Here is a 144,179-nt window from a genome sequence, read left to right as displayed (position 1 = left end):
AAAAGGAAATCTGAATTCATTTTTCCATTTTCTTTATCCCAAGGCATTTTATGGTATCATATCACCCTCTCTACTGTGCTCTCCACAAAGTTACTAGATATGAGAACTGTTGTATGCCTGTAATTTAAGTCCATATTATTTCCCCTGGGAAATTTTAGAAATGCTGGGTGGGATGTCTGAAAATGGATGGGAAGAATCTGATGGAAAGAAATTTATAGAAAGGAAAAACCGATGACCTCTTACATCTTTGCCTTTTTTGATCCTTAAAATTCAATGATAGCCTTGTTATATTTACTCTCAGCACCAAATAATAAAAACTTTTTGATCTCACATTAGTTGGAAAGTTGAGATTTTTAAAAAGTCTCTTCTTGCAACTTTGCTTTTCACTTTTTAATCTTATTGAAACATTAAGGACACAATTGCGGATTCAAGGGTGGGAAATTAATAGTCTCCCACTTATTTTTTATTTGATCCTTTATAGGGAAATGAACCAATCATCTTTAATCATAAACTCTTGTAGGTAAGAGATTTGCATATAACCAAATATAATTTTCCTTCTAATACAATATGTCAACTTTAAAACATTTTGAAGAAAATTGGAGTTATAATGCTTCAAAATATGGGACTCTTTCCATCGTCTTCTAAAGTATTTTTTTTAAGCCAAAATATGCTATTGATGATCTTTAACTTTTCACTGTATTTATTTAAAGGTGTCACTGAGTACAGTGCCTAAAGAGGTGTTATGGATCACATGGCTCATGTTTATTAAATGCTAATTATTTATCATGATTTCTTATAAGCAACTTATACAAATTGACATGTAAATTTTTATAACAGCCCTATGATGTAGTCCTTCTATGATTCTCCAGTGATGTAGTTCTTTTATGAGTCTCCAGTTAGAGCTAAGGAAACCAATAAAGAGAAAGATTTGCACAAGGTTACTCAGAACTGGAATTTAATCCCCAGACAGCCCTGTGTGGAGGCCCTATTCTTAGCCATAGCCCCACTATTGCCACTGCATAATGCTACAAGCTATAAATGTTATATTATTTGCACAAATGTTTTAGTTATAAATATTGTGCTTTGTAGGAAAGTATCAAATATTAAAAGATACGCAGCTTAATCTAATAGTATTTTGATCACTTTAAAGCTTTTTTTTTTTTTTTTTTTTTTTTTTTTTTTAGTTTAGGCTTGACCTCCACTTTCGATGGGGCAAGAGATCTATCTTTCATTATTTGCCACCATATTTTCGGTGCTTTTGTTTCTGTCACCTGTTTACCTTTTCCCCCTCTTTCTTTCTCCTCCTGTCCCTTTGTTTCTTAAAAGCTGCAAACTGGAAGGTGGGAGTAGAAGTCTTAAAAGTTAGGGGGTATAATCCGACATGAGAATGATCATACGGCTCCTGCCACACACACACACACACACACACTGAATTCAGGCTCTGCAATATTCCAATATTCTGCACTATTCCCGTATTATTGATTCTGTGTTCAAGAAACTATGTCATTTCGTTGTAAGTATAGAAAATTAATTTTGATTTTTATGGAGAATGGGATTCTGGGCTTTTAAAAAGAAATGACAGATGGCATTTTCTTTGCTTCTAGGTAGTGTGAATGTTGTAACAGTACCCCCAAAACCCAAAGGGCACCGTTATGATAGTCCCGCTGAATATTTTCAGAGGGAACCTAAATCACATACCTATTCCTTCTTCTGTCTATGTTTCTTGCTCAAAATTGTTCTATTCTCTGAGGCATGGTACCAAGAAGGAGTTCTGGAATCTGGGCACGTATTAAGGATAGGGCTTAATTAGTTCATTCTCATTTCGATTTATTCTCTGTTGAATTTCTTCTTGCGATCGCTAATTCTGTCTGCTTTCTGGCAGTGCTGAACAAAGTACCTTCTTTCAACCATCTTAACCAGGCAGTTTTCCTCTGCCACTACTATATACTTTTGGTATATGATATGGTGTGACATATGACAACTGATGACTTTTATACAACCTAATACAGTATTTAACATACATCAGGTGCTCAATAACTCCTTGATAGATGAAGGATACATCAATGAATAATGTAAGGCAATTTGTGAAAAACTTAGCATATTTGACAAAATGGAAATTGCTGTACCCTTGGTCTCTGAAAGGACATAGCTGTCACATTTCCTCAATGAAACACTTCATGTATAACTGTTCTGAAAGTTAGTTCTAAAGTATACATGAATACTTTAAAAGGTGATATATCTAATGAAAATAAAGAGATTTTAGTATACCCAACTTGCTGGTTTTTGAGAAAATCTTTGGCAAGTTGGAATATATGCAGGTAATTCACGCGATTTTTGCCCGACAGGAGTTAATAATGATTAATATAACTATGTGTTTGTCAAATATCAGAAATAAATCTTCCTGTGCCTAAACTTGCTAAGGCATCTGTAGTTTTAACCAGATTGAGACTGGTGTCGTGACTAATAGACAGAATGGTCCTCAGATTGCTGGAATCCATTTCTAACAAATATTTAAAGGGAAAATTTTCCTTGTGTTAAAAAATAAACTGAGGAACATTACAAATTTTAGAGTTTATTTTAACAAAAGCCAATTCAAATTGGGCACCATCCAATGTACCAGACAAAGAAACCATGAGGGGTTTTACAAAATGAGACTTTATAGGCAGAAGGGAGCAGGATCAAGGGATTATAGTAGGCAAAAGCAGGTTGGTTATAAATTTACCTTCTTTTAGGGGAAAACTGGGGTCTATCAGGCAGATAACCTATTGATGATCAGGAGAATCCTGATTGACTGGTATAAGGTTACATTTCTGGAAGATCTAAAACAGTAATTAAGTCTCACTTTTTTAAAATGGGGCTTAGCATTTGGGGCCTGTTGTTTTTAACATTTGCAATTGATTTATAAAAATGGTCGACGGGCACCTGGATGGCTCAGTCAGTTAAGCATCTGACTTTTGTTTTTGGCTCAGGTCATGATCTCACAGTTGGTGAGATAGAGCCCCACGTTGGTCTCTGTGCTGTCAGCACAGAGCCTGCTTGGGATTCTCTCTCCCTCCCTCTCTGCCCCTCCCCCACTTGCTCTCTTTAAAACATAAATAAATAAACATTTAAAAATTAAAATATAGAATATGGTTGGAAATGACTATCGAAAGCCATGAAATAAACACTTATATACTGGAATGTTTAAATGGAAAATTTTTTAAAGTGCTCAGGGTATTCTGACATGAGTGGCTGGTTCTTCTTCATTAAGAAATTGATGATACTGGTGTCTGGGTGGCTTAGTCCCTTAAGCATCCAACTCTCAGTTTGGGCTCAGGTCATGATATCATGGTTCCTGAGATCAAGACCCACATTCGGCTCTGTGCTGACAGATTCTGTCTCTTTGTAAAAAAAAAAAAAAAGCAATTGATGATAAACCGTATCCAGAGAACTATCAGGAACTTCTTTATTGAATCATATCTGTATCCTCTTCAGTGAATTTCAAACCCATCTTGTCCCATGCCACCTATATTGATTATCCCTTTCCTATTTTAGGGATTGTACCTAGTTACATTTTATCCACTGATCTACAAAATATTGTCTGACATCTTTACCGATGATTTGCCCCATGAATTTAGGTCTATGTCACAGTCTGTCTACATCTCTGTGATTCCGTCTTTATTATTTGGTTTTGCTTTGGTTTTGAATATTCCTTAGAATATTTCTCTCATAGGCTTTAGCAGTCAAATATTAAGCTCCATTGGTTAAAACAGGTACTTTCTGCTCTAAGTGCAAACTACAACTGGATCTACCATAATCAACTTTATTAAAGCTAATGGTTTACCATGAATAGACTTCCAAAACAGTAGCTCAGAATCATGCTAAAGCAGATTTATAGTGTGAATTTATGTCCAATGTTATATGAGTGACACTGGCTTCCACTCATTGACATTTTCCCATAACATCAAAGTTGCATGAAACTTTTTGATCTTAAAAGTTTTCATCAAAGAAAACAAATTCTGTAATTTTGTATGGTGACAGATCCTAACTAGACTTATTGTAGTCGTCATTTCACAGTAAACACAAATGTTGGCTCAGCGTGTCGTACACCTGAAACTAACATAATGTTGTATATCAATTATGCCTTAACAAAAACATTAAAGAGAAACTGTCAATCAAAAATAAAGATGGTTTATAACAGAAAAAAAAGATTACACAAAACTTTAAGTATCATTAAATTTTTTATTTTTAAGAGCAATGCTAATGACATGGATACATGAATAGATAAGGGAACTTGCTTCTCCTTTTTTGTTCCTTCTTTCTATAATCAAAATATCAGAAAGAACACCTCAGTATGTAAGATTTTTACTGTAGAGATAGAAGGCTTGGAGAGAAATATTTATAAACATTATTTTTGGAAATAGTGTAAAATTCTAAGATGATGACTTTTTGAGACCAAACTCACCCTTCTTTAATTCACTTAAAATAACAAAGAATAATATTACATATTAGCCTTCATATCTGTCATTGAATTAATAAAGTTCTCTGATCAAAACTCATTTGATCTTTGGGGTGCCAGTCGCTCAGTCAGTTAACCATCCAAATTGGGTTCAGGTCATGATCTCATGGTTCATGAGTTAGAGCCTCATGTCGGGCTCTGTGCTGATAGCTCAGAGCCTGGAGCCTGCTTCAGATTTTGTCTCTCCCTCTCTCTCTCTCTCTCTCTCTCTCTCTCTGCCCCTCCCATGCTCATGCTCCGTCTGTCATCTCTCACTTTCTCAGTCTCTCTCAAAATAAATAAACATTGAAGAAATTGAAAAAAATCCTTTGGTCATTGAAAACAATAGTTTTACTAATATTTCATTGTAGTGAAGTGGCTAGCAGCTTTCTGAGATGCTGAAAGAAAATATCTATTAACTGGTTATATTTTGAGATTTTGATCTTAGATGACTCTATTGCATGGATAGTAAAAAACAGTGTTAATGTCAAGAAAAACAAATTCTTTATAGTCCCCATGCTGGTGAGAAATAGATTCTTAATATCAGTGATATATCTTTATAACATCTACTATTTATGCTATCATATTTAAATATAGCTGATTATTTTTCTTTATTTTTTCATACAACACCCTAATATACTACTTTAATATCTTTAAAACATTATAAATACGCGTTAATAAACATACATTGCTTTGCTACATTTCAAACGTATCTGAAAGTAAAGTGGAACAAAATCCTTGCTGAGTCTTAGTTGATGTGAAATCAGCAACGTTTCTCCCATTTTAGCTCTTTCCATCAGTTGATCAATGTGTTATAAGTGCTTTTCTTTACCATACACTTAAGAATGATTGGAAGTACTGAATATCATGGGGTGAATAGCTTTTACTCTTAGGTATGAAAAAAATTGATTTTCACTTGTCCTAAACATTCCAAAACTGTTAACACTTTCTAAAGCAAAAGATGAAACAGTAACTTACAAATTCTGTTAGAATTTCTCAAAGTGCCTTAAATTCTGGCCATCAAGTAATATCAAGGTTAGCAAATTACAATCCATAAAAAGATTATGTTCCTAAATAACAAGTCCAGTTGAACTAAAAACTGTACACAGGGGGTGAATGTTTTATAATAAATATATGTTTTCTTTTTATATATCTTCATTAGTGTTATCACTACAAATGAAGTTTAAATATTTCCAAACTTTTATAATAAACCTGAACCAAAAAGATGTTAGAGGATATCACCTCTCAACTCAGTGGCTTCATGCATAAGAGAGTTCTGAATTTCCAGTATAATCAATAGGGATTATATTTGTATAGATTCATAATTCCCAAAATGGCTGGTGTAGAATTTATTTACATTTGAGATATATTACTTATAATACTGCATAAGGGTGATGATGTTTACAAATAAGATATATGAGTAAAGTTACCTGACCGGCTCAAGAGTTCACCAAGACTTTATCATCAGGTAATTGAAACCCTTCTGGTCTTATTTTTAGTGGGCATATACCCATAATGAAATGTGAGAAAAAGCAATTCCAGAGAGTTACCTAAAGTTATGAAATCAGTAGCAGAATCTTTTTCTATTAGTAGTATTAGCATTTTAATATTATTATTACTTTTAAGTTGCAGAGCGGGTATTCAAACTCTGGGTCCTGCAGTTTCCTTTAGGAAAATATGTGAGGAAAAAGCAGTGCTCTCAGAGTATTACTTGTGGATAATACTTCTGTTCAGTTCTCTTATGAACCTTCCCAGAGTGTGTGTGTAGGTGTGTGTGTGTGTGTGTGTGTACGCGCGCGCGCGCGTGTGTGTGTGTGTGTGTGTGTGCGCGCGCGCGCGTGCATGTATAAAACAGTGAAGAGGCTGAACTGGGCACCTAGAATGACATAGGGCAAAACCTAGGCAAGCTGAATGCCTTTCTTTCTTTCTTTCTTTCTTTCTTTCTTTTTCTTTCTTTCTTTCTTTCTTTCTTTCTTTCTTTTTCTTTCTTTCTTTCTTTCTTTCTTTCTTTCTTTCTTTCTTCTTTCTCTTTCTTTCTTTCTTCTTTCTCTTTCTTTCTTTCTTTCTTTCTTTCTCTTTCTTTCTTTCTTCTTTCTCTTTCTTTCTTCTCTTTCTTTCTTTCTTTCTTTCTTTCTTTCTTTCTTCTTTCAACTTGAGAGAGAGAAAGCATGTGCGCACATCTGAGCCACATACAAGTATGAAAGGGGCAGAGAGAGAGACGGAGACACAGAATTTGACACAGGCTCCAGGCTCCAAGCTGTCAGCAAAAAGCCCATCGCCGGGCTCGAGCTCATGAACCATGAGATCATGACCTGAGCCGAAGTCCTACGCTTAACTGACTGAGCCACCTAAGCACACAAGCTGTATATAACTCAATGTACAGAAAAGTCTCACTAAAATAAATGTTTGTCCCTTGGACTACATTAATTTCTGTCTCTATAGTTATTCCTGTACCTTAAAATCTTATTACATTATGTAAGACAATAATTTCCATTTTCCTTTTGAATGATACAAATGTTGTTGTGTCACATTAGTGCACTCCAAATTTGTCAGTGATAAACTGAGGCAATAATTTTATTTTGATTTAGGTTTTCATGAGTAGTTCAAAATCATGAAAAATATATTGCCAATTATGTAGGTTCTCTAGAGAACTGAAACATGGGCTGTGTAAAAACATATATGCAATAAGATTTATTAGATTAAATTGGCTTAAATGATTATGGAAACCGACAGGTCCAAACCTGTAGGGTAGGCTGACTGACTAGAAATCCAGTAGAGGTGATGTTCCAGCTTGAGACCAAAGTCTACTTACTGTAGAGCCAAGAAAAGCCAGTGTTGCAGAAGTCCAAGGTCAGTCTAGTGGAAAATTCTCTCTTGCTTTGAAGAAGTCACTCTTTTTGTTCTATTCTGGCTTTCAACTGACTAAATAAGACTCACTCCAATTATGGAGGGCAGTTTGCTTTACTTAATATCCAGAGTTTAAATGTTAATCTCTTCTGAAAACACTTTCACAGAAACCAGCAGAATTATGTTTGACCAAATATCTGGGCACATTGTTTCCCAGCCAAGTGATACACAAAAACAGCCATCACAGTAGTAATAGCAATAGCAAGGCTGCTTTTGTTGCTATACAAAATACTTATTCAACATTTATGCCAAAATGAAAGATAATGTGTGCAGTATTTATTTAAATGGAAAATTACATTTTAAATTTTTTTAACGTTTATTGTTTTTGAGAGAGAAAGACAGGGAGCAAGCAGGGAAGGGGCAGAGAGAGAGGGAGACACAGAGTCCGAAGCAGGCTCCAGGCTCTGAGCTGTCAGCACAGAGCACGAAGCGGGGCTCAAACTCACAGACCGTGAGATCATGACCTGAACTGCAGTCGGCCTCCCAACCGACTGAGCCACCCAGGCGCCCCCCAAAATTACATTCTTTATATCCAAACTTTTTTATATAGTTTTTTATAGTTGTGCTAAGATTTTGCATGTTGAGTTGTATAAGTATTTTATTATACATTACATTTTAAATTTCTCCTTTTCATTATATCCTTGTATTAATTAAAAAAATACACACATTATGAAGTTTAGATGATTTGTTAATTAACTTTCAGCATAGTAAAAAAAATTAAAAATATTTATTATAAATTGAAGGCATTGAATCTATGCAAATTAAGAGCTGTCAAGATATTGTTATATTGCATTGATACATTTTGGAAATGTCTAGACAGTCCTTTCCAACTGGCTAGGTTAAATACTAGGAAGTGATGATTCCTGATGAAATTTCATAAACCTCTTTTGTGAAACAAATCACCAGACCAACTCAAACCTTCGTTAATTTTTTTTTTTCACAGTTGTTTTGAACTGACTAGTTAGGTTTTCTGTTATTGGATGTTTTACTCTTTGGCTAACTTATGCTTACAAAGTCTAATTCTATCATAGATTTATAAGTATCATAACCTTTGGTTATGTTTTTCAGGCTTTGGGGGGAAAATCTACTATTTGTGCATAACATTGACTGTAAAATTTAAATGATATTACATGAGATCACTCACATGTGTGGCAGAAATCAGATACTCACCAAACATACTGTCTTTTCTTGGACAAATTTTTAAAATATGATTATTTGATTCTTTACCTGTAGATCATTAGTTTTTACCATTGAAGATGACATGAATGAGGTGTATCACCCCTGAGCCCAGGTACTTAGGAGAGAGTATGTTCTCTCCGCTTTCTTCTTTTCTCAGCATTGGCAAACTTGGATGTTACATGTTGAAGATGATGAAATACCACAAGGTGGAAGGAATTTGGGTCTCTAAATGTAATGTGAAGCAGAATGTTCCTCCCTGCCATCTCCCTCTCAAAATTATTCTACTATGATGTGAATGAGCCATAACATTTATGATGTTAAGCCAGATAGTTTTACATATTTTTTTTATGGCAAGTAGCCTATTCTGACTAATTAACATACACGTAGGCACTTGTCACACTGCTTGGCATCAAGTAGCCACTTAATAAATGATAGCTGTTATCAACACTTTCTATGTCAGATGATAAAATACATTCTCTGTTTCAAATATGCCTGCAGACCCAACATGCTTCTTACCAGAAATGCTTGTTTGATTTTTACAAAGTAATTTCATTGCAAGTAAATATAATTTTAGGTTACAAAATTATGATAAACATAAGATGCATCCACATGACTTATTTTAATATTTGTGATTTGCCTGATACGATATTTCTGGCATTTCCCAGTTCTCCATTATTGTGAATTTAAAAGAAAGCCATATGTCTCTTTTAATGATAGCTTAATCTATTTCAATGGCCATTATGCTGTATTCCACAGTTTAGAACTAGCATTTGTTTTTCCTTCTGGTGTTCCTTCACTCGTTCGACACATTTGTAGTGGGTTACTGCTCTTTGCTGAACACTCTGCCGGATGTATTTCCATGATAGATGCCATTAATTACCACAGAATGCCCGTTGCTTCATTTACTGAGTGAATACATATGGAGATGTATTTTTTTTTTCATATATAAGAAGACAATGAGGCAATGTCCTCCAAAAGGTAGTTTGCATAGTATTATCTGAATTATTCTTCTCTTTATTTAGGTATTTTTCTTTTGATTTTAAAAGTGTGAGTGGTGTTGAATAATATACAGTCTAGCTTATTGTATGATTAAAAGTGATGGTTAGGAAAGCTAGGAAATAAAAAGTAAATATTTCTCTAGGTCAGAACACACACACAGAAACAAAATAGAAATTGCCGAGCCAGGTCATGAATACGATGCCTAATCAGGTTCTACCTCTATTACATCAACTCATTTTGAGATTGTGCAGTTTACCTTCAAGTAGATAATTGTTGGTATTCTATTTTATTATTATTATTATTATTATTATTATTCTTTATTGACCAGATAGCAGAAGAAATAAAAATCATACTGGATATGAGCATCCTTTTCTCAATTAAAAAATAAGGATAAACTAATAAAAAAGCAAATAAGTAAATAAGAATAACATTTGGAGGAATAAAAAAGCCTTTAAAACAGCATATGCTCCAGAATTGAGAAAGGGTAAAAGTTCTAAATATGTTACTAATTTTAGATACAGTCATTTACATTTCTACTTGAAAGCTTTAAAAAATATATCATTTTGCTTGGATTTTCTAATTCATGCCAGGGTTTAAGTAAGCTAGACTTATTCATCTTTTCAATGACATTGCTAAAAAAAAAATCTTTGTCACTGAAATATTCATCATTATAAAACATAGGATACTTTCTTTAGTGTGATAAAGAGTGAGAGAGCATATGAATAGAGGACTGATTGTAATAGGAATGACTAATGTAGCATCTAGCTAAAGTATCTAAGAACATATTTTACTAACACCAGAAGACAACCTTTAAAAATACATGCGAGTTACTTCATTGGAATAAATCTTGCTACAGGTATGGAGCATATCTCCATTGTAAAATATTGTTTGAAGTTAAACTGTGTGATCCTGTAAAGGTGAACTAAAATTTTAGTAATCTGGGATTGGTTATTAGATATGACAAATGGTCCATATGTCATAGATTGAAAAAGATCTTAAATGAATATTAAACTTTTCTTGTAAATAGGGTAATTTTATATATCTTTTCTTGGTTATAATAAAGATGTCCTAAGCTAATGAAATGACTCACCCTGGTTCTGGAATTGGGCAAAGGAAAACAACAAAAAAAAAACAACTAAGTACTGTCATTATGATGCCTTTAGAAATTGTGATTCAATTATCAGATAAAACTTTAAAAGATAGAAAACAATGAGTTTGATATCAATATCTAATGAGAGAATATGTTTATACATTTTAATAACCAAAAGTAGAAAAATACAATAAATTTTTAAAAATATTTTTATTAATTTTTTTTTTCAACGTTTATTTATTTTTGGGACAGAGAGAGACACAGCATGAACGGGGGAGGGGCAGAGAGAGAGGGAGACACAGAATCGGAAACAGGCTCCAGGCTCTGAGCCATCAAGCCCAGAGCCCGACGCGGGGCTGGAACTCACGGACCGCGAGATCGTGACCTGGCTGAAGTCGGACACTTAACCGACTGCGCCACCCAGGCGCCCCTAAATTTTTTTTATGTTTAGTTATTTCTGAGACAGAGACAGAGCATGAGTGGGGGGGTGGCAGAGAGAGAAGGAGACAGAATCAGAAGCAGGCTCCAGGCTCTGAGCTGTCAGCACAGAGCCTGACGCAGGGCTCAATCTCACAAACTGTGAGATCATGACCTGAGCTGAAGTCGGTTGCTTATTCGAAAGGCTGCTAATATCACTAAGTATAATACAGGGAGAAGGATGATGTAATCATCTTCTTTAGCTTACAGAGTCATTGACAAATGACTATTATATGGGTTCTTTGTGCCCATCACTGTAACAGACAACAAACCAATCATTATTCCTATGCTGGTCTTGAGAGCTGGGTAAACATAAATGGTAACCTTGGTGGTTCTAAAGAGCGTAATTGCTTTTTTTTAGTAGATAATCAACTTATAATTACAAGGAAATTTAGAATTAAATTTAGAAAAGTTTAAGTAAACAAGGGTGTCTGGGTTGCTTAGTCAGTTAAGTGCCTGACTCTTGATTTCATTTCAGGACACAATCCCACAGTCGTGATCTCATGGTCGTGAAATCAAGCCCCACGTCAGGCTCTGCGCTCATAATACGGAGGCTTCTTGGAATTCTTTCTCCCTCTCTGGCCCCTCCTGTGCAGGTACAAGTGGTCTCTCTCTTTCTCTCTCTTTCTCTCAAAATAGATAAACATTTAGGGGCGCCTGGGTGGCGCAGTCGGGTAAGCGTCCGACTTCAGCCAGGTCACGATCTCGCGGTCCGTGAGTTCGAGCCCCGCGTCAGGCTCTGGGCTGATGGCTCAGAGCCTGGAGCCTGTTTCCGATTCTGTGTCTCCCTCTCTCTCTGCCCCTCCCCCGTTCATGCTCTGTCTCTCTCTGTCCCAAAAATAAATAAACGTTGAAAAAAAAAATAGATAAACATTTAAAAAAGGAAAAGTTTAAGTAAATAATACCCATAGTATTAATATTTTTGAAATAGTTGATATTTAAAATACCTGTAATGTTTAGCAAAATTTAGTTTATTAAAGTAAAAAAAATCTTACAATTCAAAATAATTTCAATTTCAACTTAAATAATTCCAAATTTGATTCAGCCTTGAATTCTAAGTTGAAATATTATTAAATTTGTATATAATATTTAAACATTACAGAGGACTTTAGATCACCTAGGTGTTGGGGTTCATGAAGAATACACAATTTGATGTGGGAAATTAGCATGTAAGTAGACCATTAAATATAAATTTATAATATTTGAAAGAGTTTCTTGTTGCCAATTTATATGAATTTTTATTTTTCTCTCCTTTTTATTTATTCATAGTTTAATTTGGCACATGGTTAATTGAAGGAATATTGACCTATTTGATATAGTATATTATAGTCCTCACATTAACTAAAGGAAGCTTTATGAAAACATTTATTTGGTGAGAGTACTTCTGGCATGAATATAGTGGTATAAAATCAGCATTTTTCTTTCCATTTCATATTCACACGAAAAATGAGAAGCGAATTTCAAGACCAGCCAAAATCCAGACCCTCTCCCAAAAGGGATTATAGCTCCCAAAAGTCATGACGTTAGATCATGGGGCATGCAGAAGAAACTAGAACTAAGACACAGAACAAAACCTATCCAACGATTCATATGAAACAGTCATTATACTGTAATTAAAGATGAGTGGCATACTATGAGAAAAAAAAAAAAAAAAAAACCTAAATTTTTTTATTTGTAGCAAAAGAAATGTGTATATACCAGTTAATTGCAAGATCTTCTCTGGACCCATTATGCAGGAGGCAACAGATGCCAGGCAAGTGTCACTGAGCCACATATCCTATCCTCCCTTCCTCCACATCCCTTTTCTCACCTCCTTTGTTTCTAGACAGGATGACACTTTTGTTCTGCATCAACAGGACAGTTTTGCCTTCTGTGATAAGGTTTGGCTAATGGGAGGCAGTGAGGTCTGTAATGGAAGGGCAAGAGAGAGGTTGGGCATTTATTATCCCTGCCTTCTTCCTAATAGACTACTTGAATCTACTGAAGCTTGCAGCTTTTGTCAGAAAGCCCACTTCTACAAGGTTCCCTCTCCCTTTAGGCACAGAAGTGTTCTTGCAAGCCCTGGGTTTCCTTGCCTACTCTTATTGATTCCCCTAAATAATACCACACCCTAGTAAATATATCCTTCATACCTATTTGAGCATTCCATCTTTTCCTATTCAATCATCAATGATTTTGGAGTTTACCATCTTAAAACTGGGATTTAGGAATTGAGATGGTCATATATCTGAGGGGTATTGAGTCTTTGAATAATGGAATTAAGACACTCTGGTGGACATAGATGGGGCTGAGAATCCTTAATTATCGCTGAATACTGCTTAGTGAGAAAAGCATGCCCTATCTCCAATCTGAGTTTTCCTCTGCATAAATAAATTCTAATGGCATTAACTGAGACACTTGTCTCACAAAGGGATGTCAGTCGCCCTTAGTACCTAATCATCTTTCAGATGAGAACAAAGGACCTAGTTCAGAAAAAGATGTCTATATTTTGAAAGAGTTGCAGAGCTCTACCAATTTGTGGTGGCAGGATACTGGGATCATGTAGGGAGTTGATGTTAAGATTATTAAGCTAACAAAGAAGCAGCAAATCTTGGCGTAATGAAATGAGACAATGTGTTGGCTGAAAAAATTGTGAGTGACATTAATAGTCTCTAGGCTGGTTAATTGAAGTTAGATAAACCATGAGGGTCCAATTTATGCTCAAGAATATCCTGTTCAACTATATTCTATAGCAAGGTATGAAATATTTTTCCTTCAACTTGTAGAAATGTTGAAGAAACTAAAAAATGCATTGGGGGAGTGGAAGAGGGAAGGGCACCATCATCTCTGAAAATCTTTGTGTTTATTTTTGCTCTTTGCAGGCAAGGGCTGATTATGGGAGATGTTGTAAGGGGATTGGGTCCCTTGCTTTTGGTGGAAATAATGAGCATTCTGAGTGGTAGGAGCCAGTTGGTAGGACTCAACTTTCAGAGAGCCCAGTAGAATAAATGGTGGATGAAATTACCATAACCAGGCTACAGGTACAGATTAGTAATCAGAGTGATTTGATCAACAGAGAATTGTGGAGAAGATTAATTGATTTCATGGTCTTCAGGATTGGAACAGATGGGGAGACTACAAAGATGCTCTTTTGAATATATAATTAGAAAAATTCTTGATTTGGAGGGAAGAATAATAAGTCAAGTCAACACTCTTGAATGCATACACACACACACACACACACACACACACACACAAGCACCTTCAATAAACTAAGAATATATGAATACATTCTCACTAGTTAAAAAACAAAACAAAACAAACAAAACAAAACAAAACATTATCTATTCATCCCCTAATGCCAAAATTGTTTTAGTGAGTAAGCACAAGTATTACACCCACTATAGTTAGATCAAGACAAGAATGTGCACTATGAGCCAATTAATAACATGTCTTTGAAATTACTAGCCAATATATTTAGAACAGAGGAAAGATGAGAAGTATGAAACATGAGTAAGGAGATTTTTTTTAATTCTGCAGAAGACATGACTATATTCTTAAAACTGGAAGGGCTAAACAAATATATATTACTAAAGAAGAGAATTATGAAATGATAATACAAAAATAATATAATCACTATATTCATATACACAACAGCCATGGTAGAAGAATTTATTTCAAAGCAATAGAAGTATTATATATCAAATAATAAGTACAAAATGAATCTACAAATCTACCTAAAGACATTGTTAAGGAACATAAAAGGACACTTAAATAAATGGAAAGGCATTTGGTAGACATTCAAAATATACAATATTTTATACTCCCTTAGTGCATTCTTACATTTAAGGTGATGTCAATAAAAATATCAGCAGGGAAGTGATACCACTAATATGGCAATATAGGTTGTTCTTGACGTTAGTTTCCCTCACAACTAACAACTACTTAAGAATAAGACACCACTGAGAGAATTCTAGAACACATGGATGAGGCTAAGTGCACCCTGCACCACAGAAACCAAGACAGACTTCATTTGAAGGGTAAGAGAAGCTGCTATGTGTTGACCTCATTGCCCCTCACCCAGGGACAGCATAGCACCATGCTGAGAGATCTCCAGAGTCTCCTCCCCTCTCTTTGTGGGAGCCCCTACTCTTATCTCATACCATAAGGGTTGTAGGGAAATCTCTAGGGCTCAACCATTAGGAATCTGACTGTGATGGAGAAGGGGGACAGGACTTGCCACAACCAGCACACAGATCTTGGCGGATTCGGTTTATATCTGGAATGCTCAAGCAGTGATCCCAACCAGTGGTTTTGCTCATCTGCAGAACCAAGTTGGGATGCACTCTAACCTGGGAATAGGGTGGAGGGCAAATCTACCTGCCCTATTTAGAACCTCAAAGAAGGAGTTTTGCCAGTCCTAGAGTTGGTTTGGCCACACCCAGGTAAGAAGCTGAATCACATCTCCACTTCCTATGGAAAGTGTCTTCCAACCCCATCTGACCAGAAGGACTGGAGACAACTCCTGGAGGCAGTGCAGCCCAGTGGCACTAAGACTAAGTGACAGGCAAGCAGATCTGACTGCCTGAAAAGCAAAGCCAGTATTGGCAGTGGAGTGTTCCTGTGCTATGTACAAGGAGGGGCATTGGTTCATTGCCAAGGCTGAAGGTGGCTCCCAGCCCCTCCCAGTCAGAAAGCCTGCTCAAAAATTGAGAGCAGTCTGGATTAACCTCTCCCTCTCCACCAGCAAGGGACATTATCCCACCAGCTGTGAAGAATGTCCTGAGATCCATCTGATCAGAAGAAGACAACTCCTGGAAGCCATTGTGCCCATAGGAAGTGGGAAGGGCTCTTAGTTTACAGAGAAAAGCTGGTAGCCCTATATAGTCAGGAGCTTGGGGTGTGGGTCAGCTTGAGTTAGGACAACAAAGAGCTTTACTGCCTGTAGAATTGTTTCTCCCACTGCTCCTAGACAGGTAATCTAATTCATAGCCCCACTCATCTGTGAATACAACCTTCAGCCTATCTTACCAGGGAACCTAATTGGAGCACATGAAAAGCTGTACAGCTCATTCAACACCTCTGCATACAGAACAGTGAGCACTTGAACAGAGAGTGCAGCCCATGGTTTTCCCCATCTACAGAGTAAAACTGTGGCCTCACCTAACCAGGGAATTTAAGGCACACTCTAGCCTGCTTTGTGTTCCCAAACAATGAGCTATATAGGCCCTGGATCCTGTCCTACTGCCCTGCCAGGGCAAGAAGCTAAGTCATTGTCCCATTTACTACTGAATACCCAGTCTTGACCATCTAGTAAGCCTGACCAGAGAATTCAGGAAAACGAGGAGGCTCATTTTGGTAGGGAACCAAGCCATCTATCTTATCCAACTTTTCTCAGTCAGTGGTACCTCCTCCCCTACCCCATCCTGAGTTTAATTGCCTAGTGCCAAAATAGACCATTATAGCAGGCGTCACCTGAGAAAAACTCACAAACCGTGAGATCATGACCCGAGCCCAGATCAAGAGTCAGATGCTTAACCAACTGAGCTACTCAGGCACCCCAAAGAAAACTTTATTTTTAATATATTATATACATGTACAATATAGCAATGTTTTAAACACACATCAATACAGTGGTTAATATACAACCACAAATCTTCATCGCTTAAAATAACAATTTTGTATTTTGCGTACACTTCAGGGATCAGGAATTTGGGAAGGGATTTGCTGTGCCCCTTGGAGTCTCCCTCTGAACTTCCAATGGAGGTAAGCCAGAGAGATGCTGAATGACTTTTTCTGACCTAACTCCAGAAATTAGTTACAAATGTGTCATTAAGGTTAGCCCAGATTTGATGAAGGAGGTTGGTTACAGACCCTAACTCTTGATGGAAGGAGTTTTAAAGTATTTACAGATATGTTTTAAAATTGTCACATACTGTGTATAAAGAATTGGAATTCTCTCCTACCTATATTTAGGGAAAAGAACAAGGTACATATGCCTATGTTTCTATATGTAAACATTATCTATAGCACTGTACAAAAGAAATGAATAACAATCAATGCCTTGGAAATGGATGGAACAGTCAAGAGACAGGTTTGGAAAGATTATGTTACTCTGTAATCTGTAATATTCTTCATGCAGTTTGTGAACTTTATCATTTTCAAAAATTCAATGAAAAAGTAGATAAGATAAAACAATTTTGTAAAGTGTAAATAAATACACAGAGATATAGTAGCCTATATTAGGTGTACATTAATGTTTAATATGCCGTGCTTAGAAAAAGCATGTCTTCACAATCCAGACTTTAGCCTCTACTACAAAGCTATAATCATCAAGACAGCATGGTATTGGCAAAAAAACAGACACAGAGACCAATGGAATAGAATAGAAACCCCAGAAGTAGACCCACAAATATATGGCCAACTAATCTTTGACAAAGCAGGAAATTATATCCAATGGAAAAAAGACAGTCTCTTTAACAAATGGTGCTGGGAGAACTGGACAGCAACATGCAGAAGAATGAGACTAGACCACTTTCTTACACCATTCACAAAAATAAACTCAAAATGGATAAAGGACCTGAATGTGAGACAGGAAACCATCAAACCCCTAGAGGAGAAAGCAGGAAAAGACCTCTCTGACCTCAGCCGCAGAAATTTCTTACTTGACACATCCCCAAAGGCAAGGGAATTAAAAGCAGAAATGAACTATTGGGACCTCGTGAAGATAAAACACTTCTGCACTGCAAAGGAAACAATCAACAAAACTAAAAGGCAACCGACGGGAAAAGATATTTGCAAATGACATATAAGACAAAGGGCTAGTATCCAAAATGTATAAAGAACTCATCAAACTCCACACCTGAAAAGCAAATAATCCAGTGAAGAAATGGGCAGAAAACATGAATAGACACTTCTCTAATGAAGACATCTGGATGGCCAACAGGCACATGAAAAGATGTTCAACGTCACTCCTCATCAGGGAAATACAAATCAAAACCACACTGAGATATCACCTCACGCCAGTCAGAGTGGCTAAAATGAACAAATCAGGAGACTATAGATGCTGGAGAGGATGTGGAGAAATGGGAACCCTCTTGCACTGCTGGTGGGAATGTAAACTGGTGCAGCCACTTTGGAAAACAGTGTGGAAGTTCCTCAAAAAATTAAAAATAGACCTACCCTATGACCCAGCAATAGCAATGCTAGGAATTTACCCAAGGGATACAGGAGTGCTGATGCATAGGGGCACTTGTACCCCAATGTTTATAGCAGCACTCTCAACAATAGCCAAATTATGGAAAGAGCCGAAATGTCCATCAACTGATGAATGGTAAAAAGAAGTTGTGGTTTATATACACAATGGAGTACTAGGTGGCAATGAGAAAGAATGAAATATGGCCCTTTGTAGCAACATGGATGGAACTGGAGAGTGTTATGCTAAGTGAAATAAGGCATACAGAGAAAGACAGATACCATATGGTTTCACTCTTATGTGGATCCTGAGAAACTTAACAGAAGACCATGGAGGAGGGGAAGGGGAAAAAAAGTTACAGAGAGGGAAGGAGGCAAACCATAAGAGACTCTTAAAAACTGAGAATAAACTGAGGGATGATGGGGGGGTGGGAGGAAGGGGAATGTGGGTGATGGGCATTGTGGAGGGCACCTGTTGGGATTAGCACTGGGTGTTGTATGGAAACCAATTTGCCAATAAATTTCATGTAAAAAAAAGCATGTCTGAAGAAGGCCATTTTTGTTATTTGGGTTTTAGCTTACATACACCATAATTCACATATTTTAAGTACTACAGATTGATGAATATGAAAGCATGTATACAGCAATGAAACCACTATGCGGATTACAGAATAAAGATCATTTCTGTCACGTCAGTTGATTATGTTCCTTTACAATCCATTGCTTTCTCACACTTTCCACACTGTAGAGGAATCCACTGTTTTGATTTATTTCACTCTAGCTGATGTGCCTAATTTAGACATTCCTGTAAATTGACTTACACAGAAGGATTTCTTTTGACCAACATAGTGGTTTTGATTCATCCCTGTAATTGCATGCATCAGTATTTTGTTTCTACCTATGACTGAGTAGAAATCTGTTTGCATAAGTATTCCACCATTTTTAGCCATTCTATTGGTGGAAAATTAGGATATTTCCAAATTTTTAGTTTTTTTTTTTTAAATAAAGTTAAAAATACCCTGATTTAATTATGAGTGTGCACATACATTTTTCAATTCTCTGGGAAGATAAATAGATTGATAAACTTAATTAAAATTGTGTTCAATATTCTGAGATTTTTAAAAAATGCCATTTAGTTTCTAAAGGATTATTCCATGTTACCTCCTATCTGCAGTGTACAAGAATGCCAATAAAAATAATTATGAGGTTATTAAAATTTGAGAAAAATATTTTACCACTTAGGACCACATTGTCATGATCTGTATAATAGAAGTAATAATACATAAAGTATTTCTCACATAAGTTAAGAATGTTTCTTTTAGGGGTCCCTGAGTGGCTCAATAGGTTAAGCACACGACTCTTGATTTTGACTCAGGTTATGATCTCGAGGTTCACCACCTGTGGGTTCCAGCTTCCTGTGGGATTCTGGGCTGTCAGCATGGAGCCTGCTTGGGATTTTCTCTCCCCCTCTCTCTCTCTGCCCCTCCCCAACTTGTGCTTGTGCGTGTTCTTGAGCTATCTCTCACTCAAAATAAATAAATAACCTTATAAAAAAAAGAACGTTTCTTTTTTTTCTTTCTTTTTTCCATCCTGCCATCTAGGTATCAGGGTAAAAATAGATCACATATTAGATAAGCTTATGTGTCTGATTTGTTTACATCTCCCAGGTAAAAATGATGAAGTGACAAAGTAGATAAGCTCTTGAGTCTGTAAGAATCACTGGTGAGCTTGTTAAAAATGACTACTTCCAGGTTATTGGGGCTCACGGACCAACTGTTAGGCACAGAGGCAGCCCAAATCATCTGGTACACGTCACCTAGTTCTGTACTTTCAGATACACTTTAAAATATAATCATTGACAAATTTCAATCTAATCAAATGACATTTGGACTTGTGTGTGAGTTCATAATTAGAAAATTTTCAAAACTAAGACTAACAATTGTACACAGTTTAGGAATAGTAAGAAAAAAGCCTTTCCTGCTTGACAGAGAATAGTTCCACTATTCCTAAAATACCACAGAATTTTTTTATGATCACATCCATTCTCATGCATCTATCTATAATTAGCCTGAAGCTAGAGTACAGAATTAATACAATGGAACATTGCATTGTCAATTCCAATGTGTCCAGTATTTTATAGCTACCAACACTTAATAACAGGTATACAATCTATTACACAAGTCATTGGGTAAAAAGCATCGGGGGTTTTTGACTTTTATAACAACCTTATAATATTTGATTTTGATAAAGTTTAGGCTAGTATTAAAAGTTAAAATGAAAATAAGTGCATTTTTTCTTTGCCTCCCAAATTTACATGTACTCATATAACAGAACCAGATCTAAGACATGAGAAAACTTAATCAATACATTGAACTTGGATTCCATGCTTGTGGCTCTCAAAACCTTAGAAAACTGACTTTGAAAGCAAGTTTTTTTTTTGCTCATATGTCATTTTTTAGAAATAGTTATTTGCATGCCTTTATAATACCTGTTTATATTATTGAAAAAGTTACAAGCTGAATTTTGACATAAAGGAAAGGTTTTAGGGACAAGTCTGATAATGCACCACGGGCGTCAAGGAATCATTGTTTAGAAAACTTGCTGACAATTACTGGTATTCCTCCTGCTTATTCAGAAAATAAGACCTGTGGTGAGCCCTCAGGAGAAAAATCATAATTGTTGATACGTGGTTCTAGCAGGAAGGGGAAAAACTGCACTACTGTATGCCCTTGTATGTGATAATTGATTAACATATACCAACTGAAAGAAGGAAGGAAAAAATTCAGGAGACACGGAGGATGGGAAGGAGAAATGAGGGACAGATAGTCAGACTTACTTTTGTATTAAAAAATTATTCCTTTCAATATGAAATATTGACAAGTGTAAAAAAATATATAGAAATGTTTTGGCTCCAATGAATTGTTATCTTAAGTATCTTCCGCATTCAAAATATACTTCTTTTTTTAAATTTTTTAATGTTTATTTATTTTTGAGAAAGAGAGAAAGCGAGCAAGTAGGAGAGGAGCAGACAGAGAGGAGGGAGACATAGAATCTGAAGAAGACTCCAGGGGCGCCTGGGTGGCGCAGTCGGTTAAGTGTCCGACTTCAGCCAGGTCACGATCTCCCGGTCCGTGAGTTCGAGCCCCGCGTCAGGCTCTGGGCTGATGGCTCAGAGCCTGGAACCTGTTTCCGGTTCTGTGTCTCCCTCTCTGTCTGCCCCTCCCCCGTTCATGCTCTGTCTCTCTCTGTCCCAAAAATAAATAAACGTTGAAGAAGACTCCAGGCTCTGAGTTGTCAGCATACAGCCCTACGCAGGGCTTGAACCCATGAACTGCGAGATCATGACCTGCCCTGAAGTAGGATGCTTAGCCGACTGAGCCACCCAGGCTCCCCCCAAAGTATATTTCTTATGAATCAAGTTCTTATAAAACAAAAATCAAAAATATTGGTACCACTTCTGCAAGTTGAGACTTAGGAAGACTTTCAGATGTGATGCAAACTTAGATATCACAAAGAATTCTTGAGATACAATTTGCCCATAAACTGATAATCTTATTCTTAAAAAATATCATAAAGAATCAAGAAAATTAAAAATTATATGATGAAAAGGAAGTTCATTTCAGAGAAAAATCATTAAAATTAACCCTAAACATAGAAATTATTCTGGGACACCTGGATGGCTCAGTCAGTTAATCTTCTAACTCTGGACTTTGGCTCAGGTCATGATTTCACAGTTCGTGAGTTTCAGCCCAGCATCCAACTCCACACTGACAGTGCAGGGCCTGCTTGGGATTCTCTCTCTCTCTCCCTCTCTCTCTTCCCCTCCCTTACTCTCTCTCTTTCACTCTCTAAATAAATAAACCAGAAAGAAGAAGAAGAAGAAGAAGAAGAAGAAGACGAAGGAGGAGGAGGAGGAGGAGGAGGAGGAGGAGGAGGAGGAGGAGAAGAAGAAGAAGAAGAAGAAGAAGAAGAAGAAGAAGAAGAAGAAGGGGAAAGAAATTATTCTTTAAAAACTACAAAGCAAAAACAATTATAAAGTACCATTTTGAGGTTTTCAAGGGGTAGGAGTTTAGAGATTATCATGTAGTGTTAATGGAAGCATAAATTGATACAATCTTCCTAAATGCAACTTGCCAATGGCTAGTTTTAACTGGCCAATAGCCAATTTTAAATGAACATGTCTTTGATTCAAGGATGCCAAACATGTGCCAAAAGTATATTTTCACCATAGGATTATTAGTAAATTCAAACAATTGGAAATAAGAAAAATGCCTATTTTTACAGCCCTACTCAAATAAATATACCAAAAAACACATAAAGAAATACTATGCTCATTAAATAGCGTGTGTTTTTCTTTTTCATTTGTTTGTGTTTTGTTTTTACTTTTCAAATGTGTTTACTGCAGACATATATACAAAAAGTATAACATTTTTAAAGCTCTGCATCACTTTTTTTGCACTAATTTGTTCCTTTTCCCAAAGTTAGTTGATATCTTGAGGATGATACACAAATAATAATGAGTTTTCAACTGATTATTGTAGTTTAACAAGTATTTCGTGAAATTTAATGATACAGGTGGCATTGTGTCTCAAGAATATATGCCATTTTATAACTTCTTGATAGGAATATTTAATTTCTGTGAATAACATTTGCATGGTTCTGATATGGAGATTTATCTTCCTTCATAATGATATTGAAAATATGAATATACTTAGATGATAATTTTCATTGCAAAGAGTATCAAGGTTGTATAATTAAGAAGAATAACATATTCAAGCATTGCATATAACTTATCTCTTTATAATTTAAAGTACTATGTTTTCTGAAGCTATAATTACCACATTTTCCAATTACTTTACTAAATATATATTAAAAGCATCTTGTTTAGAACAAGTTAAACTTTTAAATTCACTATATATTTAATTTATTCATATAAATACACGTGATTGTGTTTGAATAGACAATTTAAGCTAATCTGTAATGCTTAATTTATAATCTTAAAAGTATGTCCTTACTATGTATGATCCTTTTTGATTCATATTTTAAAAAATGAAAAATATATAATGCAGTTTTATAAATTAAGTTTCCACCTTGCTTTGCATTGAGATGCCACAACTTTGTGTGAAACTGTAATTTAAACTTGGACATACTTTAGATCAAAAGACAAGGTGATATTGAAAATGTGAGATATAAGTTTATTAGTTTATTTCTATGTGAAAATTTACATTCTGATTTGTATTTGCATGTAAAATTAAAGAGTGCTAATTACTAAGTTAATTTTGGAAACAAATATTTTGAACCCAAATAAGTTGAATTTTTGAGGCAAAAGCGTTCTTTGAATTCTGTCTGAATAAATGAACTAATTTTCATCTATGTACCACTATCTTAAATAAGGTCAACAAAAGTGTTGAGAATTTCCCCATTTACACCTTGATAATACCTTTTACGTTACATATCGCTTGTACTACATATTGGGATACATACACTGGGTTTGAGGAGGAACAGAAACTGCTTAGAGGTTGCGCATTTTTATGGTATAATTCAACGTCATGAAACATTTAGTTCCACAATTCTCAAAGACAGTGGCTAGTAGGGCATAGAGATGCTGGCAGCTGCATTTACCGATCAGTGTTCATCACAACTGCTGCACTATTTCCCATTACCTCTTTCTTTCTTCCCCATGGAGGGCACTTTGAATAGTGAATACAGGGCAGGTGATAGTCTACCCCACTTTTAACTGGGAAGTAAAGAGTCATAAAATGCAAACCCTTAACTTTCTTTTTCTTTTCTACATTGCCTTCCCTACTGCACTTTGATAAGACAAATACACAGCTCTCTATACTTCTTAAAGTGACCTTTGGAAATTCCATATGAATTACCACAGTCCTATCACAATTGATGATTTATTTTCAGTAGACTATTATGATTCAAACCAGCACTACAGAGCAATTGCTAGAAATGAAGAACACATTAAGCTTTGAAACAGCACATCATTTAGAAATATATCTTATAAGATGTAATGCCCAAGAGACAAATATATAAATTAATTCAGACAAGTGGAAATTCTTCAATTGGCATAGATTATCTATCCTATTTTGGTGGCAAACATTGTTTTAACTAGACAAAAGATTGCAGAGAATATGTTTTCATATTTCACACTGAGATTATGATTCTCTTTCATGGAATTGGATATATTCAATTTCTAGCTACATTACAATCACAGCATTCTAACCAGAAAGACTTTGAAATGAATGGCTTCACATGTGTAGTGATATTTACATCTTCTCCTTCGGTATATACAGTGCCCTTTGTACACTTTCCATGTGAGATGCAAACTATCATCAGTCAATGGAATTCCTTTGGCCAAAAAAATAGTAACAACTTTGATAACCTGGAATATTGTTTCAATAAAATCTGACAATATGTTTCCTTTTGAACAAGATGAATTCTTTTAATATATAAATTATATAGATACCTAATTTTAGGGTTGAAATCCCCTCTAGAGTGCTTCCACTGAGGGGCGGCAGGTTAATAATACCCGGGACCTTTTCAATGGTTTCTGGGGGTAACAGAGACTTCCAGCACTGATGCATCTCTCTGGTATAGTGAGACTTAAAAACAACCACAGGTTCTCCTGAATGTCAAGGCCTAGTTTTAATAACTGGTGCTTATTTAATCGAGACAAATACAGCTCTCTAAATGATTGGCAGCTTAAAGTCTGCCAGATCTGCCAGCTTTTATCTTTCAAATAGGAGTGAAAGCTAAGAGCTTAACACAGTGCAGCTTCAGCAAAGCATGAAGGTCATAAATATACATCTTTAAATGGACACAATATGTATCTGCTTTTTTCAATCGTATACGGGAAATCAATTTTACATTATTCATCTGTTTTTATTCTTTTGAAAACTCTGGCTAGCTAATGTGGCTTAATATTTCTAAAACTCTAGGCATGTACTCTATAACTAAGGTGACTGAGGAGGGCACCTGTTGGGATGAGCACTGGGTGTTGTATGGAAACCAATTTGACAATAAATTTCATATTTAAAAACATTTAAAAAAATGCATCTTATGCCTTTCCCTTTCTAGCAGATATGTTTGGTGCGATTGAAAAAGTAAAGAAAGGAGAATAAAAGACTCAGCCTCTGGTCAAATGTTCACATTTTAGTTCTGTTTTATCTATACTTGTAAACAATTAATGTTTCTTCCTTTTTAGGTTAGGGTGGCTATTTGACACAATAATCTAGTGTTTCTAATGATATTAAAGGGTCATTTGTTTTTAATAATTCAGTTATCTTTGGATATTCTCCTTTGGAAACTGATTTCATTAGAAAACATGTTTTCTTATCACCAACAGATAATTTACAAATTAATATGTCATTTTTCAGTTATAGTAACTGTTCATTAAATGCTGCAATGTCCTGTGTTCTTTATAAATACGTATTTTAAGAATATGTATATTAAAAATTCTCATAACAACTTTTTGATGTATGTAATATTTTCTCGTGTATAAGTTAAGTAATACAGCAAAAGTTGCATAACAGGTAAGAAACCTGTATTTGACTTCAATGCTCTTTCTTTCAATCATGTAATTTTTTTCTCCATGTCTAACATCATGGATTGGAGAATGGACTTAATGCATGCTCCTCATTACTTTTGTGGGAATTGTTTATCAATCAGACGAAATTAATTGCACAACATATATCATGATTATACTACCATGGACTGATATTATCAGTAACTGTCAATGACAGTGAGCTTGATATAAAATATAGTAAACTAATTTTCATGCATTGGAAATCAAAGTGCCTGTGTCACCATGATACTACTCAGTGATTTAATAAAGCTGTTCCAAAAAGTCTACTGACTGGGGCACCTGGATGGCTCAGTCAGTTAAGTTTTTGACTCTTGCTTTCAGCTCAGGTCATGACCTCAAAGTTGTGAGAGCAAGACCTGCTCACAGCGAGCTCTACACTGAGTGTGGAGCCTCGTTGGGATTTTGTCCCTCCCTCTGCACCTCCCTCACTTGCTCTGTGTGTGTGTGTGTGTGTGTGTGTGTGTGCCTTTCTCTAAAAAAACGTGAAAATAAGCAAAATATTAAGTCTGCTGATAACCTTTATAATGTTAGTGTCCATATGCATAGATACGTGTGAGTTATGATTGTTAAAGTAATGGAAGTCAAAGCAATGGAAAAAAGTGAAAATGCCAGAAAGTTGAAGACTGAACAAGTGAACAGTACATTAATTTGGTACAGTGTAGGGTAAAATTATGGGAATGTCATCTAAGGATTTCTCTGGGAAATGGAAAAGGTGTAAGCAGTGTAACCAGATTGCATAAGGAATGGTCAAGGTCAGAAAACAAAATGGTTGGCACAGGCTATGGGGTGCCACTTAGGGCCTATTGTTAAGGAGACTGGAACCACCATCTCCAGAAATTGTTCCAAGGCCTGGGGTATGAGACTGGGTAGCATTACACATACTGGAAAATTAACAGTAGTTGAATTTAGGAGGAGTAGGTTCCTGGGGTGTGAGGAGGTAGTTGGGCACAGAGTCAGCAGACTTCAATTGTATAGGAAATTTTTCATTAAGGAATTCTTTAGCTTACAAAGGAAACTAGATGTCTAGGATCTTTCTCTATTTTTTTCATTAAAATATGTTGATTAACTTTGCCTTAGTTATACTTTCACTAAAGAAATTTCTTTCACGTAACCTGTAAAAGTGACTCGATGCTTTCACGGTGAATGTCTTACTGATCCTTTGAAGTTCTTACGTTTTAAAGTCTCTAGCTGTTTAATTTCCTGTCATCAGCTCTGGCAAGTAGGCAACAGCACAGGTGGAACTAAAATTCCGTTTTCCTGCAAAGCTCTTCTCTACAGTCTCAGAATCATCTGACTTAGGCCTGGCTGAGCACATCAGAAAATAGAACTATCATTGAACACCTCACTTCACAGAGTCCGTCGGGTGAATAGGAACCCAGTGTCTTCTGCAAACACACTTATGTAGTGGGTCCACCCAGGCTCCATTTCCGTAAAGTCACCGAGCAAGAGAAAATTGCTTTCTGGAGGTGCCTGATTGGCTGTCGGTTGCGTGTCCAACACTTGGTTTCAGCTCAGGTCATGATCTCATCATGGTTTGTGGAATCAAGCCCTGCTCTCAGCATGAACCCTGCTTCTCCCCCCTCTGCCCCCACTCCCACCCCCCTGGCTCTCTGCCTCTCTTCCCACTCACTCTTTCTCTCTCTCAAAATAAAGAAATCCACATTTAAAAAAGAAAAAAGAGGGTGGCTCAGTCAGTTAAGCGTCCGACTTGGGCTCAGGTCATGATCGCACAGTTCGTGAGTTCGAGCCCCGCGTCTGGCTCTGTGCTGGCAGCTCAGAGCCTGGAGCCTCCTTCAGCTTCTGTGCCTCCCTCTCTCTCTGCCCCTCCCCCACTCATGTTCTGTCTCTGTCTCTGTCTCTCTCTCAAAAATAAACATTAAAACATTTTTAAGAAATTAAAAAAAGAAAAAGAAAAAAAGAAAAAAGAAAAATTTCTCTGCCTTTGAAATATATTTTTTCAATATTCTTCTCTCTTAGTGTTTTCTGCTAATTGATTTTTATAGTCCTATCCAGAATATTAAAGTCCTATTAATTTATATTTGTTTTCATGTCATTTAACCATCTTTAATTGAACTTATACAGATTATATATTAATTTCCTTAAACTATCAATGATTCCAAACTCAAACAATTATTTCCCGAATGGTTACTCTTTAAGTGTCTTCTCTTATTTAACTTTCTGACACCCACACCTAGTTGCACTTGGCCATGTGATCCCTCTGTGTCCTCTCTTCTTACAGAGCCCTGTTTGCACAGTGCTGAGATCATTTTCCTGTGCACACAGAACAAGAGGGGAAACAGTGTCCTTTAACTAAATTGTCAAATAACACCATCAGAAAGTTAATTTCAGATGGCAAGAAATTGAATGGACAAATATTTACATGTATCATTTAGTGGCTTTTGATATGAATTTGGAGTGAGTCCTTAATAGCAATGAAAACCTTCATGTTAGTCATGCCCCAAATAAAATTTATTTAATATACTTCATAGGAGAAAAAAAAACCTATTTGTATAGAACACAGAAACAATGTGTTGTCAAAAAGATATTCTTCTGGATAAAGATTAATTCAGAAATATTAAAATTTTGTGGTCTGAATTCTCATTATTACAGATAATTCAAGTTTAACAGTTTGAAGAAAACATATTTTAATAAAATATTCAACAAGAATAACAACATATTATTCTCAAATATATAAGGCAGATGTATACTTCCCCATATGAAACATTATAAATATTTCTTCTTATATGATGATTTTATTCTCATTTTAATAAGTGAATTTTAACAAAAAGTTTTTAGTAACATGAGTTTTGAGTCAATGAAAGAAAATAAAATCATTGAAATAATGCTAATAAAAATGGGCAGCAAAGTTATGATAAATATGATGCATACATTAAATAAAATTAAATGAGAATAAAATGACTTTGAAATATCCTTATAGGGGCGCCTGGGTGGCGCAGTCGGTTGGGCGTCCGACTTCACCCAGGTCACGATCTCGCGGTCCGTGAGTTCGGGCCCCGCGTCGGGCTCTGGGCTGATGGCTCAGAGCCTGGAGCCTGTTTCCGATTCTGTGTCTCCCTCTCTCTGCCCCTCCCCCGTTCATGCTCTGTCTCTCTCTGTCCCAAAAATAAATAAACGTTGAAAAAAAATTAAAAAAAAAAAAGAAATATCCTTATAGGTTTTTTTTTTAAGTTTGTTTATTCATTTTGTGACAGAGAGAGAAAGAGAGTGCATGAGTGGAGGAGGGGCAGGGAGAGACAGAATCCCAAGCAGGCTCTGCACTGTCATGATTTTACAGTTACTCATTGAATTGTAAAACATTGTAGAATTTCAATACATTGTTACTGTTACTTTAAGCAAGGAGTTATCTTTTGATCACTTAAGAAAAAAAAATCCAAAATTTTATTTTACCTTTATTCATTCTTTCATGTGTTTGTTTTATGTAAATCTATTTTTTTTTTCTCAGAACAGGACAAAATTAATGACACTATTTTCTTAAATAGCCTTAAAGATCACTTTATTTTTTCTTCTTAAATGTTTATTTATTTTTGAGAGCGAGGGAGAAAGAGAGAGAGAGGCATAGAGTGTGAGCGTGGGAGGGGCAGACAGTGAGGGAGACACAGAATCTGAAGCAGGCTTCAGGCTCCCAGCCTTTAAGACAGAGCCCATGAGGGCTGAACGCAGAAATCTCGAGATCATGACCTGAGCCGAAGTCAGATGTTCAACCGACTGAGCCACCCAGGTGCGCTCCCCCCTTTATTTAAAGATCATTTTAATGTGAACTATTATACTTGATTTTTTTTCTACAGAAAATCTGAAACAGTGTATTTTGAATCTTTGAATCTAATTTTTATTTGTTCATTTTTTTAATTAAGAAGTATATTTGAATATAATTATAGAAAGCAATTTTTATTCTTCAGATAGTAAAAAGTGTCATTCCAATGAAGTGAAAGCATATATCTAATTACAGGTGTTTAAAAATATCTAGAAGGTGACAAGAAATTAATCATTAGACCTTATTAGCATATTTTCATAGAAAGCATATCTGTTACATACATTCATGCGGTAATCTAGAGGTTCCCTATGTCTGTTACAACTCTTCTTAGCAGGAAGTTCCAGGAACTGTCTATTGTCTACTGTTCTAAATAGAGAGGCTGTAGCCAGGAAACATTTTATCCTTTGATGTGTTCAGGTGTTCGTGGCTTATCTTTTCTCCACATTTGCAATTTTCAATTTGGCAACCCATTCTCTTTTCTCCTTGGAACGTAAAGTAGTGATCATTAAAAACAGTGACTTGGCTTTCCTATTTGAAAAGAATAGTTTGAATGAAGAAGAATAACTATTAAATTGAGGATGGGTTGGTCTTTCTACTAAGGCAGCATTAAATTAAAAGTTCCTCTCTTTGTAGTCCCAAATATATTTTGTCCCAGGTTTATCTTCATTAACATTCTTTTTTTTTTTCCTTATGAATATGCTTGTCAGCAGGTTTAAAAAAGGCAATCCTGTACTTTACTCCAAAACAGCTTAAGCTCTCTGTAATGTTCACATCTGTATTCTGTTTTCTGCCAGGCATTCAGAGTCACATTTGTGAAAACCCTTTCCCTGAGATACGGTGGAATAGTTGGATGGCACACAATGACTGGAGATCTCTGCTTCTCATTATATGTCTTTGAATATATCATTTAGTTTAGTCATTGTTTTTTATGGTGTGTTTTGTGGTAAATTGTCACCCTTAATATTCTTTTTTTGTTGTTGAATGTCTCCATGGGTCATGAGTTGGATACTAAGAACCAGACAGTCTGACTCCAGAAAACTAGAAAGCTTTTAGGAAAGGATTGCTATTTAATGCAAGGATTTCTATTAGTGCATGATGGCCAAATAAGAAAATACACTCAGTAAGAATAATAGCATATAACGTTGTAGCATTCTGCACTATGCACACATAGAATGCTTTTATAAAAATAACGTTGATTTGTGTATTAATAACACAAAGGAAAATAAATATATAACCCAACCCTGATACACAGGTTAGGTGAATTTCTTTTAGAAGAAAGAAGCAAATTAAGAAGATCTTTTGTAGTATTTCCCATTGGCTCAAATAATACTTATTTTTTAATGTTTATTTATTTTGTGTGTGTGTGTGTGTGAGAGAGAGAGAGAGAGAGAGAGAGAGAGAGAGAGAATGTATGTGAGCTGGGTAGGGGCAGAGAGAAGGAGAGAGAGAATCCAAAGTAGGCTCAGCCCTAAGGGAAGAGACTGGACCTCACAAACTGTGAGATCAGGACCTGAGCTGATTCAAGAGCAGGATGTTATCCAACTGAGCCACCCAGGAGCCCTAATGCTTATTTTATTTTGTAAGTTATTAGCTCCAGGATGACTCTTAGGAGATATATAGTTTAAGAAGGGGTAGATTCCTGGGGGAAAAAAATAAGAATCTGGAAAAATGTAATAAAACTCACAGAAAAGCAAACACACTTTAAGGCTGATTTCACGTCATATGGCATCATAATGTGTTGTTGCACAACACATAAATAGCAAGTAAAAGAGGAAATGAATGATTTTATGACAAAATGCCAATAATAATCATTACCTCTGCGCTTTATTACAGAAAAGATAGCTTGAAAATTCACTAAAGTTCTAGATTGACATCCAAAAGCAGTCTGCTACAAAATTCCCTCTTGCTCAGGATAGGACAGTTCTATTCAGGTTTTCAACTGATTTGAAGAGTTTCACTCACATTATTGAGGGCAATTTGCTTTACCCCAAAAAAAACTCCACTGATTTCAATGTAAATCTCATCTAAAAACACCCTCACAGAAGCATACAAAATAATATTTGCCCAAATATCTAGTCACCATAGTCCAGACAAGTTGACACATAAAATTAGCCATACAGGTACATCTGTATATGTTTGACTATACAATGAAGCAACCACTATATTCACTGATTGTCCAAAAAGAGGAGGGAGGAGCTAGACACAAAATAGCATGATATGTCTTAATTTTTTTAATTTTTAGAACAGTTGATATTTTCTCTCATTTCACACAAGATGTTTTTTAAGTTCTTAAAAAAATTATAAAATGTAAAAGGAAAGATTAGCTAAGCCATGCTTAGGTGATAAAGAACCATTATTACCTAAGTTTTAATGCAATCACCTACCTAAGTTGCTGGATCACACAAATTCTAAATTAAGTCTTATTTATCTTCCTGTGTAATTCCCTTTTATTTCAGAAATGTTTATGATAAAATTTTATGGAAAAATTTATCAAATATTGCACTGGCAAAGAAGATAAACAACTTGAGGAACTTTGTAGGGTCTGTATAATAGTTTATTCATAATCAAATACAAATTATTTATTTGTAATCATATTACCCAATTAGGGAAAATGACAACTGATATGCAGTTGAGAATTTTAGTGGACAGTACTTTTGGGAAACTATGGATATCTAAATCCACGTAAATACATCTCTTTTCTTACACTTTTGTCTTACATTGGTTGCTGAGTGTTGATTAGATGTCTTGGGTATTTCCATTTTTAAATTAAAAAAAAGTAATTGCAATAATTGCTTTAAGTATTTTGGAGACTCTGTTCAATGTCAGCAATCACATTTAATTATCAAAAAGACAGTGTAAGTCTTGATATAATATCTGACAGCCTGAATCACTAGACCATAATTTAAATGGGATCTTTTTTAAGGCACATTTGACATACCTTATCTGCATGGCTAGGAAAGAGAGGACAAGACATGAAAAGACATGAAAAAAGGAGACCACCCAGTTATGGCAGTATCTAGTATAAGAAATTTGTGGGAAATTGACATATTGTGTGCTGGCTAGTGAGGGGGGTGGGAATCTTACACCTTTTCTGGGATATTGAAACACAATTTGGTAACAGTAGGAGGGAGAGAACTTCGGGGATGATGGTGTTGAGAGAAACATTATTTACTGGTTTTGTCTTATAGCAATCCTGAAAGTTATTTCCTGAATTAGTAAGTGTAGGACAACTTACTGTCTTCTCTTAATAGATTAAAACAAAACTAAGTGGTACTAGGTGAGCCTTGAACTATGAATAATTTTAGTTCCAGTAGTTGCTTTTTTTTTTTTTTTTTCTGGCTCAGGGATTGGTGACTAGGATAGGAAATAGATGGTGAACATTATTCAATTTTGCATTATTGGGATGGTATTAGAATGTCCTTTGAATTAGCAAATGGCTAGCGACCTCTAAAGAGAAATGCACAGAAGAGAGAAGGTACTACACCACGCAGTACATCAATCTGATCTACCAGCTACAAGGCGGGTAACCTTTGGAAATAGGTATAATTTAAACTTTAGCTTTCCTCTCTATAAAATATAGTTCCTAATACCTTCTGAACAGAGTTACTATAAAGATTAAATAAGACAAGTGTATAGAATGTTGATGTTTTTTCTATAGTCTACATCTAGCAGGAAACAAAAAGTTGAAATCCCCGCCTTCAGAGATCTTTCATTGCACTGAGAAGGGGGAGCATAAAAATAGACAAATAATCTGGGTGAAATAGATAAAGGGGGACTAAGAGTACAGTTATCTTGATGAATACTGAGTAATGAATAGAATTGCTGAATCATTAGATTGTACACTGAAACTAATATAACACTGTATGTTAATTATACTTCAATAAAGAAAAATTAAGTGTGTAATAAACCCAATGACGAGAAGTACAATGGACAAAACTAAAGCAGGATAAGGGGAGTGGGCACAGCTGTCTCCAGAATTGTGTGTGTTTGTGGGTAGTTGATTCTGTTTTATGCGCTTTGGTCAGAAAATACTTTAATGATGAGGTGCCACTTGATGAAGTGTAAAACCCAAAGAGAAAAGAGTGAATTGCATATTCAATAATTAACAAAGAAGCTGTGTCCATGGGGTTTGGAGAGCAAAGGAAGAAAACAGGAGATGACTGCAGAGATACCAAGGGTTTAGGGGAGAGCTCACCTTTTGGCCACTCTTGGGAACATGGTTCCAATGAGTGTCATTGGCAGTCCCTGGAAGGCTTTGAGTAGGGGAAAAGAATCCTCTAATAACATTTTAAGGAGATCACTCTGGCAACTCTACTAATAATGGTCTGAAGAAAAGAAAGGGAAGTCACATTCTCTACAGGTTCACCGCCGGGGTATTAAAAATACTATATATTCCACAACTCATTTCCTTTAAATAAGTTCAGTTGAATGCCATAATATCAAATGCCTTTTCATGAAAAGTAAAGTTAATTTTATCTGTTCATTCAGCATATTTTCTTTATTTGTTCATACTTTTTCCAATTATAACATTTCTACTTTTAGTAGCAGCTACAGCAAAGCAGCCAACACTGTGATAGAAGGGGTAGCAATGTTTCCATGTAATTTTTAAAATTTTAATGTGAATATTTCTGTAGATTTCTTATTGTTGTTGGCAAATAAGCTAAATAAATGGAAATATTGTCAGTTCATATGTCTGATTTCACCCATTGTGAACCAACAAAAACAGTACCTCCTTCTTGTTTTTTCATTGCTATAATCTATATCATTACAATGCAATTGTGTTTGTGTCTTCTTTTCAGGCCCCTGGGATTTTACAAAGATATCAGTAATTTTATATGCAGGAGCAATGACTTCTATTCTGTCAAAATAAATACCTATCTATTTGTATTATTATGAATGTTTAAGATTTTAAACCTAAAACGTGTAATTTAAGTCCTCTGGCAACGGTGAAAAGTTATGTACCGTTATTTATATACTTATTTAGCCAAAGATCAATAAATGCTCAATGGTACTTCTATATAGACATAGTCTTAATCTGTGGCTTTTTAAAAACCATCTCCTGAGAGTTTTCACCACAGAATCAATATTCACGTCTATCCTCATGATGACTGATTTATGTTTTGATAGATATTGCACCCCGGCATTTTAAATACAGACCACAGAGCAAGTAACGATCCATCAATGTACTATTAGTATGTGGAAGGTTTGCACTTAATTACTAATAAGAAAAGTAAGTTGGTTTTATTATATTTACATTACATATAACATTAAAGAAGTAGACTCAAACTCTACTTGATTCACTTACTTATGATATGCTAATATTCCTTAATGACGCACTACAGATACATATAATGTGAAAACAACCAGTTTGTTTTTGATATTCAAAAACAGTTCAATATGTGTGAAAAAAAATCAACAAGTTAGGGAATAGAAAATGGATCCAGCAAAGATAGTGAACAATGTTCCTCCCCCTTTCTAATTCCCTCCCTCCTTTCTTTCTTTCTTTTTCTTTCTTTTTCTTTCTTTCTTTCTTTCTTTCTTTCTTTCTTTCTTTCTTTCTTTCTTCTTTCTCTTCTTCTTCTTCTTCTTCTTCTTCTTCTTCTTCTTCTTTTTAGAGAGAACATGTGCAGGGGAGAGGGAGAGAGAGAGGGAGAGAGAGAATCCTAAGCAGATTCTGTGCTGTTAGCACAGACCCCAATGCAGGGCTTGATCTCACAAACCATGAGATCATCACCTGAGCTGAAATCAGGAGTTGGATGCTTAAGTGACTGAGCCACCCAAGCACCCCATCTTTCTTTCTTACTTTAATGTGAAGGCATACTGTGTTACGTCAGTTCTGTATAATTCTGTATATTCTAGTATGAATAAAACCCATAATTAGAGTGGTTTTCAGACCCAAATTTTATATGATCGAAGTGGCTTTTTATATGAGTGGCTAAAACATACGAGGTATTATGACTCAGGACCCACCACAACTAAACAAACAGATAAGAAAAACCAGCACAGGTGGGCCTAGCAGTGGAGGCATCTCAGAACAATATGCTCCAGGTTGGGTGCACTTTATCTCTGACTGAGTTTCTGGGTCCTCAGTAATGAGAATTTGATTGCAGGAATCAAGGGGGTAACAGTAGATTTGCCTCTCTGACATCATCATCCTGGGCTGCCTTAACAAAGTACCATAGACCGGGCAGCTTAAACAACAGATATTTGTTTTCTGAGACTGGAAGTCTGAGATCAACATGCTAACATGGTCAGGTTTGGGCAAGAACCATCTTCCTAGCTTGCAGACAGCTGCCTTCTTGCGGTGTGCTCACACAGCCTTTCCTAGGTGTGAGGATACAGAGAAAGAGGTTCCTCTTCTACTGTCTTTTCTTTCAGGGCCATAATCTTAACACAAGGGTCTCATCCTCATGACTTCATTTAAATTTGATTGCCTCATAAACTCCCCCATCTCCAAATACCATCATATAAGGCTTTAAAAGATGAATTTTGGGAGCCACATTCAGTCCATAACATCCTCTAAAAATTCCCCGGTGATTCACGTTTTGTTCCCTGGGATCTTTCAGATATGAGGCTATGCTGATCTATTATATGAGAAAAAAATAATTATAGATAACTGAGTCCTGGGGCGCCTGGGTGGCTCAGTCTATTGAGCATCTGACTCTCAGCTCAGGTCATGATCTTCCAGTTCATGGGATCGAGCCCCAGGTCGGAGACTGTGTGCTCATGGTGTGGAGCTTGCTTCGGGTTCTCTCTCTCCCTCTCTCTCTGCCCCTGCCCTCTCTCTCTCTCTCTTTCTCTCTAAATAAATAAACTTGGGGGGAAATAACTGAGTCCTAATTAGTAGCTAAATTTCCTGAAACACTGAACAGGAATTCTCAGCTAGTCAGTTTTATTTCTCCTTCCTCACAGAGTAGAGAAATGAAACATCAAAAGACAAATAGTCAAAAGAAAATAACAAGATCCTTTAATAAGTACTAACCGGGGTATTGTTATTTAGGTAAACAAATTAAAAGACTCTCACAAAGAACATAAGATGAGTGAAAGAAATGGTAAAGGAGGAAATTCTGGAAAATGTTTGCTTTCTGAAGTAGACAGTTCCTTGTTGGTGATATTCTCCTAAAAGTTAATAAACTCCCAGATAAGCCCAGCTATTCATTTTATGAGTGCAACCGATTTGAGTAAATAGAGGTAACTAAAGTCTATTATGAGAGAGTGAAGCACCATTTAATTCCAATGAACTTTAAGTGTTTAATGTTCTTTAAAAGTTAAAGTATTTATTGGAATATGAAAATAACCAAATGGCTGGGTATTTTGATTATATGTCTATGGTCAGTTCTTATTATTTAAGTTATGCAAAGCTTCTTTACATCAGGGCACATAATCCAAACAGTTCTGCCATTTAACAACAATATAGACAGAATCCAGTGAAAGTTCAAATCCCTTTCAAGAGATCATTTCTAACTTCTGCTTCAAAACTGTGTACTAACCATAAGCTTTTACTTTCCTTCCGTTCCCAAATACAATTTAACTGAAAGAACACAAGGACAAAGTGAGAAACCCATAAAAGCAATGGGTGTAGGAAAGCATTTTGTCAACAGCCTGTCTTTAAAATGACAAACTTCTATAAAAGACTAGGCTAGGAGGTGCCTGGGTGGCTCAGTTGGTTGAGCATCTGACTTAGGCTCAGGTCTTGATCTCATGGTTCTTGAGTTTGAGCCCCAAATGGGCTTGGGCTCATAGCGCAGAGCCTGCTTGGGATTCTCTCTCTCTCTCTCTCTCTCTCTCCCTCTCTCTCACTCTCTCTCTCTCTCTTTTCCTCCCTTGCTTGTTCTCTCCCTCTCTCAAAAATAAATACACATTAGAAAAAAAAGACTGGCCTAGAATTCATCCTGATAAAATCTGTCGACCTTGTGGCACGGAGGAGAATGAGTGTAGAAATGAAAGTTCTTCTTTTCAAAGGATTCCCCCCAAAGTATGGCATTTGTAGGTGGCAAGAACTGGGAAAAGGAGAAAAGTCAGGAGCCAAAGTTAGAATAGTTAATTGGATGAATATGGAAAGTTTGGGCCTCTGATTCCTTCTAAGCCTTCATCTTGTCACTCTAGTTCTAAAAGTATCCCCCACTGAGCTCTAAATAAAGTGGGGATGTTCCTCTGCATCATCTTACTCCGTGTGTTGGCACTAGAAAGAAATGGGAAAAGGCTGCTTTGAACCTTACCAATAAGGTTAGAAAACATACAAAGAGGGACACCTGAGGGGCTCAGTCGATTAAGCTTCCAACTCTTGGTTTCAGCGCAGGTCATGAGCTCAACGGTTTGTGTGACAAAGTCCCATGTCAGGCTCTGCCCTGGCCGTGCAGAGCGTGCTTGGGATTCTCTCTCCCTCTCTCTCTGCCCCTCCCCACCTCGTGCTTTCTCTGTCTCTCAAAATAAATAAATAAACTTAAAAAATTTAAAAAACACAGAAAACATACAAAGAAGAAAAGAAAGTTTAAAAATAAAATGTATTGTACTACACAAACCCAGATTATTATTATTATTATTACTTTACTTTTTTAGTCACTACATGGGCTGATAGCTATTTTCTTTATTACTGCTCCAATTTCCAATTGACAGCTTTGTTTAAATACCCCCTGCCCACTTAGCCACACAGTCACATCAGGCCATAGCCAGAGTGGAAAGATAGACGTGAGGCTGAGTTTCAAAACTGAATAGAAATACTATGCATTACTACTAAGAAAGCCAGGGTTTTAGTAATGTTTATATGACTAATTTAAAATCAACAGTCATTTGAAGAAACACACACACACACACACACACAAGAATAAACAGAAAAAATAATGTGAATAAAATAATTGACCTGAGGAGAAGCAGAGATAAATTAGAAAGACAATCTAACTTGGATTATTTCCTCAGGAGAGTCTGCAGGAAGTTTGAGGTAATGTTGCAATATTAAGGAAGATCAGCCACCAGAAAACAAAATAATGAGAGAATAAGAAGCATTCTCGAAATATATGAGCATGATTGATGTATGTGAAGCGGGATAATTAAACTTCGATAATGGTTATATCTGGCTTCTCATTTGGTGGGGAGTTATAAATATTGGTTATTCTTAATTTTGTAAGAAAAAACATTTAGGGGCGCTTGGGTGGCGCAGTCGGTTAAGCGTCCGACTTCAGCCAGGTCACGATCTCGCGGTCCGTGAGTTCGAGCCCCGCGTCGGGCTCTGGGCTGATAGCTCAGAGCCTGGAGCCTGTTTCCGATTCTGTGTCTCCCTCTCTCTCTGCCCCTCCCCCGTTCATGCTCTGTCTCTCTCTGTCCCCAAAATAAATAAACGTTGAAAAAAAAAATTAAAAAAAAAAAAAGAAAAAACATTTAAATGTTACATAAAGTGAAAATTAATTGCTAGAAGAATGTAAATTGCATAAGTTCTACTACATTAGCATGGAAATATCATGAAATTTCAATCAATTCTGAAAAATAAGGGAAAAAAAATAAACTGTTACAAGGAAGCTCAGAAAATAAAATATATAAAGTATAATAGTGAGTCGATGCCCAATATATCAAACATTTCAATTAGAATACTTTACTGTATTAAAAGAGAGACTTTCACATTATTAATTTTTTGTTTGCAGAAATCTTGAGAAACATATTTACAAATTTACATATTTACAGTATTTGAACAAAAAGAATAAAGAATGCTAAGCAAATAAGAACAATAGAAAAAATGGCATACTTACTCTGTGGCCAAGTTAAATATTGAATAGAAAAGATAAATTATATATTATTTATGCTTCCAGCTAGCTGGATTATATATTCTTTATGCGGCAAGCAATACTACATTACTATTTATTTTAAAAAGAAAAAAAAAGTAAATAAGTGACTAAACCAATAATATTGGGAGGAACTCCCGAGACAGGAAGGTATTCTGCAAAACAATCACATATGTAGGAAGAGCTGCAGTTTTAGCATCTAAACACATGCCATTTTGGGGCACCGGGTGGCTCAGTTGGTTAGGCGTCTGGCTTCAACTCAGGTCATAATCTCGCTGTTCAAGAGCTCAAGCCCCACCTTGGGCTCTGTGCTGAGAGCTCAGAGCCTGGAGTCGGCTTCAGATTCTGTGTCTCCCTCTCTCTCTGTCCCTCCCTCACTCATGCTCCCTCTCTCTCTCTCTTTTCTCAAAAATAAATAAACATTAAAAAAATAAAATAAACACACACTATCTTAACTGGAAGGGGTGTGACTGGCCTCCCACAAGGAACCGTGACAAGGTGTGCAAAGATTGTGAGGTGTTATTGAAATGTGGACAGGCTGGAGAGTGAAGAGACTACTACCAGGGGCATCTTGTACAACTCTGAGGAACAATGCAGGCACTGTACTGTGCCCACAGCAGTGGCCCCCCTGACCACAGACTATTGGTTCGTAGCAGTGAAATCCCTTCTTCACTTCCACTGCCCATCGCCCTCTCTCCACGCACCCGTGGACCACTGAAGCTCTTGGGATTCTCAGTCAGTCGAAGTCATCAAAAGGGTTCCAAGAGGACGACTCTGAAAGTAAAGCATTAGAAAATTGACAGGGATGTGGCTATTTTTGAACCCAGAGCTCATTTTCATACCTAGTTTGATTTGACACTCGAAAACCTCTTGGGGTAGATACTATTAGGCTAATTTTTCAGTTGAGGATTCAGGGTTTGAGGGGTTAAACAAGTTGGCAATTCTTTACATCTACAATGTGGCAGAGTATGAATTTGAGCATTTTTCAGTCTGATGTCAAATACATCATCCTAACCACCTCATCATATTGCTTTGCAAACTCTCCTGTGAAAGATTTAAACTAAGCAAATTATTCTGCACCTTGCAGCCTTCCCCTTTAGGAAATATGTCAGTACATAGTCACATTACTGAAAGGGTGACTGGATGATAAAAGTTAAAGCAGATGGTTTCAGTGCAATGAACTTGCTTCAGCCTTAATCTTCTTTTTTTTTTTTTCCTTTTGCACCAACCACATCATTTATTTGCCAAGTAAAAGACAAGAGCTTTCAGAAAAAAAATCCACCTGAGGACAAAAGGATTGTCTGAGGAAAACAGTGTGAAAAGGAAAGAGTAGTGAATGTCACGTATTTGTGGTTTTTTTTTTTTTTTCACTTCTAGTATTTGTTTAATTTTCCTGATTTAAAAAAAAATTAAGGAAAAGTTCTTTTTTTATACATAGCAGTTTACCACCTACAGGTCTTACAAAATAGACCTTGTTTAAAGTTATCTATGTATCTGCAAAAGTGAAGTTCAGGGTAATATTTTATATTGTTTCTCAGTGCAGCAATTTTTGATGTGAACATGTTAAATAACAGGCATTCTTTATTTTTTTAACGTTTATTTATTTTTGATACAGAGAGAGACACAGCATGAACGGGGGAGGGGCAGAGAGAGGGAGACACAGAATCTGAAACAGGCTCCAGGCTCTGAGCTGTCAGCACAGAGCCCAACACGGGGCTCGAACTCACGGACGGCGAGATCATGACCCGAGCCAAAGTCGGACGCTTAACCGACTGAGCCACCCAGGTGCCCCTAACAGGCATTCTTTAAATGAAGAGATAACAGGTTCAGTGTTTAGACAGTTTCCTCTTTGTTGTAAGGAAGTTAGGACACTTATTTTTCTGAGAAGAGGCTATACTTAATTATTTCTAAATTAAGATGGGATTTTACTTCTTGTGAACTTATCTATAATGAAATTTCTTCTGTAGTAAAATGGAATGGAATTCCATAAATGTTTAGAGAATGGCAAGAAACCAATTAAAATTCCCTTTGAATGGAAAATTGAGCTTCTTCTTTTGCGAAACTGTCTGTTGAAAATAAACCCATTAATGGAATAATATCTTAGTTTCATGACAAGTTCTCATCACTTTTAGACTGAAGAGAATTAGGCTAACTTGAAATATTATAAGAGTATTGATTAAGTTGGATTAAAAGCTAAATTAAAAATTGCCAGCAAATATTTTTCTCAGATAAGGACTGAGAGTAATCTTTGCCATCACTCATATGATTCTATTTTGTATTCATTTTGATATTAATACCAGTAAAGCCAAGCTTCTGTGGGTCTACCAGTTAGTAATCTTCAAAAGTCTCTCCAAACTTTAATTATAATGGGATTTTCCAAATAGGTGGAAAGAGTATTTTCCCAACAGCATTTTTTTTCAGAATTCTATACCTTCAAACATTGTTGTTTCCCAACTGTTTCACTTTAAAATTAAATGAATGAACTTATATACAGACATAGACACATCTACACCTTTTCCTGTGTTTATACATATACCTATCTTCTATCTATACCTATACTTGTTACTTGTACCTTTTCCTATTCTTATACCCACTGAAAATTTTCCCCACCACACAATTTGTTTTGATGGTTTCTTCATCCTCAATGGCAATGAATATCTGTTAACTGACAAATGATTGCATAGGGAGGAAGTTATTTGATTCCTTAGATGTTTTAAGCAATATACTCCCTAATCAATTTTTTTTTTTTCAATCCTCCAGGAAAACAATGAAGAGAACCCAAAGACCTGTCTGGAATTAAGTTCTATTTGAAGTCTGTCCCTCAATATAATTGTGAGATGATTTGTCTTAAAATGGATTTGAGGGTTTTTGCTTTGTTTTATTCTGCTTTTTTCGCAGGAAGGGGGAGGCTTATTTCTTGCCCTTAAAATTACCATCCTTGTAGTGGGAACTGCGAAACTCCTTTCCTTTTATCCCTTTCACTTGTCTATACCATAGCATTGCTGGAGTGATTTGGATGATTTGAGATTTAGAAAAGGGGCAACACCATCCGGAGTGTACCTCATTCAGTTTCCTTGTCTTTTGGTAGCTCCCTGCTCTCTTGCTTCTCCCCAACCCTTCATGCCTTAAATTTTTCAGCCACAAACAGTGTCCCTGTAGCAGAGATGCCTGTCCTAGTGTATGACTGGCTATAAAATGGTGGGAAATCTTGTCTCATTCCTAGATTCAGTTCTTTTGAAACCTAATCGCTTCACCTATGAGCCACAATTTCCAACACCAGCTTGTCCTTCAACAAAGACACACTTGTTCCAGATAACCTTAGAGCTTTGTCTAATTTCTTGATTAGGTCAGCCCTCTGGCAAGGAATACAAACGATGATAAGGCAACACTAATTTTAGTGAGAACATATGTGCCAATCACTGTCCTAAACACATCACATATATAAATCCAAGTGGTTCACACATCAATTTTACAGATTAGGTGCTGTTTGCTATCCGGCCTCATAGCTAGTAAGTGGCACCGATTTGTTTCAAACTCTAAGCAGTTTGTCTCCCAACTTCACTACACTATTTGTTGGACCCGAGTCCTCTATCTCAGAGATAATTTCAATGATAAAAAGGAACAACAAAATCCCCCCAAAAAACAAAAACAAAAACAAAAACAAAAACCCCAAAACCATTTCTGTTGTGAATCAGCCCGATTTTTATTTGATCTCTGATTTCACAAAACTTAAGGCAAACAAAATCGGTTCTGGAGTCAATGAAACGAATTTGATTTTTTCCTCTTTGGTCAAGCATTGAACTTATGCTTCTCATTTTCTGTTGACGTTTTTTCTTTGACATTAATGTAACAGACTCTTAAGAAATCAAATTGATGGAGGAATCTGGGTGACTCTGCCAGTTGAGCTGAGTTGATTTCAACTGAGGTCATGATCCCAGGGTCATGGGATGCAGCCCTATGTCTGGCTCTGGGTTGATTGTGGAGTCTGCTTGAGATTCTCTTTCTCTCTCTCTCTCTCTCTCTCTCTCACCCCCTGCCCCTCTCCCCAGTTTCACATGTGCTCTCTCTCTAAAAAAACATAAATTAATTAATAAATAAATAACAAAAAAGTAACAAATAAATAAGCAAATAAATATTTTTAAAAAGAGATTGATGAAAATATATATGTATTCAAATAATTACATTTTCAATAAATATTTTTTTCCAAATATGTATGATTACATAGTGACCAACATTCATAAAGTTTCTATAAATATTGAATAATTTTAGGAAACAGGGATTTTAATAAATAAATATATTAATAATAAGTAAACCAAAATGAATAGATTCAATTTAAAAAGTTATTTAATTCAAAATTATACCTAAAATAAATAGATTTTAAAAATGCACTGCATACACATGTATGTATCAACACACACTAAGAGGGAAAAAAGAAAATATGTGCTTTACAAAGACACCTGAACTAAGCAAAATCAAGAATAAGAATAACAATAAGATGAGAGGAACTAAAATTACAGATATCATATAGCAGATATAGATGGGTTTTATAGAAATGATCTCCAGAGGAGCACTAATGAGCAATTATTTACTGGCTAACTACCATTTGTAAAGCTGATTGACAAAGATACAGTTGGTTTTGCAGCATGCAGAACATAAGCATCATGGAAAAACTAAACAAATGGGAACTGTAGCTGAGAAACACTTAATGAAGTTTCAGTAATTTGCTTTCAGTCGTATCACTTTTAAGAATTCATTCCGTCCCATTCTCATCCATTCCACTGAGTTTCCTTAATATCGATGACACCCATTATTAACACAGTGCTCTAATTTCTTTTTATCCTGAGAAGGCAGAGATTGTCATGTGGTGACACTGAACTGAAAGTGTGCGGGCTCCCAGCACCTCTTGCATGATGGCACAGGAGCTTGCCCTCAAAGTGCCACATAAGATGAGGACAAAATTGTCTCTGACTTGCCAGTGCTTAAATGATCAGAGGCAGGCTCACATTTACAGTCCTTTATGTCCTGATGATATTTCATAATATCTAAATTTTATATTTAGACATTTTGTATCATTTTCCAGGGTGAATGTAATTGATAAAATACGATATTTTCAGAATGTCAATATGCATAATTACAAGAAAAAGAGTGATACTGTAAAGGGAGTCAAGTGTAACTCCCGATTTTAGGCTCCATATCGCAAACATATATTCTTTTACTGTGAAACTGCAATGTATTAAGAAAGATAAAGAGCTACCCTGTACATCATGTTTAAGTCCAGACTACATACCTAGTTTTATTATCGTTCCCTGACCTACAGTTACATAGTCAGAGAGGATATTAAATAAAATGTGAGAGAACAGTATTTTTGCAGGTGCCATTGCAACTTTCTAGTTATCGTTTCTATCCCATGAAACACTCTTGTAAAGATTGAAAGCAGTTACTATGAAATTTAAAATGTACATACTTTTCCTATCCTTTTGTATGGCTGGATTTCATAACCTTTCACAACTAATCAATTAAAACTTTATATAGACAGCGAGATGAAAAAAAAATATTTACTGCTTTAAGTTAAAATTTATCTTGTATGTAAACCACTCCTAAAAGACATAGTGCCTTATCTTATTGAATTATATGCATTTAAATGCAGATTTTGAAGAACAGCCAAGGCCGTGTGGGAAATGTTTCCACTAATAAACAAACGGGAGACGGCTACAGTATTTTTTCTGTAAGGTGAGGTTTTAATAGATACTTTTCAGTATATTGGCTTTCAGATTATAATGCTTTTATTTCAGAGTGTTAAAATGCTAGAGTCAGAGGAACAGGAGGTAAAAATAAAATCCTGGCAAAACCAAAGCATCTACATTATTGCCTTCAGAGTTTCTATTTGATTTTGTTGTTTCCCCCAACCCCCCCACCCTCCGAACAATGTGAATCATTCTCCAATGAGAATGTTCTCTCTCTCTCTCTCTCTCTCTCTCTCTCTCTCTCTCTCTCTCTTTTTCTTCTTGTAACAGTACAGTTTATTTTAATCCGGTTGTGCATGTCTTCCTACAGGACACGAAATAACCTACAATTAAATGCAGGTGCTTTGAAAAAGAGAATACCCTTGTTCTTTCCAATGACTTGTTGTAACTAATAAAAAGAAAGGAAGAAAAGTAAAACTGCTTGTTTAGTAAAGCATGAGATCCTTCTCTAGGCATGAAAATGATGGTCTGCTTCCTATTAAGGATGCAATTCCCTTGAGCGTGTAAAAGAGGTCTTCTTATTAAACGGTTTTATAAGGAGAAAATTAAACAACAGTCATGGGAAATTAGCTCTATGAAGAAGGAAAGAAGGGAAGAAAGAAAGAAAGAAAGAAAGAAAGAAAGAAAGAAAGAAAGAAGAAAGAAAAAGGAAGGAAGGGAGGAAAGAAAGAAAAGGCAGAAAGAAAGGGTGAAAGAGTAGATAAAAGGGTGGAAGGGAAGAAGAGAGAGGGGAGGGGGAAGAATTAAGAAGGAGAGAAAGGGAAGAAAAGAGAGAAAAAAAATCTGTTGGCATCTATAAAAATAATTGGGCCAAAATATTTTCACTCCGAAAATTTAACACAGTACTGCTCTAATACTACCTAAATAAAGAAACGAACAAAAGTTTCTTCTTAATATATTGTTGATGGAAATGTTGGAATTGTTATATGTTAATTATTGCCTATTATAATAAGTGTTTCCACTTTTTGTATTTTATTTGTATTCATCTATACACAGCATCGGATGGATATGACATATTTATCTTCCTCACAATATACACCTACATTAAACACAATTTTATAATTACCCAAGTAGATTACTTAATATATACTCTTGAAATAGTTTAAAAAAATCAACCCATATATTATAATCTGTTTCTTTTTTTTAATGTTTATTTATTTTTGAAAAAGAGAGGGAGAGACTGTGAGTGGGGTAGGGGGAGAGAGAGAGAGTGACGGAGATAGAGAATCCGAAGCAGGCTTCAGGCTCTGAGCTGTCAGCACAGAATCCCACGCAGGGCTGGAATCCATGAACTACAAGATCATGACCTGAGCCGAAGTCAGATGGTTAACTGACTGAGCCACCCACGTATCCTGTATTATAATCTATTTCTAAACTTAATATTCTATCCTAATTAATTTCTTTGCCTTCGTTGTACCTATTGTAAGTAGTCGATATTGTTAGAAGTTTAATATTTATATTTGGTAATACAAAGCCCACATTATCACATTTCTATCTCAAAAAAGGTCTTGCATATACCTTCTTTTTCCTTCCAAATAAATTGAGAATTGCACATTCCAAAAGAGTGCCTCCTCTTTTCGTTTAAAAACAAATTATATTTTTACAGCATTAAAGAATGATCCATTTCTCTAATTATTAATACAGTTGACCTTTGAATAACACAGGTTTAAACGGCGCCAGTCCAGTTCTACACAGACGTTTTTTGAAGAGTTGACAGCAAGGCCACAAGACATTTATTTACAACCGACCACCCCAGGCCCCACAGCCTGAACGGTCTGCATCTGCTGCCCTCGCAGTACCTGGGGAGGCCCCCGGCTCTCAGCGTACCTGGGCTCCAGACTGGCAGGGCTGCTGGTCCCACAAGTGTGCCAGTGGAGTGGTCGGGTGTGGACCCCTTTCACGGTGGTGCCACAGCCCCCGACCTCCTGGAGGCTAATGTCAAGTGTGGTCAGAACTGCCAATAACTGTGGGTACCTGGCACACCTCCAGGCAGATGGGGCAGCTCAGTATGAGCCACCAGGTCTTTGCTGCCACTCCTGGGCCCGCCCAGTGCTGCTGCCCACCCCAGGCTAGCAGGTTGCAAAACATGGTCATCTGAAGCCACCCCTGCTGCTGCCACCACCCCTACCCCAGCCTTGCTCAGTCCACCTATCTGTACCTGGATATTTAAAAAAAATAAATATACCTACAGTACCATACATGTGTTGTATCTTCCTTATGATTTTTTAAATAACATTTGCTTTTCTCTACCTTACTTTAAGGTAAGAATACTGTTTTATACATATATATATATATAAATGTATATATATATTTAAAATACAAAATCTGTGTTAATTGCCTATTTATGTTATTGGTGAGGCTTCCAGTCAACAGTAGGCTATTCATTTTTAAGTTTTCGGGGAGTCAAAAGTTACATGCAGATTTTCCACTATATGGGAATGGGCACCCTAACTCTTGCATTGTTCAAGTGTCAACTGTATTCCCTTAATTTTCAAAGTATCATTTTACATTTTTTAAATTTTTTTTTTCAACATTTATTTATTTTTGGGACAGAGAGAGACAGAGCATGAACGGGGGAAGGGCAGAGAGAGAGGGAGACACAGAATCGGAAACAGGCTCCAGGCTCTGAGCCATCAGCCCAGAGCCCGACGCGGGGCTCGAACTCACGGACTGCGAGATCGTGACCTGGCTGAAGTCGGACGCTTAACCGACTGCGCCACCCAGGCGCCCCACATTTTACATTTTTTAAACCAAGAGATAAAATGCAATGATATATAAGAACTTCGAAGTTGTAATCAGACTAATACAGGGTGAAATGTTTATTCTGCTATTTAAATCCGTGACTGTGAAAAGTTACTTAACTATATTTGAAGTACTTCTTCATTTGAATATTGAAATACTTTATATTTTAAATAGTTATTTGTTTTTAAATTAATGTTTACTTTGATATAATTCCTATGTAGTAAAGGATATACGTTAATAGGAGTTCAGAAATGAGTAAATCTGATGTGGGAAAAGTAGATCATTTCTCGGATCTGATTAGAATTAGGATTTACTATTATCGGGATCTAACAATACAATAACACAGCCCAGACAACAAATACAATTAAAGAAAGGAAAGGACAAGGGGGTTTCAAGTTATTAATCAGAGATATCTGGTGCAGTCCCACTACACCATTCAAGTTTCCTTGTACTTCATTATTACCATCTCCAACATTACAAGAGAGGATACACTATGTATGAACAAGATGCTATTATTTCTTCTCTCAAGAGAAAAGTCTAATGTGTCACAGAGTCCACTTCAAGGTGGTATCTTTAAGAAACAAGTTGTAGTCCTGTTACTTCGTGTAACTGCTCTTATAGCTAAAAATAAGTTTCATCATCTCCCTTCCCCATCACCTATTCTAGATGTCTCTTACCCCTGGGCAACACTTTGGTCAATCTGCTATGCTTATATGGTAAGAGGACTGCTATGATCTGACTGTGTTCCCACAAAATTCATAAGTTGAAGCCTAATGGTCAATGAGAGGGTATTTGGAGGTGGCCCTTTAGGATGTGATTAGGTCATGAAGACCAAGTCTCCATGAATGGGATTGTGCCCTTATAAAAGACAGTACAGAGCTCCCTTGGTCCTTCTACCATATGAGATCTCAGGGAAAATAACATTATCTATGAATCAGGAAGTAGGACCTCACTAGAAACCAAATCTGTTCGTGCCTGGATCTTGGGTTTTCCAGTGTCTTGAACTGTGAGAATAAATTTCTGCTGTTTAGAAGCCACCCGGTCTGTGGCATTTTTGTTGTTGTTGTTCGTTCATTTTTGAGAGGCAGAGAGAGACAGAGCATGAGCAGGGGAGGGGCAGAGAGAGAGGGAGACACAGAATCTGACACAAGTTCCAGGCTCTGAGCTGTCAGCACAGAGTCCAATGTGGGGCTCAAACTGACGGACAATGAGATCATGACCTGAGCCGAAGTCGAATACTTAACTGACTGAACCACCCAGGCGCCCCTGTGGTGTTTTTTAAATAGCAGTGCAAACAGACTGAGTCAGTTATTCTCGTACCCATTATTCAGGCATCTGAGTCTTAGTTACTTTGCTTTTCTTCTCATGGTGGTTTTCTGTTACCACTGGCTACACACACACCACCAAGCGCCCAGTGAATCCCCTGGCTTCTAGGTGCTTTCTTTACTGTTGCAATTGCATAGTGTCAATTACACCTTCTTGTGGTAATCAGGATCTATTACCATTGCTAGGAAATTAACTCTCTCTTTTGCATTCTGGCCAGAAAAGCACAAAGTGACCAGTGAAGAATGGCAGCCCCAAATTAAGTGGGAGGCTTACCAGGTCCCCTGGCAGAAGTCACTCTTTCTTAGCCTCCAGGAGCTAGAAACTAATCCAGAGGTCAGGTTGGAATGGATAAGTTATTAACATGAATGTGGATTATTGGGAGTGATAGTAAGAGGGGCCACGTTTATTTCCACCTTTTCTCCCGACCCTACATATTGAAGCTATTGGGGATATAGTACAACATAGTAGAATAGTGTTTAATTCATTGAATTTAAGATGCCATTGTTTATAAGAGACTTGTATTTTTTTATGTGTTACCAAAAATTAATATTAAATGGCCAGTTGAACTATCTCATGGGTTTTTAAAAAATTCATTTTATATACACTGAATGAACTATTTAAAACTTACTGTATTTCATGGACTCTAAGACAAACCATTATTTAATATTCTTTAAGAAAAAAAATTTTGCAAGTATAAATTTAACATGCCATTGATGGTAAGTTGTATTTTTATTCCAGAGATGTTACAATGTGAAAAAAAAATTGTTGGGGTGCCTGAATGGCTTAGTCGGTCAAGCCTCTGACTCTTGATTTTGGCTCAGGTCATGATCTCACAGTTCATGAGACTGAGCCCCACATCAGGCTCTGAGCTGACAGTGAGGAGCTGCTTGGAATTCTCTCTCTCTCCCCCTCCCCTGCTCTTTCTCTCTCTCAAAATAAATAAATAATGTTTAAAAGGTGAAAAAACTTGTGACTCTAACAACTGATACTGTAAAATAAAGTGGGGAGGGGAACAACAGCACCTGATACTGATTAAGACATTGTACCTGGGTGCCTGGATGGCTCAGTCAGTTAAGCCTCTGACTTTGGCTCAGGTCATGATCTCGTGGTTGGTGAGTTCGAGCCCCGCGTCGGGCTCTGTGCTGACAGCTCAGAGCCTGAAGCCTACTTCAGATTCTGTGTCTCCCTCTCCCTCTGCCCTTGCCGTGCTCACGCTCTGACTCTCTCTGTCTTTCAATAATAAATAAACATTAAAAAAATAAAAAAAAAGACATTGTACCCGAATGTACTGAATGGTAGAAATGTGAAATATTGTCAGACTTCTTGGAAATCAGTCAGTCAATGTCTATTGCAATTTAAATGCTCATACTCTTAAACACAGCATTTCCAGTCCTGAGAATTTAGTAGATTGAAATAGAAATTCTGTTTCAAAAACTTTATGATCAGTGATATTTACTCTAGATTTGCTTTAAGTACCAAAACATTGTCAACAGCATGAATGCCCAACACATTTGAATTTCTGAATAAATTGTGGCCATATGAACATTAAATAAGTGTTAAGGCCATAAAAGTAATTAGAATAATAAAGGCATGATTACATACAATAATTTCCAAAATATATTAACAGAAAAACTAGTGTAGCATGAACCAGTTTTTGATTAAGTAATACAAAATTCTCCATGTATATTTTGTACATCACTTTGATGGTATGGAGAAAAGTATGGAGTGACGAATGGGACATATAAGGGGCAAAGGCGAAATAAGTCTATGGAGAAAAGATACTGGAGCATTTCTGATGATAACAAATTATTGGAGAATGATTAATACATAATTATATCTATGAACATTTTATAAAATATGTGAATATTGGTTCTATATTTTGCAAAGACTAAAAAGATTGTATCAATGACAAGATTCACTTGATATCTTAAATCTGGACGGATTTCTTCTTGGATTTCTATTGGTTTTGTAATGTCTCTAGTAAAGTTTTTGGAAATAAAATTATTATAATTATCTCCACATGGCTAATTACATCTTTGATCTTTGTAAAGTTACTCTCTTGCTGCTTTGAACTACATTTGTCTTAAACTATATTTTTCTGATATTTATAACATAAACAACAAAAGTAGTGAATGGTTGGGCGCATATTACTGTAGCTGATCTGAATTTGAAAGGCTTGAATGAAGTATCTGAGTGCATGAGAGAGACAATAAGGGATAATAAGAAGTGGTTCTTTCAGTCATAATGCATCATACATGTTACTTTAATGCTTTTTTAAGTGATTTGAACTTTATTTTATAGTTAATTGTTTGAAGAAGAATATGTATTCTAATTTCCTCATATTACCTTAAAGCAGATACAATTTAAACCAATATTTTGCTAAATTATAAGCGCAGAGAAATACATTTATGGAGTATAGCTTAGTGCAAGCTCAAGGTGCAAGGCAAGTAGATTGGAATAACAAACCCACAACTGGCCAGTTTGTGATACTAATGATTTACTTCACTTCAGTGTATGTCATTTTTCCCGTGGTTTTTAAATTATTTTTTTTTAATTTTTTAATGTTTTATTTTAGCTTTTAGAGAGGGAAGAGACAGAGCATGAGTGGGGGAGGGGCAGAGAGAGACAGAGGGAGATACAGAATCTGAGGCAGGCTCCAGGCTCTGAGCTGTCAGCACAGAGCCCTAAGCGGGGCTGGAGCTCACAAGCCATGAGATCATGACCTGAGCCGAAGACGGACACTTAAAAATTTGAGCCACCCAGGTGTCCCTCATTTTTCTCATGTTAAAATAGGAATAGTAATAGTACATACTTGAAAGAGCTATTGCAACATTATGCATGTATAAGAGCTATTTAATGAGGAGGTACGCATTTCATGTGGAGAAAATAGTCTGGCATTAATAAACACTCGATAAATGTCAGCTATTATTGTCGTCCTAATACTATCCACTTAAGAGCACTTCTCCAAGGGAAGAGAAAACCTGGTAAGACAATGACAATTACTTGACCTAGTTTCTCTGATGGACAATATTAATATGTTAAAACAAACAGTGGACTTAGGTCCGCATCCATCTCTCATTCGGTCTCACTTTCCCTTTATTTTTATCTCTGTCTCGCTATAGACTACTTTCATGATGTAAACTTTCTTAGACACTAACCCCAACATCCAAATATCTGAAAAGTAGTAGCAAATTTGCCTTCTTTGTTAAATACCTACCACCCAATACATAATACAGTTAAGACCTGAATATTGCCATTGTTAGCTTATGAAAATAGAAAATTTACATTATCCAAAGAAGAGAGGAGACAAATAACACACAACAGTAAAAGAAAATACTGTTGATTTCAGCCTGGCCAGTTGTTCAGATCACCGCGCTGGTTTTTCAAAATCTACAACTTGTTAATGTAAATAATTTACAGAAGCTTCTCATCATGAGGTTGCTTGTAGCATATTACTTCTGGCATCATAGAGAGATATTCGTTTTGCATGTTGCCTTTATGTTTAACTGAATCTGAGGCATTTTTAAACTTCTAACAAATGTTAGAACTTTTTGTGGTAATGTCATCATCAGTGAACCTTATCTAATGCTTGTCTTCCTTTCAATGTTCTGTACTTCTCTGCGTTTCCTCTTAGAACTGTGTTATACACTGATCATCTTAACTGAAAACTGAACCTGACGCCAGCGGGTGGCATGGATCCATGTTCTCATTTGTTCCATATTCGTTTTGGAACTTGAGTGGATTTGGAAACGTTGGTGACATTAAAAGAAGACATTTTTGCTGTGCATTTTCCACAGTCTCAGGCTCTTTCTGTTCTTTCTGTACTTCCTTTGTATATACTCTCCTAGACATTTTTAGCTGTGTCATAGTGACTCTTATTGCTGCCAATGGAGGAGGATTCTCGCACAGAGAGTTGTGACACCAAGGCTTTTCCTTCCAGGAAGCAACTTTATTCATGCTGGCACTGCTCGCTTGGTTGGGTTCCTGGAAGAACTGAGCCCCGAACACTATGTGGCATAGTTTTTTATACGTTTTCTATTTCATTGTCTCCCATATATGGTAGCACACAAACATGCAGTCTGATTAAGTGGTCTCATGTTGCAAGGTCATGAGGGATGTTGTACGCTTATAGCCAGGTTGCCTTGAGGTTTTTGTTTTGTTTTGTTTTGTTTTCTTTTGTTTTGTTTTGTTTTCTTTCCTTAGCGAGGTGACTTACCACACTAAGATTCTTTATTCTGATGATTTTGGTTCCTTGGAAATGATTCCCACATTTCAACATTTTCTGAGCTGGAGAATCATCCTCTGAAGATCACTGGGCTGAGTGAGACTTGAGACTTACAAATCTGGGACAAACAAGGGCCCAATGAGGAACAGTGTCTCTTTAATTGTTAAAAAAACTTCTCCACAAGGAAAACTCTAGACCCACATGACCTCACTGGTGAATTCAACTTGGCATTTAAGGAGGAAAAATATGAATTCTACACAAACTCTTCCAGGAAATTGAACAGGAGGGAATATGTCTCAACTCATTGTACAGGCCAGGAACACCAGATACAAAAACTAGAGTATGACCCTACAAGGAAATAAAAATTATAAAAAACTATAAAAATTCTCAACAGAATTTTAATAAATTGAACCTGTCAGTACAAAATAACATGCAATTACCAAGTATAGCTTTTCCAGATTGATTTAACATGTGTCAAGTAAATCAATTCACTATATCAAATTAAAAAAAAAATGACCATTTCAATAAATGCAGATAAAACGGTTAATAAAAATCTATATTCATTACTTATAGAAATTCCTAAAGTATTAAGAAGAGATGGAGACTTCATAAACATAATAAAAGGCACCTACAAAGATCTACAATTTAGATCGTATCTAAAGGTAAAAAATTAATCTTTACTTTTGAGATATGGAAAAAATAAGGTCATCCACTCCCATCACTTTCACCCACCATTGTGCTGGAAATTTTAGTAAATACCATAATATGAAAAAAAATAAATAAATGGAATCCAAATTAAAAAGGAAAAAGTATATTTTCTTCTGATAATCTTCTTAATTTATTTAAAAATACCATGATCATCTATTCAATGGAATCTATGAAGCCTACTGAAACTAATAAGTGAACAATACTATTAATAATTGAGTGAAGGAACAAATCTCTTTATGCAAAAATCAGCTACATTTTAAAAATAATGCTAATACATAATCAGAAATTGGATTTGTAATCAATATCATATACAATAGGGTGAAAATATATGATGTTCTTAGGGATGAATCTAAGAAAAGATATGAAAAGCCTGTGCACTGGAAATTATAAAATACTGGTATGATAAAGAAGACCCAAGCAAATGAAAGATATATCATGTTTATGAGTCAAAAGACCTGATATTGTTAAGAGGACAATTCTGTCCAAATTTGATATACAGATTTGAAGCAATCTCAATCAAAACCCCCACAGGTGGTTACAGAAAATGAAAAAATAATTTTCGTATGTATATAGAAATCAAAATCCTATAATATTCAAGATGGCGTTGACAAAGTATAACAAACTTATCAGAATAACGCCATCTTTTTATAAGGTATTATAAAACAACAATACTCAAGATGTGTGTTATGGGCACAAATTCACGCAAATAGAGCAATAGAGCAAAATATGACATGGTGATATAGTTGCATAAGCCATTCAGTGAGGAATAATAGAACTTACAAAACAATGCTAGAATAATTAGATATCCATACACAAAAAATATGCTTAGACCTCTACCTTTCATCACATACAAAAATTAAGTCAAAATGAACGAGGGGGCTAAATGTACATCCTAAAACTGTAAAAATTCCAGAAGAAAACACAGGAGAAAATCCTTATTACCATGGATTAGACAAAGATTTCTTAGATACAACAATAAAAACATGTTCCATAGTAACAAAATTCCAAAATTGGGATTTCACCAAATTAAAAATCTGCTTTTCAAAGACCCTGCTAGGAAAAGGAAAGAACAATCCACAGACTTGGGGAAAAAATACTTGCAAATCATATGTATGATAGTTTTTATCCAGAATTATGTGAACAACTCTCAAAGTTAGTAATAGGAACCAAAAGCCAATTTAGAATGGGCAAGAGATTGGAACACACACTTCACCAAAAAGAAAGCACATGGAAAATAAGCCAATAATCAAATACAGTGATTATTAAAGAAAAGCAAACTAAATGAGATATCACTGCATTACCTGCTGGAAGGACTAAAATTTAAAAGTCCAAGAATACCAAAGGTTGGTGAGGATGCAAAGAAACTAGACTTCTCATTCACTGAGACAAGCAGTTAGGAAAATAGTTCGGCAATTTTGTTTTAAATAATAATACATCTACCTACCCTATGGTCCAGCCAGCCATTCTACTCCTCAGTGTACACACCTATGAGATATGTAAGCATTGTCACACTTTTGGATGAATACTAATAGAAGCTTTGCTTTTATTAACCCAGATCTGAGAACAATCCAAATATTGATTAACAATTCAATGAATAAACAAACTGGGATATCCATACATTGGAATATTACCCAATATAAAAATGAATACATGCTACAAGATAACGTCTTAAAATAATTTTACTGAGGGAAAGAAGGCATATCCCTCATAAAAGTATGGATACTGTACAATTTCATCTATATAAACTTTTAGGATATGGAAACTAATCTAAATAGATATGAAAGCAGATCAGTGGTTGCCTGGATATGAGGAGGGGATAGGAATAGGTAGGAAGGAAAATAATGCAAAATGGTGCGAGGAAATTTTGGGAGACAATGAGTATGCTTGGTATGGTTTTGTAGTAATAGCTTCACAGGTATGTACATATGTCAAAACTTAAATTGTACATTCTAAACGTACAATTTATTGTATGTCAATTATTCTACAATAATATACAACTTCGATGTACTAAATTTGTGTTATTTTATAATACTTACAGTAATGGAAAACTGGTTGCAGTTCATGAAGAAGAAACTCCGATGTTATGTAAAATTCTAAATGAACTCTTCTAACTGACACCACAAAATAAAATATTGGAGTGAAAAAAAATCGGTATAACCTGGGAATTTAATGATGGAAGTAATTATTAATAATGAGTAATATTCATTCAGTATTTCCTATGTATTTACTATACAACTCCCCCTTTAAGAGCATTCCATATATATTACTAATACACAACAATATTATGCAAATTTTGCATAATACTTGATAGGCAGATGGACTTTTTTCCATGTTACAATTTTACCTTTACCTGGACTGAGCGTGGATCAATAATCTTCTATTATATCTAGAATCTGAAATGGAGAGTCACTTTCTTCCAAGATATAATTTACATATGTTCTGATAGTTAAGTGAATAGAACAATATAATTTTTGTCTCTGTTCTCTGTCTGGAAAATTATTCACGCATGCCAGTTTTTAAAATTTTTATTAGACTATAGGAAAAAAAAAAAAGATTTCTTTTGACTGTCACAACAGAAAGGTGTGGTGGTAGATAGGTTGTAATTAGATATCATTACTGTCAATTATCTCAAATATATATGAGGTGAAGGCACATTTAACTCTTTGGAGGGGGGCGCCTGGGTGGCGCAGTCGGTTAAGCGTCCGACTTCAGTCAGGTCACGATCTCGCGGTCCGTGAGTTCGAGCCCCGCGTCGGGCTCTGTGCTGGCAGCTCAGAGCCTGGAGCCTGCTTCCGATTCTGTTTCTCCCTCTCTCTGACACTCCCCCGTTCATGCTCTATCTCTCTCTGTCCCAAAAATAAATAAACGTTGAAAAAAAAAAATTAACTCTTTGGAAACAATTCTTGTAATAATTCAAGAAGCTTAACCATTTAAAAATTTCTTTTTTTGTCTGCTCAGTCTACGTTTTCTGACTCTCACTTCTGGTGTTCCTGGACCCAATTTTTATTGTGAATACTTAGTACCTAAGAAAGTAAATAATACAGAGCATGGGCCCATGTGTGTGCTAGTTTAACTCAACTGAATCAAAATGAAATACAAGTCTCAACCTGCTTTAAGAAGTCTTCTTTGTCATCATATCCACTTTTCCCTCTGCTTACCCCATTTATTATCCGATATGAGAACAGCATTGGATTTTGTTAATACAGTCACATTTAGATAGGAATATAGAAGGAATAGTTCTTCAAGGCTTGCTACCTATGAAATGCTTTCCATAACTTTTGTAATTTCTGCTTCAGCATTTCATAGAATCTCATTGCAAATATCAGCCATTAAACCTGGAAGTTCTACTTTCCTAATTAAAGCAGTATCCTTTAGAACCTGTTCATACCTTCATATTTAACTGACACACAATTTACAATAATGTTGTTGGGATTTAATTCAATCAGTAATATAAAGCATTACAACATCTTTGATCTTTGATTTATATTTTATTTCTTTCAAATTTATAAAATGTATAAAATGAAGCTTAATTATGTTTATATTGATCATTTATATCTTAATACTCTAGGACAGAATGTCAAATATTCAACTTTACTTCAAACAATGCTATAATATATTTCTAATATTTATTTGATCTACTCCTCATGCTTTCTACATCGTTAATACTTACATTACATGATTATGTGTTAATCACATAAGCCCAGAACTTAGGAGTTCAGTTGAGTTTTCCAGGATTTTTTCTCTTTATATATTTTTTTAAAAATCAGTGTTTAGTATAATTGAATAAATGCCAGAGAAAAATAATATGAAAAATATGCTTTTAAAATGTTCTGAGCTCAACATTAAAAAGATATTTGCAAATATGCAATATAGAACTTGCTATATTTTGTTAAGGCTCAAAGTGTTAGTCGATATCATTTATAAAATCCAGACCATCATTTTAACTCACTTTAACGGTGTAACTTTTGAACCAATATCGATAACGATAGTGTCTTTCTATGTGCCATACTTTCAATATCAATTGAACATTATGAAATGGTTAAAGAAAAATCAATAATCAATATTGTCCCACTCTCAACAAAAGTGTTACTTCTGTTTTCATTTCTCCTACACACTGCCAAGATTACTGAGTGCCAATATAGAAGTTGGAGATAGCACACAATGCATCACATTTTGGCCTGTCTATAACACATACAGTTTGAATTGTTAAAACATAAATCTCGAGCTGAGATTTACAAACATATATTGGCTGATATTTTTGTGATCATTTCCTAATAAGATGGAATCCAAATTTTAATACATTATTAAATTATAATGACCAGATTAAAAATTTTTATTCCAGACTGTTCAGTTTGTTGGAAATTTTACCAATGAGATTTAGGGCAGGGAACTCTGACATTTTAGATGTCTGAAAACAATCAGGTCACTGAAGACAAAAGACCCAAGTCCACAACCAGGTTTTAAAATACTTTGTGTCCATTTAATTCTATGTTGACTTTTAAAATAGTTACTTAGGTATAAATGCACAAAATATTATTTTAGTTTCTATGATTAAATATCTGGGAAGGCAGAGGAAAACAAAAACAAAAACAAAAACAAAAGCAAAAAAACTGATTCCTGTAATCGTTGTGGCCAAAAGTAAATTTATCAGACTAATTTTGAGCCAAAATTACACGTAAGCCAGGCATCAATTCTGAAATTTATCACAATAATTAAATTAAAAGAACATCATTTGATACCATTTTTCTAGATTTAAAAAAATGCATGTTGAGAACTATAACCAGAAAATAATTGTGTTCCTAAGAAAAACCTACCAGGTTAGACAGTTATGTTTTTCCAGGGGGTGGTGAATACTTTTATATATGAATTTTTTTAATTAGAATAAAAATAAAAATTAAGTAAAAAACAACTACATAAATGACACCATGAAGTAGGTTGCAGGGAGATAACAGTGATCTGTGGGTATGCTATTATGTCTTGAAAATAGGTACCTCCCCTTGTATTTTTAGGTTATATTATACAAAGTGCCTTTTAGTAAATTCAACTTACAGTAAATATATTAACTTAGTTTGTATTTATATTGACTCCTTTACAAAATACTCATTAAGGAAAATGTAACAAATATGAACTTGACAAAAAAATGTCTTTTGTCAGAACAGCCATGGCAGGTAAAGGAACCGCCATGGCAGATAACAAAATTATATCATTATCAATCATAATAAAATATAACGTTAAAAACAGTTGATTGTATCTTGATGGATTTTTAAATCTAAATTTAAAACATTTAACTTAAATTAAGATTTTAAGGGAGCCTGAGTGGTGCAGTTGGTTAAGTGTTTGACTTCCGCCTAGGTCATGAGCTCATGGTTTGTGAGTTAGAGCCCCGTGTGGAGGTCTGCACTAACAGCTCGGAGCCTGGAGCCTATTCCAGATTCTGTGTCTCCCTCTCGCTCTGCCCTCCCCTGCTTCTGCTCTCAATCTCTCTCTCTCTCTCTCTCTCTCTCTCTCGCAAAAATAAATAAACATTAAAAAAAAGAGAATTTAAATCTAAGAAGACTTTAAAAATCTAAATTTTATTCATATAAATGCTAAATTGGGTTAATTAAAAATATTCCAGTTTTTAAGAGTCTCTTATAAACTGAGGGTCGATGGGGGGTGGGAGGGAGGGGAAAGTGGGTTATGGGCATTGAGGAGGGCACCTGTTGGGATGAGCACTGGGTGTTGTATGGAAACAAATTTGACAATTAATTTCATATTAAAAAGAAAAAGAAAAAATTTTAAAAAATCACATGCTTTATTGACTGAGCCAGCCAGGCACTTCTGTAGAATGTTGTTTAAAAAATTCCAAATAACATAAAATTTATGTAAATAAATCACTATGAAGCAAATAAAATCTTTAAAAAAATGTAAATGTTTATCTTTGAAAGTGAGAGAGAGAGTATGAGTGAGGGAGGGGCAGAGAAAGAGAGAGACAGTCTCTGAAGCAGGCTCCAGGCTCCAAGCTGTCAGGATAGAGGCTGATGCGAGACTTGAACCCACAAACTGTGAGATCATGACCTGAGCCAAATTTGGACGCTTAACCAACTGAGCCACCCAAGAACCCCAAGAAAATAAAATCTTTAAACGATAATGATGAATTCTGACATTATTCTATTGTGATATATAGCGCTGTAATTAAAAAAAAAAAGAACTTAGTCCTAATATAAAGCATAAATTCTATTATTTCTTTTACTGAAAATACAGTTTTAATTTTCAGAAGCAACTTGAGCTCTTTTGTGTAGAATGCCTTACCTCATCCATTTAATAGTATAATGGCTTGAATGTGCATCTCTCTCCTGGCCTTCAACTACATAAGCATCCATGCAACTGCTGATCTAATAATTTCAATTTTCTATCTCTATCACACACACACACACACACACACACACACACACACACAGAGCACCCTTATCCCCATCAGTTATACATTTACTGCGAATCAGAAAAAACTTGCTCCCAGACTGGAGCATAGTCCTGAAGGTACTTGGTTCACTCAGGAAGAATTCTTCCCATTTAACTTGAGTAATAATAGAAGGGGATGTATAATATCAAGTACATAAAATTCTATAGGAAATATATACGATCAATAAGACACAGGTATGATCAAGAAACACAGAGTAGAATATGCATGCAAAAATTTGGCATTGGATGTAATTTATGTTTAGATTTCTTTTAAAAATTACATATATAGGGGCGCCTGGGTGGCGCAGTCGGTTAAGCGTCCGACTTCAGCCAGGTCACGATCTCGCGGTCCGTGAGTTCGAGCCCCGCGTTGGGCTCTGGGCTGATGGCTCAGAGCCTGGAGCCTGTTTCCGATTCTGTGTCTCCCTCTCTCTCTGCCCCTCCCCCGTTCATGCTCTGTCTCTCTCTGTCCCAAAAATAAACGTTGAAAAAAAAATTAATAAAAAAAATAAAAAAAAAATTACATATATAATTTAAAAATATATAATACATAAAATTCTTGAGAGAGAAAGTTTTTAGAATTCTAAGAATATGGAATAGAAACTAGAAAAATTCAGGAGAGAAAGATATTGTAAAATTATTACAGAAATGAAGATTTATTGTTAAGGTTTCACAAAAGAACAATACCTGTGCCAAACAGAGTTAATGACAATAAACATCAGCTCAAGTGTAAGTGGGCAAATAAATGGGAAATAAAGAAAAAAATTGAGTAATTTAGAGAGATATTTCATACATTAAATGATATATCCACATCCCCAATACATCCGTAATTAGTATCCCTGAGAAAGAGAAACACATAAGGTGGTTACAGAAATATTAAAAAACTCAGGAAATGGTTTTGCAAAAATAAGAGAAGACACCATCTCAGAGCACAATGTATCCCATACTATTCCATGGAAGATACACCAGATACCAACTAAAACTGTGCCAGCTTTGTAAGATAAAAACTAAATCCCTTGAAAATAATGGAAGTAAAAATCATCATTCCAAGGAAGATAGATACCAACCAAAATTGTCAGGTTTGGGTAATAAAAAATAAATCCTTTGAGAATATAGGAAGTAAACATCATCTCCTTACCAAAAAAAAAATGTGGCAGACTTCAGATATTACTTTTGCAATTTAGAGCTGGAAGAAAATGCACAGTGACTATAAAGTCTTTTGGGAAAGAGCTAATGATCAAATGATTTTAAACTGAGTAAAACCATCATATATATATACACACAAATATATGTATGTATATATATACATACATGCATGTGTATATATATATGTATGTGTGTGTGTATATGTATATATATATATGTATATAAACAAAAGGCAAACATTTTCAAACATGATAAAACTTTTAGAAAATAATGTTCTTCATCCTGAGAAAACTGTTGGATAACTGGTCTCAGCCAACTGAGAAATAAAACAAGAAGCTGTGGAATGACGCCCAGAAGATGGCAATATAGAAATTTCTGGAGCCTGCCTCCTCCCGGAAACATCAATTTGAACAGCCATCCATGCACAAAATGCCTTCATTACAGAGTCCTGGTGAGAAGTTATGGCATTTAAGTGAAGCACAGAAAGAAGAAAGCTCATTGAAGAGTGGAGGAAATATACAGATTAACATTATGCCTATCACTCCCTCCTCAAGCCCACCCAGGCTACTAGGCATGGAGATAAATACCCATTCCGCATGAAGCAGCCTACGTCATTGCAGACCTCGGCACCGGCAAGCTCTAGCACCAGGCATCAGGCTCCTTGTGAGCTCCTGTGACTCCAGGATCACAGATTAACCCAGAGTTGATCAGCTGCCATGGCTCTGCATCCTCTGTGGTCTCTTCTGAACCCTGGTTCCTGGCCTGTCCCAGAACCAGGCTGGAGCCCACAATCCACTCTTCAGGCCAACTATGGAAATTAAACAATACACTCTTTAGCAAACAGCGGGTCAAAGAAGAAACAAAAAGGGACGCCAAAAAATATAGATTTACGAAAATGAAAATATAAATTCAACATTCAAACTTTGTGGATATACTGGGGCACCTGGGTGGCTCAGTCAGTTGAGCCTCCGACTTTGGCTCAGGTCATGATATCTCGGTTTGTGAGTTCGGGTCCCACTTCTGGCTCTGTGCTGACAGCTCGGAGCCTGGAGTCTGCTTCGGATTCTGTGTCTCCCTCTCTCTCTCAAAAATAAACAAACATTAAAAATCTTTTAAAAAATTGTGGATATAGAAAAAGCAGTCCTAAGAGGAAGATTTATAATAATAAATGCCTCCAAAGGAAAAAAATAATAATAATAAGCAACCTAACTTTACAACTCAAGGAATTGAAAAAGATAAACTAAGCCCAAAGTTAGCAGAAGGAATGGGGTGCCTCTGTGGCTCAGTCAGGTAAGCTTTCAAATTTGGCTCAGGTCATGATCTTATGGTTTGTGTGTGTGTTTGTGAGTTTGAGCCCCGCATCTGGCTCTGCTCTGACAGCTCAGAGCCTGAAGCCTACTTTGGATTCTCTCTCTCGCTCTCTTTCTCTCTCTCCCTGTTCCTCCCCCAACCCATGCTCTGTCTCTGTCTCTCAAAAATAAATAGACATTAAAAAAATTTAAAGTTAGCAGAAGGAAGGACAAAATAAAGATTAAAACAGAAAGAAATGAATTAGAGAGAGGAAAAACAACAGAAAAGTGATAAATTTAAGAGCTGGGTTTTTGAAATGATAAACAAAAATAGATAAAACAGGAGATTAAACAGACAAGGAGATTAAATCAGTTCCAGCACCAGATGGCTTCACTGGTGAATTCTCCCAAACATTTAAAGGAGATTAATACTAATCCTTCTTAAACTCTTCCAAAAAAACGGAAGAGGAGGGAATACTCTCAAACCTATTTTATGAGACCAGATTACTCTGATACTGAAGCCAGGAAGGGACACTACAAGAAAAGAAAACTACAGGCCAACATCCCTGATAAATACAGATGCAAAAATTCCCAACAAATTAAAATTAGTAGCAAATTGAATTTAGCAGCACATTAAATGGATCATACACCATGATCAAGTGGGATTTATTCCTTGGATGAGAGGGTGGTTCAACATACACAAATCAATCAGTGTGCTACACCAAATTAATAGAATGAAAGATAAAAATCACATAATCATCTAAATAAATTTATAATGACAAAGCAAATCATCCATGGCCTTGGCAAGGCGACTACGAAGGGACACCAAGGGACACTAAGAATAATTTAAATGTTCTATGTCGTGATTTTGATGGTGGTTACACGGCTGTGTCAATTAGATAAAACTCATCAAATCGGCATGTTAAAGATGTGCAATTTACTCTGGGTAAATTGTAAATTAATATAGTTGATTTCATCATATTTATGTGTAAGAATTTCCAACAAATTTCAATAAAAAAAAATCATGACACAATGGACATTTTTCCCTGCCTGCATTATTGGGACGTTGAAAAGCTACAGTAATTAACATTGTTTGTTATTATGCACATATGTAGATAGGTGGGAAAATGAGGAAAAATAGTAAGAGCTTAGAAACATATCTAATTTCATTATGGAAATATAGCATTAAAGCAGAATTTTTATTTTTTATTTATTTATTTATTTATTTTAATTTTTTTTTTCAACGTTTATTTATTTTTGGGACAGAGAGAGACAGAGCATGAACGGGGGAGGGGCAGAGAGAGAGGGAGACACAGAATCGGAAACAGGCTCCAGGCTCTGAGCCATCAGCCCAGAGCCTGACACGGGGCTCGAACTCCCGGACCGCGAGATCGTGACCGGGCTGAAGTCGGACGCTTAACCGACTGCGCCACCCAGGCGCCCCTAAAGCAGAATTTTTAAACATTGGGAGAATAATTACAAAATAATATTGCTGGAAGAAATGGTTGATAACTTGTTGAATATACAGAATGATCTTTGATCTTCCCTGCATCACCAAAAATTGTGGTTGCGTCAAAGATTTCATAATAAAAATAAAATCACCAAATTGTTAGAAAAAACACCAATATATGGGTGGCTGTATTTTAACAAGAGACAAAACTATAAATCCAAAAATAAAAGATTGATACATATAGATACTAAAAAGTAAAATTGTTTGCAAACAGCAATATTACTTGAAATCAATTTCAAGAATATACACTGGAAAAATTTTGCAATCTATACAGTAGGTGAAGAATGTTCTGATTAAATAAAGCAGTAGTTCCAAAAGTAATAGGAAAGATCAATTCATAGAATGATGGGCAAAACATATTTCATAAAAAAATAAAATATAAAAGGCTGTTAAATGTAAGGAAGTAAGTATTTGCATATATATTTCACATGCAATTGGAATAAATCATGAAAAAATGAGAATTAAATAGCTAAAAAGGTCTATCTATCTATCTTATCATCTATTGTGATTTTGTTCATGCAAAAAAAAGCATTGGTTTGACCAATTCAAAAAAGGTTTTAGGGAGACAAAAAGAGACAAAATAATAATGCTGATTGATTTATTTTCTAAAATGGTGTTCTCATTGACCCCTATTCTGACTTTTAATAAATAGCCCTATTAACTCCCCTGTATAAAATACACTTTTCAAATCAAAATTCCTCATAATTTACTAATTTTACATGTGTTTATTTTCTTTCACTGCTAGAATACAAGCTATTTAAGGGCAAAGATTTTTCTTTTGTTCACTGATGCATTCCAAATATCTATGGTGTGCCTCACCTACTATAAAGTAAGTATGTTTAAAATTTTTTTTTTGAATGAATGAATGAATGAATAATGGAAGGTAGGGAGAGAAATTTATCCCAATAATAATATACTTTGTATCAATGAAATTTAATGTGGACATTAATTGTTAAATCAAAATAAATATTAAGAAAAATTTTAGAAAATGTTGCTATTTCAAATGATGTATTTATGGACAAAAAAAAGAAAAAATAGAACTAAAGAAATACTTACAGAGGTGTTACCAATTGCCAGGATTCTTAGTGTGTACACAAGCATTGTTATGATTCTGTTTTTCACAAACATACGTGGTCAGAAGGACACTGACACATTGGACAGGGAAATAAAGATGTCGGAAGCAGGTACAATCTGACTCCACTTGGTTGATAAACATATTGAACCTGTGAAACTCACATGAATGGATGTGAAAGTAAGGGCTGGCTTAGTGATTTAAAACTAATTCCTATGCTTGAGCTTGAAACTAAGTTTAATTGCCATCTACCAGCTTTGAAAATGTGCAAGACCCATGAGATTTCAACAAATTACAACCACAAAAAATGAACACATAGAAATTGACTTGATAAGGACTTATGATAGGTTCCTGAGTTAGTTCCATCGTGGACCTTGTCATGATTCAGTAGTGAGATATATATGGTCGGACATAAGATGCCCACTAAAATTATATTTGAAATGTGAAACAGAAGAAAATATTAATTGGCTAAACAGATCCATTTTATTATACTGACAATTATATGTCATTCTATCCGTTTTTTTTTTTCTTTTTCACTCCACAAAAATGCATCATGAATACATTTACATGTAATAAAGGAAAGGATAATGTGAATTGCAGTAATGTGGCCTGTTGAATTGTGTTCCTATCAAAAGTGAAAAATAACATCCTTAATCCCACATTGAGTCCATCTAATGAGAAGGCTGGCAGGTAGACATTTCTTGTTTAAAGCCCTAGAGATTTTACCAGTGTGACATTTTGGAATATCTACTAACTACTCAACTTACAAAATAATTGAGAATGAGGACTATGTCAAAATGGGGGTTTCTAGAGATTTAAAATAAAAATAAAGGTATGGTTTTTTTAATATACTATTTCACGTTATCTGCTATGCCAACTAATCAAAGATACTGTTCTCCTTTCATCTGCATAGTCTTAAAGACTGTTTAATATTTCAAAGTCAATTTGATAGATTGATAATAGTCTGTGGCATGTTTGGGCCCCGTATGGGTATCATCTCATAACAGGACACTAGTGAAGTGATCTTTTTTAGATCCTGACATATCGTTTGGGGAGGTGACACTCTCATCCATCTGTCATGATGGCATAATGCCCAATTCTGGGTCAGTTGAAGTATCTCTCTGGGGTTTAAATAATGACTTTTCTTCCTTTTCAATTTTTGAAGTGATTTCAGTGCTCCCAAATTTGACAACTATCCACTGCAAAAATTCAAATATTCTGGAAATAAGTCCAGGGAACATTATGTCAATGAGTACATTTTCTTTAAATATCAGAATGGCCAGTGGATGTAAGTTCAACAGTGAATACTCTAAGGTCTTTTTCTGTTGTTGTTGTTGTTGTTGTTGTTGTTGTTACTAAAAAAAGCAGCAGTAATGGCAACGTGAGGGTGGACCTTATTCTCTATGCACTTTCCCCCAGGTTGATGGAATGGAACAACCAATTCAGAAGATGTTACTTGGAAGTCTTTTGACAGATCTCCATAAACAATAAGAAGCATCCAAGACAGGTAGGTAGAACTGTTCCTAGGACATTCAAGGAAGCCACTTGTTTGGAAATTATGGAAAAGAAAAGTCAGTGTACATATCTGCATTCATTGGTAGATGGATAATTTTGGCAGGGAAAGTTTCAATGAGGAGAAACAAAAGCAGTATATTTTGTCAAATTCCTGAATACTTAAAAAATATGGTAATATTTTAGCTTTCTATGTGAGTTGGTATGTCTTATTTGATATTTGCAGTCATTTTCCTAATCGATCAACATACAAATTTTTCTATAAACTCTATATTTTAATGCAATGTGAAATATTTTAATATATGTATATACCATTGTTTTTTTTTATTTTTTCTTTTTTTTTATTTATTTTGAGAGAGAGATCGAGAGAGAATATGGAGAAGGGGCAGAGAGAGACGGAGAGAGAATCCCAAGCAGGCTCCTCACTGTCAGCATGGAGCCCGACATGGGGCTCGAAACCATGAACAATGAGATCATGACTTGACCCCCCAAAAAGAGTCTGATGCTTAACTAACTGAGCCACCCAGGTACCCCTATATACCATTGTTTATTACAAAGCAATGCATTATTATTTTATTCATAGTATGGTCTTGTTACTCCTTAATGAAGAGGCTTGTCCTACTCTATTCAGTGCTGCCCCACAGTGTCAAAGGAGCTTGTAATCACACCCCCATAGCCGGTGACACCAGAGAAGACCAAGAGAAGAGGCAAACCCTCAGTGTTGAAATGGATGACCTGTTCTCCTATTCATCAGGAGGTGGTGGGGGATCATCATTAATTTTAGTTCATATATTTTTTTTTTTTACTTCTACTTTAAGTCCCTTCCTGACACCCTTTGAGATTATATGAATTATTATATCAGCAGGTTTGAGGTACTGAAGCATGCAGTTTCATGCAGGGAGAAATCAAGCAGTTGAACCATTAAAATTAATGCAAATAGCTTGTTTCTATTTAAGAAAGAAAACGGGGGTAATCTTGAGGAGGAATTATACATAGTGTAATAGAATTGTCTATAAGCTACACTTAAAATTATGTATTGTTTTAATCAAAAGTAATTATATTGTTTTGTAATATTAATTTTCTTTTTATGTGTATCAATTCATTATAAATTAGCTATAAAAAGATCAGTCCAAATGTCTAAACTTATTTTTATTTCCATTTTCTATAAATACAAGATTTATTATCAACCTGTTTTCCAGCAGGGCAACAGGAATTTTGAAATCTATTTCCTTATACTTATGATTCTGTGCTTTAAATAATGTAACCCACACCAACCAGAAAGAAATAGCTTAAAGGTTCCTTGAAGCATTACTCATCCCCTCTTGAAGGAGGTCTTGAAGGCGGATGTCTGCTACAAGGTGATCTAACACATAGAAAAGGCTTCTCTGTATCTAACTTAAATCATTACTAAAGCTTTAGGTTCTGTCTTTGGGAATGGGGGAAGTTCCCTATTTAGCATAAAACATATTAAGTCATCTTTTATATTACAGAATATTCTCATGGGACATAATCTTTTGTGGAGTTCTCACACAGTCTAACATTCTTCGATACTCACACCGCGTTCCCCAATTTCCTCCTTACCTATTACCACATAACATGAAAATGCCCAAATTGTGTACTTCCAGTGTCAGTTGTCTATACATACAGTTTGGTTAGGGGGAACTCATGCTTTATGTAAGATTTTGCTTAGCTATGTGTCCCGTCAGCAATCTACTGCCTTTCCAACTCTCAGTATCTTCATATTAAAGGAAGGTAATAGCCTTTGTCCTTTTCTTCAAATATATAAAGTAAGCCACTCTACAAATTTGTTAGCATATTTTAAGTTGAAGGATTCATGGTAAAGATCCTATAACAGAGACATAAGAATTCTAGAATATTCTTACAAACATATGATTCACTTTTATCAACATCTGATTATAGAGATTAAAATCAGTAAATCTTTTTTCAGATGCTTATTCTTCGTATTTGTAATCATTTCGGTTGTGGTGTAGAGAATCCTTACTAGATAAATGAATCAGCTAGTATTATAGACAGTTTCAAAATGCATGGCATCAGGATTGTCTCTGACACTGAAACAACACAAGGAGAATGGCTTTTCATAATGAGTGCAGAATACACCACCTTTTCCTAGCACAAGCAGTACTGATGTTATTGCTTTCCATTGCAAAATAATTATCTGGAGCAGATAAGATCACGAACTGGTTAATATCACAAGCCTGCCCCTGCTGCTATTATGATCTTATCAGTCACTGACTGATCACTTTCTAGGGAGGAGTATCAGCTTGTGCCCCTCCATCCCCTCTTTTTTTTTTAAACTGATCCTAGGGTGAGAAGCACATATTGTACTCTACAATAGTAAAATGAACTTTTGTGTTTTCTTTTTTCTTTGTTAAATATTTTGCTCACAGATTTGTGTTTACCTCGTGGGACTGTTGCCAAAGGCAGAGGTTCAATTCCATGTGCTGAAATACATCATCATGTTTTGGCATAATTGCATTTCTAATGGGCTCTCAGAGAAAGGAATGCATAAGTGCCAATTACAGCATGGTACAAATAAAGCATTATTATGTGCTCTGGAACAATCTGCATAATGGTAATATAGTCATATTATATTATGTTCAGTTATTTCTATTTCCTCTATTTGAATCTCTCTGTCAACAAATGATTTTTTAAAGAATGTCCCAAATGAGATTTGAATGCTATAAAAATGATTTCTTTGTCAATGATGAATGTAAAATAACATATATAAAATTTTATACGTATATATGTATGTGTATATAAGTATGTGTATTATATGTATATACACACATATATATATATATATATATATATAGAGAGAGAGAGAGAGAGAGAGAGTGTGTGTATGTGTGTGTGTGTATATATATATATATGTATATGTATATACATATATATATGTATATGTATATATATATATATATATAGAGAGAGAGAGAGAGAGAGAGAGATCACAGAAACATATGTAAACATTCTATACAGATATGGATATTTTTCCCACACACAGAGATATAGACATATATTTTAAATAGTTTTCTGATTATAGTATTTTGATTATCTAAACTACTGCATTACAGGGGTGCCTGGGTAGCTCAGTCAGTTAAGCATCCGACTTCAACTCAGGTCAAGATCTTGCAGTTGGTATGTTCAAGCCCCACGTCGGGCTCTGTGCTGACAGCTCAGATCCTGGAACCTGCTTCAGATTCTGTGTCTTCCCTGCTGTCTGCCTCTCCCCTGCTGGTACTCTGGCTCTGTCTCTCTCAGGAAATAAATAAACATTAAAATTTTTTAAAATGTAAACTACATTACAAATCAGAAGATAGGTAAACATAACTAGTTGAAGCCCAGGTGATATGAGACATATGAGAAAGTGATAGCAAACAAACACCTTGAAAGCAAAACTCACACATAGTAATTCAAAAAGAAATGTAAGGACTTAACATAAACACCAAAATGCAGTATAGATTTTCCTAATGTTTTAAGGAAAATGTAATTTATTGTTGAAATAAATATTATGCAATAGATGAAAAATATATGGCTTATTTCCTTGAAGTCATATAGAGACTGTGCTTCATAGAGAAGTATAGTGTCTTGAAAGTGATATGGAGGGTCAAGGGATGCTCATTCAGATGTCAAGTGTTGGACACCTGCAGAACATTTTCTGATCTTGATATACATGACAAGTAAGAAAGCCTGTTTTTCACTTTAGATTTTACCAAGTTGGAACCTATTTGACAATATGGCAGAACAATACAGGAAAGGACCTTATTGGTTTGGGCATCTAGTTTAAAGTGAGATAAACTATAATACGTTAGTGCTAAAATGACTGTTGTTCTTAGAGTGTTGCCCTTGAGCAACGAATTTAAATCTGTCAGTGGGGAATAGATTGTTTTTTTAGAGAACAGGTTATTTATTTGGGGAGAAAATTGCTTAACAAAATTTTATTTAAAAAAAAATTACACTTTTGTTATCACAGATTTCTATTGAAGAGTGTTGAATAATTATAAACATTGAATATTTAAGCAATATTAAGTAGAAAAAATAGCAAAGAAAAATACCTAGTTCTTTAAGAAACATTAAGTGGTATATTGTGAGGAAAATATATAAAGGAAATATTGCAAAAATGCCAGAGAAAATATTGAGAAAAAACTCGGATGGCAGTGTGGGGGAAAGAAATGGATTGGAAATGAGAGAAATCACTTTATATAATATGGATCGTGTAATGAAGACTTCCCTTGAGTTTAGAAAATTTGAATAGTTGAAAATTTCTAGTAAAGAGAAAAGTAGTTTTGTTCAGTGTCTTAAAAAATCAATCATCTTGGGACACCTGGGTGGCTTAGCGGGTTAAATGTCCAACTTTGGTTTTGGCTCAGATCATGATCTCATGGCTCGTGAGTCTGAGCCCCATGTCAGGCTCAGCACTGCTAGTGAGGAGCCTGCTTAGGATTTTCTCTCTTCCCCTCTCCCCTTGTGCCTTCCCTGCTTTCTCTCTCCTCAACCCTCTCAAAATGAATAAATAAACTTAAAAAAAGTCAATCATCTTACTGCTGGATTAGCAAAATTTAAAAGTCATCAAAAGCTCCAAATGGATTAAAGACTTGAAAATAAAACCGGAAACTATAAGGCTTCTAGAGGAAAACATAGAGGACAAGTTCTTGACATCAATCTTGGAAATGATTTTTTGGATTTGACAACAAAAGCAAAGGCAACAAAAACAAATATAAACAACTGGGACTACATCAAAGTAAAACACTTTTTCACAGAAACAGAAACCACCAGAAAAATGAAAAGGCAACCAACTGAATGGATGAAGACATTTGCAAACAATATATCTAATAAGGGGTTAATATCCAAAATATATAAAGAACTCACACAAGTCGATAACAAAAAACAATATGATTTAAAAATGGGCAGAGGATCTAAATAGACATTTTACAAGCAAGACATGCAAATGGCCAACAGGTAATGGAAAGGTACTCAACATCACTAATTATCAAGGAAGCACAAATCAAAACTGCAATTAGATATCACTGCAAATCTATTTGAAAGGCTACTAGCAAAACAAGAAATAGCACATGTTGGAAAGGATGTGGAGAAAATGGAACATTTGTGCACTCTTGGTGAGAATGCACATTGGGGCAGCCACTATGGAAAGTAGCATGTAAGTTCTTCAAAAAATTAAAAATAGAACTATCGTGTGATTCAGCAATTCCACTTCTGAGTATTTATCTGAAGAAAATGAAAACATTAACTCAAAAAGATACATGCACTCCTGTGTTCATTGTAGCATTACTTACAATAGCCAAGATACAGAAGCAACCCAAATCCATCCATTTATGAATGAATAATGATGCTGTGATACACACACACACACATACGCACACGTGCGTGTGCACACACAGTGGAATATTACTTGGTCATAAAAAAGAATGCGATCTTGTGATTTGCAATGACATGGATAGAACTAGAAGGTATAATGTTAAATGAAATAAGTCAGAAAAGGCAAATACTATATGATTTCACTAAAATGTGGAATTTAGAAACAAAACAAATGAGCAAATGAAGAAAAAAAAGACAAAGAAAAAACCAAACTCTTTATTCTGATTTTTTATTTTGTTACTTTTTTTGTTTTTATTTTAGAGAGAGAATGTGTGTGCAAGTGGAGAATGTGTGTGCAGAGGGAGAGAGGGAGAATCTTAAGCAGGCTCCACTCTCAGTGTGGAACCTGACACAGGGCTCGATCCCATGACCCTGGGATCATGACCTAAGCTGAAATCATGAATAGGACGTTCATCCAACTGAGCCATCCAGGCACCCCCAAACTCTTAAATACAAAGAACAAATTAGTAGTTGCCAGAGGTGAGATGGGTAGGGGGATGGATGAAATAAATAAAGGAGATGAAGAGTACACTTATCTTGATGAGCACTGAGTAATGTATTGGATTGTTGAATCATTGTATACCTGAAACTAACATAACACTATAAGAAAGGAAATATTGACATTTGTGAGAACATGGATGGATCTTGAAGGCGTTATACTAAGTGTAGTCAGAGAAAGACATGATCTCACTTATACGTGGAATCTAACAAGAACAAAAACATGAACTCATAAATACAGAGAACCAGAGATACAAAACTCTGGCCATGAGAGTTGGACAGTGAGGATTGAGGAAAATGGGTGAAAGTGGTCAAAAGGTACAAACTTCCAGTTCAAAAATAACAAAAATTCTGAGGATGTAATATATATGGCATGATGATTAGTTAATATCACTGTATTGTATATTTTGAAGTTATTAAAAGAGAAAGTCTTAAAAGTTCTCATCACAAGAAAAGAAATTGGAACTATATATATATATATATATATATATATAAAAATACCATATAATACACATAATTATGTATAATACATTATATACATATATACATATAATACATAAAATATATATAAAATATGATATATTATATATACATATGTATATATACATATACATATATATACACATGTATATATATACATGCATATATACATACATATACATATATACATATAATACATATAATAGTGATGGATGTTAACTATACTTACTGTGATGATCATTTCATAATATGCATATAAAATAAATCATTATGTTGTGTACCTGAAGTCAATATAATGTTATGTCAATTTTATCTCAATAAATAAAAAAAAACTACAAGTGAAATTTATTTTTTAATTTTTAAAATTTTTTTTTACAAGTGAAATTTAATGTTCATGATCACCAAATACCTTTGTCTAGTCTACTATATTTTAGGTAGTTTCATTACATTGTTCTTGATTAACCGGGTTTATAGTTGCATGAATATAAATGTTATTTGTGCACCCATGTAACAGTCCCAGGTTAGAAATTTCAAGCAAATATGTTGTCAGTGGACAGTTTTCATAATTGTATACACAGGTAAAAGATGTATATATAAAAATATATTAGTTTAACATTAGAATTCAATCAAATATGTTGTTGGTATAAATTAAAGAATCATTGGAAAAAAAAAAAAAAAAGACCCTCCCCCTGTTTCTCCATAGGTGAATGTTTATTCTGGCTTTAACTAAGTATTTTTTATAAAATTAAATGTTTTTAATTTCTGATAGTAATAAACAGAGCATCATACCATTTTCCACATTTCTTTTGATATTAATAATGAATTAATAATTGTAAAATATTAACATGAAAATGCTGTGGGTTTTCGGCGAGTGCTATTATGTCAAAGCGTTACTTGTGCACGTTCCCAAAAGCAGACAATCCATCCTGTTCTTTGTTAACCATATTGTGAAAGCATAACTATATTCTGTGCATTCTTGGTTGACATTAAAATGATCTGTTAGTTGTGCCTAGAAGAATGTCATCCTTTCTGCATTATATATTTAGATTAACTCAACCAACAACTTCAGATCAACAGTGTGTTCCTGCCTACCCATCTGTCAGTAAGAGTGAAAACTAAGAGGTGGGTTTACTAATTTGTTAAAGTATCTTCTCCACATGTCTTAAAATATGAATAAAAAGGACGTTTTCACAAATGACTATTTTGCTTTTAAAGGCATATTTGAAAGTCTTAGGTCTTAAGTACAACTAAGGTAGAGTTATTGCGTATCAGAGTATGTAATAGGGAAATATGACTGTCCACGTATCAGATACATTTGATTATTTGATCTGTTTACTTGCCCCCAGTTAATCGATACTTAAATTTACATAGACATCTCATTTGCAAATAATTTCTCTGTCAAAATTTGCTTGGATTTCTTATTTCATTAGCATCTATTAATCATGACCTCTTTTGAATTTGCTCTCAAGGCCTCTATAAAACTGTCTTCTTCCTGTTTAAACTGTCCCTTCCAGTTGGCTCTATTCATACTTTGATCTTCTTTACCTGCCGTATTCATTGACAAGTTTTTCTGTGTTTCACTGTGGCTGACATTTGCTTTTTATTCCTTCCCTTTGTTCATAATATTTTTTTTTTCCAAATGCTCAGTCTAAATATTCTATTAGATTTTTCTGCTTACTTCACTCAAAGATTCTTTCTTCTGTTCCTGAAATTTGACCAATTCATCAACTAGTGTCTGTCAGCAAATTCACAATCTGTCAATAGGAGCACTTTCTCTCTGCTTTCTCCAAGAATTTAATATTAGAAGTTTATTGCTATTAAAAATTCCAAAAAAAAATTTAAAAAAAAATTTTTAAAAATCCAATACTTTGAAAAGATTATTAAGGAAAAATAAAAGATGGGTGATAAATATGACAAGCAGTTAACTATTATTAATTTAAAGAATGCTTACAAACATGAAAATAATCTACATCTAACATGTAAATATTAAGGAATATGCACTGGTAATTCACAGAATTAGAATTTTTAAATATGTATACTTAAATTTTCCATCATAAGACATAAAAATCATACTTAAAATGAATGAAATATTAGCTTTCAACAAGAAGTCCTAATCTTCTTTCAGTTTCTAAGGAAAGGTGCACAGAAATGGACAATGTGATATTTTGCAGGCACAAATAGAAACTGGAAAGCAATCTTCCACTATGAAGTAAAAGCCTTAAAGACGTTCCTATTTCTGTGGTGACAATGCCTCATGCACGTGTGCCTTTTTCCTAGAGAAATAATGAAAATAATTTGAAAGTTGTACATACATGAAAATTCACCATGGCATTACTTATGATACTAAAAAGTCAAAGAGACTACAGCTATAGGTAAATAGTTAAATGAATTCAGGAATGTTTACTTGTAGGGATATTGGGTAGTTATTAAAATCATCCTGAAACGATGACAATTGTAACCATATTACCCAACTTAACTGATGCAATTAATATCAAATACTTTTTTCAATTATTTCATGTAATTGCACATCTCTTACTTAGGGTTTTCTATTATTCTCTTATTTCAGAACACATTCACTTATAATAATTTGTTCTGTTTCTTTTGGTCTAGATTTAGAATCCAGGATGTCTTTCTTTATCCCAACTTTCCACTGTCCATGCTTGGTTTGTGTGTTATGTGTTCTACTTATTGATTGATTTTGCATCTTTCTATTCACTCCTTCTTTTATTATCCTAATTCAAATCTGTATTATCTTTCCTCCAAGTCCCTTTTTTAACTTCTTGCTATTTTACCTATCTCCAAGCTTGTTCAATTAAAATTCACACTTCAATTTCCTGCATAGGGGATCTATGTTTAATGTAAATCAGATTGTATCACTTTCCTTAAAGTTTGGTTTCAGGATAAGATCTAAGTTCCTTGACCTTCCATGCCAAGTCTCCTCTCCTATCTCCCCATGTCTCTCTGTTTAAGCTTCATTAATACACTCTGTCCACAGTTCTTCCATACTGTGCTACAGTGTTACCTTTGCTTATATTCTGCTTTCTATATGTAAAATATTCTTTCCAGTCCCTTCCCTGTTAATTCCTACTGTTCACCTTTAATGACACAAATGTGAAGCTAAATACAAGGGAAAATAGTACTAACTATAAGTACAAAGGATATTAAATATTTTTCTATTTCATCCCAAAACACATTTTCTTTTTTCAATCTCATATTTTTATTTTTATTTATTTATTTTTTAACGTTTATTTATTTTTGGGACAGAGAGAGACACAGCATGAACAGGGGAGGGGCAGAGAGAGAGGGAGACACAGAATCGGAAGCAGGCTCCAGGCTCTGAGCCATCAGCCCAGAGCCCGATGCGGGGCTCGAACTCACGAACCGCGAGATCATGACCTGAGCTGAAGTCGGACCCTTAACCGACTGAGCCACCCAGGCGCCCCTGATCTCATATTTTTAAATTGAATGTACAAATATTTTAAAATGTCAACATTAATTTATCTAATTTATCTTTGCCATAATATATTTGCTAATTTTATCAGCATTTCTATATCAAAAAACAACTGAGGGCCACTACTCCTTCTGAGTGGTCAATCTCTGTCAACTGACAGACCCTGGTTTGAAGTTAAATGGTCATATATCTGAGTCTGTGACTGGGGTCCAAAATGATTTTTAAAAGACTAGCTGACTCAAAGTGTTAACATTTTCTTTTTAAAAAAAGAGCACAAAAGATCTATTCATTAAAATATTGAAAAAATAAAAACCCTCCTAAAATATTGTGTAAAATTACACAATAATAAATAGGTAATTTAAGACAACTGCCTTCTATCCTAAAAATGGGAAATCACAGCCTTGAAGAGACATCTGTACTCCACTTCCATTTTCATTAACAATAGCCAAAAATGGAAACAACCTAAGTGATTATTGAAGGATAAATGGATAATGAACATATAATATATATACAATACATACATATACATATTATTAATGTACATATGTATTATTAATATACATACAATATAATATTGTTCAGTTACAAAAATAACAAAATCTCGCTATTTATGAGAACATGGACGGACCTTCCTTGAGGACATTATGCTAAGTGAAATATGTCAGACAGAGAAAGACAAATATTGTATGGTTTCACTTACATATGGAATCTAAAAAAAACTAAACTCATAGAAGCAGAGAATAGATTGATGGTTGCCAGATGCTGGGGTAGAGGATAGAGGAAATGGGTAAATGTGATCAACAAGGTACAAACTTCCAGTTATAAGGTGATTAAGTTCTGGGGATATAATTTACAGAATGGTCACTATAGTTAATGGTACTGCAATGAATATTTTAAAGCTGATAAGAAAGTAGATCTTAAAATTTTTCATCATAAGAAAAAGATGTAATTATGTGAGGTGATGAATGTTAACTATACTTAATGCAGTAATTATTTCATGATATATACATATATGAAATCATTATGTTGTACATCTAAAACTAATGCAATATACATCAATTATATGTCAGTAAAAGTATAAAAGAAAAAAAAGACTAGTGCTTAGTATTTCAAACTATAAATGCAAATTTTGATAATTTAAGGCTGAAAAAGATATGAAAAAGATATTACTGTCTTCTGAAATCTATTATTGCAAAAAAAAACGTATATTATGGTAGATCCTAAATTAAAACAGAGTCAAAACTAGCCTTTTTAAACTATAAAAAATAATATTCAAAATTAAAAATTAATTTCAATTTTTTAAGTTACACATCACCTATATCAGAGTTCAGAAAATTATGACTGAAAAGTCAACTGTTTGTTTGTTTTGTAAATAAAGTTTTATAAGAACACAGTCACACCCATTATTTTACTTAATGTCTTTGGTTACTTCCTTACTATAGGGCTGTACTATTGATTATTTACAACAGAGCTTAGATGACCTTCAAAGCCTAAAATATTTAATGTTTCTTAATAAAACTGTATGCTGACCCCGGATCCAGCTTATGTATTTTGTTCAATTCTGACTCCACCTCAAAAAGAATATGAAGGAATCATAATTCTCTCATTCTCCATAACTTTCCTGCAGTTTTTATACTTTATCGGTGTCATTTTCTGATCCATAAGCAGTTTAGAGATTTAGAGATTTGGGAAAATGGTTATTTTTGCTGTTTTATTTATTCATTTTTAGTCTTTGCTTTATTTCCATAATTCATACACATTCCACAGGAACGATGTTTTTTTTTTTTTTTTATTGGTTCTAAGTATATAGAACTCACTGATTTATAATCAAACAGGTAAGATTTACACATTGCCTAACCACTCAGCATATACCCCACTACTGTGCCATTCATGACAGTTGATTATTCACTTTCTGGACCAAAACTAACCCTCTAATTGAACTAGAAAGAAAGCTTCCATACTTTGGGAAGGTAAGGACTCTAGTTTTTCAAAATTAAATAACACCTTAAAAATAGTTTTACGGGGAGGCCTGGGTGTCTGAGTTGGTTAAGTGTCAGATTTCGGCTCAGGTTCATGATCTCCAGGTTCCTTGAGTTCAAGCCCCCTGTTGGACTCTGTGCTAAAGACTCAGAGCCTGGAGCCTGTGTGGGATTCTGTGTCTCCTTCTCTCTCTGCCTTGCCCCGCTCGCACTCACTCTGTCTCTTTCTCTCAAAAATAAACAATAATTATTATTTTTTTTTACATATTACCTCTGTGTTATTTGACCCTAAGTATCTAACTGGTAATGTTTGGTATGATATTATAAGACAAAACCTACTGATTTTTTAAATGTCTATTATATTTTTTTATGTAACAAGGAAAGGGAGGGTGCATCAGTCACAAAATTAAAGCCAGAGATAATTCTATAGCATAAGGGGCATCCGTTATTTTCAGTTCAGTCTTTAATTAGACCTTTACAAAAACAAATATTGCTGCTTTATAAAACTTCTAACCAGAGGGGCTAGGCAGTCATCTATTTACTATGTCTTCCCAATAGAACGTGTGCTCCATGATATCAGGGAATGTATCTCATTCACCCAGAAGCTAAAGCAGCACCCAGTGGGCACCCAGAACACCATCTGTTAAATGAATGGGTTGATGTTACTTAACCAGATCCTCCCTACAACATTGTGAGGTGCTAATGTTCCTAATTTGTAAAGGAGGTAGGCAAGACTCAAAAATATTACGGGAGTTACCCTAAGGCACACAGCTTTTAAGCGCCAGAACTTAAACAAAAAACAAACAAAAAATACCTTTTTCCATTGGTCCCCACATGTGTCTTTTTTGCTCAGACAGTATTTCCTTTCCTTTGTGGAATGCAGACACCGGAATTGGTTGACTTAGGGAAATATTTTTTCATGTGAAAAAAGGGAAGACATAATTGTAACAGAGTTTTTAAAATTTTGTTACTGTTTTTCATCTGTATGGTCAAAGCCACAAAAATAAAATTGCACCTAAACTGAAATGGAAATAATTCAGGTAGGCATGGTAAAATTTTTTTCATAATCTTTCATTATCTTCTTGACTGGGACTCAGCACAGATACTCATCTGCTTACTTTTGCATTTTAATTATCACCACATGTCAACTGAATTAACTACCAGAAAAACAGGATGCTTAACCAAGTGTTGGAAAGTAGTTACTCCACCCACAGAGAAACAATGTGGATTTAGTAAAAGATGGTCCAGTAGATCTTAATAACAAAGTGGATAAGGGAGTGGGTGCCTGGTTGGCTCAGTCAATTGAGCGACCGACTTTGGCTCAGGTCATGATCTCAGGGTTTGTGAGTTCCAGCCCCGCATTGGGCTCTGTGCTGACAGCTCAGAGCCTGGAGACTGCTTCGGATTCTGTGTCTCCCTCTCTCTCCGCCTCTCCCTCACTCATATTCTGTCTCTCTCTGTCTCAGAAATAAATAAACATTAAAAAAAAAAAATTTTTAAAAAGTGGATAAGGGAGGATGCAGAAACTTTTTAAAAATCACCACACATAAAATGTTTTGAGCATCGGTATTATATTTAAGATTCATTGAAGATTGTCTTTGATTGTATCTTTTATATGATTTCCATGTTTTGAAAGGCCAGAATAGCACCGAAATAATAGTCATAAAATATGACCCAACACATATTGTACATGTAAGAAGCTGTTTTTCCCCAAAGCTTCCACTAATAGCTGGATGTCTAGTTATTTCAATAAATACAGAGTTAATTAAGATGAAAGAGGTGAGAGGCTATTTGGGTTAAAAAATTCTCCTGGTTTTTATTTCTGAAATGTTTTATTCATTTTATTTTTCAAAATGGGCAAAGATGAAATCATTCAATTTATTTTTCTGAAAAAGAAAGATGAGAGCACTATGCTCAGGGTATTAGAAAAATTGTGAAAGCTAATTAAAGGTAAAGAATTATATCTTAATAAAATATTTAAAAATAGAGAGAGAGATGGCTAATTGACCACATGGTTGATATTACTCTTCAGTCCCTACAGACGCTATGCTAATATCCCATGGTCCAAGCTTCCACCATAAATCACATTGCTAGAATGGATTAGCTGGCATGGCCCAAGGTGTTGGGCACGACATTCCATGGACTAAGTGGTTCCCTTCAGGAGCTGGGGACAAAGGGCCAAACCTTTACTTGGTCAAGGTCACTCTTTAACTGCATATTGCCATTCTTCCCTGGATCAAATTTCTTCCGTGCTCTAGGATCATTCCCATCAGCATACTAATATGTCACATAACATAAATAAATATCAAACTAAGAAGCAACAATAGCAGTAATGAAAATTCTCTTTTGATCCCATGTGTTTCTTCAGCTACTGTGTTGTTTCTCTTATGTTTTTAATGTAAAATATACTGAAATCTTCAATCAGGGTATACTATATCACTAGCAATCTCCAGGGCACTGGTAGAACGTTTTCTCAATTCAGAATCAATCTCCATACTACACTGAGTATACTGAAGCAAAGTCATTGTCAGACAATAACTCCTGTGTGCTTCAGAAAACCTAGAGCTCCTTCGATCCACCTGGGCATAATTACTACAGTCGCAATATCAGGCAGTCTGTTGAAGTGTCGCAGCTAAAAATGTATTTGGAAGATATTTATAATAATAATCAATTATTTTTATTTCATACAAGTTCTTTTTTCTTGTTTATTCAGTTCTTTGATGCAGGCTCATTCCATTTGGTGTTGCAAGTATTTATCTTATAAATAGCTAGGTATGTAATTTTCCTTTAAATTAGTTTTTAATTTGTAGCTGTTTCTCAGTATTTTTTGAGATCAGTGAGATTTTCGTACCTTGCCATCGCTGTTTTATGAATTTCAGAAAGTTAACAGAGTTGATGATTAGTATAGCTCCAGATTAATTTTGAACAATCAAATCTCCAAACTAGGAAAAGAATCACAATACAAAAAGTAATAGCATATTATAGTACAGAAAGCTAATTTCCTGTTGCTGTTACAGATTCACTCACTAAAAATATCAGGACAATCTTATTTCATAATTTTAACACAATAGTGAAGAGCTGTTGTAATCGAGCAAGTATTTATGATAATTAGGTTTTGCTGAATAATGTGGTTCTTCAAAGATGATAGTTGTGGATATTGATTTTCCAAATGGACTGAGTCATTGATTGAATGCAATTTGAAGAGGAACCGAATTAGTCTCTTGAATTTACCTGGGGCTGCTACCAGTGGAATACATTATCTGAGGAATCCCATAGCTGTGTTTAATAGGTCAAGGACTCCCCCTGTCTGTTGTTCACTTGTGGAATCATTTCTTAGTTAATAATGTTTACCCGTAAAACCATAGGTGACTCCAAGGAGTTGTTCAATGATTGATTTTTTTTTCTTTCTAAGATAAAAAAATTCCAGAATTGAATTAAGAATGCTAAGCGTTCTGATACAACAAAATGAGGAAGTAGGATGCTGATTACATTTTACAAATATAAGCTGTTATTGGGACATAAGACAGAAATTATTTCTGAAGAGACAGCTGGCATAACAGTGAAACAAATAAATATTCCTCAGGGAGCAGACCATGGAAAACACCTTCATATGAAAAACAGTAGATTATTCTCTAATTCCTATCATGCAAAAATTTCTCATCCATTGGGACAAGTGCAAATGTAGTCAAGTTAGTGAACTGTTATATTTCTAAGACTTTAAATATATTTATTTTTTTAATTTTAGTATTTCTGAAATTAGCATATCATGTATTCATGGTGCATACTTAATATGAAATGTTTCAACTCTTTTGATGATCTACTTTACAGTAAATAGGAAAAATTCTAAATTCTATGGAAATGTTGTTCATTTAATTTTTTTATTATGAACTATTTATAACATACAGAAGAGTTCAGGGAATAAGACAGTGTCAAATACTAATATTTTGTTTCAATTGCATCTAACAAAAACAACAAAAGGTAAATTTGAAAGTTTCTCTCTGGCATGTGTGTCAGACATATTTCAAGTTTTTTTCCCTTCATCTGTTAGGGAAGACCAAAAAACTCAGGTTTGAGAGATATGATTCATGTATATGTTTTTAAACTATTATTTCATAATTGTAAACCTACAAATACTTAATATAATCATAATACATACATTTTAAATATTAAATTGATTCTAATATTTTTATGCATGTATCATCTATGAAATTATAGTCAATGGCATCTTAAAACAACAAATAACAACATTTTGTTTTATTGCGGTAAATAATATATTATTTTATCTTCACCAAGTTGAGTCTGCCTCATTATTTTATTCTTCTGTTTTTATTGATGTTTATGAGGCCATTAATTTGCTTTAAGTCATATGTCTTCTCTCTCTAGTAGATAGTATATTTTATTTTACTTTATAATTCATATGGTGAATTTTAATTATTACAAGACTATAAAACTTCATATTTGTTCATATTTCCCAACACAATAGGCACACACAAATACACATATATACAAACGCAGAAATTTTTTTTAAACTAGAGACACGTACTTTCTTTCAGTTTGAATGGTTCCAATATTATTTCTGTGCCAAATCTTTCATTTTAGTATTTTGCAACTGCTATGGATTAGAACAAGTCATTTTATTACCACTTTTACCTAGTTACACATTTTTTTCTCAATGTAGTGTGTTTGAATATCTTTCCATTTTTAAAATGCTTTCTTTGACACTATCCACCAAAGGATTCATGCTCTCAGTTGAGTCTTATTTTTATTCCATTACCTATTCATTTATTTCCAGTATTTATAATGGACAACTTTTCTTACAGTTCAGTTATGCCAGATCTTTTATTTGCTTTTTATAGGTTCTGATTTATAATTACCTACTCATTTTTGTTAATATATCTTTACCTTAATACTATCTTAATGCACGTGTTCTCTATTATCCAGGAGGTTTCCCTGCATACTATGTGTATTGGACACACCACTGTAGTATAAACAGCACCACGCTGAATTCCTGAAAATACTAGAACTTTGGATAGCCTGTTATATTATTGTTATTTCGATTCTAAGTATATTGCATTATAGTCAATGTGTGTAGTGTAATGTATAGTCAAGGTAATGGTCCATGTGTTTACCCTTTAACTACTTTTTGTTCCTTCTTGTATTTCTGTGTTGCTTTGTGGTATCACTTTTCTTCCATCTAAAAAACTCCCATTAGGTTTCAAATAAAAATTTTTAGTGCTGATATTCTATGTATATTTATTGTAGTAAAAATTCATATCATTTTTAAATCTGGAATAAAATTCTACTTTGGCAGTCACTCTCTTCTAACACTATGTCAACCAATTGTCTTCTGGCTGACATTGTTGTATGAAGTTGGCAGTTAGTTTTATCGGTGCTTTGTAAAGGAAGCCTGTATCTTCTACATGCTTTTAATATTTTATCTTCCTATTTGGTTTACATCATTTTAACTATAATAAGCCTAGTTGTGCTTTCCTATGTGTCTTTTGCTCTCTAGGATTCATGGAGTTTCTTCAGTCATTGATTGATGACTTACAGCAGTTTGGGGAAGTTTTCATTAGTAGTGCATGCAATATTGCTTCTTCTTCCCTATCATTCCCTTCCTCTGTCACTGGAACTCCATTTGCAGGTATGCAAGAATTTTTTTTCTGTGTACTGAATTGGAATATCCTCATCATGGCTTCCTGGAAACTCTGCATGCCCCACGCTACACACAGAAAGAAGGCTCAAGCACAGTCTGACCTAAGTTTAGGCAGCACACCATGGGATCATCCCCTGGAATATGGGAATATAGGCAGACTTGTGAGGAGCAATTGCAAGGCTATTTCTCCACTGTTTATTGATTTTCAGAAGGTTCCTTAATTTGTGGGAGGCTACTCCAGGGCAGTTAACCCTACTTTTGTGGTTCCAGTGAGGCATTGGGTTTTTACTTTTTATACCCATTTGGGTATAACTGAAGACTATAAAGTCACTTACCTGAAGCTTAGAATTTATCCTCTATTACAGAGCAACCCATTGCCTGTGCATCTGTCAGCTTCCACTCCATTTCAGTCATTTTATGGAAGTCATTTTATGGAAGAAGGGACAAGAGGAGCTAATAACATTCTGATCTTGCCTATACTATCTGTTTAATTAATAAACTATATAAGTATATAAGGGCTCAGAGGCACCTGGGTGGCTCAGTGGTTGAGCATCTGAATATTGATTTCTGTTCAGGTCATGATCCCAAGGTCGTGGGATTGAGCCCTGCATCAGTCTCTGCACTGAGTGTGGAGCGCACTGAGTGTGGGACCTGCTTAAGGTTCTCTTTCTCTCCCTCTACCCATCTCTGCCACTCACAGTCTCCTTCTCTCTAAAATAATACATAGGCTGATTGTTTCCTTAGTAGTCGAATCTCTGGAATTGTGACAAAACAACTTAGCAGTCAAATATTCACTATTGTTTAGCGACTGCTTGACTGCTTGGCATTCCTTAGGTTTCTTATGCTCTATTGATTTTAAGTTAAATTAAGTGGCCTTATGTTTATTTTGGTATAAAACTCAGCATTTAAAAAATAAACGAAATAAGGCATAGTCACAAATATGTAAAACTATCATTTGTAAGCCAAACGTGATTTTTTATTCCTTAGAAGAATGTTGTTTTTACCACAATATTAGAAAAAAATCATAGAACACACTTATTATAGTTTATTTTTTAATCTGTTTATATTATTTTGGGGAAAAATGGTTGGATTTGGTTTTTGCCAATGTTTGTGTTTTCTTCTAACAAACATATACTTCTCTATAGAAGTGAAATCATCACACAGTTTTTCCCCAAAATATGTAGGAATAACAAGTGAAATTGTGTGTGTTAAATATTTTATTTTTTCTACCATTATTTGAAGATAGTTCATTATTTGTGTTCATAGCACTCAAGAGAATTACATAAAAATTAAAATATAAAGATATATGAAGGGGGCTATGATACAAAGCATTCTTCCCTGGAGATATCAAGGCTAATAGATAAAAAATAAATAATTACATGTTTCTATTGGTAATAATGGTATTCTAGGTAATTCATATCAATCTTCCCAAAAAGGATAACTACAAGAGATGAACAAAATGCTTTTAAAAATAAATCTATATGAACAAATCCAAGAGATAACAAAGCGTGAAGAATTCTGTGTCACTTTGGGCCATTCTTCCCCTTTTAGTATCTGGTGATTTTGAAAAGGTTGCTGAAAAACCCACAAACTGAGGTAAAAAAAAATGGAAACTTAAATGGAAACTAGTGACAAAAAGTTGAGTTTAGACTAGGACAAGAACATGCTACATTTTTGGGGTAAGGGTAAGTCAGAAGTAGGCCAGCTTTTGTAAAAACTGACACATTTTAAATCATCGCCGTAATCAAAACTTGATTAAGGTAATCTGGGATTGCTTCTACCTCCTACAACATGTGAGAGGAAAGATTATACTCTATCTCCAGTGAATTATTACCATCCTGAGGCTTAAATTTTTCATATGCAACACACAGAATCTTTAGATATCGGAGAAGATAAGGACAGTTGACTAAAGATCTGGAGATCAATGCATACTAAAATAGATTCAAAAAGGGTTTAGATAAATGACTTTTCAGAACCTTTAACATAAATTATAGTATCAGATACTATAAAAAAACAACCATAATGAAATCCTAGAAGTAAAAAAGTACAGAATCCAAAAATAAAAATGGAATTTGAAATTCAAAATGCAGCACCATTTACATTAGCACCCAAAAAAAAATCTCAAAACACTAAGGTATAAATTTAAAAAATATATATTTATAAGATCTATATGAGGAAAATTACAAAACTGATTAAATAAATCAAGGTACTGGATAAATGAAGAGACTTTCCATGTTCAGAAATAGCGCCAATATTGTCAAGATGTCAGTTGTCTGATTGATCCAATGCAATCTCAGTTAAAACCCCAGGGAGTTATTTTGTGGTTATTAAAAAACTGATCCTGAAATTTATATGGAGACACAAAAGGCCCAGAAGAGCCAAAACGATATTGAAGGAGAACAAAATCAGAGAACTGACATTACATGACCTTAAGACTTAGTATAAAGCTACACTAATTAAGATAGTATGATATTGATGAAAGAATAAACAAGTAGGTAAGTAACACAGAATCGAGGGCCCAGACATAGACCCACACAAAAGGAGTCAAAAAAGCTCTGACAAAAGAGCAAAGGAAATGCAATGAAGAAAAGATAGTCTTTTTAATACATGGCACTGGAACAACAGGACATCCATATGCAAAAAATATGCATATATATGCATATATATATATACACATATATATATGTTAAAAGATAACATAGAAAAAAATCTAGGTTATCTTGGGTATAGCGATGCCTTTTTTGAGAGAGAGAGCACAAATGGGAGGGACGGAGAGAGAGGGAGAGAGAGCGAATTGCAAGCAGGCTCAGTGCTGTCTGTACAGACTCTGACATGGGGCTCAAACCCATAGACCATGAGATTAGCATCTGTACCAAAATCAGGAGTCAGAGGCTCAACGGATTGAGCCACCCAGGTGTTCCTTGTGTTGCCTTTTTAAACACAATACCAATCCCTGAGAAAAAGAATTGATAAACTCAACTTCATTAAAATTAAAAGCTTCCAGGGGCGCCTGGGTGGCGCAGTCGGCTAAGCGTCCGACTTCAGCCAGGTCACGATCTCGCGGTCCATGAGTTCGAGCCCCGCGTCAGGCTCTGGGCTGGTGGCTCGGAGCCTGGAGCCTGTTTCCGATTCTGTGTCTCCCTCTCTCTCTGCCCCTCCCCCGTTCATGCTCTGTCTCTCTCTGTCCCAAAAATAAATAAACGTTGAAAAAAAAAATTAAAAAAAAAATTAAAAGCTTCTGCTCTACAAAATTCAATGTAGAGAGAATGAGAAGACTGCCACAATTTAGTAGAAAAATATTTGCAAGTGACATTTCTGATGAACAACTGTTGTGCAAGATATATGAAGACTTCTTAAAAGCCAATACTAAAATAAGCAACCTGATTTAAAAATGGGCAAAAGATCTGAACAAAGGATTAACCAAAGAAGATATACAGATGGCAAATAAGCACACAATAAAATATTCATCATATATCATCAGAGAAATGCAAATTAAAACAATAATAAAGTACCACTATATACCTATTAGAATGCTCAAACCCAATACATTAACAAACCCAAAGCTAGCAAAAGTGGAAAGCAGCAAGCACTGTCATTCCTTGCTGGTAGCAATGTGAAATGTTACAACAAGTTTGAAAAACAATGTGAAAGTTTCTTCAAAATTTAGACATACTCTTCTTATATGATCATCAAGTGCATTGTTGGTATTTGCCCAAAATAATTAAAATCAGAACCCTGCACATGGATATTTATGTCAGTTTTATTCATAACTGCCAAAGCTTGAAAGTAACCAAAGTATCCTTCAGTAGGTGAATGGATAAATAAATGGTAGTCAATTAGATATTATTAAGCATTAAAAAGAAAATATTTGTCAAGCCATAAAAAGACTCAGAGGAAATTTAAATGGATATTATGTGGAGGAAACTTACATGCATATTACTAAGTAAAGGAAGCTAATCTGGGAGAGGTATATACTATATGATTTAGCTATAAGACATTCGGGAAATGGAAAAATTTTGGAAAGAGTGAGAAGATCAGTTGTTGCTGGAGTTTAGGGAGGAAGGATGGATAGATAGATTATAAATCTTTGAAAAGAAAATGATAATATGAAAAAATGAAATTAAAGTTAATATAAAATTTATAAAATTATAATAAAATTACAAAAGAAAATGAGACTTATATATTACACAATAATATGTGATATTATTTTCATAAACTTTGTGCAGAAACAAGATATTCAACAAGAAACAAAGGGTCCAGGTCGAAAGAAATAGTAATAAATTGATTATATAGTCTTTAATTTAGCAATCTCATATACCACCAGGCCTTCAAAGAGCCATACAATCTGATCACCTACAAAGGAATGTTACATCTGTCCTACTGCTAATTTAAACAAAATATAAATAACAATCTTCAAGACAGTGTTCTAAATGTTTCTTCATGGTGACTGGTAGTAGTTTTGATAGAAAAGAGATATTATAGCCTGGGTCTTACTGGAAGCATCTGGCTTAAAAAAGTGAAATGAATAATTCATCATAGAAAAATATAATAACCTAGGGTACAATGAATGTCTCTTATTGGTTTTGCTTATGTTGATGTCATTGTTTTCCATCTGTTGGACAGTGATTTAGGTAAAAATGGAAGTTCCTTTGGAGGATAGAGGCAGGTAATGGGTTCCTTTGACAATCCAAGAATAATTGAAAAGAGGAGTATGTAGTATTCATAACAGCAGAAAACATTCGGCAGCTGAATAAGAAGCCTGGATTTTATGATTATAGAGAAGACCAAAAAGATGTGTTAGAAGTGAAATCGTATGAACAAAAAGATGATTTTGTAGAAAGTATGGAGAAAGAAGTTCTAGGAGTCTCCATTTATTATATTCTTAAATGAAGAGTAATAATACCTGCTTCACTGGGTAGTTCTTTTTGGAATTAAATATTGATTTCAATATTCTATGCCTATGGAATCACACACACACAAATGTAACATAACTCCAATAATTTGAACCTGGGCAATAAAGAATAAATGTGATGCTATTAACAGATAAAAGGAAAGAACAAAAACAAAAGAGAGAGAGAGAGAAATAGGAGGAACAGCACTAGAAAAAGAAGAAAGAGAAAGATCTGGAAAAAGGAAGAATGAATATAAATTAATAAAAAATTAAGAGATGGAAAAATGAGAGGGAAATAGAGGGAAGGGGAAGGATAAGATGAGAGACTGGTCATTTCACAGGGAAATGATTAGTTCAAACTTAATATTTTAAGATGATGGCAGGACATCTAACTAAATGTCCAGTAGTTATTCGTAAGATAAGAAGGCAGCCAGTAAGTCAGCTCTGGATATATAGATGCAAGAGTTGTCCTTATAAAATTAAAAAGCCATACAAATAATGGGATCGTAGGAGAGAAACTAAAGAGTGAAAAGGAAAAGTACAGAGGGAAGGAGTGAGAGAAGGAGGGACCATGAGTAGTAGGAGGAAAGCAGCAAAGTACTGAAGATAATCTATAGGCTAGTGTGTCTGTTTTGAACGATGTCAAAAACAAAACAATAAAAATTAAAGATGTAATTGATTTTTCACTTTTGGGTACTGTGTAGAAGTGAAGGAAAATGAGGGATTTATGAGATGCGTACAATCTAAAAAGCAGAGTAGTTTCATTCGTGATCATGGTGGATTCAGAGCAAATTGCAAGAGGGGAACCTGGGGGTTTCAGTCTGCTCAGGCAATGCTCTCTCTGTGAGTTTGAGCCCCATGTTGGGCTCTGTGCTGACAGCTCAGAGCCTGGAGCCTGCTTCAGATTCTGTGTCTCCCTCTCTCTCTGCTCTTCCCCTGCTCATGCTCTGTCTCTCTGTCTCTCTCTCTCTCTCTCTCTCTCTCTCTCTCTCTCTCTCAAAAATAAATCAACATTAAAAACATTTTTTTTAATGTTTATTTATTTTTGGGAGAGAGAGAGAGAGACAGAGCATGAACAGGGGAGGGTCAGAGAGAGAGGGAGACACAGAATCGGAAACAGGCTCCAGGCTCTGAGCCATCAACCCAGAGCCTGACGCAGGACTCGAACTCACGGACCGCGAGATCGTGACCTGGCTGAAGTCGGACGCTTAACCGACTGCGCCACCCAGGCGCCCCAAAAACATTTTTTAAAAAAGCAAATTTCAAGGAATTATTATTAAATTGGAAAAAATAGAGTGTGTGACCATCTTTTAAGGAGTTAAACAAGTGAAACAAAGAACAAGTTTGAATAAAAATAAAACTTGAGGTGTGTATGAATTTAAAACTTAGTTCAAGAGTAAGAAGATGACATATAAGAAGGGAGCAAAAGTAATGAAAAAGGTAGAAATAAGATAATACAAATAGAAGGAATAGCCGTTGGGCAGGTGACTGATGAAATGATTGTTTTGAAGGAGACAGGGAGGAATAAAAGGAGAACAGATACAGAAATCACAATTGAAGAAGCATAAGAAGGTGCTTTTAGGCCCAGAATGGAACTATATAGAAGAATCACATTGTGCTTGCTCTAAGAGGCTCCCCCAGATCAGCCAAGGTTAAGAGATCTTTTCTAGGATATAGCATGATGGGTTTTTTGTTTTTTTTTTAATATGTGCTGTTACAAAATGAAAGTACTTTTGACAAACCAGAACTTCTTTATTAATTTTTCGGTGTAGTAGAAAGTACTAACATTTTATTCATCTTGTAAAAAGGCAAGGAAACACAAGAAGATTTTAAAAGAATCCTTAACATTAAGACTGGTTTCTATAATTTTTAATGGTTGAACAACAACAACAACAACGTCAGAGTTAGATTATACTTCATTCCCAAAAGAGGCCTAAGTGTCAAAGCAGATTCTATCAAAATGAAAACTAAGTCCCTGTGAATCTGTCTTAACACTCTCTAGGAAGATATTCCCAGGAGAAAAAGAAAAAAAAAGAAGAAAAGATGGTTTGAAATAAAGTATCTAAATTTCTTATTTACTGTCTACTATCACAGAAAACACATCAACTAGTTCAAACTTAAAGGAAAGAAATCTCCCAAAACTGCTCATTCTCATTTCTATCTCTTACCATTTTGGAGAAGACAGACATAAAATCATCTTTTAAAAGAAATAATATTCCTTCTGCAGGAAACAATTCCCACTGATTATATAATTCCATTTATTTGTACTATAAAAATGTTCATATTCTTTCCAAAAGACAATCATCAGTTTGTATACTCTTTGCTGCAGTCAGTTACAGACTAGGCATATACTTGACAGATATTTCACTATATTTGTAAATGAGAGAAGGGGAAGCATAGTTAAAAATGTGCATCGTACAAATATTTCAATTTAAATTAGTCACTGAATAGCTCTGTATCTAATATAAGAAGTAGATGCTTAACAAGAAGAAATAAACATGAATAATATAATTCTTTGCTTAGTAAGGTGGAATCTGAATTGTAATCACTTCATAAGTATAAATTATTTGGCTAAATTATTCAAATTTAGGATTGGTTTGTTTTTTTATTTTTTTTCCTACCGGAAGCAGATAAGTAATAAAACAAACTCAGTTGCCACAAGGACATACAAGTTGACAAGTAATATGAATGGTTCCATGGCTAAAACTTAATATGATTTTATATGGCAAAATATTTGGATACTTTTGGGAAAAAGTATAATATGCTGTTATTCTTTATATCTAATTCTCTAGAATTGAGATAATCTCAATACAATGACTGCATTATACTTGGCAACTTGATAAAAACACATGGAAGAACAAATTCTTATGTACATTGTATTGCCTTAAACCTTATGCAAATTCTAGTTCTCCTGACCACCACCATGTGGAGTATTAAGGCTCTTTTCACTTAATATCTATAACTGTGTACCACTCCTTTCTTCTATGCCCATTTCTCATTTGGGTTCTTTAATACAAAGGAGAAAGACCAGAGCTCAAATTTCCGCATAGAGATGAAAGAAAATGAGACTGCATACAAAGGAATCTTAATAGAGCCAAAGAGGAAAGGTGTGAGAGAGATCCCAGTAGAGAAACAATGGTCCTTCCAATTATGACCTATAATAAACATGATTTCCTAAATACATTCATATTATCTTACCTCCTTCCTACAATGAGATGAAAGTGTTAGGGTGTATAACACCAAGACCTAGAATGACTTAACTTACTGCTAGAAAGAGTAGGGTTTAAAATTGAACATTTGATGAAACATCATGGAATAAAAAAAGAAATAAAAGACAAAAAATCACATATCCTAAGCATATTACCAAAAATCTAAATCACAAAATCCAGAAAGTTAACATAAATTCTGTGCAAATTATTTCACTGTGACAAATTACCTTAGTGAGGTTTAAAAAAAATCTTTAATAGTGATAGCTTTTATTCTAATATTAACTGAATGAATTTTATATTGAGCAATTTCTGGCAAAATTACCAAAAGTAACGCTATACATTGATTAGTGGGTGAAATATTTCCTTATTTTTCTTTCATGATACCAGTGTTCATGTATGTATTAGGATGTTTAGTTAGGTGCTTATTGTCCTAATCAAGATTGTAATTTTCTATTACATAATTCTATTTCAAGTCTCTTTTTTTAAATTGAACTTAATATACTATTCATTTTGTTTATCTATTTTCTCATTATCAAATAGAGATTAAAATTAATGGAGCAAAAGGTTAAGTATATAAGAGAAATACACAATATGTCAGAGAATTTTACTGCACAGAAATCTGTTAAGATAGCAATTCAGTTTAATTCTGAAAGAGCCTTTTCCTTTCACCTTTATCAGTGTATTATTATTAAATTGAAAATATTTAAATTAACCTCAACATTAAAAATATTTGACAAGGATTCTCAATATGCAAAACAAACAAAAAAAAACAACAATCAAGGTAAATCTAAATACACATTTTCTTAACTACAGATTGAGCAAGAAATATTAAAAAGCATTCCACTCAGTTAATGACTGACAATCTCATATTTTAAAGGACAATAATATTTTTTAAGGACATCTTCCTTAAAGCTGGTATATACAAGCTTTCTCTCTTGTTTGTAATTTTACACTATGTAATATTTCTTTACTCAGTTAATTGATTTGGAAATCTTAATTTAACACACATGGTGAAGGTTTTCTGACACAACAACTATTTAAAATGTATTTTACTCATCTGACTTGTGGCCTCTGATCTTTGAGAATTAGTTAATCCTAATTAACTCAATGGGTGGGATCCCATGTGGATGAACTCAGAGTATAATTTATTTCATGTTCAGGAAGGGACATAAAGCCATTAATTTGTGTGACATGTGAGCTAAACATTTTGCTATTTTCTGCCTCAGTAATCTCAGACTGGCATTTCTCAGACTAACATTTATACCAAACACACACACGCACACACACACACACACACACACAAAACACACACACACACAAACAAAAAAAAAAAAAACAGACTTTAGTCACAGCTTCTTCATTATTGACCACTACATATTATCAAACATGAAACATATCCAAGGATAGCTATATATTATAAATTTCAGCATTTACTGATGTTTAATTGGCCTTTGTCTCCATTTTAGAACAGGTTGGGTGTTATACTGTGTGATTAAGTCCATTGATGGGCAATTGGTGGGGGAAACACAAAGTGACTAACACTTGGTATTTGCTCAATAATATTTTTTGAGTGAGTAGCATAGCAAGTTACATTGGAATTACATAGTAAATTCTGGGATTGAAATGCCTTATAGAAAACCCTGGAGATATAATGGAAAATAGTCTGAAGACTAGTAAAGTGTCTCTAATTGTCAATTGATGATTATTCTAAAAATAATAGAAAATATTTGAAAACTTTTATGTAAAGAATAACATTTTCAAATTTATCTTTTTAGAAAAACAGGATATTGCATACAAATGTAGGATTTATGTAATTCAGAATTATTTATCTCATGAGGGCTTGTGGAACATCTACAAAGATATGTCAATATTTGGTTAAATATATGTTCATATGGAGTTTAAGGGAGTAATTATAGTGGGAAAAACAAATTTGTGAGTTATTTGCATTATTTGAAATAATGTGAATAGAAGATTTTTCTAGAGATAGCAATTAAAGAGAAGTAGGAATGAATTGATAAATATTAAAAAGAAAAAATAGGCAACAGAGTCAAAGAAAAAGAGATGTGTAGAGGTACAAAAGGAAATCAATCAGTGACTCTGATGATTAATTTGATGTGTCAACTTGACTGGATTAGAGTGATCAATTATTTGGTCAAATGCAGTCTACATGCCGCTGTGAAGGTGTTTGGGACATCACACCCCCAAAATAACCACAGACTGTTAAAAGATAAACTGAGGCATAATAAATATTCTAGTTCTCTTTTTCAGCAAAAATCAATTTTAATCAGTCAGTATCCAATCTAACAAATAAAAAGGAACTCAAAAGAGCTCTACAAAATGAACAACTTTTATAGGTGAAATAATGTGGAAACCTGATAAAAAGCAGGTAGATTATTACAAGACTAGCTTCCTTTAGGGGTTGACAAGGATCTATTAGCTAGATTACCTAACCAGTGCTGATCAGGAGATTCCTGACTGACCAGTTTAAGATTCCATTTCTGGGAAAAATGAAACTATAATTAAGTTATGTGCCAGTTTGGTGATGGGAAGTTTAGCATAAGAGAATGCATTTGGGGCCTGTTGCCATGTAATTGTTTTTGTTTTTAATTAACACATAAAGAAGTTCTCATGATATATTATTAATAGCTTAATTAAAAAATTCTGTGTATTTTTTCAACTGTGTTGAAATGGACTGGAAAACTAGATTCACAAATATTCAGAATACTTACTTGTCACTGGTTTATTTTGTTTTTTGTGCTTTTAATTCACATTTTATAAGATGTCTACAATGTTAAAAATGTTGCTAATAATCAACTATTGCTTGGAGATAGGTAAAAAGAAATTTAAGAGAATACAATGGCATATAAAAGGTAAAATTACTCTTCAATGAGTTGATTAAAAATTTATAAAGAATAAAAATAAAGAAGCATAAGAAGAAGGATGGATAAAACCATGTGTGGATGCAGGCGGATTTGTAGCTCTAAGCAGATACCACTTTGATAGTTTTTATTTTCTGGGTGTAGTGTGAAGTAAGAAAGAGTATGGAGAAATTTTGGAGCATTAAAGACTGATTAAAAATTATCTTGTTGCTAGTGACTATAGAAAACTAGACTGGTGGAAAACAACACAAGATGTGAGTTAATATTTAGTTGGCCTACTTGAACATTAGAGAATTACCACATGGTGGTAAATGGTGAGGAATATAAGACAAAAGTTACACAATTTCAGAATCTACAAAACAGTTTTTATAAAGAAAGCCCTCATGAACATGACATTTGACATATCCTGTTCAGTAGGGGAAGACTTAGAGAAACAGAGACAAGATCCTCCAAGAGGAAAAGTATAAGGGCAAAAATGGCATGACCCAAAGTAGGGAAGGTACAAGGACAATTCAGTGGATCAGGAAGCGATCAGTTTGGCTATGGTAATGGCACAACAATAGGAAATGAGACTATTTTGTAGTCAGTTCTAGCTGCCTATATTTTTTACTGAAATTTATTTTCCTCAATTTTCCATGTCCCTCTGAAAATTCCTCAGAAAAACAAAAAAACATTTCAAGTAGAGAGCACAATAAAAAGTGACTATGCAAACACACCAATGTTTTCCACAAATTAATCCCAAATCTCTTTCAGTCATGCTCTAAACAGTATTTAATTGTGTATAGTCTTCTTAACTACTTTTACAAGGCAAACAACAATGCTTATTTAATTAATACTACTATTTAACACAGGCAAAAGAATAAAATATTAGCACTGTTAGGCAAGAAAAACACAATTCAGAAAGAATCAAGAAATATCTTTTATCTAATATTAATTATATCATCATTTTGTAGAATAAAATTATTGGCCTAACTAATTAACACGATTAAATCATTGTGTGTGAATTATATCATTTGAACTTGTTTTATTTAACGTGAAATGGAAGGAATAGTGAAAAGAGGAAGCTGTATGTTTCTGTAAAATTTCATTTTCTCAGAATTGTTAAATAACGTTATCGCTTTGTGCTACTAGTCACTAAGGATTACTTTCATGGTGATTTTCCAATTTAATTTTATATTGAAACATATAAAAACATATGAGATATTGGAAATAATTTCGTTTCTTCTTAGAACTGGTTCTGTTCAATTTCTAATGCAAAAACTTTTCCAATCTGTGCCTTTGAAATATACACAGAAACATCATCAGTGTCAGAGATACGCTTTCTCTCTTTTTTCCGCTAAGTTCATCTGTTTTGTTTCTTAAATTTCATATATGAGTGAAATCATATGGTATTTGTCTTTGACTGACTTATTTCACTTAGCATAATACACTCTAGCTCTACCAACATCATTACAAACGGCAAGATTTCATTCTTTTTATGGCTGAATAATATTTCATTGAACATATATATACTCACACACACACACACACACACAAATACACACACATATATATATATACATACTACCTCTTCTTTATCCATTCACCAATGAATGGATACTTGGGCTGCTTCCATATCTTGGCTATTGTAAATAATGCTGCTTTAACATAAGGGTGTGTGTATCCCTTTGAGTGTTTTGTATTCTTTGGGTTAATACCCAGTAGTGGGATTGCTGGATTAGAGAGTAGTTCTGTTTTTCACTTTTTCAGAAAGCTCCATTTTACTTATGGAGTTTAAGTAAGAAATCATGTCTACATAACCAACGCAAATATTTGAGTTAAGAAAAGAGACAATACATTTGTAAATACCTTTTTTAGTAAGATGTACCCTTAAAATGTATCCTGGGGTACTTGGGTGGCTTAGTTGGTTAAGCGTCTGACTTCAGCTCAGGTCATGGTCTCACAGCTCGTGGGTTGCAGCCCTGTGTGGGGTTCTGTGCTGACAGCTCAGAGCCTGGAGCCTGCTTCAGATTCTGGGTCTCCCTCTCTCTCTGCCCCTCCCCTGCTTGTGCTCTGCCTCTCTCTCTCTCTCTCTCTCTCTCTCTCTCTCTCTCTCTCTCTCCCCAAAATAAATAAACATTACAAAAATTAAAAAAAATGTTGTATCCTGATAAATAGAATAAAATACAAAGTGTGCATGTTTCCAAATGTTCTATTTAAAAATGTAAAATATTATAACTCAGTATATTTAATCATGTGCTTAAGTGAACATGAGAAGTATTGGGTAAACAATGATCTTTCTCTTATCTTTTCCATATAATGTATTTCAGTAAATTACTTATTTTTCTTTATTTTAGAGAAAGAGTGTGCAATTGGGGGAGAGGGGCAAAGAAAGAGAGAGAGAGAGGGAGAGAGAAGAGAGAGAGAATCCTAACCTAAGCATGTTCCACGCTCAGCCCAGAGTGAACACATGACTCAGTACATAACCCAGGGATCATGACCCGAGCTGATATCAGGAGTTGGGCATTTAACTGTCTGAGCCACCCAGGCACCCCTGATTATTTATTTTTATATAATGTCAGATTCATGCACACACACACACACACACACACACACCCCTACTGATACCTGCACTTTTGAATTAAGCCAATATATGAAACATTGACACATAGAGTGCTTATTTTTCCTGTCAATTTATATATATTTTTGTATCTGAGTTAAGTCGTATCTGAAAATAATGTAACATACCTTTATCTGATTCCATTTTTGTCTTCAGCGACTTTATAACCCTTTATATTCATGGAATTCCCTTATAGTTTTAAATGTGCTGCGTTTGTATAAAACATTATTTTTTATAGGTTAAAATTATATAATAAGCAACAGTTAACGGCTGGCAGAACTGGCCAATTTTAATTACCAAAATAAAGCTGGGTTTTATTTACACGTGTTTGATTAATTTTGTAGAACATACGACAAAAATACAATTTTCAGATTTATCTATAGCAGACGACTGAATTATAGACGAAAGCAAGGTGGAGAACCAACTGCGCCAAGAGACCCGGTTTATAATAAAGTTCTCAGAGAGGAGCTAAAAGGATGCAGGGTTCAGGAAAAAGCAGAATGTGAGAGTCTGGGGGTTTCGTTTTTTTATTTGTTGATGGTAGAGAAGCTGTGTTGCTGAAGACAACTATTAAACCCAATAACGAGTTCTTTCTAAACGACAAAATGCAACTAATATGAAGATATTTAATCCATAATGAAAGGGACCTAATGGAACATTAGGTGGCATTAGTCTACCATTAAGTTCGGAAAATGGTGTAGAAAAATTCCCGGAAAGGAAATTCTACAGGTTCTGATGAAAGTTATTAATTACAAGGTTACATTAGTCCTTCAGGTTGATTAAAACCTTTAATATAATATGTTTTAAGGGCTGTCAATATGTGTGTTGCTGTTTGATCCATGCTTATGTTATAATGAAAGCTAATCTCATGTAACATGAATGTAAAAATAAATTACAATTTTTTATTATTTTTTAATGTTTATTTATATTTGAGAGAGAGAAAAAGAGACAGAGTACAAGTGGGGGAGGGACAGAGAGATGGAGACAATCTGAAGCAGACTCCAGGCTCCAAGCTGCCAGCACAGAGCCTGACAGAGGGCTGGAACTACAAGCAGTGAGGTCATAACCTGAACTGATGTCAAACACTTAACTGAGTGAGCCACCCAGGCGCCCCCAAAAATAAATTATAATTCTTAATCAGAGTATCTCTGGATGAAAGTAAGGTAACAAAATGTATTAGTGATTTAGCTGAAATATCATAATTTCTATGAAGACTTTCCAGATTTCTCCCAGCCAGAAAAATACACTCTCCTGTTTGGGCAACTGTTTATCATGGTATAAGTGTACTAATATGTATTTATTATTTGATTAAAATCTCTATATGTAAGAAGAGATTGTGTTTTTTTTGTTTTTTTTTTTTTTTTAAATTTTTTTTTTTCAACGTTTATTTATTTTTGGGACAGAGAGAGACAGAGCATGAACGGGGGAGGGGCAGAGAGAGAGGGAGACACAGAATCGGAAACAGGCTCCAGGCTCTGAGCCATCAGCCCAGAGCCCGACGCGGGGCTCGAACTCACGGACCGCGAGATCGTGACCTGGCTGAAGTCGGACGCTTAACCGACTGCGCCACCCAGGCGCCCCAAGAAGAGATTGTGTTTTACTAATACTTATCTCACCTGGTGCCAATTCCTGAGCCTTTTTATTATGTGCATAACATGTTATAGTAAAATACTATACAATTAAATACAGGTTTTTTTTTTTTCATTGTTCTACATACAATAAAAAACTTTTAAATAGCAAGGTATTACTTATACAAAAATGTTAGATTTTAAACTCTTGGAGTTTTAGCATTTGAGAATTAGAGCACATGCTATTAAGAACCTAACATTTGAAAAGCATATAACCAAGAGAGTGGATGGTACCCATTCATATTTTTAAAGATAGTTTCAAAAGTGGTGAATGAAATCAAATAATGTTTACTTTTGCTATTATTATGAAATAAATTACACTACATTTTATAATATGTACTTTTTTTACTTGGTTCAATATTTAATGATGTTGTAGTCAATATTCCATATTCTACTTACAAGGACGTTTTCTTCTTAAATATTGCTAAATGCTGTCATATAGTCGAACAAGTGAAGCTTGATCCTGTCATTTGTTTCTTTTAAAGACTAAGCATCCTGTGTCTGTGAAAAAAAAAAGTAAGTAAAAAAACTGTAAAAATCATGAATCTTGAGTAAGATAAATGAACCACTATGCTTGCGGCCCCAAAATTTATTGTTTTCAGTAATCTTTTACCAAAAGAAAAATACAATCAGTAAGCTGACATCAGACACACTGTGCTGACTCTGTCTTGTCCCAGGAAGAAATGCAAGGAAGACATGATTTGGGAGAAAAAGAAAGCATTAACTCTTTGTGGAAAGCAGCAAAAAACTGTGTCATAACATATACCTGCTTTGATTCAATTTTGGGCTACATAATATTGACTTGAAATTATTTGCAATCAAATATAAATACATATTTTAGGTTTCTTTGATCCAATTTCCATTTCTTAGAAAATAATGTGGTTACTAGTAATCTAGAAAAATAAAATTAATTCAATATTAGTTTTAGAGTTCTATATTCTGACAACTGAGGATTTTGTACTATTTAGAGTTCTCTATTCTGACAACTGGGGATTTTGTGCTATACGTAAAACTATATTACTCGAAAAAGTTATTACAAGTTTCTGTGTCTACTTTTGAAAACTGAAGAATACTTTGTAATACTTTGTAATATTAATACTTTAAATTCTGTGCTTTCTAATGCTTATAGCATGTGATAATATCAGCAATCACCTATTATCAAGACAGAACTCGGAGAAATTTATGTTACAAAGACATTTTGTGCCTGCTCTATTTTATATACTTCTGAACCTAAGTCGTACCTTCATATGATGCTTTCTCCTGAGGAATGTCATTCATGCATCACTAATTGATACATCATTTTGTCTTGAATTTCTAGGGTCAGTCAACCATTGTGCTGTAGTAACTACTACTTGTTTTCACTTTATTACATAGCATATTAAGTATGCTTGTTGTATTAATAATTTTTCCTTACTGTAGTCAGTTCAGAGTTGCTTATTATAAATTTCTGAATGGTCCAGAGAGAACAAAATCAGAGGGGTCTTTGGTCTATATTTCCTTGTATTGTTTGTGCTCGTTGTATCTTGTTTAAGAAATCCTTCCCTACTCTGAAATCATTAATATTTATCTTATAGTTTCTTCAAACAGTTTAAAATTTTGGTTTTCACATATTTAAACTACCTGAAATTTATTTTGGGCTATGTTTTAATGTAGATATTTTTTTCCTATGTGGATAGTCAATAAGTCAGCCAGAGAAAGACAAATATCATATGATATCACTCATATGTGGAATTTAAGAAACCAAACAGATGAAAATATGGGAGCGGGGGAAAAAGAGGGGGTGGGGCAAACCATAAGAGACTCTTTTTTTTTTAATTTTTTTAATGTTTTTATTTATTTTTGAGACAGAGAGGGACAGAGCATGAGCAGGGGAGGAGCAGACAGAGAGGGAGACACAGAACCCAAAGCAGGCTCCAGGCTCTGAGCTGTCAGCACAGAGCCCCACACAGGGCTCGAACTCACAGACTGTAAGATCATGACCTGAGCTGAAGTTGGACGCTCAACTGACTGAGCCACCCAGGCACCCCAAGAGACTCTTAACTATAGAGAACAGTGTTGATGGGGGGATCTGGGTGGGGGATGGGCTGGATGGGTGATGGATACTAAGGAGGACACTTTTATGATGAGCACTGGGTGTTGTATGTAAGTGATGAACCACTAAATTCTACTCCTGAAGCCGTTATTACAGTTAGTAAGTTAACTAACTAGAACTTAAATAAAAACTTGAAGAAAAAAACAAAACAAAATCAGAGGTTTTCATAAATAATTTGCCTCTTTGTTATAAACCCAGGATAATAAATTAATATAGAATGAACTTACACATGCAATATGTCAATTAAAGCCGCTTTTCTAAAATAGGAATATTTAAAGGAGAAAAAGTGATTATCACTAAGTATCAGCATTAATCCCTTCATTTTTCTACACTAATCTTAGCTATGTATGTGTCTGTCTGCTTCTCTATTTGTGCCATTCTTCAAGAGCTCTCATGTGATGGCCTGCCTTTATTTAGAGGTAGGTCAGGCATCTAATTAGATTGTGCAAAGATTCTATGTTTTAATCACCTAGTGTCCTACATCAAATTAATATGACATTGAGTATACTTGAGAATCACTTCAAAAAGATAACTCACTCAGTGGTGTTCACATTTGAGCAAGAATTTTTAAAACAAGAAATTGTATTTAACACCAGCCTAATATACTTAACCACATCAGAGGTCAAGTATATTGCCACTATGATATTTCTAAAATTAACAAGTGGTCTGAGAAAAAAGTTTCCGTAAACTAGTGAGTGAAATAATCAGATCTCATGAGAACCAGCTTATGAAGATTCAATATTCTAACTGTAGATATATATCCATATTCTGTAATGGAAATGTGAATAGGGTCAAGAAAGGAAAGCTTTGCTTTTCTTAAATTTTAATCCACTATTTTCATTTTACAATGAATAAGCATTTATAGCAAATTGAACTGATTTTTTTAAATTTGTTGATACACAAATATAAGAATGTGAAGCTGAATAGAATTTGAAAGATACTCTATCCTCATATTACATGTAATTATTTTTTAATATTCTTAAATAGATATAAGATAGTATACTATTAATAAACAGTAAGTTAAATGGAAGGAATGATAATAAAAATCCCAAACATTCAAAAGGTAATCATAGTAAAGTTTTCCATACCAAATAAGGCATTTAAGGAAAACATAAAAATATATCAATTCCCAAAATGGAATATGTCTAATTCTAATACTACAAATAAATTAAATAATAGCTAACATACATTGTTGATTTTAAAATGTGTAAGGTTTGGGGTGCCTGGATGGCTCTGTTGGTTGAACATCCAACTCTTGAATTTGGCTCAATCCATGATCTTCTGGTCATGGGATTGAGTCTTGTGTTGAGCTTTGTGCTGACAGCATGAGGCCTGCTTGGGATTCACTCTTCCCTCTCTCTCTGCCCATCCCCTGCTCTCTCTCTTTCTCAAAATGAATAAATATTTCTAAAAAATGTAAAAGCATACATTTTTTTAAGAGAGAGAGTGAGAGAGTGCAAGCAGGAGAGAGGGGCAGAGGAAGATCCAAAGAATCCCAAGCAGACTTCATGCCCGGTACAGAGCCTAATGCAGGGCTCAATCCCATGAACCTGGAGATCATGTCCTGAGCCAAAATCAATAGTTGGAGGCTCACCTGACTGATCCACCCAGGCACCCCAGAGCATATTTTGTAATAGGCAGATTGGGGCAATTATTAATACACAGTGAGAACATTAGTATATAGTAGGATAAACTTGTTACAATTACAATAAACTTGTACGACAAAATATGAAATGTCTCAGATAGAAAATAAACTATCAACACATTCCAAGACACAGAAAATTAAATAACTAGATACAATACTTCAGGAGGACTTACTTTATTAATACAAATTGGAGTTTCAAGATGTGAATGAATTCCCTCATAAAAGAAATACTAATGGAGAATTGATGAAAAGGCGATACTAGAACTAAATTCCTCAGGGTAGAGGAAGGCTTAAGAATTATAACTGGACAAACTCATCAAACAGCTTGTATTATCAGTCTCAAATCAACACCAAGGCATGTTCATTTACTTTTTAAAAAAATCTGTGACACTAAAGAGGTTTAATTTAAAGCAGTGTAGAATTAGAATTGACTTTGCCATTTTCTCTAATCTAGTAAGACCTTAGTGAAATGTAAGGAACATAAAATTTTCATGGGTAAAGTATTTTTCCAGAATCAGGACCATGTATCACCAGCCTCCTGAGAACTGTTTTAAGAAATGTTTGAAATTAAATGTAGATTATTAAACCCAAATGTCTAAAGAAACATTGATTTGTTATTATTCTTAAAATAGACTAGATAAACTAAACTATGAATTATGTAAATGAATGAAAATTCTAATAAGTAATGCACCAGTAATCAAAGGAAGAAAAGAGGACAATAATACAATACAGACTAGCTTTACAATTCTGAAAATTTGAGTTTGGGTATATTTTAGATTTGAAATTCACACTGCTGTTATCCTTTCTGTAAGTCAAAACAATACAAGAACCATTTGACCAAATGAATGCAAAGATATATGTAATTTAATATTCTATTTTGGATCATGTAAGTAAATATCCCACATTGTGCTTAGATTTTTTATATAATTATATAAGTATAATTCTAACGTTGAAATTTGTTTTCTTCGTACTATTCCTATCATTTCTCCCTGGTAAAGGATAAAATAATTTTAATGTAAAACAAAAGTAATTAACATCAATGGAGTAATGCTACCATTTTTGTATCTTGATGAATACTCATTTACAAAAAGTTACAAAAAGAAGTAGCTTAATTTGATGAGTAGGGAGCTGCCGATGCCATGACAAGAATGGCAAATACCTGACTGTTTTGCAAGTAACGTTTTGACTTTTTGTGATTTACCACACATTCCAAAGCTAGAATATATATTGATTAAAAATAAATTAACACCAGAGAGAAATCCCTGCTTAGGAAGAATCTATCCTATGCCAAAAGATTTGAGTACTAAATAGAGTCTTGTCTGAATGACTTTTATCATCCCTTCAAGTCTAGGGTGTTATGATTGCATTTCATTTTGTTATACTCAACCCTACACAAAGGCACATCAGTACAAATCAATAATTAATAGATTCGACATCCTATGTGGAAAGAAAGATAGTAACAGACATAACCTGAACATACTAGAACCAACCCTGGCATGGGTGAGGTACTGGAACGAAATTTTTCAAGAGTAAAGAGGAAGATAACCAGAGAAAGCTTAACTGACTGAGCCACCCAGGTGCCCCTAGAGTGTATATATTTTTTATCTCTATGTACAAACTTCTATTCTAACACTTTAAATAAATAGCTTCATTAATACACCAAAACCAATTTGGATTTAAGAGCATTAAACATTTCAGAGAAGGAACCCAAGACAAAAAAGTTGAGGAATTTTTCTAATATTAATCAGATATAAAGTGGAAGGAGCTGGTAATTTAACCAGTCTACTCCTAAATCTCTTATGCTACATAAATTCCAAAGCTGGCGGGAGACTAAAAACTGAAACAAGGATTTAGTCTTACTGGTATTGAAATTCGTATGACACTTTGGCAATTCTACCACTACCAACACCAACAGGAAAATCATTTAAATTGCTCATGTATTAGGCAGTGTCTCATTCATTGGAATTTATTATTAGGAAATTAGGTTTTGTTTGTTTGTTTCTTTTAAGTGTACACGTACAAAGAGGCAAGATTGTTTATAATAATGGAGAATTGGAAATGACCTGGTTCCTTCTTTAGAGAAATGGCATATCTACTTTATGGACTATTAATTATTCACAATAAATGTGAAGACTTTTTGGCAAAATAGCGAATTGCCTACAAACCAACAAAAAGTAAAAAAAATAAAAAACGGTAGGATTCACAACTATTTATAAACTATATTTTAACTGTATGTAACATTGATAGCTAAAGAAAAATGCATTCAGAAACACAAGATAAACCAGATATTTTAGGGTAGTGAAAACATGAATGATTGTTTTTATCCTTCTTATGCTTCTTTTTCTCACATGCAATTTTATTTTTGATAGGATATGATTGAGTGGAAATTGGGAGCCTTTTTTTTTTCTGGAAGTTTATTTGGCAATATTTCTCTGTTCTTTCACCTTTAGTTTCACGTTTAGAAATTAATCCCAGGGTGCCCAAAGACTTACAACATCTATGTTCATAATGGAATTATTTGTGGTAATAAAGCATTGGCAACAAAGTAAGCATCTAAAATAAGTATAAATCTTGAGTCTAAATCTTAGGTCATCTGTACAATAGAAACAACCAGTCATGACCACTTAGTAGAAAAATATTGAATAACATAAGACCCTGTCAAATAATACTGCAATCATTTTAACAGTGGTTATCTCTGGGGACGCCTTGGTGGCTCAGTCAGTTGGGCATCTGACTTGGGCTCAGGTTATGATCTCCCATTCCATGGGTCCCAGCCCCACGTGGGTATCTGTGGTGACAGCTCAGAGACTGGAGCCTGCTTTGGATTCTGTGTCTCCCCCTCTCTCTGCCCCTCCCCCACTTGTGCTCTGACTCACTCTGTCTCAAAAATAAATGTTAAAAAAAATAAAAAAAAACAGTGCTTATCTCTGTGAGTTGAATTTGTGGGTAATTTAAATTTTAACAAATCTCCAGTTGTCAATTATTCAGTAACCAACATATATAGTATTACTTTGATTTTTATAAGAAGCAAATACATACGTTTGTGTTTCAAGAGTCATTTTGGGAATGTTCATTTTAGTATCAAATTTTATATTTTTAGCATTTCATTCTCTTTTTTTTCCCAAGAAAACTGTATGATAAGAAAACAAAAGATATTTTTTGTTTTATGGCAAGATCTAAAATACTCTATCAAATTAAACCATTTTATTTGCATTTAGTCAAGCTATTCTCATTTTATTTTCAAATTTTTATTTAAATTCTAGTTAAAGTATACTGTAATATTGGTTTTAAGAGTAGAATTTAGTGATTCATTACTTACATATAACACCTAGTGCTCATCCCAACAAGTGCCCTCCTTAATGCCCATCATCCATTTAGCCCATCCCTCACCTACCACCCCTCCATCAGCCCTCAGGATGTTCTCTATAGTTAAGAGTCTCTAAGGGTCACCTGGGTGGCTCAGTCAGTTAAGCGTCTGACTTTGGCTCAGATCAGGATCTCATGGTTCCTGAGTTTAAGCCCCACATTGGGCTTTGTTGACACCTCAGAGTCTGTAGTCCACTTCAGATTCTGTGTCTCCCTTTGTCTCTGACCTTCCCGCATTTGCACTGTGTCTCTCTCTCTCAAAAATAAATAAACATTAAAAAAAAAAAGAATCTCCTATGGTCTGTTTCCCTCTCTCTTTTTCCCTCCTTCCCCTATGTTCATCTGTTTATTTATTAAATTCCACATATGAGTGAAATCATATGGTATTTGTCTTTCTCTGACTGACTGACTTGGTTTAGCATAATATACTCTAGTTCCATCCACATCATTGCAAATGGCAAGTTTCATTGTTTTTGATGGCTATATAAACATGTATATATATACACACACACCACATCTTCTTTATCCATTCATCAGTTGATAGACGTTTTGGCTCTTTCCATAATTTGGAAATATGGAAATTCCACCATTATTGTTGATGCTGCTGCTAAAAACATCAGGGTGTATGTGCCCCTTTGAATCAGTATTTTTGCATCCTTTGGGTAAACACCTAGTATTGCAATTGCTGGGTCAAGCTCTTCTCGTTTTGACTTAAATTACACTAAGAAAAACATAAGCCAAAACATTAATATACTGAGCAAGATTTACGTTTGTTATATGAACCTCCATTTATTTAAGCCCATTCTCTAACTTTTGCTCTACTTAAAAAATACGAGCAGTAATTACAGCTTTATAGGGTGACCCTTCTAACAGAAAGTTGACATATATTTGTTCGATAAAAACCCATTATTAGCTCTGCAACCTGTACCTTGTTGACTGTGGGCAAACAGAACAATTTAATCTCAAGTACTTTCAATTATTCTTCTAAGTAGTTCCTTAGATGACTTTTTAATAAAAGATTCTTTTAAAATTAGTACCTTCTGAATTATAGTGTGTCAAATTTTCAACACACAGAAAATTGGTACTGAAAAATTCATATAAATATAAAATAAACATGTCTACATATATTCTAAATTGGTTTGCAGTGGCATCACCAAGAATTACAGTAGGGGCACTCTACCAATTTCAAGGAAGTACATTTAGAATGTGCTAAAATAAAACTCCTTTGATTTTTTAAAGGTCACTTTTAACTATTTTTGTTATAATTTTACCATAACAATGTCTATGAACACTATTTAAAGGCTATTCTATCTTTAAGAGTATCTCTTTTATAAGTCAATATAAGTGACATTTATATTACAATGTTTATGCAAGTTCTGAGTGATTGGAAGCTTTTACTATTTAAAGATCATTTCTATAAATAGCTTTATGAAGTGATACTACTTTATCACTTGACTAGCACTGTGGCATCATTTTCAAGGAAGCTATCCTTGAAATCCAACGCATTTTAAGAAGGTTAATTAAAGTCAAATTCATAATGGGATGGAATCGAATCTAGAATCAAACTAAAGTAACTTAATATCAGACAATGAAGTGGTTCCTAATAGAATACTTTGATATTTAGGAAAGGAGAAATAGAACGGGTAAATAATTGTACCGCACATACATAAAGGAATGTCTGCATATGCAGAGATACTCATGTATCTTTAGCTAAATTACTCTGGATGATAAATTCTTTAGATTCTTTAGATCTTCATTGGGCAGGTACAATAAATGGTGGCTTAAAACAACAGAAATGTATTGTCTCACAGTTCTGGAAGCTCAAGGACTGAAATAAGATTTTGGTTGGGCCACACTCCCTCTGAAACCAATAAAGGGAATCCTCCTTTTCTTCTTCCTAATATCTGGTGGTGATTATCAATTTTTAGTATTTCTTGGCTTATAGCTGAATACTCTGCCCTGCCTTTGTCATCACATAGAATCCTCCCTGTATGCCTGTGTTTTCACATATGACCACCTTTTTTATAAAAGCACCACTCTTATTGGATTAAGGGTACACTCTATTCCAATATGAGCACATCTTGAATTGACCAATTACATTAAAATGACCCTATTTCCAAACAATGTCACATTCTGAGACACTTGTGTTTTGAACTCCAACATATCTTTTATGGGAAGGACTGGGGGCCACAATTTTACCAATAACAGTCATCATCACTAGTGTATGAGGTTCTTTAAGAAGAAAATAGCAAACTACCCATACTATCTGTCTACAATGCTGTACAAGTCAGGAGATATTTAGGGCTAAAAGCATAATAATCCGTTTTACTGTAATAGATCCAGGGCTGTGCAGTGATGTTTCAGAAAGCCCACTGTCAAGAATGCTCCTTGTTAAAATGGAGGAAGGGTTTTTTTTCCCACTGCAAAATCTGTTTTTTAACAGGCAGTTATTACTACTAGTAGAGGTTCTATTGAGTAGGAACTTTCTCTACATTGAAACATTCTTCCTTCTACACTACTCCTTCTAAGTGTTGACTGAAGCTTATATGTAAGATTTAGATTGTGCAGTTCTACAAATTTATAGAAAATTGAATAATTTTGGAAAAAAAATGTTACACAGATTTTTACTTCTATCTTTTCACTATTTCCTTTCTGTTTTATCAGCTTTCACATTTCCAAAGTTGTTATTTGTGTCATTTTCTGTAGACATTGAATGAAAGTAAAACCACCAGATCTTTTCTTTTTCTTTCTTTCTTTCTTTCTTTCTTTCTTTCTTTCTTTCTTTCTTTTTCTTTCTTTCTTCCCCTTCCTTCCTTCTTTTCTTTCTTCTTTCTTTCATTATGTAGATAAAATCAAACAAGAATTTACATGGCAAAAATACAATTTGATTCACATTCACAAAATATTTCCATGAATATTGGATGTCACAATTCCCATACTTGCTTTCTTAGAAAATCTTCTATTTCATATATATTGACTCGTTTAATCCTCACAATTACAAGTGTAGAGTTTTTTCAATTATTTTTTATTTTTTAGAGAGAGAGAAAGAGACAGAGACAGAGAGAGAGGGAGAAATAATGCCAAGCAAGCTCCATGCTCAGCACAGAGCCCGACACCAGCCTTGATCCCATGACCCTGGGATCACAACCTGAGTTGAAATGAAAAGTCAGTCCCTCAACAGACTGAGACACCCAGGTGCTCCAGTATAGGTTTTATATGTAAAAATTTATAGAGGGTATATATAACAGCTGTGTGACTTCTATTCCTTTAATTGACGTTTTAAATTCATGGATAATGATTAAAATTATATTGTGTTGAATATTTGACCCTAAATATTGGTGGGCTTATTCACAAGATTGCAATATATATCAAGAAGTGTTATTAATATATAATATATGTAGGAACAAATCCTTGGCCACATTTTCCTTTGTGTTGCATATAATTTTAAGCTACCCAAAACTTTTGCTAGTCCTAAGAGAAAAAAAATCCATTCACTTCATAGATATCACATGCATCAAAATTTATCATATACTTAAATCAGAATTTATTTTTGTTGCATAAGTTTTGTTTATGCTTTCTTCCAATTCTTTTTTGTACTGCTTGCTGCAACAGGGTATAGTAAGAACAGACAAGTATACATACATGTATTCTCCTATAACCCTGATTTACTATCATGGGCAAGATAATTAAATCTAACTTTACTGCTATTGTTGCCTCACATTAATGAGAGTATGCAATCCATTTTGAAAACTTGCAAATCTTTATCAAAAAGAACATCAAGCTATCCTCCACCCAGTATCTTTTTTTTTATCTTTATCTTTGAGAGAGAGAGAGAGAGAGAGAGAAAGTGCGAGTGGGCCACAATTCACTTTTCTTTCTTTCTTTCTTTTTCTCTTTCTTTTTTTTTTTAATAATCAATGTGGCCCATAAACTTGTCCATGGCAAAGTGACATTGGCAGTTGGATGTTGTGATGCTTTGATGCCTTAGTTAGCTGGAAGTTAAAATGGATTTCAGTTGGAGGAGTCAGTGGAATGTGCAAAATAGTCATTTGGGAGATTTGGACAAAGGAAGTGTAGGGTAATTACGGTGAAGCCTTAATGACTTGCTTCAGGCTGCTAAGAGGAACTTGAGGGATATCACCCAGCATTTGGGGATGTATTAATCTAGATACATTCAGCTTCATGGGTATAGAAGTAATTAAACTTCACAAAGCTGACATTTAAAAGACATATTGGTTTTTTGTTTTTTTTTTAATTTTTTTTTTCAACGTTTATTTATTTTTGGAACAGAGAGAGACAGAGCATGAACGGGGGAGGGGCAGAGAGAGAGGGAGACACAGAATCGGAAACAGGCTCCAGGCTCTGAGCCATCAGCCCAGAGCCCCACGCTGGGCTCGAACTCACGGACGGCGAGATCGCGACCTGGCTGAAGTCGGACGCTCAACCGACTGCGCCACCCAGGCGCCCCAAAACACATATTGTTTTTATGGAAAAATGTATTGTCTTTGATAGTAACTGATTTTAAAATGATAGTTTCAAAACAACCACTGGTAATTTGGAAATTGCCTATAAATTATTTTCCTTTGAAGAAATGTCTGTATTTGGAAAAACCATAAGGATATCCCAAATTAATGAAACATATAAATATTATTAATCAAATATAATTTTCTTGTATACAAGTTTGCATATATCAACAAGTTTTATACAAAAGATATATTCAGAAAATATAATATTAAAATAATAATGAATATCAGGTTTTGTCTTTTAAGAGTAAAAATTTAACTTAATCAACTGTAATTAAAGATGAATTTGTTTGTGGGCACCTGGGTGGCTCAGTCAGTTAAGCGTCTGACTCTTGATTTTGGCTCAGGTCATGAACTCACAGTTTGTGGGATGGAGCCCCATGTCAGGCTCTGCATTGACAGTGTGAAACCTGCTTGGGATTCTCTCTCTCTCTGCCCCTTCCCTGCTGGTGCTCTCTCTTCCTTTCTCTCTCTCTCAAAATAAATAGATAAACATTAAAAATAAATGAACTTATTTGTGAAATCATATGCTTCCTTGTGAAAAGCAATTATATATAATCCCATTTAATATAGACTTATGAGATTTTTTTGTCCAAATTTGAATACAAACATTTTGTTATTTTTCCAAGGATAAAAGTGATTAAAGGAAAACCTCTTAGGGAGTTCATTTCAGTAAACAGATCAGATCAGTTCTTTTGTTTTCTACAAAATGATAACAAACAAAACTTTTTGGGAAATACAATTCCTATAACACTATCAAGATATATATTTCCATTTCTTTGAATTTCTGTTTTTTATCTAGAAATAGAGATAAAATGCCATTTCTCATATTTCTTTGACATCTGAGGCAGATACATGCTCAGATGAATTCCACAGGCTTCTTACAAAATAGAAAGTTGATCCAATAGTTCTGAATTTAACCTCCCTTTTTATTTTCACACAGGTAGACGCGTACTCACATAAAACAATCCTATTATGACTTGAAGTATTTCTTTTAAAAAAAGTGGTTTTATTCTTAGAATATATTGTTGACTGACTATCTTTAAAATCTACCAATACAAATTCTTATTAAATAAAATATACATATGAGATTTATGAACAATTTCTACTATTTGTTGAATAAATCAGACTGGATATAATTTAGCATTGGTTACAGTTTAATTAACAAATAATTAATCAAAATTCCCTTCCACAAGTTTCCTATTAATCTTCCTGTGTGTATTTTAAACTTTCATGTTTTTGTATTTAATAGGAAAACATATTTTGATACTTTTCACAAGGAGAATAATAATAGCAGTGTTTTGAGTTGATTTTACATATCATAATTAATGTTTTCACTGTGCTTTTTATGCCTTGAAAGCTACAGTGTTTTGTGTGTGTCTCTGTGTGTGTGTGTATGTGTGAGTGAAGTTTACTGTGTGTGTCATTAAATAAGTGAAAAAATGTTTAGAAGTTATTTATTAGTGTCTGTCATCAGTATTTAAAAATGTTACTTAAAATAATTGTTCACTAGAAGTTCAGGCATGACAAAAATCTTTGAAGCATGACAAACTAAATTATTAACAAAAAATCTATCAGAAAATAAACTGTAATGGATATTATAGTAATGGCTAACAAGAAGTATTTTATAATGGTAATTAAATTCATAATTAGTGTGTCCAATGGAATCTCATTGGAAATACAAGAACAATGACTATTACGTATTTGTTGAATCATTGTTGTATCGTTCATATTGCTGAGAGTTTTATAATGTATAAGTTAAGGATATGTAAATAAGACTAAGTGAACTTCATTCATATTTAGTTTATTCTGTTAACTTTAAGTTTTCTTTGTCAGAAATATAGGTAGCTTCATAGAAATTTGTGGTAAAAAAAAATCTTGTCACCTTGATAAGCTCTCTCTTTGCAAGTGCATATACACACGGCTATTTTTTAATATAATAAATTCAAGGGATTTGTATAAAGGAAATATTTTAGAAATAGGAGGGACTAATGGGATACCTATTTATTGTCAGAGGGGAAAAAACACATAGAGTCTAAATGACATAGAAGTTTAACATAGTTCGTGGGAAAGGAAGTATTAGATCATGGATATCCTAACACAAACTCCACTCTTCTCTCCAATGTATGTAAATTTATGTAAAAATGTAAATTATGAATCCACCATACATGCTTTGTTAATTATATCTATGGTATCCAAGAATAACATCCTCTGTGAGCCTCGGTTTTATCAGCTTTAAATTGAAGATTTTCAACTTCATAACCATCAAATTTGGAAAGTGTCTGATTTTCTATGCTTTCAACGGTTTAATTCCAGATTTCAATTTTATTGATATTGAGAAAAAATTGCCAGTGTAACTTAAAATTATGAAAGGATTATTCAGAAAAAAACTTATTTAGTAACATTATCAAATATAATATTTGAAAAAATAATTATGATTAAAATTATAAAATAAAAGGGCACTGGGAAATTCTCAGAGAACTCACAAGGGACATAAGAAGTACAATAAAATAAGAAAAATAATTAGAATAATAAATAAAATTTATGAACAAACAATATTTAAATGTTTGATCTGAAAAGGAAAATCTCTAATCTGTAAAAGAAAGACTTTTCAAACTTTTGGTCATAAATGAGAGAAGAAACTGATAAATTGTTATTTCTAGGTTCATGTCAACTTACTACTCTAATTGGTCAAAGGAAACACATACAAATATATACATTGTGAATATAAAACAACAATCTGAGGAAAGCTTTTATATATAGAAAGAGAAAGATATATTTTTTCTTGAGAGAGAGAGAGGGTGCAAGTGAGTGAGGGGCAGAGAGAGAGAATCCCAGGAGGGGCACAGGGAGGGAGGAAGAGAGAGAGAGATAGAGACAGAGAGAGAAGCGGGGCTCACCCACAGCAGGGCTTGAGCTCACCCCAAGAGGGGCATGAGTTCACCCCAAGCAGGGCTCTGGCTCACCTGATGTGGGACTGGAACACATATACGGTTAAATCATGACCTGAGCTGAAGTCAGATGCTTCACGACTGAGTCATCCAGATACCCCAAACTTTCATATATTTAAAGAGCATTTTGGTGCTTAGATTTAATTTGGAATACTATTACACACCTCAAAAAATTTATAATAAAATCAGGATAAAAAGAAAGCTTATAAAAACAAAATATCATAAAGAAATCAGTGTTTCTCAGGAGCTGAGGTGACTGAATTTGGGGAGATTGACTACCAGAGGCATGAAGAAACTTGATGGGTCGGGGCGCCTGGGTGGCTCAGTAGGTTAAGCGTCCGACTTCAGCCAGGTCACGATCTCGCGGTCCGTGAGTTCGAGCCCCGCGTCGGGCTCTGGGCGGATGGCTCAGAGCCTGGAGCCTGTTTCTGATTCTGTGTCTCCCTCTCTCTCTGCCCCTCCCCCGTTCATGCTCTGTCTCTCTCTGTCCCAAAAATAAAATAAAAACGTTGAAAAAAAAATTAAAAAAAAAAAAAAAAGAAACTTGATGGGTCAATGAACCTGCTCTCTGTCTTAACAGTGGTGGTGATTACATGCTCTATACTTTTATCACAAAGTACAAACCAACCAAAATGGCTCACTTGGGAAAGCATTAGACTGAAGCTTCTGTTTTAAAAAATAGAAATACACACTAAAAAGGATGAGTTTTGTAGAATGTAAAGTGTTCATCAGTAAATCTGAGCTAAAAAACTTGTAAAAAATTTTGATCATAAGGATATATATTTTTACACACATATATAAATACAACTGATTCGTTTTTGTAAAAGTATTTCATATGCACTGGAATTTTGGTATTTCTTAATTTCTAACTATTGTATAAATTATGTAAATATACATATATTATATACATATATATACATATAAATTATGTAAATATATTATATGTGTGTATATATATATATTTACTATTTTAGAGAAAGAGAGAGAGCACAAGTGGGATAGAGGGGCAGAGAGGGAGAGAGAATCCCAAGCAGACTCCACACTCAGCTCTGAGCCCAATGCAGGGCTCAATCCCAAGCCTGAGACAAAGATCTTAGCTGAAACCAAGAGTAGGAGGCTCAACTAAGCCACCCAGATGCCTCTGTAAATATAATTTTTAAAGTACTTTTAATCGAGAAAGGACTTAGAAATATATTTTTGAATGGATCGTTTATTGAATTCAGTTGCAAGACTACTTTATCGCATTTTTTCCTTCTGTCCTCCTCACTCTAAGAACATAGTTTTCCTTCCCTCTCTCCTTTAAATTTTGTTTTCTAATGTTTATTTATTTTTGGAAGAGCAATAGAGAGACAGAGCACGAGTGGGGGAATGGCAGAGAGAGAGGGAGACACAGAAACTGAAGCAGGTTCCAGGCTCCAAGCCTCCAACACAGAGCCCGAGGCCGGGCTCAAACCCACAGACCGCAAAATCATGACCTGAGCCAAAGCTGGACGCCCAACCGACTGAGACACCCAGGATCCTTCCTTTCTCTTTAAAAAAAATAAGTAAATAATGTATGTATTTGGACTCTGAATTTTACTATGAAAATTATCTTTTGTGTTTATTTGTTAGGTTGTGATTTGTGGTATGACACTGTCATGTTCATAAGCTTCACTTATAACAGTAGATGTTCTACCTTCTATTGAAACTATTTTCTTTCTTGGGATGGCTGGGTGGTTCAATTAGTTTGGCGTCTGACTTTGGCTTGGGTCATGATCTCCCGGTTTGTGGGTTAGAGCCCCGCACCAGGCTCTTTGCTGACAGCTCAGAGCCTGGAGCTTACTTCAGATTCTGTGTCTCCCTCTCGCTCTCTCTCTCTCTCTCTTAAAAATAAACATTAAATAAGTAATAAATAAATAAATAATAAATAAATAAATAAAATTTTCTTTCCTGAATTCTGTTTTAACATCTTCTTTAATGTTAACTCTTGCTTTCCAAATGTGTGGAACAAGTTGCTTAAGAAGTTGCTTAAGAGTCTGAAAACCGGATAATACACACATATTATTTTAACTGTTACAGGCATATAACAATCCCTACCCAAAGACCACCATTAAATATTTGTTGAGATGCTATAAAGTTGAAGAAGAATGTGCTTATGCTGAAAAGAATTATAGCAAACTAAAACTCCATAATAAATAATAATAGTTTATTATTAATTTTTGATCAAATAACAAAATAAAGCATAGCATCTGCAAAACTTCAGTAAATTAGATGATGGGAGGATTTTCTGGTTAGTTTGCTACAATGAAATCTATCTCAAATCTGTAATATCAGTAAAGACTGGAGAAAAAAGAATACATTCTCTTATTTCTGTGTGTAAGAAATGAATAAATGATGCATATTTTAAAGTAATAAAAAGAAGACACCAGCAATTTTGCAGCTAATAACTTACTTTCATTTACCCTAAGTTCTTTGAATTGTATGTGAATACAATTTTTTCCAGTTTATTATTACTATTTCTCTTATTTTGTTAAACTGGAAGAGTAGGAAAATTTGAAAGGAACTTGCATATTAGAAAGTAATGAATTGGGGCGCCTGGGTGGCTCAGTCGGTTAAGCGTCTGACTTCAGCTGAGGTCATGAGCTGACAGGTCCGTGGGTTCGAGCCCTGCGTGGGATTCTGTGCTGACAGCTCAGAGCTCGAAGCCTGGAGCCTGCTTTGGATTCTGTGTCTCCCTCTCGCTCTGCCCCTCCCCAGCTCACACTGTGTCTGTCTCTCAAAAATGAAAACATGTTAATTTTTTTTAAAGAAGTAATGAATTAAACAATTTGTTGCCTCTCTTAAAGTACATGTGAATAACACCAATTGTTACCTCAGTTAGGTAACTAACTGCACAGAAACATTTGAGGAGTAGAATTATTTATTTTAACCCACAAGCAGCCCTGCCAATGACAGAGTTTCCTGGCACTTATTTTCACAATTATTTTTCCTATTAAAGCATTTACCTAAGACAAATTAGTGTCTCAGATGTTAATAAAAACACATGTATTTAAACACATAGTGTACGTTTGACTATTTTATTAATACAATCCTACATCCAGATTTGACTTTAATATAAAAAATAAAGTATGAGGCCCATCAGGATATAGAAGATGTAAACAAAATAAATAACTAAAGGGAACAGAAATGTGCTGACAAATTTTACTGTGTTTATTCTACATTTATACTTATACTATACTTTCTGTATACTCATTTTTTAAGTTTATTTATTTATTGAGAGAAAGAGAGAGGGCACTAGCAGGAGAGGGGCAGAGAGAGAATCCCAAGCAGGGTCTTGTATTCAGCACAGAGCCGGACAGGGTGCTTGATCGCACCAACCGTGAGATCATGACCTGAGCTGAAGTCAAGAGTCAGAGACTTAACCGACTGAGCCACCCAGGCTCCTTAAGTATACTCATTTTTATCACTGAATACCAAAATGCTGAAGTACGAAACCGTTTTATAAGTATATACAAATGCCTCAAATTAGTTATTAGTTATGTCTATCTTTTTAGTAGAGGATAACAATGTATGCTTTTAAAATTAGCAGAGAAAACTTCTTGCTTACAATGAGGGAAATTTCTTATGTCTTCAATTCTTGGCAACTAGCAGAGTTTCTGGTATTCTGTAGGGCTTACTAAATTTTGTTGATTCGAAATTAGCTCAAAATTTTTTTAATAAAGGAAAATGTTTCATTGATTCTAATGAATAATTATGTTGACTCTTCTAGTGGAATAAATTCTTTGAAGCTAGAAAATGGCATATCGGTAACGTATTCTGCAACATCTACCTCAGGACTAAAAGCAAAACAAATGACAAACGTGAGTTTTAGGAACAATAGAGTCAGTAATTGTTTAGGCAAAATATTTTAATATGGGATATAATTGAAACCAGAAAAGACTATGGGAGATTATGGGAGATATATGACATCTCTACTCCTGTAAAGTTTAAACACAATCTATCTTTAGTAATGCCTCATATAAGAAAGCACTTATATGTTTATAATGCATATCTTTATAATGAATATTCAGTGAAAAGCTATAGTCAACACACACATGATGCCATCAACAATACAGTTGTCCTTCACATAATAAGTAGATAAAACTCCTCTTTCTGAGGGAAAGGTGTGAGCTTTGGGGGAGAAAGGAAGTTCTGAGAATGTAAACTATTATTTTCTTCTGTAAATGTGACACTTTCCAACAACTTCCAAGAGCAAGAACTGAATACACATTTCCCAATCTTAAAAATGAAGCAGGACAGGGGCGCCTGGGTGGCGCAGTCGGTTGGGCGTCCGACTTCAGCCAGGTCACGATCTCGCGGTCCGTGAGTTCGAGCCCCGCGTCGGGCTCTGGGCTGATGGCTCAGAGCCTGGAGCCTGTTTCTGATTCTGTGTCTCCCTCTCTCTCTGCCCCTCCCCCGTTCATGCTCTGTCTCTCTCTGTCCCAAAAATAAATAAACGTTGAAAAAAAAAAAATTTTTAAAAAATAAAAAAAAAAAAAAAAAAATGAAGCAGGACATTAAACAGAAAGAAAGACTCGGGGAGTGCCTGGGTGGCTCAGCCAGTTAAGTGTCCACTTCAGCTCAAGTCATGATCTCACAGTCTGAGAGTTTGCGCCGCCTCTGGCTCTGTGCTTGACAACTCAGAACCGAGAGCCTGCTTCAGATTCTGTGCCTCCCTCCCTCTCTGCCCCTTCCCTGCTCGCCCTCTGTCTTTCTCTCTCCCAAAAAAATAAACATTAAAAAATAAAAATAAAAAAGAAATACAGAAAGAAAGAAAGAAATTAAGAAAGAAAGAAAGAAAGAAAGAAAGAAAGAAAGAAAGACTTGTTTTTTTGCACAGATGGGCATATCTATATAGGATAAAGCTGCCCAGGAGTGACAATGCCAAGAAGAAAGAGCTTCTCCATTTTATAACAAAGTTGGCAGAATATCTAGATAATGTAGAATCACAGTGGAAATAGACTTTTTGTTTTATTGGTGTGTTCTTTGCCTAGACATCATTAAAAATGGAATTCCCAAATAGTAAAATCAATATAGTTGCTATTCCAATATATAGATTTAAGGAATTTCAACCTGTTTTGCCAACATGCTTCTCTTTTTTGTTCTTGTTCTTTTTAGTTTTATTATATCCTTCTTCATTAGGTTGTATAGTTTATCAAAAGTTAGGGTAGCTAATTTAATTTTTTTAAAGTAAAGTCTCACACACATCTTCTTATGGATTTAAATATTCTTATTCTTAAAAAAATTGGGAAAAAATGAATAGTAATAAGAAAATCTAAAAAGAGGCACCTGGGTGAATTAATTAAGCATCCAACTCTTTAAAAAAAAATTTTTTTAAGTTTATTTATTTTGAGAGACAGAGAGAGCGGAGGAGGGGCGGACAGGGAGAGGGAGAGAGCGAATCCCAGGCAGGTTCCGTGCTGTCAGCACAGAGTCGGATGCGGGGCTTGAACTCACCAACCATGAGATCATGACCCGAGCTGAAACCAAGAGTCAGACACTTAACCGACTGAATCGCCCAGGCGCCCTAAGCATCTGACTCTTGATTTCTTTCCAGGTAATGATCCCAGGGTCATGGGATTAAACCCCCTGTCCCTATATCAGGTTTTGGCACTGGCCATGGAGCCTGCTTAAGATTCTCTCCTTCCCTCTCCCTCTATCCCTTCCCTGCTTGCACTCGCTTGCTTTCACTCTCTCACTCAAAAAAATAAATAAATCAAAATAAAAATAAAAATAATAAAGAAAGAAACAGAACAAACTTCATTGAAATTTTTTATCTTGACAATATGAACAGTTTAGGGAAAAAAATCTAAGTAAAAAGATTTCACTCTGTAGTGAAAACTTGTCAACACAATGTACCAAATAGCTTAATACCACACTCCCCAAAGCATTATTAAGAGTTTATGAATATCATCCTTACCAATTTATCTTTTATACCATTCTTTGATTTTTGCTTTTTCTTACTCAATTTTACACAATTTTTCATTTTTTATTTGTTTTGTGTCTTTAAATGCACACTTAGAAAACTTAGCTAGTGTAGATGCCCACAGATATTATGAAAATAACACAATATTTACTTGATTTTTCAATGAATTTTATTTTAAATTAAATGTGTTGATTACATTCCACTCTGGTGAAGGGCCAGATTGGGTAAATGTTTCATAATAAATACCGATATGTGCTCTATGGCTCTGGAGAGGAACAGTTATTTGCAACAATAATATTATATATTAATTGATGTCACCAAAACACCACAAATGCCAAATGCTTTTAAGAATCTTTATTATCAGTTACCTCCTTGATATATAATTAGGAAGTTTTCAGGAGTTTGAATAAGACTGACATTCAACGGTAAACAAAATATAGGGAGCATAAACAACTTAATGAATTTGGTACCTGACGGTTTTATTGAAATTGAAACACTAAAGAGTCAGATACTTGTTAGTTGCCCTTAGACTAATTTTTGGTTAATTATTAATTTTTTTTTGTTTGGAATTATATATGAGATTTAAGGCTACACCATGGTTCTTATGACCCTTTGACTCTGATGGAGATGGTCACCTCAACTGTGGAGCTAAATTGAAGAAAGGTGCTCTTATATCATTTGTTAAGTAGAGAGTTCTTCATGCTTTCTCTCTGTTTTGGCACAATGGCTTCTTATTTCACTCAGGACAAAAATTATACACACATATCCATATACATGCATGCCCCAAAAACGGATACTTCAAGTTAATTTTACAAATGCCCAATGTAAGCAGAGCTATAAAAGAATTTCTTCCATCATTACAGAATCTTTTCCACAGAACTAACTCTTTTCATGTTTCTTTCTCTCAAAACCTTAATTTTATTTTATTTTTTTTTTTAATTTTTTTTAACGTTTTATTTATTTTTGAGACAGAGAGAGACAGAGCATGAACAGGGGAGGGTCAGAGAGAGGGAGACACAGAATCTGAAACACAAAACCTTAATTTTAAATGTAAGTCTAATTCTTTGGCTTCTATGAAAATTTGTGGGCACAGACTACAAAAGTAGTTTGCAATTGTAAAGAAAGAAGTATAGATACTTAATAATAGAAATAAAACCAACTTTTCAAAAATGTTTTGTCTTTAATAACAAAACTATGTATTAAATCATACATGTTGAGTTACTGCATGGGCTATTATAATTTTCATATGTTATGTTTATACAGGCAATTCCTTAACTGAGATATAGTAGACTTATCCCCTTAATGTGATGAGCATTTGAACTTGATTTAGATTTCCTAAAAGTACTATATTTTTTGATGAGGCATGTCAAGATTTAAAATGTAAAGCAATTTAATTTGGTCAAAATTGAAATACAAAATATCATGCCACATCTGAAATTTCCCAAATACATTTCCATAATACACGTAGTGAAATCACAGTGTATGCTTGTTTAATAATCACTTCCTAGTATATTTCACTTTTTTAACTTTTTTGCTTGTTTAGATACTTTTAATTAATGTTTGTATTATCCACTTTGATTTTTTATGTATAAGCTGGCTCAAATAATTTACTCAAATAAGAAACAGAGAGGAAGGCAGAAAAAGTATTTGAAGACCTAAATGAGATCAAAGATGATTAAAAAATAAAAGCCTAGTATCAGATTGTAGACTTATTTTTTAGCTACTACGTTGTGACTTTAATTGATCTTCAAATCCTGTAGGGGTTTAACTTCGTTATTTGCTAGATAGTGCCTTTGACTACTAACCATAGCAATCCAGTCTCAGAAATTCCTTTATTTTTTTTTTTCAACGTTTTTATTTATTTTTGGGACAGAGAGAGACAGAGCATGAATGGGGGAGGGGCAGAGAGAGAGGGAGACACAGAATCTGAAACAGGCTCCAGGCTCTGAGCCATCAGCCCAGAGCCCCACGCGGGGCTCGGACTCACGGACCGCGAGATCGTGACCTGGCTGAAGTCGGATGATCAACCGACTGCGCCACCTAGGCGCCCCCAGAAATTCCTTTAATGAGAGAAGCAAAGTCTGTTATTTTTTACTTTTCTAGTTATTGATTTGTTTGTTAAAATTGCAAGGATGTAAGGGTTAATACCTCAAGGAGTAGTGCTCTCTGAATGTTCCTAGTTAATGTACATATACTGTAAATAAAGTAAAAATAAATATACATAACTATATTTGAGGGTAGGGCATGAGACTTAAAGCTTTACTAAGAAATGAAAGTCAACATATCTATATATGGAAAAATATCTGTAAGACAATATGACAAAAATCCGAACACTTTCAAATTATTTTGAGGTATTAATGCACTTTCAGTTGCAATTTATACTTTTGGAAAACATTGATGTAGCCCTTTTAAACTTATTCACTATATAAATTTATGTATATGTTATACATACATATGATAAAATAAATATATACGTTCATACACTCGCATTAATTTTAAACTCAAAAACAAAGTAATATAAATGTGATTTTTTGAGTAATTGAGAGACTTCGTACTACTTGAAATTAGCATTTAGCTTAAATTGGTGATGTAAGCAAAACAACAGTTAATATAAAATAAAAATATATGACAAGAAATTCAAAGTATAAGCAGAAGTGTATTACACGATAAAATTAATTCATGTTTTGAATTAATGAGAAAGGGATAGCTTATTAAATAAATAATTCTGGGAAATGTATTTAGCATATGTAATATTTAGCATAAGTAAAAATGCAAAGTCAGTTTTAAAACAACTAAAGGATTTGAAAGAAAAATATAATTTAAATGTAAAACTCAAAGTAGACATGTACTTTAATTATGATGACATAAGAAAGGACTCTATGTAACCAAAAAGGATTTAGCAATTTGACTGTAATATTTTAAACTGATACACATACAATTTAAAGTAAATAACAAACTGAAACAGAAACTTTAAATTTGCAAAGTGCTCCTAAAAAGCCATGCCATAAATATGGAACACTTGCAAAAAAAGAAAGTCTCCAGAAGACAATGTGAAACAAGCTTATGGGTATATGCTAAATCTTACTAAATGGACAAAACTATAACTACAAGGCATATTAATTTTTACTAAAAAATAGTTTACTTTAGAAAAAGGGAGAAATAATAGGTATCATAATTATATATGTTGTGAAAGTATGAATAGAAAAAAATTATTTGTATTTCTTCATAGAATTTATTGTATAAATTACTAATTAATATAGTTTAGTATATAATTATAGTATGTGATGAAATTACAAATAATATAAATAAGTATAATTTTAATAATCTTAAAATATGTTTTTGACCCGATAAATTCACATCTGAACTGTATCCCTCAAATAATGAGATCTTTGCATGAAGATGAAAGTAAATCATGTTTATTGCATCCTAATTTATGATAGTAACAAAACTGGAAACAAGTCAAATGAAAATAACAGAGTAAGCAGAAGTAGGATCACTTTAGACCACAAAGTCTGTGTTTTTGTTCACAATACAACATGGTGTCTGTGGCCTGATGGAGAGGCAGGGCCAGTGAGACATGAGAGAAGGGCCCCAACCTTGGATGCCGCTAATGCCACCAGTGAAAGAGAAATATTCAAAAAGTAACCAAAACAGAAACAGTTTACAGTATACTAGCACATGAGAGAAGAAACATAAATCTGGATGTAGAGAAACATCGTTCGAATCAAGTTATGTGGAAAGAGAAATAAAAATACCAGTATAAATAGGACTGATGGCTTACAGGTTTTTCAAACTTAAGCCATTATGTGCTGGTTCGCTGTCTCATCTTTAGATGTGGGAACTTTCACCTCATGCTATTGACATCATTCCAAGAACACAGTGACCTATTATACTAAGAGTGTTGTGAAGGTCAGAGGGAAACTAAGAGTTAAGGCATAGATGCGCCTCACTTAACGGCAACCAAGGTAGTTACTGTCAACTCTTGGTCTTTTCCAAGCAGCAAAGAGTCAGATGGTACTGACTCTCTCTCTCTCTCTCTCTCTCTCTCTCTCTCTCTCCCTCTCCCTCTCCCTCTCTCTCTCCCCCCACCTTTTTCCTTCTCTCTCCATGCTCCCCTCTCTTTCTCTCCCTCTCCCTCTCTCTCTCCCCCCACCTTTTTCCTTCTCTCTCCATGCTCCCCTCTCTCTCTCTCTTTCTCTCTGTTTCCCTCTCCCTCTCCTCCCACCTTTTTCCTTCTCTCTCCATGCTCCACTCTCCCCCTCTTTCTCTCGTTTAGGACTGAGGTAGCTCACCTTGCAATGGCACTTTTTTAGCTATGTCTCTTTTTCCTTATACTCACATTAATGAAGTGGAATTGTTTTCAAGTCTTTGCTGCTCATATTTTCTGATTCTGTAGTGGATGAGTCATTTGGGCTGCTATCAAAGTATAATTGAAGCAAAGTGTAGAGAAAGACTTTAATAATTATAGATAGATAAAAGATATTGATATACATGCATATATATGATTGAATATATAGTATTTATATATATATATATGTCTTTGCATAAAGAGATATGTAACATGTATGTGTTATATTTTACACCATGTATATACAGTGGAAAGTCTGTAAATGATAGATCCTGCTGAATGTGGCAGGCTGTAGTCAAGCTTATTGCACAGGGATTTTGCACCCAATTCCAGTGTGTGGGGTTTGTCCCAACACAAAGCAGTTCTCTGATAGCAGTCGTATGTCCTACAATCCAACTCAATGCTGAGACTATCTACTCAGAAATACCATTAGATGCCATAGATTAAGAGTTCAGTCCAATAATATCACCCTCCATTAACAAAACTTAAGTCCAGGCTGTGTTTCTGACAGACTAGGTATAAATCAGAGGTTTTCATAACCCAGCCCTTGTATTCTATTGATTTGCTGGAGAGTCCACACGACTTTTATTTTTTTACAAAGGATATTCAAGGACACAAACCAGCAGTCAGGTGAAAAGACAGAGGGCAAGATCCTGAGCCAAGAAGCTTCTCTCCCTGTGGAGTCTGGGCCTGGCATAGTGGCAGGTGGAAGCATTCTGGTTCACCAACTTGGAAACTCTCCAAACCCATCCTTTTGGGTTTTTATGGAAACTTCATTACAAAGCCATGACTGACTACATTATTGGCTGTTGGTGATTGACTCAGCCCTCTCCCCTCTCTGGAAGTCAGGGACGAAAGTTTCAACCCACTAATCATAAATCGGTTCTACTGACAACCAGATTGATCTCTAGATACTTTCTAAAATTTTCATTAACGTAACAAAACATAACATAGCTCTCACCACTGGAAATTTCGAGGGTTTAGGAGCTCTATGCTAGGAACAAGAGGCAACCAAGTGTATATTCCTTCTTATAAATGATAATATATACCAAAATACCTAATGAATCTGACAATATAGTAAGAAACAGAATGGAAAACTACACAATTAGGACATAAATTAATATCCTTTAACTGGTCCAGCCTTGGCTGTCCTCTAACACTAAAAAATTCAAGGCACTGAAGCTGAGGGTATTGGGCATCTCTGCCTGGTATATTCACTCTAGATGGATTACTAAACTTATTGAATTGTAGCCCGATATTCATGAAGATGAAAATTAAGAAACATTGGGAGCTAAGACCACCTTCTTCTGTATGAGATCTTAAATAATTCCTTCTAACAACTTGTTGACTAGTTTAATAACAAATCAAGGTGACAGCAACTATAAAATGTCATGCTTACAAGTATTTAAAGCTATTATTGTTGTGGCTAACTCTGTAGACATATGAATGTTCTCTATTTTCTCCTCTGAAAGTTAAAAATCTGTCCTGTAAAGATGCATTATATTTGTAACCAGCAAAAAGATATCCTTGAAAAGAAATCAGTGTCACCAAGTACAATCTGACATTTTATTGGATCATCTCGTACAAATGCAATTTAAATGAAGAGCATAGTGTTAAATTTCTTTAGATAGGTTGAATAGCTATACACATTTAACTTTTGAGACGGATCTCTAATAGAATCCAGGTTAAAAAAAAAGCCATCATGAAGATTAGTTGTTTAGTAGAAAGTTTCTTCTCTGTGAAACTTCTAGACATTTCTGTGAGCTATCAGTTTTTCTCTTTTTAAAAGAGACAACACCAAATAATCTGATTTTCTTGGTATGTCATCGCAGTTGCTTTTCATCATAGATCCTATTATTTGGCAATTGTTCTCCAGAACAGGTGGGCAGTAGGCAGTAAATGTGACTGACTGATGTACTGGGTGTCATGATTTCTAATGAGAAGAAATAAAAAAACATTATACTTATTCCAATATTTTAGATATTAAATTCAACAGGCTTAAAATAAACATGACTTTTTAATGCTTCTTAAATGGTAAGTGTCCATTCCTTCTTTTGTGAAAATAACTCAAATTAGCAGCCTTCTGATTTTGTTTTAGTTAGCCCTAAGGACAAACAGGAATGAAACTAGCTAATTCAATTGAAATTATTTATCTATGTATCTCCCTATATATCATGTGGAAATGGATGTTTAAGACTGTATTTCCAGGGACGCCTGGGTGGCTCAGTCGGTTGAATGTCGGACTTCGGCTGAGGTCATGATCTTACAGTTCGTGGTTTCGAGCCCTGCCTCGGGCTCTGTGCTGACAGCTGGACCGGACCCTGCTTCAATTCTGTGTCCCCCTCTCTCTCTGCCCCTCTTCCGCTCATACTTTGTCTCTCCCTCTCAAAAAAATAAACATAAAAACAAATTTTAAAAAAGATTGTACATTTCCAGAGAGTTTATGTGATGTGTGCTTTAGTAAAAATTAACCCTGTTACCAGGATTTTTCTTTCTTTACTAAAAGTATCACAGAAACCCTACAAGATCAATGTTTTAAAAGACAAACTTTGCTGATCCACTTACACTATTATTTATTTTAATAAATGACAATTTTGTAAGCTAGAAAATATGAAATCATCTTTGGGGCTTCCTTTTTCCTTAACTCTTCCAATTTCTTGCCAAACTCTGTCTAATCCACCTCATAAATATCCATGCAATTTTAATTTCCTGTATTCAGTAGTTATATTAATTTATTTCCCTACATGCTCTTCTGTTCCATCCATACTCTGTTCACATTGCATCTAGGTAATCATTTTAAAATTAAAATTTAATGTTGTAAAAATTTCTCTCTTGAAAGGATTCCTGAAGACCTTTGGTAGTGTCCATAAAAGGCTCTGAATAATAGAAACGCCATGTTACAATGCCTACCTATCATGGCATTACGCATTCCAGCACTCTTTTTTCTGACTACATTGAACTTCCCTTGTTTTCTCCCACCCCTAGGGATTTTCAACATGTTAGAATGAATGTTGGACTCCTTGATACACAGTGCCCTGCAATAGACACACACACACACACACACACACACACACACACACAGATGGTGTGTTCAGAGAGGAGGTGGAGAGAAAGAGAGAGAGATTGAAGTCTTCCTTACCTTTCAGATCTCTTTTCAAAGATAAAGATTTTGTGGCTCACAAGCTCAACAGCTGCCTCTCCACATCCGTCCAGGTCCTGCTGTTTTCCCTTCCATTACTCCATGTACTTTACTGTTTCAGCTCCCATCACCATCTGTAATTGTATATTTGATGTTGCATCCTGCTTAACATTTTATCCCCTAGAGAAAGATATTTAGCTCAGTAAATATTTGTTTATTGTAGATATACAGAAATACTTAAAGAATGATGAACATTGACAAATGAAAGCAAAAAACCATTTTTATTCTTTATTATAATAATAAAATATAATTATTTGCTACTACTAGTAATTTTAAAATATTTATAGTTGTCCTTCACAACATATGTAAAAGTAATTAAAAAGAATCATAGAACTAATTATAAAACCAGACCCGCCAAATGTTTAGAAGAAAACATAAGAGAGGTTAAACAAAGATTTCTTAGCTATGACAGCCAAAGCAAAATCAACCCAATTTTAAAAATGATAACTTGGGCTTAAGAAAAATTTATTCATTCTCAAAAAGAAACTATAAAGGAATGAAAATAAAAGTCGCAATCTAAAAGAAACTATTTATAAACTATAAAGGAATGAAAAGTCACAATTTATGAGAAACTATTTATAAACCAAATCTTTTAAAATGACTAAAATTAAAACCTCCAATAATATGCAGTGTTGGTGAGGATGTGGAGGAACAGGAATTCTCATAAGCTACTAGTGGAAATGTAAAATTATACAACTACTTTGGAAAACACTCTAATCATTTCTTGAAAGTCAGACATACACTTATGGTACTGTATTCCCAATCCTAAGTATTTAGTCACATTGCTCTGAACCAACCAACACCAAACTGAAATTTTCCATTTAATTTACTTAAATATATTACAACTAGACATATTTTTAGTTATTTAGACTTGAACTACTTTGCATACCTTACAAACTACATCCAACATTTGCTAATCATAAGTCAAACTCTATAGGTATAAAATACTTTAAACTTCTACTACTCTATGGAACTCTATTACCCAGAGAATCCCCACTTTGCTGCTGAGACAAATGAGGTCTATCTCTGTTTGTTTCTCTCTGCTAAAACTTCTATTTCCCTTATAGGTGGCCTTATGCAGCTTCATGGAAGGTTGCGTGCTGAAAGGGACTTTCCCTCTCATGCAATCCTGTCTAAATGATGCCCAGTAAAGCTTGTTGTATGTTATTGTCTCTTATAATCCTGTTTCCTCCTTGATTAAACCAAGGTCCTAGTGCTAGTAGGCTTTGAGCTAATGATCCTAGCCTTTTGAATAAAATGAAATATCATGGGGCCCATTTTAAGTAAATACATAGGGGTCCATTTTTGGCCCATCTACACAACAATGATAATCTAACTGAGTTCCCGGTAAGGGAAAAATGACTTTGATGAAAACTTTAGCAATCTTGACCATGTTTCAAAATGTTTAATTACATCCTATTTCTTTCTTCATTTTATTTATTTTTTTTATCTTTTAAAATAACTTCATCTTTTCAATAGCTCAAATATAGTTTAAAGAATAGAAATATTATATTTTCTGTGTGCTTTGATATTTACTATCACTAATTACTTTACTACAACTGTCAAACATCACTTGCAGTTAGGAGTACCTATGGAACTAATTTCCAGCTAATAGAAGAGGAGAGAAATTGATGTACATTATTTGTAGCCATTTCTTTTTAATTCACATAAACAAGAAAGATCTCTATTAAACTACTGATATTTCAGGGGTTTTTTTTTCATTACAGTGGCTAAGTGGCTAATTTTACCTTTTGAAAATCAACACTGGAGTGGGGCACCTTGCATCTCAGTTGGTTAGGCGTCCAACTCTTGATATTTGCTCAGGTCTTGATCTTGTGTTTATGAGATCAAGGTTCCAGTGATTGAGCTCAGTGTGGAGTCTGCTTGGGATTCTATCTCTCCTTCTCTCTCTGCACCTCTGCTGATCATGCAGTCTGAAAATAAATAAACATTTAAAAAAATTAATAATAAAATTTAAATTTTAAAGAATAATTATTTTAATTATTATTAATTAAATAATTAATAATTTTAATTATTTTAAAAATAATTATTTAAAAATAATAAAATAAAATTAACACTGGAGAACAAAAGGAAATAATTTTATAACATTTTGGCTAATTATTATACAATTTTGATGCATTCCATTTTAAAATCTTGTAATAATTTTTTGAGCATATATGCATTGATTATCATGCCATGAACTGAATGATAGAATAATAAATAGGGCATATTCAATTTCTAATAAAATTGAGATGTTGAGTAGTATTATAAAAGAGAAGAGGTTTATACAGACTGGTCCTGAGCATGACCAGAAGATCAAGGTAAGTTATTCAGCATGACTCACAATCCTTGGCATCTTCTCTTGTTAGACCTCTTCTTAAACCCAAGAATTATAGTAAGTTCCCTCTGACCAATTCCTTGAAGAGTAAAGTTGCTGTTCTGTTCATGGATGGACCTGAAAAATATCCTAACACAAGTCAAAAATAAATGGCTGCTACCTTATAAACTCACTATCCAAAGGTGAGAATATGAGGCAATAGGTTTGGTTGTACATTTCTCATGAAAGGAGAGATGGTCTAAAATATAAATCTGATGGACTCATGGACAGTGGCTAACAGGTGGGCAAGATTTGGAAAGATTTACATTGAATAACATTGACACGTTCGTCCAAGGAAATCTAAAGAAGTGTAGGGATAGTACTTAGAAGAGTGTGAGACACCTGTATACCACATAAAATGCCAACCAGAAAGTTTCTATATGAGAGGAATCTGTCAATAATTGTTTTGAAAAAAGTCTCCATGGCAGGAGACAAAACAATATAGTCTGCTTTCACCATGATACGGCCATAATCATTACTGTGAACACAATGCTGACCCTGTCACATAGTAGCAATTCCTGGGTATCCAATCAGTTAGTGATGACTGGCTAATTATATTGGATCATTCCCATCATGGAGGTTGAGCACTTTGTCCTCACAGGGAAAGAAAATATTTCAGATATGGATTGCCCTTAATGCCAGTCAGTGTTAATATGATTGGACTTCAATATTCCTTTTTAAAAATGTTTATTTATTTATTTATTTATTTATTTATTTATTTATTTACTTATTTATTTTGAGAGAGAGAGTACACATCAAGGAGAGGCAGAGGCAGAGGAAGAGAGAGAATTCCCAAGCAGGCTCTATGCTGTCAGCACAGAACTCAACACAGGGTTCAGTCTCATGACTATGAGATCATGAGCCGAGCCAAAATCAGGAGCCGAACGCTTAACCAACTGAGCCATTCAGGCACCTTTGGAATTCAATATTCTTTATACAGCACCATGATATCCCACACAAAATTGACTCTGTTGTGTGTTTCTAGTTCCATGCCAAATGAGACATTCTTTTACTGAGACCGTGCACCATAACCCAGCAGCTATTGAAATTGGATGCTTATAACTTACACCTATACCATTATCTAAAGAAATGAACTCAGCAACCAGTGTTGGACTGAAATGGAGTACAATGGACTATGTCCTTGTCTCGAGATGGAACAAACTCTAAGCTTATGTTTTCATTTCAAATTCTCTCAGTGTGATCAACTGAAACTACATTGCAGCTGAGACAATTTTGTGACGCTTGCTTTCCCTCTACCCCGCCTGCCCTTTATCCTCTTGAATAATTTATCATACAAATTAATTTTACAATATCGTCAACCCAGATTAGGCTTCTCAACATTCAAACAGAGCCTATTTTAGAAGAAAGGAACTGTGACCTTTGGTTCCTGCACAAAGAATATACTATTATCGCCATGAATCCCATCATTTGGATGTAACTGGCTTGATTAAATGAGAGATGGCCAGCTAAAGGATGAGTTATGGTACCTGCCTAGAGGGCAGACCTATAAGATTTGGGGCTTTTTCTATAAGATTTGACACATTGTTGAAACCACAGCCACTAAATTGTATTGCCCTCTCTCTTTACTGAATTCACAGACATGGGATCAAAAATAAGAAGTGGGGCTCACCTCTTTTAATATTACATAAAATTCATTTGAAGAATTTTTGCTTCTTATCTCTGATCTTTTATACTGGGTGGGTTTGGAATTCCTGAGAAAGGAGTCTTTCAAGCAGGAAAAAAGATCACGGACTTGGTCAATTGTAGGCAGAAACTTTCCACTGGCCATTTTGACTTTCTTGTGAAACTAAACCAACAGGAAAAGAAAAAGGATCATACTTCTGCTGGTTGGTATGACTTATCTTTATAAATATGGTTGGTTTCCTCTCCTAAGATTGAAGAAGGAACAAGGTAAAGCTGTCTGTGGTCTGACTGCATTTCTCTGTGAGTTTTTGCAAGCACAGATCTCTACAAATCTTCATGAAGAGAAAGTTACTTTAAAACTGTTGACATTATAAATGCCACATTGTTCTCCGCTCAATAGCAACATAACATCACAACTATGTGTAGGAGATTAAAAAAATAAATTGATGTCATGAGTATCCCATACCTGTAAAATTTTTAGCATTACATATGATTTATTGTCCCTAAACACATGCACATATGTCTAAACGTAGTTTATGTATGCATATGTACATACCTGTGGTTCATTGAACATTAGCAAAAGTTATTTCACAATTTTAAGATTCACCCAAAATTAAGAATTAAATTAATTAATTAAATTAAAATTTTAATTTAATTTTTTGAACAGTAAACACCTTTATTACATGACCGAAGATAAGAGGGAGGAAAAGATTTATTTGCCTCTCTGAGCTTTCATTTTCCTCGGATAGAGCTCCATCTCCTTGCCCGCTAGCACATCGCCATATCTGCTAGGCACATGGCCTGGTATTGAAGCCCATGCATGCTGCAAGAGAGCATGCATTCTCTAGCAAAATGACAATGCAGCCCTACCCAAACCTAGGTATCTCCTTAAAAGTCCATGTTGGTTCAGGTATTCTGGGGCCAGTCTTGAAGCCCACTGTCTCCTTAAAATGGAGCATTTTTTAAATAAATGAATTTCCTACTATAAATTAAATAGCGGCACAATCATGAGTGGCAATTCACATACTCAGCTGCCACTAACTGATTTCCGGTTCTTCTATTGAGTTTTCTACTGTTTTGGTAAAACAATTTATGACTAGTACAAAGAGAAATATATTAAGTATATTAAGTATGTTGGGACAATGCCTATTGTATGGAGAAAGTATAAGCATGGGTATCAGTCCAAATATACAGCGGAAAAGTGTTAGGTTGAGGTTCCTAGTAGGTGAGTGAGATTCAGTCCACTGCTACCAATACAATGAAAGAATCATCAAACGTTGAGCAAGTCAATTAACCTATCTAGTGTAACAAATTCAGAAATAATAAGCCTTATAAGTGAGATAGGAGTTTAATGGGTGCTTGGATAGTAAAATATAAGAACAACGATTTTATTTCCATATGTGTTACTAACTAATAACTAGCAATATGTCATTTCATTTCTTTAAATGAAGAAATAAAAGGCAAAATATTTTTATTATTTTAATATTTATTAAAATATTTCCTGACTCTTAATATTTTGATATTGTGAACCTTACTAATGTTTATGAATCACAAATTATATTGACCTATTCCAAATTAATACACTAGATTTGTTTTTCATTTTGATGAAAATGTTCTTTAGCTATGTTTGTAAAAAAAATCTGTGACATATTTTGGTAAAACATTGACTCAATATATGTATTTTTCCCACATGAGAAATCATACATGAGCTTATTCAACAATTGTGTTTATATAAACAACAATGCTAATTAGTTTTAGGCCTTCTTTTGATAAAATAGGTTCACATACAACAGATCTTGCACACAAAACTACATCATCTCACCTTAACAAAACAAAATATAAGCGAGTGTCTTTGGCTTCATTTTGAGTGAAATAACTTCTGTAGATTTCTAATATTACTATCAATAGATATTTTCTTTGGGCACCTGAGCAGCTCAGTCAGTTAAGCATCCAAATCTTAATTTTGGCTCAGGTCATGATCTCACGGTTCATGAGATTGATCCTTGCATCAGGCTGTGCACTGACAGCACAGAGCCTGCTTGAGATTCTCTTCTCTCTCTCTCTCTCTCTCTGCCCTTCCCATGAGTGCTCTCTCTCTCTCAAAAATAAAGAAGTAAACTTTAAATTAAAAAGAAATATCTTCTTTTAATGAGTTATGTTTAACTGGTGACACATTTGAGTAACTTAAACCACTTTCATGAACAAATACAGCTAAAAGGGAAAAATGCATCATAATATTTTTATTTCCTTCACACTCTTCTCATCTTGCTGGCCTCTAGTTTCTACAGAAATGAAAAGTAACTGAATTCTTCTGATCACTTTTCAAAGACTCACTGTTTCTATAACTAAGGCAGAATCCCAGCAGTTGTGTGGAAAGAGGACTTGTTGATGTTAAAGAAATTTCAGAGAGGTGTAAATTAGCTTTGCTTTTCACTAGGCAACTGACAGATGGCAATATTTTGGAGAAGATAAAATAGCAAAGGGATTAGCTGTTTGTACTTCAAACTTTTTTCAGTGCTGTATTTCCAGAAACCAGTATTAACGTCCTCTAAACCCGAGGGTGCTCTGAAAGAAACAAACCCAATAATGATCATTTTTCTGAGATCCTCTCAGAATGTCTGAAAAAGTCAGGTTGCCCTGCTAGGAAGGCTCAGCTCAGGAATTATACTTAGGTGGGAGTCAGGGTAGGTCAATGGGGTATCAGATTTGTGTTCTCTGACTGCTTGATTAAAATAAATAAATGAATAGAAAGCATTTAAGCAAAGCAAGAATTCTCTAGTTTGCCCTGGTTCCCTGGATTCATTGTTTTATGTCTGACCATGTTGAAAACTGTGCCCAGCACATGAAAGTTGCTCAATAAACATTTGTTGAAGAAATGATTGATGATTGTTTTTCCTTAAGACATTTATGTTTATGGCACATGAATTTTATCTTCCCCAAATTGGGTAATGCTTTAACTATGCCAGACATTTAACAAAGAAGTTCAGAAGTTCAATACATAATTTCAAATGAATGATGAAGGAGAAAAATCTTACATCATGCAATTAGACTTGGGAGAAGGACAGTATATAATTTATTTTTCGCAGTCCCACTTCTGAAACCAATCAAGTCTGTTCTAAATTAATTTCAGAGTTTTCCACAGTCTGGTATCTCTCTACTTATCAAACTCTAATTTGGGTTACTTTTAAGTATTAATACAACTTATTTATTCAGACTGATGTAAATATTTTATAACATTCACATCATAATTATCCCCTCTTTAAAGTGTCCTCACAGAAATGGTGTTCTCTCTCCCATAAATCAGTTGATATCCAGTTTACCTTCAAAATATTTTTTAATATTTTCTCCAAAAACCTTCTGATTACTCTAGCCTATTAACAATGTATTAGCAGTTGGACTTTGTACCTCACAATGCATTAAGTAAATATATTTTATACTGTCATGTACTTTTGCCAATTATTTCATTTGTTTCAGTCTTGTTTCTTTGTTAATGGGTCATTAAGTAGAGATTAGACTGGAAAGAGTTAGCCGTGACCACTCATAAAGTGTTTTCTTGGGAGTCTGAATTTTATTATTTGGCCAGTGAGAGCCATACAATTTTATAAATGCTGGATCTTGGGGATAAGGCATGAATATCATGATGATGTTGGAAGATAAAATGCACACTCTTTATGTTCAGGGATTCTGTTGGACTTTTTTAGAACCTTCAGCTTTCATTTCCCCTCAGAATACTCAAAAGACACTAAACGGAATTGTAGTGACAGATTGGTGTTTAGAAGTGTTGTTATTATTATGAAAGTGATTATGAAATCAATTTCCTTCATATAATGAACTGCGTATTTTTAGGAAGCATTGAATTGAAGAGGTAAAGGTATGAATTACTTAAAAATGGCAATATGGGGGCTCCTGGGTGGTTCAGTTGGTTAAGTGTCTTGTCTCTTGATTTGGGCTCAGGTCATGATCTTGTGGTTTGTGAGTCCAAACCCCGCACTCAGCTCCGTGCTGTCATGTGGAGCCTGCTTAAGGTTATGTCTCCCCCTTTCTCCTCCCCTCCCCCACTTGCTCCCTATCTCCCAAAATAAATGAAAAACAAACAAAAACTTTAAAAATGATAATATGAAAAAGTTTTATTTTTTAAGAAAAATATATGACTTCAGTTTAATAAAATATATTTTGAAAGAACATAGTATCTTAGTAATTGGTATAGAAACTTCCTATTAACTTGAAAACAAATGGAATGCATCTTAATATTCTTTTAGGATTCCATATAGCATTTTCAACTATTTCTTTGTTTTACTAATTTTTAATTAGGTCATATTTTACTCCTCAAATTTGTATTTCATTTTGAAACTTTTTAGATCCTTTTTAAAAATAATCTCTGTAATAAATATATAAATTCAACTATATTTCCCTTTTTGTATTATTATATATAAGTTAATTATTAAATTAATATTTTATTCAAACTAAAAATTAACTGTAATGCAAATTAGCTTCCTATGTATTATTTACTGGTAGTAAAAAGATGCATCGGAACATTACTGAACTTTACAAGTCATTAGATTACTGTTTCATTATATTTTCTAAATTATCCAAATAGTCCAACTTTATTTCTGTTACTGGAAGAAAATGACAATAAAACTGAAAATATATTTTTAGAAATGTGACTCATGTCTAGTACTTTTGCAGGAATACTTAGAAATGAACAATATAAAAATTAAAATTAGTTGATATGACTAAGATCTTTGTAACGTCTAGAGTTCCATCCCAAGACTTTTATATATTCTAAACCAAATTATGCTTACTCACAATTCATTCCCAGAAAATACTCTGTCTATATAATGATTCAGGTATATGTCGTTCTAAAGAGACTTTTTACTGGCTTAAGAATGGAATCAAACTTTCAGTCAGGATTTCTATAAGAAACATTTCTATAGGAATGTTTCTGATTTCTTCAGAGCTATGTAACAGTATTTTTGAACATCAGTAACCATCATTTGAGCATGTTCTAAAATATTTTCAATGTCCCTTGATTTTCATAAATGTTTTTTTTATGTTGCAATTTATATAAATTAATTAGTAATCTATTTTCTTATTAAATATGGGTTGACTGGTGAGGCAGAGGCAGTGTGGGAGTGATAAGTCTAACCAAACTATGCATACGTGTTTTTGAAACATGTTTATGTGGGTGAATGGAATAAATGACTAGTCAATAGAATCACTGCTCCTTCTTTGGTGCAGTGTATATATTCCAGTGGTATCAGACTTGAAAATGAGGAAAAGAAGTGTGGATTAAAATAAGTTTTTCTTTCTTTCTTTCTTTGTTTCTTTCTTTGTTTCTTTCTCCCTTTTTTTCTTTTTCTTCCTGCCTTATTTCTTCTATTTTGAATTTCTTTTTTTGTTTGTTTTGTTTTGTTCCTCTTTTTTTTCTTAGAGAAAGAGAAGAGAGACAACATTAGTGGGGTAGGGGCAGAGGGAGGGAGAGACAGATACAGAGAGAGAGAGGGAGAGAGAATCTCAAGCAGAATCCAAGCTTAGCATGGAGCCTGAAGTGGGGCTCAATCCCATGACCTTGGGATCATGGCCTGAACCAAAATCAAGAGATGGGCACTCAACCAACTGAGCCACCCAGACACCCCCCCTTTTTTTGAAGTTCTAAATTTAATCTGACATTTTTAAAAGTCAACAAAAAGAAAATAATATCACTCCCCTACTAAGACATGAAAATTAGTGAGAATACAATCTTTATAAAGTTCTTTTTGGTACTTGTTACACATTCAACATGGGGTCATTAAAGGTGTTCTAGTGGGAAATTTTATGATCAACATTGTGCTGTAGAAAGATCTTTAGGATATCTGTTAATTTAGAAATAGGAATAATATGTAGAATATCACTGCTATTGATCAGACATGCAATAATGAAGGCCTTGAACTTCATTCAGTGATAATGAAGAATTATACATAATGCATGATATATAATTGAATAAAGAATTTGAGAGATAGTGAGTATATATAGAATGCCTCATTAACTATAGCTAGTGAACTCAAATAATATATAATTTATTTTATAGAGGATGTTAAGGTTTCAAAACTGGGAGAATGAAAAAAATGAATATATTCTTAAAAATGTAGGGAGGTCATGAGAACATGATATTTTACAGGATGTAATTCACTCAACAATTAATATTTAGTGAATATCTGAAAATAACTGTTGTGGTGACGGGGAGAATAGAAACAGCACTGGATCTGGAATGACAAAAGACTAAATTGTCAGACTCACCAATCACTTCATTTTACTTTTCCTTGCCAGGCTTACCAACACTACTCTTTCCTCCAAATTATACTTGAGACACTTTCACATGAGGCAATAAATTAACATTGTCACCTAAACTTCCTCTCCTTGCTCCTGCTCTGAGTACACTGTTGTAAGTCAACTAGCCATGTCCTAATTTGGGTCCAGGTCTGGGAGACCTGCTTTGATTTTAGAACTTAACAAGTCCTAACATTGGATGCACACAAAGACTGGGGAATCTGCTGAGTTATGATTAATGTTCCAAATTGCAAAAACAAATATGGTAATAAAAATCTCAGATTCTGCATTTTATACTTTATCCACTTGGCATCCCCCTCTCCCTTTAAGATTTTATTTAAACTCCAGGTAGTTAACATACATTGTAATATTATTTTCAGGAATACACTATAGTGATTCCACACCTCCACAGAACACGCATCACAAGAAGTGCACTTTTTAATCCCCATTACATATTTAACCATTCCCCTACTCACCTACCCTCTGGTAACCATCAGTCTTTCTCTATAGTTTCAGAGTCTGTTTCTCGGTTTGTCTCCTTTTCTCTTTTACTCCTCTTTGTTTATTTGCTAAATACAGCTTAAATAACTAACCTTATGTCATCTTTCTATTGATTTTTCAAAAAAATACATTTGTTAGTTTTATAGGTGAGAAATGAAAATTTCTTTGATGTTGGAAATTTGAATTACTTTACTTTTATTGGCTATTTCTTAGACATGCTTCAGAATCACAGCACCTCTAGTTAGCTTATACACCAAGATAAGCTTTCCTAGTAGCTGCCCCACAAAACAAAACAAAACAAAACAAAACAAAAAAAAAAAAAGAAAAGAAACAGATCAGATCACAAATCAATACTTTCTTCCCCCTCTCTGCCTTTATTGCCATGCTTATGGTTATACAATTACTCATTTCTGTGGTAATGGAAGCTGTATTAGAGCTTAGGAAAATGGCTTGAGTTTGCTCAACCTCAGTTTCTTCTCCTATAATTCAGAGATGATAATTCCTACTTTACAGAATAATATTATTATTAAAATGAGATAATGTATGCAAACACAATTTACAAAGTGTGAATCACTGTTGAAATGTGAGAAGCAATTTCATAAGCAATAATAACAACCTTTCACAATTTGTACTTAACTAAAAATTATCAAAAAGATGATTATATGTAAAATGTACAAGAAACGTCTTCACGGCCTGACCCCAAAGATTGTTCGGTCAAGTTATATCTGCACAGCATTTTGTACAAGGCAGCTGATTCTGTACTTTATTGTACAGTAGAATGTTGTCTTTATTCTCCATGAAGATCCTTCCCTTAAAGAGTTCACTTCTTCAATCGACTCCAATAGTTAGTTTCTGTAATAATATCTGACTATCGCTCATTGTAATCCTGCTTTTTCCTTAATTGTTCTTAATATAATTATTATAGCATATCTAGTGAAAGGTAACACATGGATTTTGTTTTTTTTTTTAATTTTCTTAATGTCTTTTTTTTAAATTTATTTTTGAAGGAGAAAGAGAGACAAAGCATGGGCAGGGGAGGAATGGAGAGAGAGGAAGACACAGAATCGAAAGCAGGCTCCAGGCTCTGAGCTGTCAGCACAGAGACCGATCTAGGACTTGAACCCGTAAACTGTGAGATCATGACCTGAGCCGAAGTCGGACACTTAATCGACTGAGCCGCCCAGGCACCCCTGGATTTTGTTGTTAATGGGCTTATAGTTCACTTGGGGAGATATAACAATAAATAGTCATTTCTATAACAAATCAGATTGATTTAAATGTTTTAATAATGACAAACATTATGTGGGGTACGAGCAAAGAGATTATTGAATTCCAAGAAGGAAAATAGACCATTTCTCCTGGAGGAGATGAAAACTGAGTTTTAAAGACTGAATAGTGAAACAAACTGCAATACTAAACGAAGTAAAGAAGAGATGAAAGGTTTGGCATTAGGGTTCAGCATTCACTTTTTTTTTTTAATTTTTTTTTTTCAACGTTTATTTATTTTTGGGACAGAGAGAGACAGAGCATGCACGGGGGAGGGGCAGAGAGAGAGGGAGACAGAATCAGAAACAGGCTCCAGGCTCTGAGCCATCAGCCCAGAGCCTGACGCGGGGCTCGAACTCACGGGACTGCGAGATCGTGACCTGGCTGAAGTCGGACGCTTAACCGACTGCGCCACCCAGGCGCCCCAGCATTCACTTTTTTAACAAATATGTATTGATTGTCTATCTGTAAGAGGTACTCAGTTATGAACTAGAGGTGAAAATATAAATAATAAATGGTCCTTACTCAAAAGAAGGCAGAAAAATAGGACAGGAACTACCATTCAGTGATTTAAATGCTTTGATGAAGTACATTACTGGAGCACACATACCAAAAAAAAAAAAAATATATATATATATATATATATATATATATATATATATGACAACAGAGGGTGCATGGTGATCAAGCAAGAATTGAGCTGCATTTTTTGAACTGTAAGTAAATTTATGGTTCGTTCAAATATGAGTGAAAAGATCAAATTAACAGCGTGTGTGAAATTGTGTTGTTATAACATAGATTGACAGATTAAGTGAAAAACAGTAATTTTGTAACACCAGAGCAATGGAGTATATTAAAGGGTGGTAGATGATAAATTTGGAATGGTAAGCCTGTATTTTGTTTACTAGGCCAGTGTGTTTGAAGAATGTTTGTAAGTCTGTTGGAAGTATTGGAATAAGTTTGGTTTGGAAAATACATTTTCGGGGCGCCTGTGTGGCGCAGTCGGTTAAGCGTCCGACTTCAGCCAGGTCACGATCTCGCGGTCCGTGAGTTCGAGCCCCGCGTCAGGCTCTGGGCTGATGGCTCAGAGCCTGGAGCCTGTTTCCGATTCTGTGTCTCCCTCTCTCTCTGCCCCTCCCCCGTTCATGCTCTGTGTCTCTCTGTCCCAAAAATAAATAAACGTTGAAAATACATTTTCAAATTTCATTTTATTATTTTCTTCAACTGATATTTATGGAATACTTACTATGCCCTACACTCTGTTCTAGCACAATGGTGTATAAAAGAGGTGAATCCGTTGCTGTCAGGGACCTTCTATGCCAGGATACTGACACTGACATCTACAGAAGAGCAGACTGAAGAAGGACAGGGTTGGAGATACATTGATCAGTTAGAAAACCGCTACAATAATATATTGTAAAATTACAAGGCTTATACTTAAGACTGTTGATGAGTTAATGAGAAAGAGGTGATAGATTTGAGAGTCATGAAGGAAGCACTAATTACATCTCTTTGTGAATTGTTTAGTGTTTGTGGGGGGTGGCAAGATGAGTACAAAGAAGTAATCTAGTAAATATCCAATTTTCTGGGCTTGCAAATGATAAAAGTTATTGTAATGTAGTTAATTCTCTGCGTCAGCTTGTCTGGACCATGAGATGCCCAGATATTTGGTAAATATTAATTCTCTGTGTTTCTGTGGGGATGTTTCCAGATGAGATTAGCATTTGAATCAGTAGACTGAGTATACAGATTGTGCTCTCTAATGCGAGTGGTATGCTCTAATTCCTTGTGCTTATGAATAGAACAAAAGGCAGGGTATGGGACAATTCACTGTCTCTGCCTGATTGCTTGGGCTGGGACGTCAATGTGCACTTGCCCTTGGACTGGAACTTACACCATAAATTCTCCTGGGTTTCAGGCCCTAGAACTCAGACTGGAACTATGCCAATGACTTTCTTAGGTGCCCAGCCTAATTAGATGACAGATCAAGGGACAAATGAACATTATGTGCCTCCTCATATGATACACATTGAAGGTTGCAAAACATATCCTGTGTATTCCTGCCGAGTGGTAGAACCTACACTTCATCATCAGGAGACACCAAAGAAACTCAAAAGAGGGTCATTTTACAAAGTAACAGTCATGTATTCTGACACTGACAGAATTACATAGTCATAGAAAATAAAGTCCGAGGAACTGAACACATGCTCTTAGGTTGGATATAATTCTTGCACATTTCCTATAACTTTGAAATAATAACAAACTAAAAAAATATAATTGAAATGAATGAAAAAAATGAGCACAGGAAGAAAAATGCAGAAAGGGATAAAAGGTAGCAAAACTTATATATATATTATATATATATATTTATATATATATTATATATATATATTATTTATATATATTATATATATATTTATATATATATATATTATATATATATAATATATATATAATATATATAATATATATAATCATCCAAGAAAGGATATATGAATATTTGACTGAAGAATGAGGGCTTGGAAAGAGATCTGCTTGAATCTCCTTTCTGAAATATGTTAGAATTAAGAATTCAAATCCCATGATAGTTAGTGATCATTTAAATATATAATGTATGAAAAAATTAAAAAAAAAGAGCTACCAAAAGTAATGACAATATGGTAGTTTCTGTGCTGGAAAGCTGATCTTGGGAATTAAGCCAGTTTCTCCAAAAGGAAGTATTTTTTTTTTCTTGTCTGTAATCTATTTTTAAATAATTCAAGATTTCAGCATTGTAACATAGACAGTATGTTAGTAAGTATATACTAGTTAGTTTCAGCTTCAACTCTATCTAGGGGTAATAAGAAAAACATCCTACAAGAGTGGTTAGTCATAATTATTCCAGAAAGCCCATTATCCAAAGGTAGTACTGAATAGTACTGAATCCTATTTCCCATAAATAGATCAATGGCTGAATATTTGCTCATTAGAAAATTTGAAGTAAAAAGGAATTTTATAAGTGAAAGCAGTAATTTATTAAATAACATGATGAATATTAGAAGTAGGTTCTCAATTTTCAATTGACTAGGCTTGAAAAAGCTGAATTTTTTTTTTTTAAACTTACCATTTTCCTTAAGAATATAGGCAAGGCAGAAGCTTGAACCTTACACATGGCTGTATCCAGAAATTACTTTTGAAGAATTTCTATTTCCCTGATGGTAATCCTAAGGGTAACAGAATCTTGCCTCTAGAGTACTATTCTCTGCTTTGTCTTCACTTTTCATGTGAAGTTGTGAAGTTTAATTTTACCAAACTCCTAGAACAGATTTTATGAGATGTCTTCTATTTACTGTCTAATAAATGTTTGTTGGCTATCTATATGTGAGACATTGTTTGTTCTGAGGTCTGCTTTTATTTTAATATGGTAGTGAATCTGTGGGGTAGTTAACTCTCATTTACATCAAACATCTTTGAAAACTACCAAAAAGAATGTAAGAGATGAACACAACCACATAAATTTTGATCAGTGAGTGACATACATCTTGAGAGATGAACCCAAAATTTGTTGCTGATCTGGATTTATGAGAGAGCTGACAGATCATCCCAGAGTAGTATCTGAATCTGTGGCCCAGTGGGTGGAAAGCAAACAAGAGATGCATTGGAAAATAACTTCTAAACTATAGTTAAAAGCAAGCAAACCACAATCACTTCTGTCCATTCTTAAGTTTAAACTGATTTCAGCAGTTAGTTTCAGACAATTTAAAAAGCAGCATAAGATGGGAGAATAGGCGAAGAAAAGAAGATATATAGATCTGCTTTTTTGTAAGATGTAGCTAACTTTTCAATAAGGCAGGTTAGAAAAGAAAAAAAAAAAGTGGAAATCACTGCTGCTAAGGATAGTCTTGGTCAGATCAGCAGAAGTAAATGTTAAATCACTGCAGGGGACGGGAACATTCAAGGCTTTAGGGCACTCTCTACTTATTTTCTTCTACACCGGAACAGAGAATTATCCTCAGGGAGAGTATTCATGAGAAAGATTTCAGAGAAAATGGACCAAAGTCCAGGTGACCCAGGTCTTTAGTCTGGCCCCGCACTCAAAACACCCTTCAACAAATAGCCAGCTCAAAAAAGTACCCCTACATTTCAAAAGTGAAAAAAAAATTACAAAGGAACCAGTATAGGATCTTTGAAAAGATATTGAAAGAGGAAAAAGGAACA

Source organism: Leopardus geoffroyi, chromosome B1 (assembly GCF_018350155.1).
Source record: "Leopardus geoffroyi isolate Oge1 chromosome B1, O.geoffroyi_Oge1_pat1.0, whole genome shotgun sequence".
NCBI classification, from domain to species: Eukaryota; Metazoa; Chordata; class Mammalia; order Carnivora; family Felidae; genus Leopardus; species Leopardus geoffroyi.
This window is presented reverse-complemented; position numbering follows the sequence as displayed.